General features: G+C 43.7%; 4 protein-coding genes and 1 long non-coding RNA gene across 17 annotated transcripts; 2 read left to right on the top strand and 3 right to left on the bottom strand.

Moving 5' to 3' along the window:
• Nucleotides 1–43,680: 43,680 nt before the first annotated feature.
• LOC123482890 lies at nt 43,681–44,119 on the bottom strand. The gene is made up of 3 exons (XR_006658006.1): nt 44,100–44,119; nt 43,863–43,966; nt 43,681–43,720 (listed from the first exon to the last, which is right to left on the bottom strand). It is a non-coding gene; the product is annotated as an uncharacterized LOC123482890 (long non-coding RNA).
• Nucleotides 44,120–76,536: 32,417 nt separating this feature from the next.
• On the top strand, nt 76,537–98,054 carry LOC121571586. Of its 4 annotated transcripts, none has more exons than XM_041883121.2 (17): nt 85,748–86,078; nt 87,794–87,898; nt 88,094–88,227; nt 88,392–88,426; nt 93,381–93,457; nt 93,731–93,801; nt 93,921–93,970; nt 94,112–94,200; nt 94,319–94,341; nt 94,567–94,628; nt 94,754–94,832; nt 95,101–95,135; nt 95,239–95,297; nt 96,455–96,554; nt 96,684–97,121; nt 97,251–97,332; nt 97,551–97,642. In XM_041883121.2, coding segments are annotated over exons 1-17 (1,560 nt in total). In that variant the 5' UTR covers nt 85,748–85,958; the 3' UTR covers nt 97,552–97,642. The 4 variants fall into 4 exon arrangements, with proteins under 4 accessions (XP_045068065.1, XP_041739055.1, XP_041739054.1 ...); XM_041883120.2 differs by having other exon boundaries at nt 97,251–97,380; nt 97,551–97,641; XM_041883119.2 differs by having other exon boundaries at nt 85,749–86,078; nt 97,251–97,322; nt 97,551–98,054.
• A 1,296-nt stretch (nt 98,055–99,350) lies between these two features.
• On the bottom strand, nt 99,351–106,914 carry LOC121571588 (RCC1 and BTB domain-containing protein 1). 10 transcript variants are annotated; one of them, XM_041883126.2, is made up of 13 exons: nt 106,710–106,914; nt 106,577–106,608; nt 103,860–104,076; nt 103,549–103,699; nt 103,206–103,372; nt 102,497–102,655; nt 102,230–102,337; nt 102,012–102,154; nt 101,714–101,907; nt 101,485–101,611; nt 100,780–100,931; nt 100,393–100,523; nt 99,351–100,149 (listed from the first exon to the last, which is right to left on the bottom strand). In XM_041883126.2, exons 2-13 carry the CDS (start codon nt 106,591–106,593, stop codon nt 100,009–100,011), a joined length of 1,707 nt encoding a protein of 568 aa, XP_041739060.1. In that variant the 5' UTR covers nt 106,594–106,608; nt 106,710–106,914; the 3' UTR covers nt 99,351–100,008. The 10 variants fall into 10 exon arrangements, with proteins under 10 accessions (XP_041739060.1, XP_041739056.1, XP_041739057.1 ...); XM_041883122.2 differs by having other exon boundaries at nt 103,860–104,079; nt 106,577–106,914; XM_041883123.2 differs by having other exon boundaries at nt 101,714–101,904; nt 103,860–104,079; nt 106,577–106,914.
• A 2,764-nt stretch (nt 106,915–109,678) lies between these two features.
• Nucleotides 109,679–110,107, top strand: LOC121572502 (ADP-ribosylation factor-like protein 3). The gene has a single exon (XM_041884568.1). It carries the CDS (start codon nt 109,679–109,681, stop codon nt 110,105–110,107), a length of 429 nt encoding a protein of 142 aa, XP_041740502.1.
• A 916-nt stretch (nt 110,108–111,023) lies between these two features.
• Nucleotides 111,024–138,049, bottom strand: LOC121572503 (importin subunit alpha-4-like). Its single transcript, XM_041884569.2, has 17 exons — nt 137,841–138,049; nt 127,548–127,592; nt 119,958–120,047; nt 119,242–119,271; nt 119,005–119,057; nt 118,811–118,906; nt 118,098–118,183; nt 117,867–117,953; nt 117,559–117,728; nt 117,328–117,372; nt 115,914–116,045; nt 115,417–115,545; nt 115,141–115,245; nt 114,949–115,020; nt 114,505–114,667; nt 114,313–114,407; nt 111,024–114,189 (listed from the first exon to the last, which is right to left on the bottom strand). The coding sequence occupies exons 1-17, from the start codon at nt 137,907–137,909 to the stop codon at nt 114,091–114,093; spliced, it is 1,566 nt and encodes a 521-aa protein (XP_041740503.2). The 5' UTR covers nt 137,910–138,049; the 3' UTR covers nt 111,024–114,090.
• Between the last annotated feature and the right edge of the window lie 6,130 nt (nt 138,050–144,179).

The raw sequence follows: 144,179 nt of genomic DNA, 5'->3' as shown, positions 1-144,179 counted from the left end.
GCATTTCTCCTTTTCCAAGATAATCCATCCACCTGACAAATATGGCATATCAAGAAGCTGATTAAACAGCATGATAATTACACAGGTGCACCTTGTGCTGAGGACAATAAAATGCCACTCTAAAATGTGCAGTTTTGTCACACAACACAATGCACAGATGTTTCAAGTTTTGAGGCAGCGTGCAATTGGCTTACGGACTGCAGGAATGTCCACCAGAGCTGTTAACAGATACGTTTATGTTAATTTCTCAACCATAAGCCAAGGCGGCTTTAGAGAATTTGGCAGTACTTCTAACTGGCCTCACGACTTCAGACCACTTGTAAAGCAGCGTATGGGCGAGCTGTTGGCTGATGTCAACGTTGTGAATGCTCCATGGTGGCAGTGGGGTTATGGTATGGGCAGGCATAAGCTACGGACAATGAACACAATTGCATTTTATCGATGACAATTTGAATGCACAGAGATACCGTGGGATAGTGTACGTGCACAAAGTGAGTTTGTAACATGTATATCATTCTTACTTGTTGTTCTTTATATTTACTACCATTGCCTATTGTAAGTTGCCTCTCTGTGTTTTACTGTGTTGTGTAATACTCCGCAGGTAGCATTATGCCATTAATACAGCCCTTCCTTTGTTAATAGCGTTGTTGCTCTACTTGTGCTATCAGTTATTGTGCATATTCATTACCCCTGTTATCTGTCCATTACAGGACCACTATCATTCCACTACCTTTCCATGTCCATTTCATCCGTGTGTGTCAATAAAGTATCCTTGAATGTAACTCTGAGGTTGCCTTATTCCCCTCTTACCGGGGGAGGTGAAAGCGCAACCTGGTCTCAGAACATTTCGTATTATTCTGTATGTACAAAGCTGTGATCAAGGCAAAGGGTGGCTACTTTGAAGAATCTCAAATCTGAAATATATTTTGATATGTGTAACACGTTTTTGGTTACTACATGATGCCATATGTGTTATTTAATAGTTTTGATGTCTTCACTATTATTCTACAATGTAGAAAATACACAAGACACAGAGGAGGAGAAACTATCCAACACCCTGGGAGAGAGAACGAGTGACCTCAGTCGAACTCACAGCCAGAAAGATGGGTTAGATACAGGAGAGGAGGAGGTTACCCCGGATGCCATCACCCCTGCTCCTGTGAACAAGGAATGAGAGGGGAAGCCTTCTAATCAGGCCAACGGGCAGGCGGAGTGAGAGGTCATAGCAGGGACGGCCTGTTCAATAGGGCGATATGGGCGACGCACTGCCAAACGGGAAAAGGAAGGGATTTTTTTTCTAATCAATTATATCACGGCAACAGTAGTTATCAGTGTTGTAATCTATACGTCTGATCTGCCACAGTGCCACACTGCCACTAAATGTCGAATCAGGCTAAAGTCGTGCTTCAAATGGCTCCACCCCCTTTTGGGGCGATTTCAGTCAGATTGAAAATCGCCCAGAACTTCTGTCATAGACTCCCATGTAAAATCTATTTTTTTCAAATTTCAGAGCCTTCAATACAATCTCAATGGGTGTCTGTGGGCTTGCACTTACGCTTTCGTCATACGTTACGTAACCATGAACGTAACTGAGAAAAGAGTGGATTGTTTGAAAGAAGTTCCTTTTTGTCGGCGAACAAATGAAGATAAATTGGCAACGAAACAATTAGGACCTCCCAGACCAAATTTAATAATTCAACAGGTTTCTACTAAAGGCGGAAAGTCCTACACCCGAGGATTTTCCAAAAATTGGTACGAACGAAAAAAGACATTGCCACTCACTCAACTGGATGACGAGGGATACAGGCTAGCTGTCCGCCGCCACAACGATGAGGTTAGTGTTGATAATCACAAGTTTACTGGATGTGGATATGGTGTAATAAAGGCAGTTTATTCAGAGGTAAATATATCTGGAATCGCGTTCACGGACCCGTTCGTCAAACTCTTAGGGAGCTATAAATTAAGCCCCATTACTTACCATATCAGATAAGAGAAATTGCTGCAGCTACATATATTTTACATCCTGGCCCTACATAGTTCACTATTTGCATCACTTACCAAAATATTACATGTGGTCATATATGCTTGGAAAGTGGAGATGCCATAGAACGTCAAAAAAGTAAACATTGCTGGAGACACATTGCCGTTTTGGAGAAGACATCGCGTTTGCTAGCGAAGAGATTTGTTGTGGCAAATGAACTTGGGCTGGGAATTGCCAGGAACCTCACGATAAGATATATGCATCAGCATTGCGAGTCTCATGATTCTATACGATATTGCGATTCGATACTGTGATTTTATTGCGCACCATATGTCTGTTGCAGAGGGATCAGAAAGCCATGAGAACGAGTTTTGATCAGTCATGGAAATAAAAGTGCTGAAAACAAATTGGCTCCCAATGTGAAAAGATTGAGAACAAGCTATGAAGGAACAATAATGGTGTTTTGGTGCAGGTACAGCCAACTAGCGCTAAAATATTGCGATATTGTCAATACAGTATATCGTAAAGTATCACTATGTAACTCGATTTCTTTCACCCCAATCCCTCAAATTAACGGTAAATAACTGAATTGTTTGCCCCACATTTAGCTAAGATGATTAGCTAGCCAGCTAAAATGTTTTAGTTAGTTAGCAGTCGCATCTACAATAGTTTACTGTCAATAACATGTCTCCAAAAATGACGTGGTGTCTCCAATTGTGTTGACATTTTACAATTGCAATGCGCATCCATGAGTATCCACTTTCTGTAGCTCAGCTGGTAGAGCATGGTGCTTGTAACGCCAAGGTAGTGGGTTCGATCCCCGGGACCACCCATACACAAAAATGTATGCACGCATGACTGTAAGTCGCTTTGGATAAAAGCGTCTGCTAAATGGCATATTATTATTATTATTATTATTATTACTGAAGAGAGCCCCGAAACATTGTGTGCAGACATTTTATGCAATAAATGAAGTAGGTTGAATCTAGTAGTTCTGATCTTCTGATTGGTCCTGATGAGTTGGGCGAGGTCCCCTCCAGGCTACTGTCACTGTTGCATTGGCTCTGAGTCGGGTTCTCTGTCTTCAAATGTTCAGCCTAAGAGAGGGGATTTTTTTGTGTGTGTGTGTGTGTGTGTGTGTTTAACAGTGATGATGTGTGTGTGTGTGTGTGTTTAACAGTGATGATGTGTGTGTGTGTGTGTTTGTGTGTGTGTGTGTCCTCAGAGCAAGAACTCGTGAGTTGGAAGAACTGAGAGGCCTATGGCGTGGGTGTTGTCCTTGGCCACCTGCTGACAAAGCTGACAAGATAGGACCCTTTTGTCCATTGTTATTGGATAGGAACAGAACTTATAACCAGCTCCTGACCTAAATAGATCTTAGCACAACATTTTACTCAACATATCATATTCCATATTCACTATAACAAATATATTTACTACGACATTAGCAAGAACCGCCACATCCTCAGCCGGCTAATCCAGTGTGTGAAGTTTTGCGGAGTGTTTGAGTTAGCTTTGCGAGGCAAAGATGAAACTGAGGGCTCCACCAACCCTGGTAAGCCAACACTTTTGAGATCAGTCAATAAATGCTTCTGGTATTGACTTATATGCTGCCCCTGTCTTCATGTTGTTGCTGGACATATCTTTTTTTAAATGTGTGTAGGTCACCTAAATCATCAGAAAAATTGCCCCTCCTGAGAATTTTTTCAGGAGCCGCCACTGGGTCATAGTGATAGTGATTCACATCCAGAGAGAGACAGACAACCCATACAACCTCTTGGCTGAGATTAACCACACAGAGGTAGAGGCAGAGGGCCTTCAGGGCAAGCCAGTCAGCCTGCCTGCTCTGATCCTCAAGTCAATTGTTTATAAATTCATATTCATTAAAGATTTTTAGTCAAGACTTGAAAAGTGCCATTTATTTCAAATGATAATTATTCAGTGTCTGCAACCCTCAAGAACCAGGGTGAGTCTGGGTCCCCCTTTAACTGGGCAAACACAACTTGCATATCGTCATAGACTAGGCCGAAACGTTAATCTTTTAACCTTGTTTAAATAAAACAATGCATTTTTAATAGTGAGCAAGAGTTTTCTATGATGATTCAAGTTTTTTTGTCGCGCCCTCCACTTTTTTGTCAAATAATACATCTAAAAAAAATGTAATAAGTTAATTATTGAAAGCATTAAAATTGGGATTGGGATGTTTCCCACTTATTTATACAACCTATTCCACAAAGTTTAGAGAAATGTTCTGAAATTAATTAAGAATTAAACAGAAGAAAATCAGAATTGAAGGCAACTATAATGCAAAGAATTTAATGGTCTATGGTTCAATCCTGTTTCTGGTCTAATGAATAATTAATATTGTTCCTCCTCTTCCTTGTGGCAAGCGCAGCAGCACACTGCCCTCCAAAGCCTGCAAAAAAAACGCTGGACTGCCCCTTTCCTCGCCCCTGCATGGAACATCCAGGGTCACGTCCTTGGTGACGTGTGGGGTGACGTCCAGGGTGACCACAGCAACATCCTCTGGAAAGGGACAAAAGCGGGACAGAATGTAAATAAATGCAAACCGTAGGTTCTAAACACTGGCCAGTTGAATGGGATCTTTTATTTCAGCTCATGAAACATGGGACCAACACTTTACATGTTATCATGATGAACGGCACCTGTCAGAGTGCTTTCTATAAGTCTTACTCACCTGCTTGGATGGCAGATGGCAGAGTGGCGTAGACGGCCACCATGAGGGGCTTTTCTTCAGGTGTGACGTCCACAACCTCCAAGAGTGAAGAAGCAGGGTATGCATCTGTGTTAGGGGTGAGGTCCACAAGCTCCAGGTGGGAAGAAGCAGGATCTGCCTCTGTGTTTGGGGTGATGTCCACAACCTCTAGGTGGGTAGAAGCCGGGTCTGCATCTGTGTTAGGGGTGATGTCCACAAACTCCAGGTGGGAAGAAGCAGGATCTGCCTCTGTGTATGGGGTGATGTCCACAAGCTCCAGGTGGGAAGAAGCCGGGTCTGCCTCTGTGTTAGGGGTGATGTCCACAACCTCCAGGTGGGCAGATGCTGGGTCTGCCTCTGTGTTAGTGATGATGTCCACAACCTCCAGGTGGGAAGAAGCTGGCTCTGCCTCTGTGTTAGGGTTGATGTCCACAACCTTCAGGTGGGAAGAAGCCGGGTCTGCCTCTTTGTTAGGGCTGATGTTCACAACCTCCAGGTGGGAAGAAGCTAGGTGTGCCTCTTTGTTAGAATTGATGTCCGCAATCTCTAGGTGGGAAGAAGCCGGGTCTGCCTCTGTGTTTGGGGTGATGTCCACAAGCTCCAGGTGGGAAGAAGCCGGGTCTGTCTCTGTGTTAGGGGTGGTTTCCACAACCTCCTGATAGGAAGAAGCCGGGTCTAACTCTGTGTTAGGGGTGATGACCACAAACTTCAGGTGGGTAGAAGCCATCTCAGCCTCTGTGTTAGGGGTGATGTCCACAAGCTCCTTGTGGGAAGAAGCCAGGTGTGCCTCTTTGTTAGGGGTGATGTCCACAACCTCCAGGTGGGAAGAAGCAAGGTGTGCCTCTTTGTTAGGGGTGATGTCCACAACCTCCAGGTGAGAAGAAGCCGGGTCTGCCTCTGTGTTAGGGGTGATGTCCACAACCTCCAGGTGGGAAGATGCTGGGTCTGCCTCTGAGTTATGGGTGATGTCAACAACCATACGGTGGGAAGAAGCAGGGTCTGACTCTGTGTTAGCGGTGATGTCCACAAACTTCAGGTGGGTAGAAGCCGTCTCAGCCTCTGTGTTAGGGGTGACGTTCACAACCTCCAGGTGGGAAGAAGCCAGGTGTGCCTCTTTGCTAGGGTTGATGTTATTGTAGAAACATTTGACTAGATAATCAACTCAAAAATATATCTCAAGACATCGGAGCCTGTGAATTTAAGAATTTAGACTTTATTGAATAACAAAGCCTGAGCTTTGCTCCATGGAGCAACAACTGGCTCTCCTTGGCTCAAATATCTCCTTTTATACAAATACAAGCGCATAGTCACCCTTACATAGCATACACAGTTACTACCCCTAGGGTAATTGATTAACTTCTTTCATGGCCACACCACCCTTATCTTTCAACGTCTAGATGTCACATGTTGTTTTTCTCCAAAAAGGCTATGTGAACTTTTCCATATGACCTCTTCCTCTTATCTCATTATATTGGTGGCAGACCCTTTTTCAAAAATAATACACATACATACACTAAGGCATTTATCATTTACCATCCTCCCTGGCCCTTGAGATTATGTGCATGTGGCCATGTGTCAGGTCATAGGGTCATAAGCAAAACAAATGATAACACTAGGTCCATTGTTACTCCAATCTCCACACAGCCATCACGAGGAGTAGTATGTACATCACATGTCATAGACATACCCAGACCATCTGCCGAGAGTCCATGAAAAACACATAAATGTCTCTGCTCTGTATTAACCTTTCAACTGGTTCTCAATCCATAAACATTTTAAGGCATATAGGTTTTTAATTTTACAACATATCCATGCTTATTACTAATATTATTATTTTACCTTTGACCTCTCCCTACATTTGCCTTAATGATACATAAAATAATACCATATATCCCCCCTATGGGACATTCCCCCAATGTCCCATCAATACAAAGATTAATCACCCATATCACAAGTATTATAACAATCAAAATAATCAATATCTATATCTAATCAAGTAATTGCCATGTCAACATCACTAAGCCTTAATATTAATAAGTTATTCAGATCAGTCAGTCCACTTATAATTTATAATCATAATCAAATTAATTACCCAAAACAACTTTAGAATGACAATTCTTAATTAGTCACCTTTGTTCCATCATTCAAAGTTAAAACTCTCACCTTGGCACATATTGATACTGGCCGAATGTATATTTATATTATACTAATTCTAGCATTAACTTCCTCATAACAAGAATTACATCAGATCAGTACCCTAATGCATTGTCCAAATTACTATAAATTTAGTAGTGTATAATACCTCCTTAATCAACATACTACCTCAACTAACACTCCCTTCCTCTACCGGCACTCAATCTTCTGGCGTCTTCATTATGTTCTTCATTATGTTCTTCATAGTTCATCTTGGATTGCCCATAGCAATGTCCCAATTCCAATGTCACACCTGAACCACCACACCTCCACCATCATCCTGTTTTGTCCATGTGCAAACCAGTATACCCAAACTAGGAAGAACGTTGCCTTTGCATATACCTCTTTCCTCACATTCTTGAAAGAAAAAGCACAAAAGAGAAGGCATTTGATTGCTTTGATTTGATGCTGGATTCAGGGCAGAGGTGGGTCAGACAGGAACCTCTTCAACGCCTTTGTTGTTCCTCTTCAGCCGAGTAAAGGATTTTTGGTTTTTATTGAGGTTTACACCGTTCTGAGCCAATTGATCTCTGCAATGCATTACGACACCATCCGTTGTAACCTCAGGAAAGGACAGATCATAACAGTTCAGTTGAGTTAATTTCCAATCCAAAACATCCCTACTAACATTGTCTACATGACAAATCATTATGTTTCACATTCTCCCTTGAATTCTTCCAAATTATATAACCCAATTGTTTTATTGTAACATTCCTATATTTTTGCTCATACTCTATTTGACATTACTCTGGTGTTTCCCTTTCCTTGTTCCTATTCTAACAATTGCTTACACTTCTCTCTTCTAATAACACTTTCCCCTGGAAATCTAACACCAAATATTACATCAAATTGTTTATCTAAGTCTTGGACTGTTCTCCTTATGTCTATGATTCACCTGTCTCCTTCTTTCATTATCTTAAGGTCACACTACCCCATGTGACTTCCCCATACTCTTTGTGCTGGTTTCTCACACACCAATAATATTTTAACCCTTGTATTTTAATAGTGATCCCTTCCTGTATTTTTAGTTATGGTTCCTGCCTGTGCAAGACTATACATTCTAATCCTGTCTATATCCCTTCTATGTCTTGTTCTTCTGCTCTTTATTGTTATCAGTACTCCATTCCCCTTATTATCAGGTAACTAGTCAAGTGTAGAGAAATCAATGATACGGATATCTGGTGCATCTTGGAGGTCTGGAATCTCTCAGTGGTCTGGAATCTCTCAATCATCAGTTCCCTCACTCTGGTACAACGGTTAAGATGATACCCGATACTCCCCTCTATCCGTACCATCGTTGGTATAACCTGGACAACGATGTGTATGGTTACTTCAATTGATAACCTTCCCCCATCACTAGGGTCTCCGGATCAGCAAGAGTCCCTCTCAATCTATCGACATCGGTCTGTGAAAAGTGTCCTTCTATCAGCCTTCCCATAGGGAAGCTCAGAGTTACTGCTGCAAAGACACAAGCACAGACACACACAAAAGACAACAATGCTACCCAAAGGCTGAGGTTGGAACACTCCTATAGTGGGAAACATGAATCTTAGTATCTGTCTCCACCAGTTTTACCATCATTAAGGTAGCCAACAACACCTGGTACAGGCCCCTCCACATAGGGTCTTTCCAGCTCTTTCTTCTGTAGTCTTTTGCCATCACATAGTCTCCAGGGCACAGAAAATACTCAGATTATCCTACTCAGTTGGGCATAGTTATCTTCACCCATGAAAATAAAATCTTAAGAACATTGTTAGGTTAGGTGAGACACAGTATGCTACTCATGTCCTCTCATCCGTCAAAAGAAGCCTTGAGATTATGAAGCACACCTGCTTCCAGCTTGTTGTAGTCCACTTATTTCATAGACAGACCACCTCTACACCATGCCTCCTATCACAAAAACAAAAAATGATTTAACCTAACCCATAACACATTATTACTACTTTGATTTAACCTAACCCATAACACATTATTACTACTGCTCACATCCTTAATACACCTTGCATACTTCCCCACAAAACCATAATAAAACATTAAAACCTCTGTAATCCCAACTTCCCCCCTTGGACACATGCATCACATCGTGATTCATGTGTACAAAAAACAAAACAAAACAATATTGCCTATCAAACCTAAAATAATAACTAACCTTAAAATGACAACCCTTGAGCATATCTTTACTTAACTGTATTCCATAACACTATTCAAGGAATACTTCTCCTTCAGGACTAACTCTCTCACTTCATCCTTGTCCTGTTTAGACTAATTTATATATAGGATTTTTCCAAATTATAAACTTCTTCACAATTATCCTTATTTTATCTAACCCCCTAATTCAGCATGCCTCTAGAATTCATAGTGCGGGTGATCAGGTCACACTATAAAGCCAGGACAGATTTCAGAGGTCATTGAAATCATTCAATGAATTGTTTCATCCTATAGTATACTACTTCTAACAACCATCAAAACCTTTCATAAATGTTGTAATTCCTTAGTATAGCTCTTTTCAAAATAAATCATACCTATTTACTTATCCCTCAGTAAATAAAACCCAAATTACATGCGTATGCCCCTTTAAGATATTTCACTTCCATTCCATCAAAAAAATATATATATATAAATAAAAATCCTATACAACTAACATTTCATACTAAGTAGTTTGTTTGTGGTTATTTGAACACCATATAGTAAAACAATAAACAAACAAAAATGGCCAGGCCTTATTTATTTTTGTAGCTCCCTATGACAACTTAAAAATAAAACTACTTAATTTTACTAACTAGTTCCACCCTAGCCGACAGACTTTTTCAACCTCCCAATAAAGAAATCCCCATGTTCCTGGAAGAGAAAGTATACATGTCGTTAACATATAATCAACAATCCAAAGATAGTAATTACACACAAAACATCATACATATCTCCCCATTCCTATCTCACCCCTAACATAATATTATAGGAGACTCCCATCAATCCTTAAAATAAAGCTCCCACTTAGAAGACACTAGATAATAACACATTTTATTAAGTTAACTACACCTTCCACTATAAATCTATAACCCCATTTTAGTAATTTAAACGTCGCAAACTGTTGCATTGATGTTTTCTTTTTCTTTTTCTTAAATACAAACTTATTGTTTCATAATCCAAAACCCATAAAAAGATGTCTACTTAATCCATCAAGTCAACAGCAACAACTACCTCCCAAGGTTCAACGTACTATAAACAATTTATCGTTATCTGAAGTAATAAACCATCATCATAACTCACTGCTGTTTAAACAAACTATATAATGTCATAATAAAATGATCAATTATCAAATATCGTTCCTTATTCAACTATCGAGACATGTTCTTCATTAGTTAATCGTTTCCACAAAGCAATACTACCTAATAACATATTCTCATTCTCCTAAGTAAAAATAATTACTTCTATTAAACAATCCCATTCAACATCAAGTCAACCTGTCTCATCACCCAATTAACTTATTTTTAAACCCTCTACAATATCTATCATACTCTACCGCTAATTTCCCTCATAACGGTACCTCAACAGATGACAAATTATTTTATATTTATAGTAAAAACCAATAAAACATCCAATTCACCAATATGCAATTTCAATTACTATGTTATCCTATTCGATATGGATTGGTAGGACATCTTTCCTATAAAGTTATCAATGAAACCAGTAATTCACATCAATAACATCAATGTAAAATATTTGCTTTCTGTCCCCTACTGGATTCGAACCAGGGACCCTCTGCACACATTGACAACATTCACCATCGAAGCACTGTTACCCGTCGCTCCACCAGTGCCACACAAAGCATCTACTTCCAGTTCATAGAGCAAGTGACATCACCCAACGAAAACCACACTAGCTCTCACCGCTAACTAGCTAGCAATCTCCTGCCGATAACATTCAACCTTCCACGACCTCCCAAAAAACACGCGATCCCCGTACACCTAACGTTAACGTAACCCATAATGTCCCTTATAGCGCTCTCACGTTTCAGCAAGCCCCAATGTCCAACATCCACAGACAAAAATTGAAATTATTCAATTTTTCCTAGCAGACCTAATAAACCACTTTCAAACAGCGTTCTGCATTTACCTCTATCATAGGGTTTAAAAACGAACGTAACAACATTAACCATCCTAAATTGCCGTAGTAACGTCATGTTTGATTCAATTGATCTATTACCATATAAGACATTCACTTCTCCATGCGTCGTAAACTATATCCTATTTCTCTAGTAATCAACTAAAATCATAGCCACGCAATTATACCATCACTCCGCCTTTATCAGAATGAATGAATCTATTATATATCCTTTCTAAGTAAGCTACAAGTAACACCAAACACTTGCTATAGTTCACCATCATATATTGAAATCATCCATTTATCACAATCCAATTTATCTATAGACATATTTCACCATTGTCACTCGTTTAATCTAGCAAAACCTCATTCAATGACTAAAAATTACTACCACGTAGTCTCCTCTCCGCTAACATTTTAGTCATTTAGCAGATGCTCTTATTCCAAGCGACTCACAATTAGTGGGCTCATACATTATTATACTTATACTAGCCCCCCTTGGGAATCGAACACCCAACCCTGGCGTTACAAGCACCGTGCTCTACCAACTGAGCTACAGAGGACCACAGATGAACGTATAGTGCCTTTTTCTGATAATGTTATAATTGTAGCCTATTGCATTACTTTAGCTTAAAATATGAGTTTGTTTATTCAACAAATCTAGAACCCACTATAGCATAATAGCCAAAGCTTCTTGCATCCACTAATTCACGTAACGAGAATACATTATCATTCTAGAATTCAACAATTCGCATACATTACTGATGTCACGCAAACCATAGAATAAAGTAATAACAATTAGAATTTTGTCAAATAAATGTTTTCCATCCAACTATTCAAACTTTCTTTAAATAACTATTTCAGCTCGATACAGTCAAACAAGTATGACTCTCTTTTTACCGGAAACTAATTCATGGCATTAGTAAAATCTATTCACATCCCAACAATAACTAATAATATATGTATATTCATAATATTAAAATACCTTACTTTCATTCCAGTCTACCTAAACAATTAAAATTATGGCCATAACTCTATCGCAATTGCCAGTACGCTATTCAGACTATAGTCACTCCTCACTCCTTCCCGTTGAATAAGTGAGTCCTTCAGTCTGAAAAGACGCAGGCTACTAGATCTTCCAATCTTATCCTGACTGTTCCTTCAATCTAAACAACCCACAACTATAGCTAAACTATACTTAGAAAACCTAGACTCTGTTCAGCGATGCAGAATCTATGCTTTATTGAAATGACAAGTTAATCCTCCTTTATTCCAATGATAATGGTCAGTAGTTTTAGTATCTGGCTCATACCACACTTTATCAGAAAATAGCTTTGAAGGACACAGATCTCATACGCTCAACGTAATCAACTTAGCAGTCAACAAGTCAAACCCCACATTCATTGATTTGGAAACAGATCTAACGACCTAACCAAATGAATTATATATCTGCTTCTGAAATAATAGATAGTTTATTATAATGCTTAATTCCACCACCTGTCCTATGTACTCTCTCCCATTTCCACATCTGTCTACGTGTTTGAGCAAGTCAACACCTATAATTTTATCCAATCCCTCGTATTTACCACACTCACATAAAATTCATTATATTCCAATTTATTCATATCTACCAAACAATTCATGTTTCTAATTATTCTTTATTGCCACAAATCAGTTAATCCCCATCTAGTCTCAGCGGAACAAACAACAAATTACCCAAATCCTTTCCCTCAGTCATAAAATCCTCCTAGAATCATATATGCTGGTCACTATTCCCTAATCTTACAAAATTATATGACAGGCATTGTTGTACGAAACTCCAAGATATAATTTACAAAAAAAGCTTATTATTTCAATGTATATATAATTATCAAACACACCTCTATATCTCATCATTCAAACTTCAGAGTGCGACTAATTTACATCATTATACCACTCTTATTCCATATTTATGTTGTTCTTAAACGCCCTTAATTACTTTGTATAACCTACAGGAATGTTTTATTCTATCAAAAGGCCCAAATTTGGAATGTTAACCCTATCCTAGTTATTATTTTACTGTAGTCAATTTATCATAATACTGCATCTCCTCTAAAGTTTCTAAATATAATGTCAGAAACATACCCTAACAGATTTATCAAAATACAATGCATAGACGTCATATGACCACACCAATACACGTGACCTGTTCCTCCAACAGGATTTATTCTACCCCTCCTGGTAACGTGAATTTTCTACACTCAGTTGGTCAATGAATATCCACGCTCCATTCACTCTTCCTCTCTTGGTGTGAGACCGGGTGCGTCCTTCCTACCAGGTTATACTCAAACAGTGGTCCAGGACAGGTGCGCCAACCTTTCTCCACCAAACACCGACACTTCAAACGACCTCAAACACAGCTTCTCTCCTCAACACAGAAAATAAGCTGTTATCTGCAGGATTTCTTATTATTCTCATTCATATAGATGAGCAGCCACTTGTGCCCAAATGAATCAGACAGTTGAATGACTCACAGCCGCCCAAGCAACCCATTCCCCATATGAGATGAGCAGACCTACTCTATATATAACACTTTATAAAAATTTTGAAGCCCTTGTAGCTATTTAACCCGTTCACCTACTCAGGATGACCGGTGTTACTCCAATTTACGGTGTCACCTACGCCGGATGACCTAACTTTTTTACCTGATAGACCCTACCTAATTTTGGCATCATCACAACCCAGGATGATTCCCTACCTACCTGTGCAGACCTCCAACAAAGAATTCCTCATCAGAGCGGTATCCGTAAGTAGCCACCTGCCTGTTCAGTCCCCTGGAATGCTAATTTTAGCTCTCCAAAGCGGTATCCACAGGATTTCTATTTATTTAGCCCCCTAGGTATTACACTTCCTCAACACACCTGGACTTCTACTACGCTTTCCTAAGCGACCTGTAAATTCTGCCCTATTTTTTCTGTTACACTTCCTCAACACAGAAAAAGAAGCGGTATTACACAGGATTTCTGCCTACCTAAGCAGTCCTCAAGACGATTCACTCCCCCAACACGTCTAAAAGCGGTATCTGCAGGACTTAACATGTTATTGTCTGATCGCTCAACCAGCGGGACAACCACCCGTGTCGAAATGACCCAGACAGAGCGATCAGCAAGATGAATCAAATGAATCAAATGAATCAAAAGAATCAAATCAATTGAACAGACGGTTCAGACAAACAACAGCGACATGTATTCTTAAATTCAAAAGCTCCTAGTGTCTAACTTTCTGGTTCTTAAATTTGGAGAGACCTACTTGGTATTTCTTTAGATGTTGCCGAGCCCGGATCGGACCACACAAACGTTATACTATTTAAGTAAGAACTTGGCTTACCTTTTTAAAAGCGTCCGCTTTTGTTTGTATGGTCCGTCCAAGCCGTTTCACAACTGCAAATGTATACCGTCACTGATCCCTATCAAGTCCCGTCTGGGGTGCCAAATATGTTGTAGAAACATTTGACTAGATAATCAACTCAAAAATATATCTCAAGACATCGGAGCCTGTGAATTTAAGAATTTAGACTTTATTGAATAACAAAGCCTGAGCTTTGCTCCATGGAGCAACAACTGGCTCTCCTTGGCTCAAATATCTCCTTTTATACAAATACAAGCGCATAGTCACCCTTACATAGCATACACAGTTACTACCCCTAGGGTAATTGATTAACTTCTTTCATGGCCACGCCACCCTTATCTTTCAACGTCTAGATGTCACATGTTGTTTTTCTCCAAAAAGGCTATGTGAACTTTTCCATATGACCTCTTCCTCTTATCTCATTATATTGGTGGCAGACCCTTTCTCAAAAATAATACACATACATACACTAAGGCATTTATCATTTACCATCCTCCCTGGCCCTTGAGATTATGTGCATGTGGCCATGTGTCAGGTCATAGGGTCATAAGCAAAACAAATGATAACACTAGGTCCATTGTTACTCCAATCTCCACACAGCCATCACGAGGAGTAGTATGTACATCACATGTCATAGACATACCCAGACCATCTGCCGAGAGTCCATGAAAAACACATAAATGTCTCTGCTCTGTATTAACCTTTCAACTGGTTCTCAATCCATAAACATTTTAAGGCATATAGGTTTTTAATTTTACAACATATCCATGCTTATTACTAATATTATTATTTTACCTTTGACCTCTCCCTACATTTGCCTTAATGATACATAAAATAATACCATAATGTCCGCAATCTCTAGGTGGGAAGAAGCCGGGTCTGCCTCTGTGTTTGGGGTGATGTCCACAAGCTCCTGATGGGAAGAAGCCAGGTGTGCCTCTGTGTTAGGGGTGATGTCCTCAACTTCCAGGTGGGAAGATACCGGGTCTGCCTCTGTGCTACAGGTTTTGTCAGCAACCTCCAGGTGGGAAGAAGCCAGGTGTGCCTCTGTGTTAGGGGTGATGTCCAAAACCACTATGTGGGAAGAAGCCGGGTCTTCCTCTCTGCTACGGGTGATGTCAACAACATCTAGGTGGGGAGAAGCTGGGTCAAACTCTGTGTTAGGGGTGAATCCCTCAACCTCCAGGTGGGCAGAAGCCGGGTCTTTCTCTGTGTTAGGGCTGATGTCCACAACCTCCGGGTGGGAAGAAGCTGGGTCTGCCTCTGTGTTATGGGGGATTTCCACAACCTCCAGGTGGGAAGAAGCCTGGTCTGCATCTGTGTTAGGGGTGACAATTAAAATCCTGATTGGCTCTACTACTACAAGGCACCAGGATGTCATGACAAAAGGCATCTGTCAGAGTGCTTTCTATGAGTGCTACTCACCTGCTTGGATATCAGCTGGTAGTGTGGCGGAGAAGGCCACCACTAGGACAGGGGGAACTCGCAGGGTGTCTGCAGTAGGCTGGAAGTAGCTTTTCACCTCGTCCGCCACAAAGGCACAGACAGAGCTCATAAAAAAAGGGGCCTTGAGGTCATCCAGGGAGAAGGACTGGCTGATTCTCCCGAGGATCGACCTCACAGAGTCAAAAGCAGCAGCCCGGGAGAAAGGTGTGTGAGGAGAAGAGGCCTTCAACGTGTTGGAGAGCTTCTCCCCTACGGCCACCACCATACTCACAGCCATCCCGCTTAGGAGGATGGGGTGATCTGAATGGCCTTCCTCTGGCTGAAGCCACAGGGCCAGGAGGATCCTGGGCACCAGCTCCACCACCACCTGGGATGGGCTGAGCAGGTTGCTACAGGGCTTATTGGACAGCTTGTCCAGAATGCTCCTCACAGCTCTCTCCACGATGATGTGGACCTTGGGGTCGCTGAAATCAACAAAAAGCAGCAGAGAAAGCTAAACGATGTGCAATGTTCACACAGAGAACACTGCCCTAGTTATTTTCTGCATAGCTCCAGATGTGTAGATGAATGGAGCAAGCTGTATGCAGGGCAGTACATGGAACTCACATGTCAGCGCCAGCTGGAGAGGTGGTGTGCATAGAGCGGCGGAGCTTGCAGACAGCCTTGTGCTCCATGTCAATCATTTTTAGGCAGGTGTTTACTTCCCAGGTCTGCCGTAGGAAACAGGAAGTCCCATTAGTGTAATTTCACAACAGATATATTCTGCTGTACTGACTAGTTGCTGAAAGGCTAGAAAGGAGCTCACTGACTGATAGTCTAAGTCTCTAACTCTCATTCTCTTACCAGCCGAGCGAGTTCGTTCCCCTCCTCCAGGGTTTCCTTCCACACCCTTCAAATAAAACACAAAGCATTTCAACTTTCCTGGCTTCCTATTTACCTGTTGTTTATTTTACCCACACCTCCTGGAGTGCTGCTGGTGACAGAGAATGGCAGTGAAGGTGAGAGCTGACGTGGTACTCACCTCTCCCTAAGGGATTTTTTGCCCTGAGACACCAACCAGTCGCTCATGTGCTCCATGGTGACATGGGGCGAGACCTGGCCTCGACTCTGGAGCAGCAGATAGTGGACCATGAGCTTCTTCTGCAAGATGAGGTAAGGTGTGAGACCGTGCCACTAAAGACCATATAATGTGCTTTCAGAAGGGCCTCTCGCAACATTTCACAACTGCTCATGTCTCACAATTTGCAAGTGATATTAAAAACTCTTATGACCATCTTCTCATAACTGTCTTGAAATAAAACTCTTGTTTTGGGATTAAATCTATCTCTTTTATTCTGTGGTTACTGTTTTTGTGGGATGAATCTTACCTGTTTATTGTAATATGCTTCCTCCCAGCAGGCCTGCAGAGTCTGAAAATAAAGGCTGCTTCTACAGAATTCCTTTGAAGATAATTAAAATAATTATGCTTTATTAGGTACATTATGCACAGGCATTTACAGTATGCCAAAAGGAATATCTCCTAAGATTACCTTAGTGGGACCATAAGTGAACTCAGGAATGCTCCCAACCCTATCCATGGTCAGAGGGGGACGAAATGCAGCGCTATAAATATACGGGATGCTCTAGAGATAACAGGAATGACTTAAAGTCGCGAATGATCAATGCCTGTGGAGTCGTCCAATATGCTGCGCTGAGAATTGAGTTGTAGGCGATATTTGGATATGTTTGGCGCAATTTACATGTTTACATTCTATTGCCATGGAGAAATTGAGTTTCTAGAACCTGTTTTCTTCTATGTCTTTATTTCGTGAAATATTAATATCTTTATTTTGTCATAATGTGTATATGAGGACGTTGGAGCCCGTTCCGATTCATGACGCGGTTATCCAGGTGCATGTTGCATAGACCTACTAATCCAACCTTGGCTTACAAGTTAAATTAAATTAGTATATATGCCTATACAAATCTATTGACCACATCCATTTAAATCAATGATTGTCAATTGAAAATGTGGTAGTTGTGTTATGCTGTTGTGCGTGTCAGGGCTCCTCTTAAGCCCGTTATTCCAATATTTCCTAGAATTGACGCAGGTTACACTTTTGCAAAACTACTAGGTTAAAAATAAGAGCATGAATGACAATAAAGGTATTACTTGAATTATATGTGTAGTAGTTGTTCCCCTAGATTATGCACCAAATTGCACACAAGGACAGTTCAAGTAGGCCAGGTCAAGAGGGGATGTTAATAAGTTAATAATAATAATAATTCAATGTGGTTTCTTTCTTTAATTACAGCTGCATAGCTAATGTTATTTTTTGGTGTACAAACATTTTTATGTATCTATATTGCAAATACACCTAATTGTAAAAGTTGTGTATATTTTGGTTTGGTCCATCGCGGGTTATCTGTATTTATGTACCCTCTTATTGTTCTCTTTTTCCTGACCTTCAACTAGCAAGGTATGTTGTCCTTGGCACCGTAATTTGTCAATATAAAACTGTGGTAAAGTTACACAAAGTGCTGTTACGCAACTACAGGTTTTGTTACAATGTGGACAATATAAAGATGTATGTTAACAACTTTCACCGAGCTCGCTAATTAGGGTACCTATTGTAACTCGGGAGTATTTGGGGCAGTGTTTGAGTGAGTTTCTATGTGCTCACGCAGGTGCCCTAGAGCTGTGGCTGCACCAAGGGCTAACCTATTGTGTGTTGTCTCGTGGTGTGCAGGTATGTCATTTATTTTGTCAGAATTATGTTGTATATCATTTTACTTGTATTGTATAGTGTGTTGTTAGGCACTGAATGTGTGCATGCAGCACCTGTTCTCTTTTGCCTGACCTTCAACTAGCAAGGTGCCCGAGAGCTGTGGCTGCACCAAGAGCTAACATATTGTGTGTTGTCTCTTCGTGTGCAGGTCGAATAAAAATTATCCAACCATCAGAATTCCAGTTGTGGCAGTGTCCTAATTACGTGACCTGCCGACTGGTCAGCTCAAGCCGACCGCCGGAGCTGTGCATGTGGATGAGGTGCACGACCTGCGCATGTGAATTTGTTGATGGTTTACTGTAAGTGAATATATACTGTAAACAGTGAAAGTGAATGTAGCATATTCATTAGATACAGGTATTCGTGCTTATTTGTATGTTTTGGATGAATTTGTTTATTGCATTTTTTGGGGGGGTATTTGAATGCACTAAATTACATTGTATTTTAGTGCTCTGTTGAGCCATGGAAGATTCTCAAATCCATAAGACGTGTTATGCTGGGGGATTTAGTGTGGGTAGAGGGAGGGGTGTCCTTCCATTTACACCAATTGTACAGTCAGCTCCTGGGAGTAGAGCGTTTGCTAGTCCTGAGTTTGCAAGCACTGGGAGGGGTAGGCTGTTTGTTCCACCTGACCAGGGTATCCCACCTCTGTCTTTTGATGTACCATCATCCACAGTACTCGGTGATAATGGGACGCCTCCGAGTCAGCTTAGTGACCTTATTAAGCAGATTGGTTCAGAGATAGGAGAATCTATCAGAGCGAGTTTACTGCAGCCTGGGGTTTCAAGTCTTTCTCCTGCCCGTCCCCCTCACCAACCCCAGCAGTTTCCCCTGCCTGAGCAGTGTGGGTCAACCTTTATTGATGCGTCCAAGCTGAATCTGGTTGTGAAGTCAGATGTTAGTGCTCCACCTCTTTTTAGGGGTGATGGCTCAGATAAGTACTCTGTCCTGGAGTGGGAGGAGTTAATGGAAGTCTACCTAGAGAAGAGGGGTTACACTGGGTCTGGGAATGTTGGGGAGGTGATGTCTAGGCTCATGGGGAGGGCACGGGATGTGACCAAAGTCTGGAAGCGTAACAACCTTGTTGTCACAGATGTTAAGGCGGTGTTCAGTGTTTTCAAGCAACACTTTGGGGATACTGTCTGCTCAGGTATGCCATTAGCTGATTTCTATTCAATCAAACCATATGCTAATGAGGGTCCAATAGATTTCTGGATTAGCCTTAACAAAGCTGCAGAGGCAGCCAAACAGTACCTTGTGAGTGAGGGCAGGACCTTACCCAATCAGTGCTCAGAGTTGGCAGTCATGTTTGTACGCAACTGTCCTTATAAAGAGTTGGCCCAAGTGTTCAAGAGCAAACCCATTCGTGACTGGACAGCCAGTGAGGTACAGGATCGGTTGGATGAACTGTTAAGGGAACGTAAAGCATGTAGAACACAACTTTCACAGCAGGTTGCTTCTGTTTTTGACTGCCCTCAGGAGGGAGTGGGTCCTGTGAAAAGACCTAATGTGTCATCTTTTTCTCAATGTGGCCGTGAACCAGACCAGGCACCATCTGTATCTGAGGGTGGGACATTAAAGAAAGTTTTGACTTTGTTAGAGAAGGCTCTGGTCAGCAATACTCAGCAATACTCAGTCTGTGAGTGGCGCAGTGGTCTAAGGCACTGCATCGCAGTGCTAGCTGTGCCACTAGAGATCCTGGTTCGAATCCAGGCTCTGTCGTAGCCGACCGGGAGACCCATGGGGCGGCGCACAATTGGACCAGCGTCGCCTAGGGTAGTGGAGGGAATGGCCGGCTCAGTTCGTAGAGCATGGTGTTTGCAACGCCAGGGTTGTGGGTTCGATTCCCACGGGGGGTATGAAAAAATTAAATAACGTATGCACTAACTGTAAGTCGCTCTGGATAAGAGCGTCTGCTAAATGACTTAAACATGTTAAATGTAGAGGGCCCCGTAAACAGTTCCACAAACGTCAGCATGAGTGTGCTGTCTGTGGAAGCACTAATCACTGGACCAAAGCTCACTGTCAGATGCACCAGCTGTGCGTCAAGTGCTTTTCTCCGGGCCACATGAGCTTTGACTGTAGTGAGGCTGGGCAGCGACAGAACCCTGGATGTGGACAGACTGGCAGGTCTCAGGAAAACTAGAAAGCCTCCGTTCTGAGGAGGGCAATGTGGGGCATTCTTATTTTTCCTCCACTGATGATGATATCCAATCTGTTTATTCTTACTTTTGTGAGTCAGTACCCAAGAACAACACAGTCATTTTTCAGAACACAATGAGAATTACTCAGAATGACAGTTTGTTTTACACCACTGTGCTAGTACAGGATAAAGTTGAGCTGAAGGGGATGTTAGATAGTGGGTCCATGGCTACTACTCTGCGCGCAGATATTGTACCTCGGTTGAGGGAGGCAGGAGTGGTAGAGGGGAACTTTCTAGCTCCTTCAGACATCATCCTGGTGGGTTGTGGTGGGAACAAACTAGCCCAGTGGGCATGTGTGACTTAAAAATTCAACTTTATGGCTTCTGTTATGTAGTCCCAGTGCTTATTGTTGATGGGCAGGTTGATGAACTCATTGTGGGCACTAATGTGTTGAAGTCTCTGATTAGACAGTTCAAATCAAATGACAGCTACTGGCGGGTGGCGGGTACACCAGGTTCCTCTAGCCAGTGTGATGTCAAATCTGGAGAGATGGAGAGGAGACTCCATCCCAGATAAAGTGGGCACCATTAAGTTGAAGAGAGCAGTAACGCTCCAACCCATGAGTGAGCATCTGGTGTGGGGCCGCCTACCCCCAAAGACAAAACTCTCTGTGGGCAGTACTGTTGTTGTCGAGCCCAGCACGTCTCGTTGTGTGAATCGACACATACTAGTGGGGAGAGTAGTTACGCCTCTGTGGTGGGATGGATGGCTCCCTGTGAAGATTGTGAATCCAACAACATCGCCAGTTACCCTGAGACGAAATGCTAAAGTGGCGGATGTGTACCCTTGCATTGCATTGGAGTATTTTAATGATGTCAAGCAGCAAGCAGCTCATCAGAATGTGGCAAAGGCTCAATGTGACAGATCACATGGCAGTCTGACAGCTAAGAGTTCAGTTGGTGGCAGTGTAGATAATGGCAACAGTACACTGAGGAATCTGTTGAGGAGTGTCCAGTTTCACAGTTCTGGAAAGATAAACTTGTCAACTTAATTGGGAAGTATGACACAGTGTTCTCTAGACATAGCCTAGATTGTGGCGAGGCAAAGGAGTTCTGCCTTCGCATACGGCTGACTGATGACCGCCCATTTCGATGACCTTATCGTAGGCTGTCTCCAACTCATTACCAAAAACTCAGGGAAACACTGGATGATATGGAGGAAAAGGAAATCGTCAGAAAATCCAGCAGCGAGTATGCCTCACCATTGGTGCTGGTATGGAAAAAGAATGGGGACTTGCGCCTATGTACTGACTTCAGGTGGTTAAATGCCCGCACAGTAAAGGATGCTCATCCCCTGCCTCATCAGGCTGATGTACTGGCCGCGCTGGGAGGTAATGCCTTCTTCAGCACAATGGATTTGACGTCAGGGTATTACAACGTGCCACTGCATGAAGAGGACAAGAAATACACTGCCTTTTCCTCCCCTTTAGGTCTGCACGAGTACAATCGGTTACCTCAGGGCCTCTGCAACAGCCCGGCTACTTTTATGAGAATGATGCTGACCATCTTTGGTGACCAAAACATTCTAAGTCTCCTTTGTTACTTGGATGATCTGATGGTTTTTGCTAAGACGGAGGAAGAGAGTCTGCAGAGACTTGAGATGGTTTTTCAGCGGTTGCAGGAGCACAACCTTAAACTGTCTCCGTCTTAAGTGCAAGTTTCTGAGGAGGTCTGTAAAGTTTTTGGGCCACATCATTTCTCAGGAGGGTGTAGCCACTGACCCCGCTAAAGTTCAAACCATTTTGAATGTGACTAAGAGTGAGATAATGGAAGCTGATGGTGTCACACCGTCTCCTATCAAAATAGGTTCTTTCCTTGGTATGGTAGTATACTATCAGCACTACATTGAGAATTGTTCCATGGTTGCTAGGCCATTGTTTCAGCTAACTACAGGTCAGAAGAAGCCTAGGAGAGGCAAGGGTAGGAAGAGGCCTGGTCCCCCTCGCAGGCTCACTGCTGCAGACTGGACTGCCAAATGTCGACTCGCTTTTGAAGCTTTGAAATCAGCACTAGTTGACCAGGCACTGCTGGTTCATCCAGATTTTTCTCAGCCATTTCTACTTTCTGTGGATGCATCTACTAGTGGTTTGGGAGCTGTACTATCACAAGTGCAAGATGGGAAGGACATAGCCAGGCCGATAGCTTTTGCTAGTAAATCTCTTAATCATGCACAATCCAAGTATCCTGCTCACCGGCTGGAATTTCTAGCCATGAAATGGGCCATTCATGATAAATTCAGCCATTGGCTGCGAGGGCATAAGTTTACTGTGTGGACCGACAACAATCCACTCAAATATATTCTTACAAAGCCGAGACGATGCATGCGAGCAGAGATGGGTTGCAAAGCTGGCACCCTTTGAGTGGCGCAGTGGTCTAAGGCACTGCATCGCAGTGCTAGCTGTGCCACTAGAGATTCTGGTTCGAATCCAGGCTCTGTCGTAGCCGGCCGCGACCGGGAGACCCATGGGGCGCCGCACAATTGGCCCAGCGTTGTCCAGGGTAGGGGAGGGAATGGCCGGCAGGGATGTTGCTCAGTTGGTAGAGCATGGCGTTTGCAATGCCAGGGTTGTGGGTTCGATTCCCACGGGGGGCCAGTATGAAAAATAAAAATTATGTATGCACTCACTAACTGTAAGTCGCTCTGGATAAGAGCGTCTGCTAAATGACTAAAAATGTAAAATAAAAATGATATCCAGTACATACAGTGGGGAGAACAAGTATTTGATACACTGCCGATTTTGCAGGTTTTCCTACTTACAAAGCATGTAGAGGTCTGTAATTTTTATCATACGTACACTTCAACTGCGAGAGACGGAATGTAAAACAAAAATCCAGAAAATCACATTGTATGATTTTTAAGTAATTAATTTGCATTTTATTGCATGACATGAGTATTTGATACATCAGAAAAGCAGAACTTATTATTTGGTACAGAAACCTTTGTTTGCAATTACAGAGATCATACGTTTCCTGTAGGTCTTGACCAGGTTTGCACACACTGCAGCAGGGATTTTGGCCCGCTCCTCCATACAGACCTTCTCCAGATCCTTCAGGTTTCGGGGCTGAGATCCCCAAAGCCTACAAGAATTCTGATAGTGAAACTCCACTCAGCTGGGATGGTGCTGTGCCTGATGTTGTTAACTTGGTTGAAGATGCTTTGTCAGTCTGGTCTGTGACAATCTACCAGGATTCTGATCAGTCGTCTGACACTACTAGTGTTGAGTCGGAAATTGAAAGTGTGCTGGCTCCGGATATGCCGATCTGTAGTACTCCCCAACCTGAGGTTAGACCTTTGAGCACGGTTGGTGCTGTCCGTGACATTCCTGCTAGGTTTTTGGGTGAGGGTGTTCGGACTAGACTAGGTAGATTTATTAAGCCAGTGAATAGGCTAATCCAAACTATGTCTACACAGGAAATGAAACAATTCTTGGTTTCTCAGTGACGGTAGGATATTGCCTACCTTTTCTTTGTTGTGTGTATGTGGTAATCTAAGTGGGTCTTAGAGTGATTTGTGGGTTTGTCTAATCTTTTTGACAATTCATGTAACTTTGTGTGTAGTTCATCAGCATAAAATGTATTTGGCATTTTTTGTATAGGGTTGAATAAGGGATTAGCTACCTCTTATTTTTTCTAATCCTTCACGGAATAGCTTACCAGCTGATCGACCATTTGTGGGTCTAGAATTAAGGGACTACACTGGGTTACTCTGTCGCCCTGCGGGTGTGAAATGTTTTTTTTCTTTCTTTGCTTTGTTACCTTCGAGGTAATGTGTTTTGTTTTGTGTTTATAATCTAGTGTAAAACAGTAGGGGTGAATGTAGTAGTGTGATGTTGTTCCCCTAGATTATGCACCAAGTTGCACACAAGGACAATTCAAGTAGGCCAGGTCAAGAGGGGATGTTAATAAGTTAATAATAATAATAATAATAATAATTCAATGTGGTTTTTATTTAATTACAGCTGCATAGCTAATGTAATTTTTTGGTGTACAAACATTTTTATATATCTATATTGTAAATACACCTAATTGTAAAAGTTTTGTATATTTTGGTTTGGTCCATCGCGGGTTATCTGTATTTATGTACCCTCTTATTGTTCTCTTTTGCCTGACCTTCAACTAGCAAGGTATGTTGTCCTTGGCGCCGTAATTTGTCAATATAAAACTGTGGTAAAGTTACACAAAGTGCTGTTACGCAACTATAGGTTTTGTTACAATGTGGACAATGTAAAGATTTATGTTAACAACTTTCACCAAGCTCGCTAATTTGGGTACCTATTGTAACTCGGGAGTATTTGGGTCAGTGTTTGAGTGAGTTTCTATGTGCTCACGCAGGTGCCCGAGAGCTGTGGCTGCACCAAGGGCTAACCTATTGTGTGTTGTCTCTTCGTGTACAGGTATGTCTTTTATTTTGTCAGAATTATGTTGTATATCATTTTACTTGTATTGTATAGTGTGTTGTTAGGCACTGAATGTGTGCATGCAGCACCTGTTCTCTTTGCCTGACCTTCAACTAGCAAGGTGCCCGAGAGCTGTGGCTGCACCAAGGGCTAACATCTTTTTTTGTTTCTTTGTGTTTAGGTCGAATAAAAATTATCCAACCATCAGAATTCCAGTTGTGGCAGTGTCCTAATTAAAAGTACACAACGCAGAACGAACCACGCTACATATGCATAATGATGTAGTAAACAACATCGCTCTGCGTGGGAACTTTTGGTGGGGGGAAGTAGCCTTTATAAGTCTCCATGGTGGGTAAAGACCATCACTTCGTTGTCTTGTTGGGAATAGTAATAATTTGTGACAGTACGCATTGTATTAGTCTAACGGTTGTTTTTAATTTAGTTTCTCACATTAAACAGACATTTGAGAAGGATTTGAGAAGCGAATTGCTTGCAGTTGTACCTATGACACACAGACACACTAAAGCTGTACAGTGTAGTTAGAAAAGTCAGTTTACATTATTTGCAGATGTGTTCCCTTTTATTTACAAATCGAAAAATGTAACATTTGAAATGAATGTGGCAGAACAGTTAAGCATAGAGTTCCTGTGGGAGTCTTCTCCTTCAGTCTTTTTGCCTCCTATGCCTCGTTTCCTATTAGATGGGATTTTCCCAATGCCAAGTTCACCTGAGACAGCCGCTATCCAGTGTCATGTGTTGCTGAATTACAGATCTCGCTATCCCAATGTCGCTGCTGTCCATGGTGCTGAAATATCCAATCTCGGCTATTTGCATACATAGGACCATCCACACTTGACACCACACACACAAGTTAATGCTAATATCACACACACTTTTGAACATTGCACAACCTGCAACAAGACACTGAAACAGCACTTAATTTCAAGTTTGTTTGTTTCTGAATAAAGATGCGAAGAATGAAATCAATGTGTGGAAGGAGATTGGACAATGAATAGGCATTCCCTATAGCTGTATTTGACTGGAGCATGATCAGATTGCTTTGTTTCAGCCAGAATGGAAATTTGGTCTGAGAAACTATGCCCATTATAGCATGACTATTTCAGACAGAATTCACTTAATATTGTCTGTAAAAATATAAATAAGGCAATGTTTATATGACCCCCTTTCAAATATTCACATATTTATCATTTTCTTGCAGATATACAGTGCATTCAGAAAGTATTCATACCCCTTAACTTATTCCACATGTTGTTTTCTTACAGCCTGAATTCAAAATGGATTCAATTATAATATTTACTCTCACGCAGCTACACACAATACCCCATAATGACAAAGTGAAAACATGCTTTTGGAATTTTTGCAAATGTATTGGAAATGAAATACAGAAATATCTCATTTACATAAGTATTCACACCCCTGAGTCGATTAAAGCTGTGTCTTTCTGGGTAAGTCTCCAAGAGCTTTGCACAACTGGAATGTAAAATATATGCAATATACATTATATAGACAGCCATTTTTTTTTTTGGCCATAAGTTTTCAAGCCGAATTAAGTCAAAACTGTAACTAAGCCACTCAGGAACATTCAATGTCATCTTGGTAAGCAACTCCAGTGAATATTTGGCCTTGTGTTTTAGGTTATTGTCCTGCTGAAGAGGGAATTTGTCTCCCAGTGTCTGTTGGAAAGCAGACTGAACCAGGTTTTCCACTAGGATTCTGACTGTACTTAGCTCTATTCCGTTTCTTTTTATCCTAAAAAAGTCTCTAGTCCTTGCCAATGACATGCATACCCATAACATGATGCAGCCACCACCATGCTTGGAAATATGAAGAGTGGTACTCAGTGATGTGTTGTGTTGGATTTGCCCCAAACATTACACTTTGTATTCAGGACATAAAGTTAATTTCTTTGCCACATTATTTGCAGTTTTACTTTAGTGCCTTATTGCAAACACAATGCATGTACAGGTTTCCTTCTTTTACATTTACATTTTAGTCATTTAGCAGACGCTCTTATCCAGAGCGACTTACAGTTAGTGAGTGCATACTCTGTCAATTAGGTTAGTATTGTGGAGTAACTACAATGTTGATGATTCATCCTCAGTTTTCTCCTATCAAAGCCATTAAACTTTCTAACTGTTTTAAAGCCACCATTGGCCTCATGGTGAAATCCCTGATAGTTTTCCTTCCTCTCCGGCAGCTGAGTTAGGAAGGATGCCTGTATTTTTGTAGTGACTAGGTGTATTAATACACCATCGAAAGCGTAATTAATACCTTCACCATGCTCAAAGGAATATTCAATGTCTGCTTTAATTGTACCCATCTACCAAAAGGTGCCCTACTTTGCGAGGCATTGGAAAACCTCCCTGGTCTTTGTGGTTGAATCTATGTTTCAAATTCACTGCTGGACTGAGGGACCTTATAGATAATTGTATGTGTGGGGTACAGAGATTATGTAGTCGTTTGAAAATCACTATTATTGCACACATAGTGAGTCCATCTAACTGATTATGTGACTTGTTAAGCACATTTTTACTCCTGAGATTATTTAGGCTTGCCATAACAAAGGGGTTGAAAACTAATTGATTAGATTACTAGATACTAGACTCTGTCAATATGTTTTTGGAAGTGGCTCTGCATTTCTTGCATACACATCATATTTATGTAAGGATTATGACGACCTTCTAAAAGGACAAAGCTGTTTATGTGTGTTCCCTTGTCTCCACTGTCACCACATCCCTCGATGTGTGCAAACAGAGCATCTATATCAGGGATGGGCAACTCCAGTCCTCGGGACCTGATTGGTGTTACACTTGTTCCTCAGCCCCAGCTAACACATTTGACTCTAATAATCAAGTACTCATGGGCTTCAGTTTAGAATGCAATAAGTTTAATCAGCTGTGTTTGCTAGGGATGGGGAAAAAGTGTGACACCACTCCGACCCCCAAGGACTGGAATTGTCCATCCCTGATCTATATGGTAGGACCAGTACCAGATTAATATGGAGGCGAAAGAAACGCACACCTATTTAGGCGAGGTGCTGGCTATCGGAGTAGAACACTTGAAAAAGAAAAGGAGAGCCGCACACTCTAGGAGCTCAGATGCAATAATTTAATAACTTAATAACCAACGTCAGGATACCCTGATGAAGACAGCTTGTCTGTCGAAACTTTGGTTATTAGGTTATTAAATTATTGCATCTGAGCTCCTAGAGTGTGGAAAAAAGTGTGACACCACTCCGGCCCCCCAAGGACAGGAATTGTCCATCCCTGATCTATATGGTAGGAACAGTACCAGACCTGAATGAATGTGTCTGTTTTGAATATTCACGGAGACAGAATGATGTGGTTGATAGCAGAGACGTCATGCCCAAAGGGGGCACAGGGTCACCTGCCCCCTCAGATTTGTGATGTTTAAATTTGTCTTGTTATTTTTTCTCTGTCATACTACTAACCATGAAGTTGGCTTTAGCTAGCCCAGATAGGATCCCATTCTCCCAACCTAATAACTACACTGAACAAAAATATTAACGCAATATGTAAAGTGTTGGTCCCATGTTTCATGAGCTGAAATAAAGCGTGAAATATTTCGTTCGCACAAAAATCTTATTTCTCTCAAATTGTGTGCACAAATTTGTTTACATCCCTGTAAGCGAGCATTTCTCCTTTGCCAAGATAATCCATCCACCTGACAAATGTGGCATATCAAGAAACTGATTAAACAGCATGATAATTAGACAGGTGCACCTTGTGCTGAGGACAATAAAAGGCCACTCTAAAATGTGCAGTTTTGTCACACAACACAATGCCACAGATGTTTCAAGTTATGAGGCAGCGTGCAATTGGCTTACTGACTGCCGGAATGTCCACCAGAGCTGTTGCCAGATAAGTTTAAGTTAATTTCTCAACCATAATCCAAGGCGGCTTTAGAGAATTTGGCAGTACTTCTAACTGGCCTCACGACTTCAGACCACTTGTAAAGCAGTGTATGGGTAAGCTGTTTGCTGACGTCAATGTTGTGAATGCCCCATGGTGGCAGTGGGGTTATGGTATGGGCAGGCATAAGCTACGGACAATGAACCCAATTGCATTTTATCGATGACAATTTGAATGCACAGAGATACCGTGGGATAGTGTACGTGCACAAAGTGAGTTTGTAACATGTATATCATTCTTGCTTGTTGTTCTTTATATTTACTACCATTGCCTATTGTAAGTTGCCTCTCTGTGTTTACTGTGTTGTGTAATACTCTGCAGGTAGCATTATGCCATTAATAGAGCCCTTCCTTTGTTAATAGTGTTGTTGCTCTACTTGTGCTATCAGTTATTGTGCATATTCATTAGCCCTGTTATCTGGCTATTACAGGACCACTATCATTCCACTACCTTTCCATGTCCATTTCATCCGTGTGTGTCAATAAAGTATCCTTGAATGTAACTCTGAGGTTGCCTTATTCCCCTCTTACCGAGGGAGGTGAAAGCGCAACCTGGTCTCAGAACATTTCGTATTATTCTGTATTTACAAAGCTGTGATCAAGGCAAAGGGTGGCTACTTTGAAGAATCTCACATCTCAAACATATTTTGATATGTGTAACACGTTTTTGGTTACTACATGATGCCATATGTGTTATTTAATAGTTTTGATGTCTTCACTATTATTCTACAATTTAGAAAATACACAAGACACAGAGGAGGAGAAACTATCCAACACCCTGGGAGAGAGAACGAGTGACCTCAGTCGAACTCACAGCCAGAAAGATGCGTTAGATACAGGAGAGGAAGAGGTTACCCTGGATGCCATCACCCCTGCTCCTGTGATCAGGCCAACGGGCAGGCGGAGCGAGAGGTCATAGTGATAGTGATTCACACCCAGTGAGAGACAGACAACCCATACAACCTCTTGGCTGAGATGAACCACACAGAGGTAGAGGCAGAGGGCCTTCAGGGCTAGCCAGTCAGCCTTCCTGCTCTGATCCTCAAGTCAATTGTAGTTGACCTCATTCCGTCAGTAGAGGATGCCTGGTTGTTCTTTAAAAGTGCTTTCCTCTCCATCTTAAATAAGCATGCCCCATTCAAACAATTCTGAACTAAGAACAGATATAGCCCCTGGTTCATCCCAGACTTGACTGCCCTTGACAGGCACAAAAACATCCTGTGGCGTACTGCATTTGCATCGAACAGCACCCGCGATATGCAACTTTTCAGGGAAGTCAGGAACAAATATACACAATCAGTTAGGAAAGCAAAGGCTAGCTTTTTCAAACAGAAATGTGCATCCTGTAGCACTAACTCCAAAAAAATGTGGGACATTGTAAAGTCCATGGAGAATAAGAGCACCTCCTCCCAGCTACCCACTGCACTGAGGCTAGGAAACACTGTCACCACCGATAAATCTACGATAATCGAGAAATTCAATAAGAATTTTGCTACGGCTGGCCATGCTGTCCACCTGGCTATCCCTACCCCGGCCACCAGCTCTGCAACTTGCTCATGAACCCCCCCCAAAATATGGACCCCTACTAATCAGCTGGGCTAGACAATTTGGACCCTTTCTTTCTAAAATTAGCCGCCGAAATTGTAGCAACCCCTGTTACTAGCCTGTTCAACCTCTCTTTCGTATCATCTGAGATCCCCAGAGATTGGAAAGCTGCCGCAGTCATCCCCCCTCTTCAAAGGGGGTGACACTCCTAGATCCAAACTGTTACAGACCTATATCCATCCTGCCCTGTCTTTCGAAAGTATTTGAAAGCCAAGTTAACAAACAGATCACCGACCATTTCGAATCGCACCGTACCTTCTCCGCTATGCAATCTGGTTTCCGAGCTGGTCATGGGTGCACCTCAGCCACGCTCAATGTCCTAGACGATATTATAACCGCGATCGATAAAAGACAGTACTGTCTTTTATCGACCTGGCCAAGGCTTTCGACTCTGTCAATCACCGCATTCTTATTGGCAGACTAAATAGCCTTGGTTTCTCAAACAACTACTTCTTAGATAGAGTTCAATGAGTCAAATCGGAGGGCCTGTTGTCTGGACCTCTGGCAGTCTCTATGGGGGTGCCACAGGGTTCAATTCTCGGCCGACTCTGTCCTCTGTGTTTATCAATGATGTCGCACTTGCTGCTGGTGACTCTCAGATCCACCTCTACGCAGACGACACCATTTTGTATACATCTGGCCCTTCATTGGACACTGTGTTAACAAACCTCCAAACAAGCTTCAATGCCATACAACACTCCTTCCGTAGCCTCCAACTGCTCTTAAACGCTATTAAAACTAAATGCATGCTCTTCAATCGAACGCTGCATGCACCAGCCCGCCCAACTAGAATCACTACTCTCGGCGGGTCTGACTTAGAATATGTGGACAACTACAAGTACCTAGGTGTCTGGTTCAATTCACCTTCCAGACTCACATTAAGCATCTCCAATCCAATGTTAAATCTAGAATCGACTTCTTATTTCACAACAAAGCCTCCTTCACTCATGCTGCCAAACATGTCCTCGTAAAACTGACTATCCTACCGATCCTTGACTTCGGCGATGTAATTTACAAAATAGCCTCCAACACTCTACTCAGCAAATTGGATGTAGTCTATCACAGTGCCATCCGTTTTGTCACCAAAGCCCCATATACTACCCACCATTGTGACCTGTACGCTTTCGTTGGTTGGCCCTCACTACATATTCGTCGCCAATCCCACTGGCTCCAGGTCATCAATCCCAGCCTTATCTGAAGTCATTGGTCACCATAGCAACACCCACCCGTGGTATGCGCTCCAGCAGGTATATCACCCCTCCTTTGGCCACCATTCCTTCCAGTTCTCTGCTGCTAATGACTGGAAAGAACTGCAAAAAATTCTGAAGCTGGAGACTCTTATCTCCCTCACTAACTTTAAGCATCAGTTGTCAGAGCAGCTTACCGATCACTGCACCTGTACACAGCCCATCTGTAATTAGCCCACCCAACTACCTCATCCCCATATTGTTATTTATTTTGCTCATTTGCACCGCAGTATCTCTATTTGTACATCATCTTCTGCACATCTATCACTCCAGTGTTAATACTAAATTGTAATTATTTTGCACTATGGCCTATTTATTGCCTTACCTCCATAACTTATTACATTTGCAAACACTGTATATAGATTTTCTATTGTGTTATTGACTGTATGTTTTGTTTATCTTATGTGTAACTCTGTGTTGTTGTTGTTTTTATCGCACTACTTTGCTTTATCTTGGCCAGGTCGCAGTTGTAAATGAGAACTTGTTCTAAACTGGCCTACCTGGTTAAATAAAGGTTAAATAAAAAAATGAAATAAAATGTTTCATATATGCATTAAAGATATTTAGTCAAGACTTGAAAAGTGCCATTTATTTCAAATGATAATTATTCAGTGTCTGCAACCCTCAAGAACCAGGGTGAGTCTGGGTCCCCCTTTAACTGGGCAAACACAACTTGCATATCGTCATAGACTAGGCCTAAACGTTAATCTTTTAACCTTGCTTGAATAAAACAATGCATTTTTAATAGTGAGAAAGAGTTGCGCTTTTCCTTTTAGATTATGATTAAGGTTTTTGGTTGCACCTCGACTCAACGTTGGTTGAGCGCCCTCCACTTTTTCGTCAAATAATACATCTAAAAAAAATGTCATAGGTAAATTATTAAAAGAATTAAAATTGGGATTGGGATGTTTCCCACTTATTTATACAACCTACTCCACAAAGTTTAGAAAAATGTTCTGAAATTAATTAAGAATTAAACAGAAGAAAATCAGAATTGAAGGCAACTATAATGCAAAGAATTTAATGGTCTATGGTTCAATCCTGTTTCTGGTCTAATGAATAGTTAATATTGTTCCTCCTCTTCCTTGTGGCAAGTGTAACAGGTCAAAGAATTACAGATTTTTGCAACCGTTCATTTTCTATTTTTTATTTTATTTTGTGAGTTGATTTCACCAAAATATTGTATTGTTCAGCATTTCGTGTAGTCTACAGATATTGGGAGAGTTAGTTGTGTAAGTGCGCCCTCTAGAGTTGGTTATATGCGGAGGGATGTTGTGCTTTTCTCAGTCTGCATTGTATTCGGCTGGGAGAGGTACGTGTTCACTTCGGCGTGACATAAACTTGATATACCTGTTAAAACTAAAACGTTTCAGTGCACATAGTAACTTGTATGTATATTATATGATGAGTGTACGTACATTTAATCAAGCTGTGTCGTGAATATAGCCATTTTTGAGAGTTGAGAAATTGCTAACTTAGCTAACCTCGTGTTCTGTTTAGCTGTAAGTTAGCAATCATCATTCTATCCTCTTGTGACGAAGCTCACGTTGTTCTTTTATGTTAGGCGGATTCTGGTCGAGGGTAGAGTGTTGAACATTTTCTCTCTTTGATGTTGAACAGGTATGTATTCCCTATATCAGGTTAAAAATGTGTTCATTTAAAATGTTTTCATGTATTGATTAGTGTTTAATGGCACTGAAAAGCTCAAATGTGAAGGATTACATGTTGCTTCGTGCATATTACTGTATGTATTACCTGTTTGAAAGATGGTTTATGTCATGTTGCACAGTATTAATATAAAGGCTAAAAGCTCAGAGTTTTTGGCAGAGATAACATGAATATGACACATACATAAGATATACACCAGATGCAATGTTTATTTTCCAATGATGTTGTATTTTATTCCTTGTATTTTTGAATGTGATTATACTGAGTCTGCATTGTATTCGGCTGGGAGAGGCGGATTCTGGTCGAGGGTAGAGTGTTGAACATTTTCTCTCTTTGATGTTGAACAGATTGAGAGAGTTGTACACAATAAAGTGCCTTCAAGTACGCCAGTGTGTTGTCTTCAGTGCACCGGAACACAACGCAGTAGTCGGCAACGAGCAGACCGCGCCGGCTACATTGGTGCCGTGACCCGGATATCTTCGCTTCAGATCATCGCCAGGGTGATCGCCGGTGGTTGCTGTGACAAGTAGGAACCTCTTCGGAACGTTGACAAGTAGAAGGGCAAACATTAATGTGTAAATTGTAGCTCTTAATTGCTTACCTCAGCTACTTCTATCATTGTACAATTTTTTTTTCATATTCACATGTTTTGGTGATTCACATATCATTACCATAGTCTATTACAACTTTCTATTTAAAAAAAAATAAAAAAATGGCTGATGGCAAGGATGCGCAGACACCATTTAGTGTTGGAGATGCTGCAGGGGTAAGCCTGGGGAGGGGCAGGTTTATGAGTATGGTGGAGAGCACGCCGGTTAGGGGTGCTGGTATACTAGGCAGACCTGTACTCTCGTCCACACGCTTACGCACTGATGAATATTCCCCCGCACCACACATGCGTAGCTTAGGAGATGCTCCAGACATTGCAAGCAGCGTTAGTTCAGTGGGCTGTCCTGCATTTTCATACACTCACACCCAAACAGATGAACACTCTCCACGTCAGCCAGTGTCTAGTTCACATGTGAGTTCTGCAGACCTAGGGAGTCTCATCACACAGTTAGCTCATGAAATAGGAGAGAACATTGCTAGCCAATTACAGAGATCTGTTGGTAGTGCAGATAACCAAACCACTCCTACGCCTAGCCTGAACTTAGGATATGGACAGTCTGATTTGAACATGACAGGAGTAAAGTTAGTCATGAAGACAGATGTCAAAGAGCCGCCGTACTTCAGGGGTGATGGAACAGACAAACACACAGTGCATGAGTGGGAAGAGATTATGAGCGTTTACCTGAATAAGAGGGGTGTACACCCGCAAGAGCACTCCCAGGAGATAATGTCAAGACTAATGGGAAAGGCTAGAGACATTGTTAAAGTTACCCTGCGCAGTATGCCATCGCTGCAGCCAGCTGAGAACTCCAAGCTCGTCTTTGATATTCTGAAACAACATTTCAGTGAGTTAACCTACTCCTCTATGCCTTTAGCAGATTTCTATAACACACTTCCTCTGGCTGGAGAAAGTCCCATGGACTATTGGATACGCTTGAACAAGGCTGTGGATGTCGCAGATGAGTGTCTGAGAAGGCAGGGGCGAAACATTGAGGACCCCTCTCACGAAGTCACAATGATGCTGGTGAAACACTGTCCCGACCCCGCTCTTACAAGTGTCCTAAAGTGCAAAACAGCTGAAAAGTGGACAGCAAATGAGATTCATGAACACCTCGTTGAACATCAGAGAGAGGCTAGAACAATGTGTCAAGCCAAATCTTATCGGCCAAAGAACATTGGTGCACATGCTCAGGCATTAACCACAGAGACAGTCGCTGCTGAAAACCCAACAGACCTTACTGGTTACCCAAAGGCAATGGGGCTTCCATCCTCTCCTCAGACAGAGAGCATCTGCATGCAGTCTCTCATTGGCTTGCTGGACCGTGTGCTAGAGCAGACGGCACACACAACAGCAGTCGTGCCACCAAGCAGGGGGCCAGCAGCCATTGTTCAGAGTAGATGTAAAGTCTGTCAGTCTGCCGAACATTCAACTACTGCACACTGTAGACAGGCGAACCTCTGTATGGGCTGTTACAAGCCCGGCCACTGGAAGAGAGAATGCCAACAGCGCCGGCCAAGAATTAACGCTCAGCCACAGTTAGCGCACACACCACCTAACTCTGAGCAAGTTGGAGCCAGTTTAAACTAGATAGCTCACATACGGAAAGGGGATGTGTGAGCGTTGAAGATTCAACCCTTGAAAAAAGTGAAGAATTGAAGGAAATGTATGTCAATGTCTGTAAAGCAATGTCTGATAATTGCACGGTAATTGTTCAGAATATTCACAGAGTTGAGACGTTCAGTGAGTTATTTCACGCACCGGTGACAGTTAATGGCTGTGCTCAGTTGCAAGGGCTCCTCGATACAGGCTCAATGGCCTGCACGATAAGTGAAGAGGCAGAGCAGAGACTACTATCGGATAGCGTCTTGACCCCACATCAAGAACTCTCACAGCATATCATCCTTGTTGGCTGTGGAGGAGTACAAGTGCGCCCCAAGTGCATGTATGACATGGAACTAAGTCTGTATGGGGTAAAGTGCATGGTCCCAGTTCTGGTGATCACTGGTCAGAAAGACGACATAATAGTAGGCACCAACATGTTGAAACATGTACTGCATCAGCTGAAAAACGAGAACAGTTATTGGACACTTATCTCGAGCAACACAAAAGGGTCTCCAGATGGCGAACAGTTTCTAGAAATGATGACCAGTCTCACAAGATGGAGGGGTGAAGATGTCCCAGGAAAAGTAGGGACAGTGAAGCTAACTCAGGCGGTGACTCTCCTTCCCAAACAAGAGTACCTGCTGTGGGGAAGACTGCCAAGTAATATACCCAAGTCACCTGGGAGTACAGTTATGGTGGAGCCTACAACCTCCAGGTGTGTGCCTCGGGGCATTATGGTGGGGAGAGTGGTAACACCGCTATGGGGAGATGGCTGGACTCCCATGAAAGTCACTAATATCTCAGACAAACCACTCACACTGAAAAGGAACAGCAAGCTTGCGGACGTCTCTACTTGTGTTGCAGCTGAAGATCTCACACTGTTCCAGGGTTCCTGTCAGAGTGATGCTGGCTCTGTTGGAGTGACTCATGTGAAACAGGACAACAACGGTGACCTGAAAGACAGACTGCAGAAGTCTGGTCTAGGAAATGTCGACATTGATCATTGTGAAGCGAGCCCCTCCACCAAGCTCCAACTTGTGACATTGCTGGAGAAATATCAGGATATATTTTCAAAGCATAATCTTGACTGTGGAGAAGCCAAGGGCTTTGCCCATAGGATCCGCCTCACTGACGACCGTCCCTTCCGTCTTCCATATCGCAGAGTGCCGCCAGCCCACTATCAAAAGCTGCGCCAAGTTCTCACCGAGATGGAGGAACAGGAAATCATACGGAAATCAATGAGTGAATATGCTTCTCCACTCGTGATGGTTTGGAAGAAAAATGGCGACCTCCGGATATGCACAGACTTTCGATGGCTGAATGCAAGAACTATCAAGGATGCTCATCCTTTGCCCCATCAATCGGACTGCTTGGCTGCCCTTGGCGGTAATGCTGTCTTCAGCACCATGGACCTCACGTCTGGATTTTATAACTTGCCCATGCATGAGGAGGACAAAAGTATACCGCCTTCACAACACCATTAGGCCTGCACGAGTATAACAGAATGCCACAGGGGCTTTGCAACAGTCCAGCGTCCTTCATGAGGATGATGATGAGTATCTTTGGCGATCTTAACTTCAGCAGTCTCTTGTGCTACCTAGATGATCTCTTGATATTTGCCCCCAACGAACAGCAGGCCCTCAGCAGATTAGAGGTTGTTTTCCAGAGGCTACGGGAGCACAATCTAAAGTTGAGTCCAAAAAAATGCCATCTGTTGCGGAGATCTGTGAAGTTTCTCGGACACATCGTTGACAGTGACGGTGTTGCTGTTGACCCAGAGAAGGTCGAGGTCATCACCAAAATGTCAAAGAGGGACTTGATGGAAGATGATGGCTGCACTCCTTCAGTTCGCAGAGTGAAGTCGTTCCTGGGGATGGTATTTTATTACCAACACTACATACCAAATTGCTCCTCCATCGCAAAACCCCTGTTTGCTCTCACAGCTGGCCAGAAACGGAGAGGAAAGGCCGGGAAGTACAGTCAGAATGCGGGAGTCTACAGAAAGCTCAAACCTGCGGATTGGACCCTTGACTGCGATTCCGCTTTCGCCGGCCTTAAGGAGAAGCTCCTGAATTGTGTGGTCCTTAGCCATCCAGACTTTTCTAAGCCCTTGGTTTTGTCCATTGATGCGTCTCTTGATGGCCTTGGGGCAGTTCTGTCCCAGATACCAGAAGGAGAAACGAAGGCACGCCCGATCGCCTTTGCCAGCAAGACCCTCACTGGCTCACAAAAGAGGTATCCTGCTCACCGACTGGAGTTCTTGGCGCTCAAATGGAGTGTTTGTGAAAAAATTCAGCCACTGGTTGAAAGGCCACACTTTTACAGTGTGGACCGACAATAATCCTTTGACCTATATAATGACCAAACCAAAACTTGACGCTTGCGAACAGAGGTGGGTGGCAAAGCTTTCCCCCTACACCTTCAGTATCAAACACATTCCTGGGGTAAAGAACATTGTGGCAGATGCCCTGAGTAGAGATCCGTTTGCTAAATCAGTGAGCCAAAGGTTGATCAGTGAGCCCTATGGAAGTCTTTTGGCCGAGGCGGAGGGAACCAAAGAGGAGAAAGTCCAAGATCTCTTCCGGAGTAAGACCCAGTGTCTCCAGGCACTTGATGCAGGGTGCTGTGTAACTATGGACCCCACTCAAGACAGGCTGGCTGGCAGTCAAGAACCCTCTCATGTGAAATCTGCTTGTGAAGCTCATGTAGAGTGGGAAAGGGGAGCAGAGATAAGAGCAACACAGTTTCTCAATGTTCTTCCCCAGGCGGTGCCCTCAGAACAAGACACACTTCCAGCCCTCTCCATCGGCGAGCTGAGGCACAGCCAGGAAATAGATCCAGTTATCAGGGAAGTCCTGCCACTCATTCAGAGGGGTGAGCCACCACCTAGGCGAGGGAGGAGGAGGTTAGCTCTTACGACCCAGACACTGTGCAAGCAGTGGCATCATCTAAAAGTCCAGGACGGAGTCCTATATAGGGTAACCAAAGACCCATTAAGCAGAGAGAAGAGGTATCAGTTTGTGCTGCCTGCTAGCTTGAAGGCCAAAGCTCTCGCATGTGTGCATGATTTCGCTGGGCATCAAGGGCAGGCTAGAACAGCACACCTCGCCCGACAGCGTTTCTTCTGGCCGCAAATGGGAAGAGACATCAAGGAATATGTGAAATGCTGCCAACGCTGTATCCTTGCAAAGACCCCTGAACCAGCTGCCCGAGCTCCCTTGGAGAGCATTCGCACTTCGGCACCCATGGAGCTGGTGTGCATTGATTTTTGGAGTGCTGAGGACTGTAAGCAAAGATCTGTCGATGTGTTAGTCATAACAGACCACTTTACAAAATTGGCTCATGCCTTTCCCTGCGTAAACCAAACTGCAAAGCAAATAGCAAAGAAGTTATGGGATAACGTATTCTGCATCTACGGTTTCCCAGAGCGAATACATTCTGATCAAGGGGCCAATTTTGAAAGCAAACTCATAGCTGAACTCCTCAGCCTCACAGGGATTAAGAAAACACACACAACAGCATATCATCCCATGGGAAATGGGCAAACCGAAAGGTTCAATAGGACACTTGGCAGTATGTTGCGTGCCCTACCCCTGACAGCTAAGCAACACTGGGCCCAACAGATACAGACTTTGACTTTTGCGTATAATGCCACCACTCATGAAACAACTGGATATCCTCCATTCTATTTGATGTATGGTCGAGTCCCCAGACTCCCAGTAGACATGGTCTTCAAACAAGTCTTGAGGGATCCAGTCGTGGTGAATTATAAGACCTATGCAGAGAAACTGATGGCGAACCTCCATGTGGCTGCCGACATAGCTCAGCAGCATGCGAGGAAAGGACAGCAACATCAAGCTGATGGCTACAACAAGAGAGTTCGTGGAACCCACTTGAACGTTGGCGACCGAGTTTTGTTAGCTAATAAAGCAGAGAGAGGGAAGAGGAAGTTAGCGGATAAGTGGGAAGCCACTATGTATACCATCATAGACCGGAACCCTCAGACTCACGTTTACAAAGTCAGAGACGAAAGTGGGAAAACAAAAGTTGTTCATCGGAATTTGATGTTGGACGTGAGCTTCTTGCCCATGCCAGAACTAAGCGATGAAGAGACGAATGGAGCTGCCTCGGATGTGGCCAGTGAGTTTCAGCCTCCTTCTGTTGATGCTTTGAGTGGCCTAGCAGTAGATGCTTCTGAGGACCGTACATGTTCGTGGTTAAACGCATCCTCTGACTCTGAGTCTATTGGAGAAGCTGATGAGTCTGAGATGGAGAATGAGATGCCCCACTCTCTGTCCAGGAAGTCTGTTCAACTGACACCCACGAGAGCCCAGTCTAAAGAGGTCAGAGGCCAAGGGGAAAATGAATACTCACCTGTGAGAGACTTGTCGGATTCCAGTGACCCCCTGATTTGCACATGACTGACACTGACTCTGTTGCCCCAATTGATGTTCCTGACTTAGATGAGACAGGGTCTTCGGACGTCAATTCACCTGTTACACTGATTGATAGTCAGATACCCTCCCAAGTACAAGGGTTTGAAAGTCAGGTTGTCAGAACACGTACTGGCAGGGTTGTTAAGGCAGTCGATCGCTTGATAGAGAACATGGTGCAAAAACCACTCACCAAGGGTTTTGTTACAGGAGTCAGAAGGTCACTGTCTTTCCGTTCTTTATTTTAGATACATTTTTGAGATTAAGATATTTTTCTTTATTACCAGTAGTATGACCTGAGTCATGAGATGTTCATAATGGAGGGAAAGTGTTCCAAGATTTCATATGATGTATAAGGCATCATATTCACTAGAAGGGGCAGTAGCCTGATCAACTGCTGTTTTCTTTTAACTTACTTTGTAAGTAGCTTTATACGCTGTATATGGGAAATGGAGTCCCAGGGCTATCTTGGACCAAGTGGACAAGAGTTTTATTCTATATGTTTTTGGTTATTTTCCACCCTCGAAGTGTGAAGGATTTTGGTGAAATTAAAGAGGGGTGAATGTAACAGGTCAAAGAATTACAGATTTTTGCAACCGTTCATTTTCTATTTTTATTTTATTTTGTGAGTTGATTTCACCAAAATATTGTATTGTTCAGCATTTCGTGTAGTCTACAGATATTGGGAGAGTTAGTTGTGTAAGTGCGCCCTCTAGAGTTGGTTATATGCGGAGGGATGTTGTGCTTTTCTCAGTCTGCATTGTATTCGGCTGGGAGAGGTACGTGTTCACTTCGGCGTGACATAAACTTGATATACCTGTTAAAACTAAAACGTTTCAGTGCACATAGTAACTTGTATGTATATTATATGATGAGTGTACGTACATTTAATCAAGCTGTGTCGTGAATATAGCCATTTTTGAGAGTTGAGAAATTGCTAACTTAGCTAACCTCGTGTTCTGTTTAGCTGTAAGTTAGCAATCATCATTCTATCCTCTTGTGACGAAGCTCACGTTGTTCTTTTTATGTTAGGCGGATTCTGGTCGAGGGTAGAGTGTTGAACATTTTCTCTCTTTGATGTTGAACAGGTATGTATTCCCTATATCAGGTTAAAAATGTGTTCATTTAAAATGTTTTCATGTATTGATTAGTGTTTAATGGCACTGAAAAGCTCAAATGTGAAGGATTACATGTTGCTTCGTGCATATTACTGTATGTATTACCTGTTTGAAAGATGGTTTATGTCATGTTGCACAGTATTAATATAAAGGCTAAAAGCTCAGAGTTTTTGGCAGAGATAACATGAATATGACACATACATAAGATATACACCAGATGCAATGTTTATTTTCCAATGATGTTGTATTTTATTCCTTGTATTTTTGAATGTGATTATACTGAGTCTGCATTGTATTCGGCTGGGAGAGGCGGATTCTGGTCGAGGGTAGAGTGTTGAACATTTTCTCTCTTTGATGTTGAACAGATTGAGAGAGTTGTACACAATAAAGTGCCTTCAAGTACGCCAGTGTGTTGTCTTCAGTGCACCGGAACACAACGCAGTAGTCGGCAACGAGCAGACCGCGCCGGCTACACAAGCGCAGCAGCACACTGCCCTCCAAAGCCTGCAAAAAAAACGCCGGACTGCCCCTTTCCTCGCCCTGCATGGAACATCCAGGGTCACATCCTTGGTGACGTGTGGGGTGACGTCCGGGGTGACCACAGCAACATCCTCTGGAAAAGGACAAAAGCGGGACAGAACGTAAATAAATGCAAACCGTAGGTTCTAAACACTGGCCAGTTGAATGGGATCTTTTATTTCAGCTCATGAAACATGGGACCAACACTTTACATGTTATCATGACAAATGGCACCTGTCAGAGTGCTTTCTATAAGTCTTACTCACCTGCTTGGATGGCAGATGGCAGAGTGGCGGAGACGGCCACCATGAGAGGCTTTTCTTCAAGTGTGACGTCCACAAACTCCAAGAGTGAAGAAGCCGGGTATGCATTTGTGTTAGGGGTGATGTCCACAACCTTCAGGTGGGTAGAAGCCGGGTCTGCCTCTGTGTAAGGTGTGATGTCCACAACTTCCAAGTGGGAAGAGACAGGTTCTACCTCTATATTAGGGGTGACTTCCACAACATCCAGCTGGGAATAAGCCGGGTCTGCCTCTGTGTCAAAAGTGATGTCCACAACAACTAGGTGGAAAGAAGCCAGGTCTGCCTCTGTGTTAGGAGTGATGTCCTCAACCTCCAGGTGGTAAGATACCGGGTCTGACTCTGTGCTACGGGTTTTGTAAACAACCTCCAGGTGGGAAGAAGCCAGGTCTGCCTCTGTGTTAGGGGTGATATCCGCAACCTCCAGGTGGAAAGAAGCCAGGTCTGCCTCTGTGTTAGGAGTGATGTCCTCAACCTCCAGGTGGTAAGATACCGGGTCTGCCTCTGTGCTACTGGTTTTGTAAACAACCTCCAGGTGGGAAGAAGCCAGGTCTGCCTCTGTGTAAAGGGTGATGTCCACAACCTCCAGGTGAGAAGAAGCCCGGTCTGCCTCTGTGTTAGGGGGGATGTCCATAAGCTCCAGGTGGGAAGAAGCCGGGTCTGCCTCTGTGTTAGGGGGGATGTCCACAACCTCCAGGTGGGAAGAAGCCCGGTCTGCCTCTGTGTTAGGGGTGGTTTCCACAACCTTCTGATAGGAAGAAGCCGGGTCTAACTCTGTGTTAGGGGTGATGTCCACAAGCTCCAGGTGGGAAGAAGCCAGGTGAACCTCTTTGTTAGGGGTGATGTCCACAACCTCCAGGTGCGAAGAAGCCAGGTCTGCATCTGTGTTTGGGGTGACAATTAAAATCCTGATTGGCTTTACTACTACAAGGCACCAGGATGTCATGACAAAAGGCATCTGTCAGAGTGCTCTCTATGAGTGCTACTCACCTGCTTGGATGTCAGCTGGTAGTGTGGCGGAGACGGCCACCACTAGGACAGGGGGGACTGGCAGGGTGTCTGCAGTAGGCTGGAAGTAGCTCTTCACCTCGTCCGCCACAAAGGCACAGACAGAGCTCATAAAAAAAGGGGTTGTGAGGTCATCCAGGGAGAAGGACTGGCTGATTCTCCCGAGGATCGACCTCACAGAGTCAAAAGCAGCAGCACGGGAGAAAGGGGTGTGAGGAGAAGAGGCCTTCAACATGCTGGAGAGCTTCTCCTCTACGGCCACCACCATACTCACAGCCATCCCGCTTAGGAGGATGGGGTGATCTGAATGGCCTTCCTCTGGCTGAAGCCACAGGGCCAGGAGGATCCTGGGCACCAGCTCCACCACCACCTGGGATGGGCTGAGCAGGTTGCTACAGGGCTTATTGGACAGCTTGTCCAGAATGCTCCTCACAGCTCTCTCCACGATGCTGTGGACCGTAGGGTCGCTGAAATCAACAAAAAGCAGCAGAGAAAGCTAAACGATGTGCAATGTTCACACAGAGAACACTGCCCTAGTTTCTTTCTGCATAGCTCCAGATGTGTAGATGAATGGAGCAAGCTGTATGCAGGGCAGTACATGGAACTCACATGTCAGCGCCAGCTGGAGAGTTGGGGTGCATAGAGCGGTGGAGCTTGCAGACAGCCTCGTGCTCCATGTCAATCATTTTTAGGCAGGTGTTTACTTCCCAGGTCTGCCGTAGGAAACAGGAAGTCCCATTAGTGTAATTTCACAACAGATATATTCTGCTGTACTAACTAGTTGTTGAAAGGCTAGAAAAGAGCTCACTGACTGATAGTCTAAGTCTCTAACTCTCATTCTCTTACCAGCCGAGCGAGTTCGTTCCCCTCCTCCAGGGTTTCCTTCCACACCCTTCAAATAAAACACAAAGCATTTCAACTTTCCTGGCTTCCTATTTTTTGTTGTTTATTTTACCCACACCTCCTGGAGTGCTGCTGGTGACAGAGAATGGCAGTGAAGGTGAGAGCTGACGTGGTACTCACCTCTCCCTAAGGGATTTTTTGCCCTGAGACACCAGCCAGTCGCTCATGTGCTCCATGGTGACATGGGGCGAGACCTGGCCTCGACTCTGGAGCAGCAGATAGTGGACCATGAGCTTCTTCTGCAAGATGAGGTAAGGTGTGAGACCGTGCAACTAAAGACCATATAATGTGCTTTCAGAAGGGCTTCTCGCAATTTGCAAGTGATCTTATGACCATCTTCTCTAAATTATCTTGAAATAAAACTCTTGTTTTGGGATTAAATCTCTCTCTTTTTTTCTGTGGTTACTGTTTTTGTGGGATGAATCTTACCTGTTTATTGTAATATACTTCCTCCCAGCAGGCCTGCAGAGTCTGAAAATAAAGGCTGCTTCTACAGAATTCCTTTGAAGATAATTAAAATAATTATGCTTTATTAGGTACATTATGCACAGGCATTTACAGTATGCCAAAAGGAATATCTCCTAAGATTACCTTAGTGGGACCATAAGTGAACTCAGGAATGCTCCCAACCCTATCCATGGTCAGAGGGGGACGAAATGCAGCGCTATAAATATGCTCTAGAGATAACAGGAATTACTTAAAGTCGCGAATGATCAATGCCTGTGGAGTCGTCCAATATGCTGCACTGAGAATTGAGTTGTAGGCGATATTTGGTTATGTTTGGCGCAACATACATGTTTACATTCTATTGCCATGGAGAAATTGAGTTTCTAGAACCTGTTTTCTTCTATGTCTTTATTTCGTGAAAGATTAAGCTCTTTATTTTGTCATAATGTGTATATGAGGACGTTGGAGCCCGTTCCGATTCATGACGCGGTTATCCAGGTGCATGTTACATAGACCTACTAATCCAACCTTGGCTTACAAGTTAATTTAAATGAGTATATATGCCTATACAAATCTATTGACCACATCCATTTAAATCAATGATTGTCAATTGAAAATGTGGTTGTTGTGTTATCTTGTTGTGCGTGTCAGGGGTCCTCTTCAGACCCGTCGCCAGACCTCAGTCTTAAGGGGGGCATATGAAATGCATGGGAGGGCAGGGCACAATTATTATTAGCCTACAGTACGTATATTTATAATAATCGTATACTCTATTTGCGCAACACCTAATCATCACATTAAACATAACCAAAAGCAATTTGACCAGGTAGCCTATAGCCTACACCACATTACATAGAAGCAATGTTATGAATATCCATAAAACACTTGACTATACAACATATTAGATGTAACACCAGAAGCATCTCTCAAACATTGCATTTTAAAGCAGTCAACAGAGGGATATGCATTGCCATGAGACACACACACACACACATATACACACACACACACAGAGAGACTTTGAACCTACCGGTACTTTGAGTGGAGGCAGCGCTGTCCTCTCTCCAGTCCCTCCTGTCAGTACAGCGGGAGGCGGCGTTTCTCCGAGCAGAACCTCCTCATCAAAGTATCCTTCCACTCGGACTTAAACTTGTGAGTGAGGTCCTTTTCAAAAGCAAGCTGAATCAGCTGGGCCTTGCGTCTGTGCAGCATACTGCGCCGATGCGCTGAGAAGACGCTTTTGAGCGTGGAAAATGAGTTTTCACACATTGCTGTGGAAGCTCCTAAGGTTAGGGCAAGTGTGTAGGCTGTGAAAACAGTCGACATAGCCTGGAGTCAACAGTTGAATGTGCTGAGGATGTTGGCTATTGTCCATTTTCCATCTTCGGGGGGAACCGGGGTGTCAGTTATTTTCTTCACCAGGCACTAATGAGCCACAGTATATTCAGATTCAACCACATCAGTTCCAGCTAATACCAGGAGAGGGGTTACCTTTGATGGGTCCAGGAAATTATCATCGGCCTCTGGGTTCAAAGCAGCCAATGCGCCAATGAGCTCGCTACTGCGCTCTCCAAAACGCGCATTCATCTCTCCTTGCACAGCATCGACAACACTGTAAAACAATCTCCTGAACTCAGTCTTTTCATCTATGTCACTTTGTGGCTGACAAACTGTTTCTTAAACTGCAAATCCGCGGAGGTTCTTATTAATTGTGCGTCTTCTCTTGCTTGGACCAGGGTCGGTCAACGACACAGCCTCGGTGGCCGATGCTGGAGGAGCGCAGAGATCACACAGTGCAGAAAACTCGTTTTCTGCGCGCATTGTCTTCACGCAGTCAGAAGCGCTGTTCACAAGTGTCACCGCAGTGAACAAGTCCATATCTTCGGCCTGTAGTAGTCTGTTAGGCGGCTCGAAAAGTGACAACAGTTTCATAACAAGGTGCGCAATGAAAAGAAAACTGCGCTGCGTAATGGCACGAAGCAGCCCCGTAGCCTCGACGCGCACCTCCGCTCCAAGGCCTCGTGTGTTTTCCACCTCGGTCAGTAATGTGGATATGTCGTGAAAACTCTTCCCCACAACTTTGACCGTTGCCAAGTGGCCAGTCCATCTCTGGTTCAAGAGACGTTTCAGGGTATCGCCTTTGTACAGAATAGCCACGGTTGGCTTCCTGATGAAGTTGTACAGCATGTTGCATACTCCAAAATAATCATCGACAGCTGCTTCACTGGACATGGCATGAATCACAACCAGATGAAGTTGGTGATTAAAGCAGTGAATATATGGTATGTTACGATCCAGCTTGTTTTGGAGCAATTTCTGCACACCACCATGCCTGCCAGACATGAGTGATGCGCCATCATAAACTTGACTCAGGATTTTGTCCGTGCTGAGTCCGGCGCTGGTGAGCTCATCAATGATGACACCTGTCAGAGCCTCTGCATCACTTTTCTCAGATGTGGTATTACCAAGAGGCGCTCACACAGACCATAGTTTTTGTCAACAAAACGCACAACTACAGATATGTTTTCTTGGCTTAAAGGATCCCGTGTGCCATCCACTTTAATTAAATACCAGCTATCGCCGACATGTCTCACTATCTCCTCTGTCACGAGTTTGCTCATCATTTCGAGAATCTCGTTTTGTATCTGTGGGCTGGTATAGCGTGCATTCTGTGGGATTGTTTTTGTAATCCGTGTCAGTTCAGGATCTTTGCGCATGGTGTACTCAAAGAGAGACAAAAACAGCCCCATTGAGCTATTATCATCTAGCACACTGGCAAAACCAGCATTATCTCCACGTAACGGCAATTGATTCACCACTAAAAACTCCAGCATATAAATTACAGCTGACATGTAGTATCTGTTGCGAGCCAGTTGCTCTAAATTTAAGAGTGGAAATCTCTTTTCCTGTCTCTCTACGTCAGGGGTGTCAAACTCATTTTAGCTCAGGGGCCACATGGAGGAAAATCTATTCCCAAGTGGGCCGGACCGGTAAAATCATGGTATATATAACTTAAAAACAACAACTTCAGATTGTTTTCTTTGTTTTAATACTATCAACATAAAACATAAAGCTGGAGCCTGAGGACAGTGTGTCCAAAATAGTACAAGCACAACATCACTATTAATCATAAAACACCTGAAGTTTATTTGAAGATTCTAAAGAAAAAGAACACACAAACACACAATGCCTCAGTGATTCACATAACTGTTTCACAGATCACAGAACTGTATGAGGGTGTCATTTCTCAGGCAGAAATGTAGATACAAATAATGAAATCCTGTTCCCCAAACAAGTGCAAGAACCACAGAGTCAAGAATAGGTTAAATATACAAATAAAATAAAATCAATTAAAAACAATAGCACATCAACATAAAAACATATAAACATAAAGCTGGAGCCTGAGGACAGTGTGTCCAAAAGCACAACATCACTATTAATCATAAAACACCTCAAGTTATTTGAAATTCTGAGGACAAACAACACACAAACACACAATGCCTCAGTGATTCACAGAAGTATATCACAGATCACAGAACTATATCAGGGTGTCTCATGCAGCACTTTAAGTGGGGTTGCATAGTTTATTTGACTCCTGATACCTGGCATCTTTAGCTTTCACCAGCGCATCAATATCAGGCGTCACATCCTGAGTGGCAGCCAACTTCAGGATGTGATTCAAGTGCTTGTGCGTGAGCCTTGAGCGCAGCTTTGTTTTATTTATGCTCATTACAGAGAACTTGCTCACAAAGATATGTGGTTCCAAACATGCACAACAGTTTTGCAGCGAGGGCTGTCAAGTTGGGGTAACCTGGCAAGAGATTCTGATAAAATGTGTCCAAGCCAGCTGCGGCAAATTTGCCCTTCAAATCCGAGTCACACTGCAAGTCTATTATTTCAAGTTGGATGCTGACGGGCAGATCAGAGGGATTCACGGTGAATGGCGAACAAAAAACGTTGAAGTCTTTCTCCAGTTCACCAAAAATCTGAAAGCGTTGCTCAAACTCCCTTAACAGTCCCGTTATTTTATCTTTGAACCGCTTCATGTCTGCCACATGTTGGGTCGCGCACACATTTTTCAGACAGGGGAAGTGAGCTGCATCACCACCGGCGAGTTGCGTCTCCCACAATGACAGCTTCAACTTGAAAGAACGTATGCTGTCATAATACTGCGTGGCAACTTTGTTGCGCCATTGCAGCTGTTTTTTCAAGTTATTCAGGTGCTCTGTAACATCCACCATAAATGCAAGGTCCTGCATCCATTCTGCGGAATTAAATTCTAACACTGGTTTGCCCTTTTCTTCCATGAACTGTTCAATTTCTTCTCGTAAATCAAAGAAACGCCTCAGCACAGCACCTCGGCTTGACCATCTTACCTCAGTGTGGTATGGCAGGCCATAGATGTGGTCTTTCTCTCTGAGAAGGCTGTCAAACTGACGGTGATTCAGGCTTCTGGATCGGATGAAATTAACAGTTTGGATGACCACCTTCATGACGTTATCCATCTTTAATGACTTGCAACACAAAGCCTCCTGGTGCAAAATACAGTGAAAAGTCCAAAAATCACGTCCTCCATTTGCAGATTGCACTTTCTCTCTGAAAACGCCTGCTTTTTTCCCGATAATTGAGGGCGCACCATCTGTAGCCAGGCTGACAGCGCGGGACCAGTCCACTCCGACCCTGTCCAGCGCGCCGACGAGTGCAGTGAAAATATCAGCTGCTGTCGTTGTATCTGTCATCGGCACCAACTCAACGAACTCCTCTGTGACGGTCAATGTGTCATCAACTCCGCGGATGAAAATGGCCAGTTGTGCAACATCTGTAATGTCCGTGCTTTCATCAATTGCAACCGAAAACGCAATAAATGACTTTACTTTTTGCTTCAACTGGCTGTCCAAATCCACTGAAAGATCGGAAATCCTGTCTGCAACTGTGTTTCTTGTCAGGCTGATATTTGCAAAAGCCTGGTGCTTTTCAGGGCACACAATCTCTGCTGCCTTCATCATGCATGTTTTTACAAATTCACCCTCACTAAATGGTTTTGAAGCCACTGCGATTTCATTAGCAATGAGGTAGCTAGCTTTCACTGCAGCGTCACTGATGTCTCGGCTGTGAGTAAACACAGACTGCTGTTTCTTCAGACCCACCAACAGTTCATTCACCTTCTCTCTTCTCCGCTGTCCTTGAAAGTTGTCATATTTGTCGGCATGAAGACTCACATAGTGGCGACGAAGGTTATATTCTTTCAGCACTGCAACATGCTGTGAACACACCAAACATACAGCTTTCCCATTCAATTCCGTGAATAAATAGAAGGATGACAATTTTTCTTGGAACACTCTGCACTCTGCATCCACTTTTCTCTTTTTTGACAGAGACATATTGGGGCAATGAGGGTGCCAAAGCACATAATGTTAAAAGTAGAAGCCGTAATAAATATCGCGGGCAAAACAAAGTAGCTCATCCGGACTGGCTGCACTTGCTTGACCTATTTGCTCTGCCCCGGTATAAACAGTTTGCTTGCTTAACACAATTGCTATTGCGCCATCCAGTGGACACAATTGGAACAGCAGTTTATTTTATTGAAAAATTGCAGCTCATTTTTATACTTTACAAAATCATCTCGCGGGCCGGATTAAACCCGTTTGCGGGCCTGATCCGGCCCGCGGGCCTGATGTTTGACACCCCTGCTCTACGTTTTTCTGAAACTCTCCACATTGCTTCACAGGCTAAATGTTATTTTGAAGCTGCATGCTTATTTAAGCCCTTGCCTGAAATCTCTTTTCCTGTCTCTCTACGTTTTTCTGAATCTCTCCACATTGCTTCACAGGCTAAATGTTCTTTTGAAGCTGCATGCTTATTTAAGCCCTTGCCTGTTCCAATTGCATGCTTCCAATCATTAAATCCCTTAATGGAGAAGTTCGCGTCCGATGATACAGATTTGAATTTCCTGCACGCATAACAAAATGCGGAGTCCTTTTCCACCAAGTACTCAAGCCAGTCAAATACCAGCTAGAGGAAAATGATCGTTTTTTTTAACCAAACATTTTGACTGAATATTTCCTCAACACAACCTGTTTGGGTTTGTCCATGCCGAGGTCACTCATACCCACTGATTCAACAGGCAGTTGTGGCCCAAATGCTGCCCCGGACTCCACGGAGCTACTAGCATCAGGCTCAGACTGTCGTCCAGGGTCTCCTTCTCCAACTACAACATCAGGAGGCGTCGGTGTCGTATCCAATTTGGCAGAGGAGACTGTTGGTGGGCTTTTCAACCACTTACGGATATATATGACGAACTGAAGCGAGTAAGCCGGCGAAAACTCATCCAGCTTTCAAAAATGCGCGGTAACTGTTGAGCGGCTACACTGACGTAGGATACGTCACGTACGTAGCCTAACTTTCTTTTTATTAAGGCCGTGATAGGCTGTTGCAGTGTAGATTCCCATCAATCAAACAAAATCACACCATTGTTTCTTTATATTTTTAATGTTTTAATGATAAAGAATGCAACATTAATGCAACACAAAATTAGCAACTATTATAATATATATATATATATTTTTTGACATTTACATTTACATTTACGTCATTTAGCAGACGCTCTTATCCAGAGCGACTTACACAATTGGTGCATTCACCTTACAGCCAGTGGGATAACCACTTTACAACACATTTTTTATTTTTTTATTTTTTTGTGGGGTGAGGTAAGGGGGGGTAGAAGGATTACTTTATCCTATCCCAGGTATTCCTTAAAGAGGTGGGGTTTCAAGTGTCTCCGGAAGGTGGTGAGTGACTCCGCCGTCCTGGCGCCGTGAGGGAGCTTGTTCCACCATTGGGGTGCCAGAGCAGCGGACAGTTTTGACTGGGCTGAGCGGGAACTATGCTTCCGCAGAGGTAGGGGAGCCAGCAGGCCAGAGGTGGATGAACGCAATGCCCTCGTTTGGGTGTAGGGACTGATCAGAGCCTGAAGGTACAGAGTTGCCGTTCCCCTCACAGCTCCGTAGGCAAGCACCATGGTCTTGTAGCAGATGCGAGCTTCAACTGGAAGCCAGTGGAGTGTGCGGAGGAGCGGGGTGACGTGAGAGAACTTGGGAAGGTTGAACACCAGATGGGCTGCGGCATTCTGGATGAGTTGTAGGGGTTTAATGGCACAGGCAGGGAGCCCAGCCAACAGCAAGTTGCAGTAATCCAGATGAGAGATGACAAGTGCCTGGATTAGGACCTGTGCCGCTTCCTGTGTAAGGCAGGGTCGTACTCTCCGAATGTAGTAGAGCATGAACCTACAGGATCTGGTCACCGCCTTGATGTTAGCGGAGAACGACAGGGTGTTGTCCAGGGTCACGCCAAGGCTTTTTGCACTCTGGGAGGAGGACACAACGGAGTTGTCAACCGTGATGGCGAGATCATGGAACAGGCAGTCCTTCCCCGGGAGGTTCAGCTTGAGGTGGTGATCCGTCATCCACACTGATATGTCTGCCAGACATGCAGAAATGCGATTCGCAACCTGGTTATCAGAAGGGGGAAAGGAGAAGATTAGTTTTGTGTCGTCTGCGTAGCAATGATGTGAGGATATGACAGAGCCAAGTGACTTGGTGTATAGCGAGAATAGAAGAGGGCCTAGAACTGAGCCCTGGTGGACACCAGTGGTGAGAGCATGTGGTGCGGAGACAGATTCTCGCCACGCCACTTGGTAGGAGCGACCTGTCAGATAGGACTTAATCCAAGAGTGTGCCGCGCCGGAGATTTCCAACTCGGAGAGGGTGGAGAGGAGGATCTGATGGTTCACAGTATCAAAGGCAGCAGACAGGTCTAGAAGGACAAGAGCAGAGGAGAGAGAGTTAGCTTTGGCAGTGCGGAGAGCCTCCATGACACAGAGAAGAGCAGTCTCAGTTGAATGACCAGTCTTAAAACCTGACTGGTTTGGATCAAGAAGGTCATTCTGAGAGAGATAGCAAGAGAGTTGGCTAAAGACGGCACGCTCAAGAGTTTTGGAGAGAAAAGAAAGAAGGGATACTGGTCTGTAGTTGTTGACATCGGAGGGATCGAGTGTTGGTTTTTTGAGAAGGGGTGCAACTCTCGCTCTCTTGAAGACGGAAGGGACATAGCCAGCGGTCAAGGATGAGTTGATGAGCGAGGTGAGGTAAGGGAGAAGGTCTCCGGAAATGGTCTGGAGAAGAGAGGAGGGGATAGGGTCAAGCGGGCAGGTTGTTGGGCGGCCGGACGTCACAAGTCGCAAGATTTCATCTGGAGAGAGAGGGGAGAAAGAAGTCAAAGCATAGGGTAGGGCAGTGTGAGCAGGACCAGCAGTGTCATTTGACTTAACAAACGAGGATCAGATGTCGTCAACCTTCTTTTCAAAATGGTTGACGAAGTCATCCACAGAGAGGGAGGAGGGGGGGGATTCAGCAGGGAGGAGAATGTGGCAAATAGCTTCCTAGGGTTAGAGGCAGATGCTTGGAATTTAGAGTGGTAGAAAGTGGCCTTAGCAGCAGAAACAGATGAAGAAAATGTAGAGAGGAGGGAGTGAAAAGATGCCAGGTCCGCAGGGAGTCTAGTTTTCCTCCATTTCCGCTCAGCTGCCCGGAGCTCTGTTCTGTGAGCTCGCAATGAGTCATCAAGCCACGGAGCTGGAGGGGAGGACCGAGCCGGCCGGGAGGATAGGGGACATAGAGAGTCAAAGGATGCAGAAAGGGAGGAGAGGAGGGTTGAGGAGGCAGAATCAGGAGATTGGAGGGAGAAGGATTGAGCAGAGGGAATAGATGATAGGATGGAGGAGGAGAGAGTAGCGGAAGAGAGAGAGCGAAGGTTGCGACGGCGCATTACCATCTGAGTAGGGGCAGAGTGAGTAGTGTTGGAGGAGAGCGAGAGAGAAAAGGATACAAAGTAGTGGTCTGAGACATGGAGGGGAGTTGCAGTGAGATTAGTAGAAGAACAGCATCTAGTAAAGATGAGGTCAAGCGTATTGCCTGCCTTGTGAGTAGGGGGGGACGGTGAGAGGGTGAGGTCAAAAGAGGAGAGGAGTGGAAAGAAGGAGGCAGAGAGAAATGCGTCAAAGGTTGACGTAGGGAGGTTAAAGTCACCCAGAACTGTGAGGGGTGAGCCATCCTCAGGAAAGGAACTTATCAAGGCGTCAAGCTCATTGATGAACTCTCCAAGGGAACCTGGAAGGCGATAAATGATAAGGATGTTAAGCTTGAATGGGCTAGTGACTGTGACAGCATGGAATTCAAATGAGGAGATAGACAGATGGGTCAGGGGAAAAGAGAGAATGTCCACTTGGCAGAGATGAGGATTCCTGTGCCACCACCCCGCTGACCAGATGCTCTCGGGGTATGCAAGAACACATGGTCAGACGAGGAGAGAGCAGTAGGAGTAGCAGTGTTTTCAGTGGTAATCCATGTTTCCGTCAGCGCCAAGAAGTCGAGGGACTGGAGGGTAGCATAGGCTGAGATGAACTCTGCCTTGTTGGCCGCAGAACGGCAGTTCCAGATTCTGCCGGAGACCTGGAACTCCACGTGGGTCGTGCGCGCAGGGACCACCAGGTTAGAGTGGCAGCAGCCACGCGGTGTGAGGCGTTTGTATAGCCTGTAGAGGAGAGAACAGGGATAGACAGACGCATAGTTGACAGGCTACAGAAAATGGCTACAATAATGCAAAGGAGATCGGAATGAAATGAACTAAACATCTGGGAAAGCGAGAGAGCGGGGCCTCCTTCACTTACGTTTCACTGAAATATAACTCTCCCAACTTCCACCTCAGAAAGTTCCACCTCACTTTTTAAGAGATCTGTGCCTCAAGTGGGGGGTGCCAAGCATTTTTGGGGGCGGGCCCGGCCCCCTATGGCCCGCCCATAGCAACGGGTGTGGTCCTCTTAAGCACGTTATTTCAATATTTCCTAGCTCTGAATTGACGCAGGTTACACTTTTGCAAAGCTACTCGGTTAAAAATAAGAGCATGAATGACAATAAAGGTATGACTTGAATTATATGCATAATGATGTAGAAACAATATCGCTCAGCGTGGGAACTTTTGGTGGGGGGGAAGTAGCCTTTATAAGTCTCCATGGCGGGTAAAGGACCATCACTTCGTTGTCTTGTTGGGAATAGTAATAATTCATGACAGTACGCATTGTAATAGTCTAACAGTTGTTTTTCATTTTATTTCTCACATTAAACAGACATTTGAGAAGGATTTGAGAAGCGAATTGCTTGCAGTTGTACCTATGACGCACAGACACACTAAAGCTGTACAGTGTAGTTAGAAAAGTCAGTTTACATTATTTGCATATGTGTTCCCTTTTATTTACAAATCGAAAAATGTAACATTTGAAATGAATGTGGCAGAACAGTTAAGCCAAGAGTTCCTGTGGGAGTCTTCTCCTTCAGTCTTTTTGCCTCCTATGCCTCGTTTCCCATTAGATGGGATTTTCCCAATGCCAACTTCACCTGAGACAGCCACTATCCAGTGTCATGTGTTGCTGAATTACAGATCTCGCTATCCCAATGTCGCTGCTGTCCATGGTGTTGAAATATCCAATCTCGGCTATTTGCATACATAGGACCATCCACACTTGACACCACACACGCAAGTTAATGCTTTTTCTCTCACACACTTTTGAACATTGCACAACCTGCAACAAGACACTGAAACAACACTTAATTTCAAGTTTGTTTCTTTCTGAATAAAGATGAAATCAATGTGTGGAAGGAGATTGGACAATGTATAGGCATTCCCTATAGCTGTTTTTGACTGGAGCATGATCAGATTGCTTTGTTTGAGCCAGAATGGAAATTTGGTCTGAGAAACGACGCCCATTATAGCATGACTATTTCAGACAGAATTAACTTTATGTTATATGTAAAAATATAAATAAGGCAATGTTTATATGACCCCCTTTCAAACAGTCACTTATTTATCACTTTCTTGCAGATATACAGTGCATTCAGAAAGTATTCATACCCCTTAACTTATTCCACATGTTGTTTTCTTACAGCCTGAACTCAAAATGGATTCAATTATAATATTTTCTCTCACGCAGCTACACACAATACCCCATAATGACAAAGTGAAAACACGCTTTTGAAATTTTTGCAAATGTATTGGAAATTACATACAGAAATATCTCATTTACATAAGTATTCCCACCCCTGAGTCGATTAAAGCTGTGTCTTTCTGGGTAAATCTCCAAGAGCTTTGCACAACTGGATTGTAAAATATATGCAATATACATTATATAGACAGCCATTTTTTTTTGCCATAGGTTTTCAAGCCGAATTAAGTCAAAACTGTAACTAAGCCACTCAGAAACATTCAATGTCGTCTTGGTAAGCAACTCCAGTGAATATTTGGCCTTGTGTTTTAGGTTATTGTCCTGCTGAAGAGGGAATTTGTCTCCCAGTGTCTGTTGGAAAGCAGACTGAACCAGGTTTTCCTCTAGGAATCTGCCTGTACTTAGCTCTATGCCGTTTATTTTTATCCTAAAAAAGTATCTAGTCCTTGCCAATGACATGCATACCCATAACATGATGCAGCCACCACCATGCTTGGAAATATGAAGAGTGGTACTCAGTGATGTGTTGTGTTGGATTTGCCCAAAACATTACGCTTTGTATTCAGGGCATAAAGTTCATTTCTTTGCCACATTATTTGCAGTTTTACTTTAGTGCCTGATTGCAAACACAATGCATGTACAGGTTTCCTTCTTTTACATTTACATTTTAGTCATTTAGCAGACGCTCTTATCCAGAGCGACTTACAGTTAGTGAGTGCATACTCTGTCAATTAGGTTAGTATTGTGGAGTAACTACAATGTTGATGATTCATCCTCAGTTTTCTCCTATCAAAGCAGCTGTTTTAAAGTCACCATTGGCCTCATGGTGAAATCCCTGAGCGTTTTCCTTCCTCTCTGGCAGCTGAGTTAGGATGGACACCTGTATTTTTGTGGTGACTGGGTGTATTGATACACCATCCTAAGCGTAATTAATACCTTCACCATGCTCAAAGGAATATTCAATGTCTGCTTTTTTTGTACCCATCTACCAAAAGGTGCCCTTCTTTGCGAGGCATTGGAAAACCTCCCTGGTCTTCATGGTTGAATCTATGTTTGAAATTCACTGCTCGACTGAGGGACCTGATAGATAATTGCATGTATGGGGTACAGAGATTATGTAGTCGTTCAAAAATCACTATTATTGCACACATAGTGAGTCCATCTAACTGATTATGTGACTTGTTAAGCACATTTTTACTCCTGAGCTTATTTAGGCTTGCCATAACAAAGGGGTTGAAAACTAATTGATTAGATTACTAGATACTTGTCACGCCCTGGCTCTGGGGACACTGTTATGTTGAGCCAGGGTGTGTATTCTATGTTTGTATTTCTATGTTGGCCTGAGTGACTCCCAATCAGAGGCAACGAGTGTCAGCTGGTTGTCTCTGATTGGGAGCCATATTTAACTGTCTGTCTTTCACTTTGTGTTTGTGGTTTCTTGTTCGTGTTGGTTTGTGTTTAAACCGTAGACGTCACGTTTTCGTTTGTTGTTTTGATCGTGTGATCATTAAATAAATATAAATATGTTCACCTTCAACGCTGCGCATTGGTCTCTCCCTGACGATCGTGACAGAAGAAACCACCAAAACCGGACCAAGCAGCGTGTCCAGGAGCCATCGCTAGCAGATCTCCGTGGCAACCTCGACTGGGTCAAGCCTAGTGAGGAGCAGAGAGGGTGGACTTGGGAACAGTTGAGGAAGAGCTTCGACTGGGTCAAGCCCATTGAGGAGCTGAATAGCGGGAGTTGGAGACAGAGGAGCGAGAGTTGGGCGAAAACGATAGAGGCCTGGCCCACGGGGAGGAGAGACCCCCAGAAAATTTTTAGGGGGGGGCTCACGACGTCGGGGCAGCAGGAGGCCGCGATAGAGCGTTCCAGCGGGTTGGCAGAGGAGGCCGCCAGGTTACGGGGGCCACTGGTCGAAGAGGGGATGGAAGGTGGAGAGGCACGGCGAGAGGTACTGGGGTGTGTTACCAGTCCGGTCCGGCCCGTTCCAGATCCCGGTGTAGGGCCAGTGGTGTGTGTCCCCAGTACGGTCCGGTCTGTTCCTGCTCCCCGCACCAAGTCTGTGGTGCGTTTGCGTCAGCCCTGTCCGGCCCGTTCCTGCTCTCCGCACCAAGTCTGTGGTGCGCGTCGCCAGCCCAGTCCGGCCCATTCCTGCTCCCCGCACCAAGTCTGTGGTGCGTCTCGTCAGCCCGGCTCGGCCCGTTCCTGCTCCCCACACCAAGTCAGTGGTGCGCCCGTCAGCCCGGCTCGGCCCATTCCTGCTCCCCGCACCAAGTCTGTGGTGCGTTTCGTCAGCCCGGCTCGGCCCATTCCTGCTCCCCGCACCAAGTCTGTGGTGCGTTTCGTCAGCCCTGTCCGGCCCGTTCCTGCTCTCCGCACCAAGTCTGTGGTGCGCGTCGCCAGCCCAGTCCGGCCCATTCCTGCTCCCCGCACCAAGTCTGTGGTGCGTTTCGTCAGCCCTGTCCGGCCCGCTCCTGCTCCCCACACCAAGCCAGTGGTGTGCGTCGTCAGTCCAGCACGGCCCGTGCCTGTTCCCCACACCAAGTCAGTGGTGTGCGTCGTCGGTCCGGCACGGCCCGTGCCTGTTCCACTGTTGCCTGGTCCGGCACCGGTCAGATGCGTTACGCCGGAGCTAGAGCAATCCACTCCATCAGTGTGCAGTCCAGCTCCGGCCAGCGGGGCCAGACCGGACCAGGGGTACTTTGGGGGGTTGGAGAGGGAGTGGGGATCAGGCCCGGAGCCGGATCCGCCGCCAAGGCGGAGTGCCCACCCGGTCCCTCCCCTGTGGTATTTAGTTGGCGCGGTCGGAGTCCGCGCCTTTAGGGGGGGGTACTGTCACGCCCTGGCTCTGGGGACACTGTTATGTTGAGCCAGGGTGTGTATTCTATGTTTGTATTTCTATGTTGGCCTGAGTGACTCCCAATCAGAGGCAACGAGTGTCAGCTGGTTGTCTCTGATTGGGAGCCATATTTAACTGTCTGTCTTTCACTTTGTGTTTGTGGTTTCTTGTTCGTGTTGGTTTGTGTTTAAACCGTAGATGTCACGTTTTCGTTTGTTGTTTTGATCGTGTGATCATTAAATAAATATAAATATGTTCACCTTCAACGCTGTGCATTGGTCTCTCCCTGACGATCGTGACAATACTAGACTCTGTCAATATGTTTTTGGAAGTGGCTCTGCATTTCTTGCATACATATCATATTTATTTAAGGATTATGACGACTTTCTAAAAGGACAAAGCTGTTTCTGTGTGCTCCCTTGTCTCCACTGTCACTCACCACATCCCTCGATGCGTGCAATCAGAGCATCTATATTAGGGATGGGCAACTCCAGTCCTCGGGACCTGATTGGTGTTACACTTTTTCCCCAGCCCCAGCTAACACGTTTGACTCTAATAATCAAGTACTCATGGGTTTCAGTTTAGAATGCAATACGTTTAATAATCTGTGTTTGCTAGGGATGGGGAAAAAGTGTGACACCCCTCCGACCCCCAAGGACTGGAATTGTCCATCCCTGATCTATATGGTAGGACCAGTACCAGACCTGAATGAATGTGTCTGTTTTGAATATTCACGGAGACAGAATGATGTGGTTGATAGCAGAGACGTCATGCCCAAAGGGGGCACAGGGTCACTTGCCTCCTCAGATTTGTGATGTTTAAATTTGTCTTGTTATATTTTCTCTGTCATACTACTAACCATGAAGATGGCTTTAGCTAGCCCAGATAGGATCCCAATCTCCCAACTTAATAACTACACTGAACAAAAATATAAACGCAACATGTAAAGTGTTGGTCCCATGTTTCATGAGCTGAAATAAAAATCCCAGAAATGTTCCATTCGCACAAAAAGCTTATTTCTCTCAAATTGTGTACACAAATTTGTTTACATCCCTGTAAGCGAGCATTTCTCCTTTGCCAAGATAATCCACTAACCTGACAAATATGGCATATCAAGAAGCTGATTAAACAGCATGATAATTACACAGGTGCACCTTGTGCTGAGGACAATAAAATGCCACTCTAAAATGTGCAGTTTTGTCACACAACACAATGCACAGATGTTTCAAGTTTTGAGGCAGCGTGCAATTGGCTTACGGACTGCAGGAATGTCCACCAGAGCTGTTAACAGATACGTTTATGTTAATGTCGTATATGAAGATTATGACGTTGTTAATGTTTTTAAGTGGAATCGGAGAGAATGTTTATTTTAGTTCAAAAGTAGCCATTTGTGGGGTGACGCCCCAGGGGAGACAGGTGATTGGACAGCAGAGGGAGCAACCCATATTTTTGCATTGTTTATAAGTATGGGCTAGACGAAGAAGAGGTTAGAGCGACCATTGCAATCTGGGACGTCGCTCTCCGGGTGTCATGACAGCCGTCACTTATGCTGAAACCTTGTGATATGAATAAACCTTATGATCCAAGTTCAGTATGAGCAGACTCCTTTGTTTGACAGCAATGAGCACCAGCAGCGACAAGATACGATACAATGGGGGCTCGTCCGGGATCTGACTGCATCGTTCTTTGTCCCGTTCCTGAGTCGCGAGGTGACTACCGCTCAAGCCGGCTAAGGTGAGAGTTCTCACAAAATTTGAGCATTAGTTGTTCCGCTGGCTTATGAGAGGGCATTGAAGGATGTACCGTGTAAATTACTTGGGTTTGTGCTGGTGTGGTGTTATTGCTGTCGACTAGGGGTCTGTAATAATTATTCTAAAATTTGGTTGCATTGGTAAACGGCGCAAATAATAGGAAGTTTAGAGCAATCGATGGTAGTGAATAAAGGCAGATATACGTATACACAATTAGGGCATTGTGAATCTGATAAGACCTCGAAACGAGGCCATCATAGGATGGGCCATAAATCCTCATAACGCATTAGGTGTTTTTAGGTCAGTCTAAAGACTGGGGTTCTGGAATTTATTTGATTGTGGTTACGGCTCATCTTTCATCCGACGGGATGTCTGCTTGGGGTAATCTCTCTGTAGATGTCCATTGAACTCACGGCAGCATAAAGTTAGTGGAAAAGGGAAAATAATATAGGCACAATGCAGGTTATATTGCGTCATGCCACATTGTACATAAAGGCTAAGGCTAAATGCTAATGCTAATGCTGAATGCTAATTGTGTTACATGCTACATGTTAACGTATGACCTTAGGGGGCCATTGCGATGGAATAAAGCCTCTTAAATTATGTTTGTTTGTGTAGAATTTCGGTTCTAGGTTTTGTGAGCGCTGTTAAATGTTGTTTGACTATGAGGGGAAAACGGAGGTACAGCAGGACTGATAACTGTCTATTTGGGTTGGGGAGAGAGCTAAGAATCTCCCTTCCACGGTGAAAAAGTATTTTTGAATGTATCGCGCATGCGTGGGATTTTACTAAACTACAACACGTTTGATTTTACGACACTACACTACAAAATGGGGGAGTTTACGGCACGAGATTATGAGACGTTTGTTTTACGGCACTAGACTACAACACGTTGTTTACTAAAACTACAACACGGGGGATTGTGGGTAAATTGGTCATATTTCTGTTAGACTGGGCTGCAGGGGGAGACAGAGAAACAGACACAGAAAAAGGGGAGATTTGGACACGAATCTTCTAGTTGTTAAAGCGGCTGTTATTTGAAAATGAAACTATTTGTTGAGATGTAGTGAAGTTATAAATTAGATATATGTTGACGGATTATAATAAATTAAATAAAAATGTTATTGAGCTATTTAGTCCTGAGTTAAGTCTTAGAGCGAATATGAGTGGGGGAATATTGAATGTAGATAACTCGGTGATTGCATGACTGCTAAATTCTTTTTCTGTTTCTATGCTCTTTTGTCATATGAGAGGAACGAGAGGAGAGAGAGGGAGAAAGAAAGAGAGGTGCTGACGTGACATCACGTGACAAGGGGAGGATCGAGTCAAAAGGTTTTGAGGCTGGTTCTGTTTGCAAAATCTTCCCCTACAGGATATTTGATGTTATGACAATTTCACAGAGGCTTGGCAACAGACTGATCATTTGAATAAAATTTGCATTTTGGAGTCTCTGTGCATCACTTGGGTTTAATTGCAGTTGTGTTGGAAATCGAGTACTGACATTATTCTGTAAAATTAAGATAATTAGGTGCTTATAGAGCAAGGGGGTTTATGGGAATTGTAGTGATTGTAGGGGTAGAGGGCTTTGTTTTTAGGATTGGTAAGATAGCCACTAATTGATAAATTGGTAAGATAGGATATATAAATAAAAAATTGGTTTTAATTATTCATAAATTTTAATTGATTTTTTAATTGAATTTTATTTTATTTTATTTTTTATTAAAAATATTTTTTGAATAAAAATTTTAATTGAATTTTTTAATATTCATATTTTGGTTGATTGATTTTAAAGAAGAAAAAAAATCTTTTTTTGGGGGGGTTGTTTGGTTTATATTAATAATTAAAGGGGGGAAGCCATAGGCTATATAGTCTAAAATAAAATAATTCACAATAAAGGAATATAAAAGAGTAGTTACAATGGGGAGGAAGGACAGCAAGGCTATGAAAGTCATTACACCGGTTGATATAGTTGAAAATAGTAATCCTTTAACTAAAGTATTGCTAGGTTGTCCGGCAAATGAAACAAAAGTTGCCCTTCATTCTCAAACAAAAACTGATAAAAGATTCCAGCGATAAGATAAACAAAGGTATAGAGAAAAGGCTAAAGGAAGAGAAGGCGACAGAAAAACTAATGGCAGAAGTTAGTACACCTTTCTCACACACGGATTCAGCAAAAAGACACCCACCTTATGAGAAGGAAGTAGAGCTTAGGGATGTTTATCCTCAGCTTCCGGTGATCATCCAGCAGGGTGATTATTGCATCAGAGATGAAGATGAACAAATAATAGATAGAGGACAAGCAGAAACAACAATAAAAATGAATCCAAAACTCCAGAAGTAAAAAAAAACCGAGATGTCTGGAAACTAAGAGAAGAATGAGGTTCGGAAAGATGAGGATGAAGATACAGAAGAGAAGAAAAACTGCTGAGAAAAGAATCCCAAAAATTGGAGGAGAAGAATACATTGAGGTCAAAGGAAAGGCCAATAGTAAGAAGATGATGGAAGATGATATTTCGAGGACAAAACTTAGAATATAAGCTTTTGAAGAATACTGATAGGTCAACAACAAGAAGGAACAGGACCAAGAAACTCTCAGAAAACTCAATCATACAACTGGTGGAGAAGAGAAGCTTTGGTTATGAAGAATCAGAGTGAACCAAATCAACAATCACTGCTACAGCTTCAACAGGACCAGTTCCAACCGCAATTGTACCAGCCACCAAGGGGGGTACCAGTTATCCATATCCACAGCCAGTTTCTGGACAGACACAGAATTGGAGAGGAAGAGGACGAGAAGGCTTAGAAGAGGAGGAAGATTTCAGCCACACTTCCAGCAACTTTCAGAAGAGTGTTATAATTATGGACAGGTTGGTCACTTTACCTGTTAATGCAATGCGCCAGGAGGAAACAACAGAGGACATTTCTGAGGAAGATAAAGGAGCAAGTGAAGATCACCTGTTCTCTAGGTGAACCCTTCAAGGATTCTAGAGGTGCCTTGAAGATACGAAGGGGGGTGTCAGCTGGTAGCACCAATTAGGAAGGAAAATATCTAACAATTGAAGTAAAAACAAAGGACTAGGAGAGGTGAATAGTGGAAAAGCTTTTATCTGTGTTCAGCCTAAAGAGGTTAAACATCTCACGTAAAATTAACTAATTAGGATAGGGATTTGAGGTAGTAAAACAGCTAATTACTCTTAAGGAACCAATTGAGCTCTGCTATAAAAATCAATGAGAAATTAAAATAGACATACTAATATTAGAACATATACCTATTGCATTGTTGGGAAGAGATGCAGGGTGTAAATTGAACTGTACAATAAGATGTACACTAGACGGCTGTCTGGTAGAATATTTTAAAAAGTAGGGTTTTTGGGAATCATATTTGCTTAAAAAGATAATATCATAGGAAGGATGATAATCTATTAGACTGCCTATTAGACAATCTGTCTGAAAATAAAGTTAAAAGGGGTGACTGTTATTCTGGGTTACATTCCTACACCAAGAGATTTCAGGCTAACTAAGGGATGTTTAGTCGTTTGCCAAGTCTGTGTGTAAAGGAGTCAGAAGCAGGTGGGGACTTCCCAATCACATATTCAAAAAAATTGGTGGTAAAGGGATTTTGTGAATAAATCAGTGGAAAAGGTTTTTAAAGGTTAGGAGAAAAGATTAGATTAAAAAAAGTTAGGAGAACTAGGGTTGAAGGAACTCTAGGACAGTAAGCTAAGTTTCAATGTTAGTTAGTAGTAAGAGAGAGAGAACAGTGGTGAAGGACATTTTAGAGTTTAGTGGGAAGATAGATATGGTAGGAATTTAGATCTGTTAGGAGCAAATGCATTGAGAAAGTATGCGTTGCTGAATGATAAGAGAAGATTGAGGGTGATTGAGTATCTATATTTACAATTCCCAGCAGGAAGATCAAGGTAATTGTAGGTGTATTTTTTATAATCAAAAGTTTGTAAGTGAGGGTTTAGAGTAGGAAGAGAGAGTGAATGTAAGTTACATTTACGTCATTTGACACTAGTGGTGATAGATGGAAGTACAAGCAAAGAGTTCAAAGCTTTGGGGAAACTAGATGAAGTAACAATAAGGACATTAACACGTCAGTCTATTAAAACAACAGTGAGAAGCAATTTAACTCTTTCAACATTGATAGTTATTAAAGCCATAAATATATCGCATTTGATTATAAGGGAACCAATAGCTCCAGCACCAATTTTAGAGGAAAAGACTGTTATTAGGGTTAGGAGGAGTGATCCAGCTCATCTTCATTGTAGATGTGAGAGATGGAGTGGAGAGGGGACGTTCCTCCCACATGGAGAGATAATTATGGAGAAGAAGTATTGTTATCAGGACCAGAAGTAGAAGCTGTTGCACCTAGTCAAAGGAGGTATAGTTTGTACAACGATATGAAGTGGAAGAGGGTTATGAGTGATTGTTCATTTATTTTGCGTAATGTTACAGAGAAAGATCAGGGAGAATATATGTGTACTTATCTAGTGCAAGCATTAAAATTTGTTCCGGTTAAGAATGATTGGTTAAAAGGCTATGTAATTCGTAAAGTGACGCTTATATTGGAAGATTTGAAATCTGTTGAAGCTTCCACAGTCACCGAAGGAGTTCAGGAGAAGTAGATTACAGTAGTCACTCCAACAGTAAATAATACACAGATGATATCGGTAGCTTTCCCACTAGAAGTAGTTAAGGGTGTTAATACATCAACTAAATCAACTACTTTAATGGTAACTTTGGAAGGGATTAATGATGCGACGGCAATAACAAATGTAGGAAGTATGACACCGACACCGACAACAACTTTTCTGAAATTAAAGGGGGTAGCAAGAAGGACTCAGGGGTTTATGGTACGGATAGAGAGTGCTGTCAATGATAGTAAGGATAGGGTTAAAATAGGAGAGCAGATAGTGGTAGAGAACAATATAGATTCATCTGAAATAGTGAAGGATACTATCATGGAGGTACAGGATGAGGTCTTTGATTTTAATGACAGACAAGGAGAGGTATCTGATCAGTACCGCTCGTTAGGGAAGAGAGAAACTAAATGGAAGGCATGTGGTTTGATTCTTCTGTTGTGAAAATTAAAGATGGATGGGCAGGTAGGAATCTTTGGTTCCAGCAGCTAGCTCATTCTGTAAGATCAGTGAGGAATCTTGAGGGTCCATGTCTGTAGAGAATTCCAGCACCAAACATTTTAGATGGTCGCTCGACCTCTATCAAGTATGTGTCAATCTTATGCTTTGTCATGGCTGTTGTATCAGCAACAACAATCAGTAACAGATAAAATAATGTCGTTTTCAAAACATTTGTTTAAGCCTAGGTTTAAGTGTTCTTGGTTAAATGAATTACCCTATGGAAATTTGTTAGATGGGAAGGAAAATCAGGTAACAGCGAACCCTGAAGCATTGGAGGTGAAACCAGTGAGGGCTAAAAGTTGTTTTTGTTCTAATAAAACATATGATGTAAGGGGTATGTTTATGGGAATATCAGATTGTGATGAATATATATCATATATGATAACTTTGGGTATGCATGACCTTAAGGGTAGTAATGAGAAATATAATGTTACTTTTTATGTTCCAGGTAGTAAGAACAGCAAGACTTTGATGGTGAAAGATTAGCTTTTGCCTGACAATGTGACTATTGGGAATTTTAGAGATATTTGGAGGGTTTGTGGTGATGAAGCATATATATTCTTACCCTATGGATGGACAGGATGTTGTTACATGTCAACGTTGAAGCTTCCATATGAGGTTTCTACCATTAAAAGAGGGGTAGCACCGGACACAGATAAATCTGAATCTAGGTTTGGAAATAGGGTGAAAAGGGACATGGCGACATTTCATAGTCTTGAAGCCTATCATTGGAAGTCTAAGAGAGAAGGGGGGACTTTTTCCATGGTATGGTGTAACATTTTTGGCAGATCATATTGATAATATTAGCTATACTTTGATTCCAGATAGTTCAGATAGTATCACTATGCGTTGAAGAATATAAGGGATGCGTTTGGTAAATCTGAAGGAGCTGGATGGTCAGCAAAGACTTGGTTGCAAGATCAGTTAGGCCCAGTAGGAGCAGTAATGGTTCAGATTTTAATAGCAGTTTTGATAGCGCTGTGTGTGATGTTTGTAATTTGTTACTGACCTTTGAGAAAGCTATGATATTGAGATAGGTTGGAGTAGTGATGCCTGGAGACAACACTCAGATGCCGTTGTTGACTGTTCCTGATCTGGATGAAGAGGGACAAGTGGGACTGGATGGAGTATTGATGATAAATATCCTTTTTGAATATTTGATCATTTTTCAAAAAAAAATCAATATTAGTGTGATTTTAGTATGATGTTATGAATCAAAGGGGGGAAATGGGATAATGTGATTCATACATCATTTATATATAATTTTTATATTCTTAGTTGATATTGATGTTTAATTTGAAAATGTTGTTTTGCAAAAGATACTGTTTGGTCTTTTCTTTTCTTCCAGAAGCATTTGGGGGAATATGTAGAGATTGAAATACTCAAACAAGGACAATATGAAGGGACAATATGAAAGGAGAATGACTGGAGGAGATGGAACAAGGAAGGTGTGGAAAGGTTCTCATTCCATCATCAACAATGCATTGGAAGAGGAGACTACGGAGGAGATGAAGTGTAGTGGACTACATTCCAGTGTCTGCAATGAAATATAGACATATTTGCATGTGTAATACATAATTTGTGTCATATTCTTAGGTATTAATTTTTGTAGAATGATATTTGATGTTATTGGATACATGTGGGGATCTTAGATGTTTTTGTTTATTTCGTGAATGCTTAGGGACAGGGAGTCTAGGCAGGGATAGAGGTCCACTATAGGGTCCGATGGGTTGACCAGCCTTGGTGTGGACATTTTGGATAGTATTTTGTTTGCAGGGACTTACATGTGTATTTAATTGCATCATAGTTTCAAATGCATTGATAAGGATTTATGAATTCATCGGGAGTACCTAGGTGGTTACCTGGGGCAGAGGGACCGTGAGAGAATTTTACTGTCTTGATTGATGGATGGATTTGGAACGAAGGTTGCCAGACAGTTTTTCGCTCTCACACTCCATAAAGATTTGTTCATATTTCATAGTAATGTATTCACACTTCATAAACATTTATTCATATTTCATAGAAAGGTATTTACACTCTAGAGGGAAATGTTTTTGGTTTAATGTTAAAGATACTCAATAAGATAAATTGTTACTTGTCATAATCCTATTCTGTTTGTTTTCGAGACTGTATAGTCTCGAAGGGGGGAATGTCGTATATGAAGATTATGACGTTGTTAATGTTTTTAAGTGGAATCGGAGAGAATGTTTATTTTAGTTCAAAAGTAGCCATTTGTGGGGTGACACCCCAGGGGAGACAGGTGATTGGACAGCAGAGGGAGCAACCCATATTTTTGCATTGTTTATAAGTATGGGCTAGACGAAGAAGAGGTTAGAGCGACCATTGCAATCTGGGACGTCGCTCTCCGGGTGTCATGACAGCCGTCACTTATGCTGAAACCTTGTGATATGAATAAACCTTATGATCCAAGTTCAGTATGAGCAGACTCCTTTGTTTGACAGCAATGAGCACCAGCAGCGACAAGATACGATATTAATTTCTCAACCATAAGCCAAGGCGGCTTTAGAGAATTTGACAGTACTTCTAACTGGCCTCACGACTTCAGACCACTTGTAAAGCAGCGTATGGGCGAGCTGTTGGCTGATGTCAACGTTGTGAATGCTCCATGGTGGCAGTGGGGTTATGGTATGGGCAGGCATTAGCTACGGACAATGAACACAATTGCATTTTATCGATGACAATTTGAATGCACAGAGATACCGTGGGATAGTGTACGTGCACAAAGTGAGTTTGTAACATGTATATCATTCTTACTTGTTGTTCTTTATATTTACTACCATTGCCTATTGTAAGTTGCCTCTCTGTGTTTTACTGTGTTGTGTAATACTCCGCAGGTAGCATTATGCCATTAATACAGCCCTTCCTTTGTTAATAGCGTTGTTGCTCTACTTGTGCTATCAGTTATTGTGCATATTCATTACCCCTGTTATCTGTCCATTACAGGACCACTATCATTCCACTACCTTTCCATGTCCATTTCATCCGTGTGTGTCAATAAAGTATCCTTGAATGTAACTCTGAGGTTGCCTTATTCCCCTCTTACCGGGGGAGGTGAAAGCGCAACCTGGTCTCAGAACATTTCGTATTATTCTGTATGTACAAAACTGTGATCAAGGCAAAGGGTGGCTACTTTGAAGAATCTCAAATCTGAAATATATTTTGATATGTGTAACACGTTTTTGGTTACTACATGATGCCATATGTGTTATTTAATAGTTTTGATGTCTTCACTATTATTCTACAATGTAGAAAATACACAAGACACAGAGGAGGAGAAACTATCCAACACCCTGGGAGAGAGAACGAGTGACCTCAGTCGAACTCACAGCCAGAAAGATGGGTTAGATACAGGAGAGGAGGAGGTTACCCCGGATGCCATCACCCCTGCTCCTGTGAACAAGGAATGAGAGGGGAAGCCTTCTAATCAGGCCAACGGGCAGGCGGAGCGAGAGGTCATAGTGATAGTGATTCACACCCAGAGAGAGACAGACAACCCATACAACCTCTTGGCTGAGATTAACCACACAGAGGTAGAGGCAGAGGGCCTTCAGGGCAAGCCAGTCAGCCTGCCTGCTCTGATCCTCAAGTCAATTGTATTTAAATTCATATTCATTAAAGATTTTTAGTCAAGACTTGAAAAGTGCCATTTATTTCAAATGATAATTATTCAGTGTCTGCAACCCTCAAGAACCAGGGTGAGTCTGGGTCCCCCTTTAACTGGGCAAACACAACTTGCATATCGTCATAGACTAGGCCGAAACGTTAATCTTTTAACCTTGCTTAAATAAAACAATGCATTTTTAATAGTGAGCAAGAGTTTTCTATGATGATTAAAGTTTTTTTGTCGCGCCCTCCACTTTTTGTCAAATAATACATCTAAAAAAATGTAATAAGTTAATTATTAAAAGCATTAAAATTGGGATTGGGATGTTTCCCACTTATTTATACAACCTACTCCACAACGTTTAGAGAAATGTTCTGAAATTAATTAAGAATTAAACAGAAGAAAATCAGAATTGAAGGCAACTATAATGCAAATAATTTAATGGTCTATGGTTCAATCCTGTTTCTGGTCTAATGAATAATTAATATTGTTCCTCCTCTTCCTTGTGGCAAGCGCAGCAGCACACTGCCCTCCAAAGCCTGCAAAAAAAACGCTGGACTGCCCCTTTCCTCGCCCTGCATGGAACATCCAGGGTCACGTCCTGGTGACGTGTGGGGGTGACGTCCAGGGTGACCACAGCAACATCCTCTGGAAAGGGACAAAAGCGGGACAGAATGTAAATAAATGCAAACCGTAGGTTCTAAACACTGGCCAGTTGAATGGGATCTTTTATTTCAGCTCATGAAACATGGGACCAACACTTTACATGTTATCATGATGAACGGCACCTGTCAGAGTGCTTTCTATAAGTCTTACTCACCTGCTTGAATGTCAGATGGCAGAGTGGCGTAGACGGCCACCATGAGAGGCTTTTCTTCAGGTGTGACGTCCACAACCTCCAAGAGTGAAGAAGCAGGGTATGCATCTGTGTTAGGGGTGAGGTCCACAAGCTCCAGGTGGGAAGAAGCAGGATCTGCCTCTGTGTTTGGGGTGATGTCCACAACCTCTAGGTGGGAAGAAGCCGGGTCTGCATCTGTGTTAGGGGTGATGTCCACAAACTCCAGGTGGGAAGAAGCAGGATCTGCCTCTGTGTTTGGGGTGATGTCCACAAGCTCCAGGTGGGAAGAAGCCGGGTCTGCCTCTGTGTTAGGGGTGATGTCCACAACCTCCAGGTGGGCAGATGCTGGGTCTGCCTCTGTGTTAGTGATGATGTCCACAACCTCCAGGTGGGAAGAAGCTGGCTCTGCCTCTGTGTTAGGGTTGATGTCCACAACCTTCAGGTGGGAAGAAGCCGGGTCTGCCTCTTTGTTAGGGGTGATGTTCACAACCTCCAGGTGGGAAGAAGCCAGGTGTGCCTCTTTGTTAGAATTGATGTCCGCAATCTCTAGGTGGGAAGAAGCCGGGTCTGCCTCTGTGTTTGGGGTGATGTCCACAAGCTCCAGGTGGGAAGAAGCCGGGTCTGTCTCTGTGTTAGGGGTGGTTTCCACAACCTCCTGATAGGAAGAAGCCGGGTCTAACTCTTTGTTAGGGGTGATGTCCACAAACTTCAGGTGGGTAGAAGCCGTCTCAGCCTCTGTGTTAGGGGTGATGTCCACAAGCTCCTTGTGGGAAGAAGCCAGGTGTGCCTCTTTGTTAGGGGTGATGTCCACAACCTCCAGGTGGGAAGAAGCAAGGTGTGCCTCTTTGTTAGGGGTGATGTCCACAACCTCCAGGTGAGAAGAAGCCGGGTCTGCCTCTGTGTTAGGGGTGATGTCCACAACCTCCAGGTGGGAAGATGCTGGGTCTGCCTCTGAGTTATGGGTGATGTCAACAACCATACGGTGGGAAGAAGCAGGGTCTGACTCTGTGTTAGGGGTGATGTCCACAAACTTCAGGTGGGTAGAAGCCGTCTCAGCCTCTGTGTTAGGGGTGACGTTCACAACCTCCAGGTGGGAAGAAGCCAGGTGTGCCTCTTTGTTAGGGTTGATGTCCGCAATCTCTAGGTGGGAAGAAGCCGGGTCTGCCTCTGTGTTTGGGGTGATGTCCACAAGCTCCTGATGGGAAGAAGCCAGGTGTGCCTCTGTGTTAGGGGTGATGTCCTCAACTTCCAGGTGGGAAGATACCGGGTCTGCCTCTGTGCTACGGGTTTTGTCAGCAACCTCCAGGTGGGAAGAAGCCAGGTGTGCCTCTGTGTTAGGGGTGATGTCCAAAACCACTATGTGGGAAGAAGCCGGGTCTTCCTCTCTGCTACGGGTGATGTCAACAACATCTAGGTGGGGAGAAGCTGGGTCAAACTCTGTGTTAGGGGTGAATCCCTCAACCTCCAGGTGGGCAGAAGCCGGGTCTTTCTCTGTGTTAGGGGTGATGTTCACAACCTCCGGGTGGGAAGAAGCTGGGTCTGCCTCTGTGTTATGGGGGATTTCCACAACCTCCAGGTGGGAAGAAGCCTGGTCTGCATCTGTGTTAGGGGTGACAATTAAAATCCTGATTGGCTCTACTACTACAAGGCACCAGGATGTCATGACAAAAGGCATCTGTCAGAGTGCTTTCTATGAGTGCTACTCACCTGCTTGGATATCAGCTGGTAGTGTGGCGGAGAAGGCCACCACTAGGACAGGGGGAACTCGCAGGGGTGTCTGCAGTAGGCTGGAAGTAGCTTTTCACCTCGTCCGCCACAAAGGCACAGACAGAGCTCATAAAAAAAGGGGTCTTGAGGTCATCCAGGGAGAAGGACTGGCTGATTCTCCCGAGGATCAACCTCACAGAGTCAAAAGCAGCAGCCCGGGAGAAAGGGGTGTGAGGAGAAGAGGCCTTCAACGTGTTGGAGAGCTTCTCCCCTACGGCCACCACCATACTCACAGCCATCCCGCTTAGGAGGATGGGGTGATCTGAATGGCCTTCCTCTGGCTGAAGCCACAGGGCCAGGAGGATCCTGAGCACCAGCTCCACCACCACCTGGGATGGGCTGAGCAGGTTGCTACAGGGCTTATTGGACAGCTTGTCCAGAATGCTCCTCACAGCTCTCTCCACGATGATGTGGACCTTGGGGTCGCTGAAATCAACAAAAAGCAGCAGAGAAAGCTAAACGATGTGCAATGTTCACACAGAGAACACTGCCCTAGTTATTTTCTGCATAGCTCCAGATGTGTAGATGAATGGAGCAAGCTGTATGCAGGGCAGTACATGGAACTCACATGTCAGCGCCAGCTGGAGAGGTGGTGTGCATAGAGCGGCGGAGCTTGCAGACAGCCTTGTGCTCCATGTCAATCATTTTTAGGCAGGTGTTTACTTCCCAGGTCTGCCGTAGGAAACAGGAAGTCCCATTAGTGTAATTTCACAACAGATATATTCTGCTGTACTGACTAGTTGTTGAAAGGCTAGAAAGGAGCTCACTGACTGATAGTCTAAGTCTCTAACTCTCATTCTCTTACCAGCCGAGCGAGTTCGTTCCCCTCCTCCAGGGTTTCCTTCCACACCCTTCAAATAAAACACAAAGCATTTCAACTTTCCTGGCTTCCTATTTATCTGTTGTTTATTTTACCCACACCTCTTGGAGTGCTGCTGGTGACAGAGAATGGCAGTGAAGGTGAGAGCTGACGTGGTACTCACCTCTCCCTAAGGGATTTTTTGCCCTGAGACACCAGCCAGTCGCTCATGTGCTCCATGGTGACATGGGGCGAGACCTGGCCTCGACTCTGGAGCAGCAGATAGTGGACCATGAGCTTCTTCTGCAAGATGAGGTAAGGTGTGAGACCGTGCCACTAAAGACCATATAATGTGCTTTCAGAAGGGCCTCTCGCAACATTTCACAACTGCTCATGTCTCACAATTTGCAAGTGATCTTATGACCATCTTCTCTAAACTGTCTTGAAATAAAACTCTTGTTTTGGGATTAAATCTATCTCTTTTTTTCTGTGGTTACTGTTTTTGTGGGATGAATCTTACCTGTTTATTGTAATATGCTTCCTCCCAGCAGGCCTGCAGAGTCTGAAAATAAAGGCTGCTTCTACAGAATTCCTTTGAAGATAATTAAAATAATTATGCTTTATTAGGTACATTATGCACAGGCATTTACAGTATGCCAAAAGGAATATCTCCTAAGATTACCTTAGTGGGACCATAAGTGAACTCAGGAATGCTCCCAACCCTATCCATGGTCAGAGGGGGAGGAAATGCAGCGATATAAATATAAAGATGTATGTTAACAACTTTCACCGAGCTCGCTAATTAGGGTACCTATTGTAACTCGGGAGTATTTGGGGCAGTGTTTGAGTGAGTTTCTATGTGCTCACGCAGGTGCCGGAGAGCTGTGGCTGCACCAAGGGCTAAGCTATTGTGTGTTGTCTCTTCGTGTACAGGTATGTCATTTATTTTGTCAGAATTATGTTGTATATCATTTTACTTGTATTGTATAGTGTGTTGTTAGGCACTGAATGTGTGCATGCAGCACCTGTTCTCTTTGCCTGACCTTCAACTAGCAAGGTGCCCGAGAGCTGTGGCTGCACCAAGAGCTAACATATTGTGTGTTGTCTCTTCGTGTGCAGGTCGAATAAAAATTATCCAACCATCAGAATTCCAGTTGTGGCAGTGTCCTAATTACGTGACCTGCCGACTGGTCAGCTCAAGCCGACCGCCGGAGCTGTGCATGTGGATGAGGTGCACGACCTGCGCATGTGAATTTGTTGATGGTTTACTGTAAGTGAATATATACTGTAAACAGTGAAAGTGAATGTAGCATATTCATTAGATACAGGTATTCGTGCTTATTTGTATGTTTTGGATGAATTTGTTTATTGCATTTATTTTTTTGGGTATTTGAATGCACTAAATTACATTGTATTTTAGACAGACAACCCATACAACCTCTTAGCCTTCAGGGCAAGCCAGTCAGCCTGCCTGCTCTGATCCTCAAGTCAATTGTATTTAAATTCATATTCATTAAAGATTTTTAGTCAAGACTTGAAAAATGCCATTTATTTCAAATGATAATTATTCAGTGTCTGCAACCCTCAAGATGCAGGGTGAGTCTGGGTCCCCCTTTAACTGGGCAAACACAACTTGCATATCGTCATAGACTAGGCCGAAACGTTAATCTTTTAACCTTGCTTAAATAAAACAATGCATTTTTAATAGTGAGCAAGAGTTTTCTATGATGCTTAAAGTTTTTTTGTCGCGCCCTCCACTTTTTTGTCAAATAATACATCTTAAAAAAATGTAATAAGTTAATTATTGAAAGCATTAAAATTGGGATTGGGATGTTTCCCACTTATTTATACAACCTACTCCACAAAGTTTAGAGAAATGTTCTGAAATTAATTAAGAATTAAACAGAAGAAAATCAGAATTGAAGGCAACTATAATGCAAAGAATTTAATGGTCTATGGTTCAATCCTGTTTCTGGTCTAATTAATAATTAATATTGTTCCTCCTCTTCCTTGTGGCAAGCGCAGCAGCACACTGCCCTCCAAAGCCTGCAAAAAAAAACGCTGGACTGCCCCTTTCCTCGCCCTGCATGGAACATCCAGGGTCACGTCCTTGGTGACGTGTGGGGTGACGTCCAGGGTGACCACAGCAACATCCTCTGGAAAGGGACAAAAGCGGGACAGAATGTAAATAAATGCAAACCGTAGGTTCTAAACACTGGCCAGTTGAATGGGATCTTTTATTTCAGCTCATGAAACATGGGACCAACACTTTACATGTTATCATGATGAACGGCACCTGTCAGAGTGCTTTCTATAAGTCTTACTCACCTGCTTGAATGTCAGATGGCAGAGTGGCGTAGACGGCCACCATGAGAGGCTTTTCTTCAGGTGTGACGTCCACAACCTCCAAGAGTGAAGAAGCAGGGTATGCATCTGTGTTAGGGGTGAGGTCCACAAGCTCCAGGTGGGAAGAAGCAGGATCTGCCTCTGTGTTTGGGGTGATGTCCACAACCTCTAGGTGGGAAGAAGCCGGGTGATGACTTCATTACGTAATAATGTAAAACTGCGTAAATACACAATAACGGTACTCAAATTGACTGGCCATCTCGGCGTCAAATATGATTTGACATTTGTTAGTTTAGATTTGTTTGTTTATTATCCCATATTTTTATTTGTAAAAGTAATATAAACACAACACATTTTATATGATCAGATGTTTTTTTTTTAACACAACACATTTAATTATTGAACAATTACACATTATTGAACAATTACATTTTATTTATTTTCTTATTAACTAGTAAACCTACATATTCTGAACAATTATAGTTTTAAGCAGTTTATTAGTAGTTAGTTAACATGCTACCTAACTGATCAACAATTATAGGTACAAGCTAATAACAAGGTATATATGCTATCTTATTGAACAAGCAACTTAACTCAAATAATAATGTGTGCGCTAGGCATCTCTCTCCAGGTTGTTGTGCTGCTTGGCTGGCCTGCGGCTGCCTGTGCACAATGCACTTTTGCAGCCAGACTGAGTGTGTGACAGAGACAATTGTTTTTGTGTCATTTAGAGGGAAAATGTGTGCATTTTAGCGTTTGAGTCACTTTTCAAAAGTTGCTAAAAGCTCCAAATACATTTTTTAAATTAGCTAAATTTGTTGCTAGGTGCTGTTTGAAAAAAAAGTTGCCAGGGTAGTCTGAAAAGTTGCTAAATCTAGCAACAAAATTGCTAAGTTGGCATCACTGCTGGTAGGCTAGCCATGATAATTTTTTGGAAGGAACTAAAACGAGTCAATGAAGTTAGCAGATTAGTAGACAACAACATGTGGTAAACAGCTGTCAATTGACACAGTTGACAGTGGGGCTCTGCCCATACCTAGTGTAATGATTTGTCTATTGCAGCCAGGGGTTCTCAAAGTGGGGTTCTTGGACCCGAGGTACTGCAACATTTTCTCTACGATGCCAAGAGATGGGCCTTTAAAATGTTCCTTCCCGAGACTTGGTTCGTCCGGCCATGCACTGCCAAAGTCATAGTCTAACTTCTTGTATGCTATTTATATCTCACTCGAGTTGTGTTCTGATTATGAGTGGGTCCCTGAAGAATTTGATATCACAAAAGGGGTCCCTGGACACAAAAAGTTTGAGAACCCCTGGTCTCTTGACTCAAAGCGAGTGAACACTACAGAAGGACACCTTACCATATAAGATAGGCTGCATGGCTTTGTCATTTCCTTTCCCATTTAAATCCTGAATGCAGTCCGACCTAGGCAGGACCAGTTCGTTTGGGGACACTGATTTTCCCTTTATGAGAATTTAATTGACATGCCTTATGAGCTTAGTACAACTATCTTACCCCATCAGAACCCCAAAATAACATAGTATTCCATTGTTTATAAACAATGTAATTGTAAAGAAACACTGTATAGCTTTAAAACATGGTTAAAACTATAATTTGGATCCCATGAATGGCCAGTCCATGCATCCATAGCTCCATCTATGAATTTGATTGGTTACATAATATTTATCAAAAAAACTGTTGGGGCTGCCATTTGGTGTTTGAATCCCAGATTGCCACTTTAACTCTTCCATGTGTTGTTTGAATTGCAGCTTTATTCATCTGGGATTATTTGCCAGAACTCGCCAGAGTTTGATGACTTGTTTGGTTTCTCTGTAAAAGATGTCCAGAAGGAGATGAGGAGGGGAAACAGACTGGTGAGGTTATTTTAATGTTTCTCTTGGTTTAAATGTTGTTTGAACAAATTATGTCAAACACAATCATGGTTTGAACATTGTTTGAAATAATTAAGTCAAATATGTTTTAGTAATGTTTTATGTTTCATTAATGTCTGATGGTTTAGTTGGCGTAATGTCACTGTACAAGCAAACTGTATGATTTCTCCACCCCAGAGTTGCTACAGGTGTAAGAGGAAGGGTGCCACGGTGGGGTGTGAGGTGGAAAGCTGTCAGAAGTCCTACCATTACCCCTGTGCTGTGCAAGACGGGGCCCACAACGTTGAAGACAATATTGAAGAGAAGTATACATGAGTGCAAGGCATAAAACCTTTTCTTTCTAAACAACTGTGAAATATATTTTTGAACTTCATTGTGAAGGACAATTAGGTTTCAACTGACCAATTTAATAGATAAAGGTCATGACCATGTTATTGAATGGGTGTCTATGACCGTGTCTCTGTGTTTGTTACAGGGTGTACTGTCAGAAGCATAATCCAGAGTTAACAGGTGAGGTGGCTGCTGGTTAGTTTTATGTGTCCATCTGATTCATGTCTGTAGCCTAGGGTTGAGTGGTATCCAGGTTTCCATACCTTCAAACCGTTCCTGTACCATACTGGGGTATATGGTATTTCCAGCAGTGCCCACAAGGGGCACTATAAAAAAAAATTAAAACTTGAGATATATATATATAAATATAGTATCAAGTATCAGTCAAAAGTTTGGACACACCTACTCATTCAAGGGTTTTTCTTTATTTTTACTATTTTCTAAATTGTAGAATAATAGTGAAGACATCAAAACAATGAAATAACACACATGGAATCATATATATATTTAAACTCAGTTTTTCACAATTCCTGACATTTAATCCTAGTACACATTCCCTGTCTTTGGTCAGTTAGGATCACCACTTTATTTTAAGAATGTGAAATGTCAGAATAATAGTAGAGGGAATGATTTTTTCAGCTTTTATTTCTTTCATCACATTCCCAGTGGGTCAGAAGTTTACATACACTCAATTAGTATTTGGTAGCATTGCCTTTAAATTGTTTAACTTGGGTCAAACGTTTTGGGTAGCCTTCCACAAGCTTCCCACAATAAGTTGGGTGAATTTTGGCCCATTCCTCCTGACAGAGCTGGTGTAACTGAGTCAGGTTTGTAGGCTTTGTGATGGCCACTCCAATACCTTGACTTTGTTGTCCTTAAGCCATTTTGCCACAATTTTGGAAGTATGCTTAGGGTCATTGTCCATTTGGAAGACCCATTTGCGACCAAGCTTTAACTTCCTGACTGATGTCTTGAGATGTTGCTTCAATATATCCACATAATTTTCCTTCCTCGTGATGCCATCTATTTTGTGAAGTGCAACAGTCCCTCCTGCAGCAAAGCACCCCCACAGCATGATGCTGCCAACCCCTGTGCTTCACGCTTGGGATGGTGTTCTTCGGCTTGCAATGTACTCCCTTTTTCCTCCAAACATAACAATGGTCATTATGGCCAAACAGTTCTATTTTTGTTTCATCAGACCAGAGGACATTTCTCCAAAAAGTATGATCTTTGTCCCAATGTGCAGTTGCAAACCGTAGTCTGGCTTTTTTACATCAACGTCATTTAGCAGACGCTCTTATCCAGAGCGACTTACAAATTGGTGCATTCACCTTATAGCCAGTGGGATAACCACTTTACAATGTTTTTTTTCTTTTTCTTTGGGGTGGGGTAAGGGTGGGTAGAAGGATTACTTTATCCTATCCCAGGTATTCCTTAAAGAGGTGGGGTTTCAAGTGTCTCCGGAAGGTGGTGAGTGACTCCGCTGTCCTGGCGTCGTGAGGGAGCTTGTTCCACCATTGGGGTGCCAGAGCAGCGAACAGTTTTGACTGGGCTGAGCGGGAACTGTGCTTCCGCAGAGGTAGGGGGGCCAGCAGGCCAGAGGTGGATGAACACAATGCCCTCGTTTGGGTGTAGGGACTGATCAGAGCCTGAAGGTACGGAGGTGCCATTCCCCTCACAGCTCCGTAGGCAAGCACCATGGTCTTGTAGCAGATGCGAGCTTCAACTGGAAGCCAGTGGAGTGTGCGGAGGAGCGTGGTGACGTGAGAGAACTTGGGAAGGTTGAACAACAGACGGGCTGCGGCATTCTGGATGAGTTGTAGGGGTTTAATGGCACAGGCAGGGAGCCCAGCCAACAGCAAGTTGCGGTAATCCAGATGGGAGATGACAAGTGCCTGGATTAGGACCTGTGCCGCTTCCTGTGTAAGGCAGGGTCGTACTCTCCGAATGTTGTAGAGCATGAACCTACAGGATCGGGTCACCACCTTGATGTTAGCGGAGAACGACAGGGTTTTGTCCAGGGTCACGCCAAGGCTCTTCGCACTCTGGGAGGAGGACACAATGGAGTTGTCAACCGTGATGGCAAGATCATGGAACGGGCAGTCCTTCCCCGGGAGGAAGAGCAGCTCCGTCTTGCCGAGGTTCAGCTTGAGGTGGTGATCCGTCATCCACACTGATATGTCTGCCAGACATGCAGAGATGCGATTCGCCACCTGGTTATCAGAAGGGGGAAAGGAGAAGATTAGTTGTGTGTCGTCTGCGTAGCAATGATAGGAGAAGCCATGTGAGGATATGACAGAGCCAAGTGACTTGGTGTATAGCGAGAATAGGAGAGGGCCTAGAACTGAGCCCTGGGGGACACCAGTGGTGAGAGCACGTGGTGCGGAGACAGATTCTCACCACGCCACTTGGTAGGAGCGACCGGTCAGATAGGACGCAATCCAAGAGTGAGCCGCGCCGGAGATGCCCAACTCGGAGAGGGTGGAGAGGAGGATCTGATGGTTCACAGTATCAAAGGCAGCAGACAGGTCTAGAAGGACAAGAGCAGAGGAGAGAGAGTTAGCTTTAGCAGTGTGGAGAGCCTCCGTGACACAGAGAAGAGCAGTCTCAGTTGAATGACCAGTCTTGAAACCTGACTGGTTTGGATCAAGAAGGTCATTCTGAGAGAGATAGCAAGAGAGTTGGCTAAAGACGGCACGCTCAAGAGTTTGAGAGAAAAGAAAGAAAGGATACTGGTCTGTAGTTGTTGACATCAGAGGGATCGAGTGTTGGTTTTTTGAGAAGGGGTGCAACTCTCGCTCTCTTGAAGACGCAAGGGACATAGCCAGCGGTCAAGGATGAGTTGATGAGCGAGGTGAGGTAAGGGAGAAGGTCACCGGAGATGGTCTGGAGAAGAGAGGAGGGGATAGGGTCAAGCGGGCAGGTTGTTGGGCGGCCGGCCGTCACAAGTCGCAAGATTTCATTCATTTTACATTTTACATTTTAGTCATTTAGCAGACGCTCTTATCCAGAGCGACTTACAGGAGCAATTAGGGTTAAGTGCCTTGCTTAAGGGCACATCGACAGATTTTTCACCTAGTCGGCTCGGGGATTAGAACCAGCGACCTTTCGGTTACTGGCACAACGCTCTTACCCACTAAGCTACCTGCCGCCCTTCATCTGGAGAGAGAGGGGAGAAAGAAGTCAAAGCATAGGGTAGGGCAGTGTGAGCAGGACCAGCAGTGTCATTTGACTTAACAAACGAGGATCGGATGTCGTCAACCTTCTTTTTAAAATGGTTGACGAAGTCATCCACAGAGAGGGGGGGGGGATTCAGCAGGGAGGAGAAGGTGGCAAAGAGCTTCCTAGGGTTAGAGGCAGATGCTTGGAATTTCGAGTGATATAAAGTGGCTTTAGCAGCAGAAACCGATGAAGAAAATGTAGAGAGGAGGGAGTGAAAAGATGCCAGGTCCGCAGGGAGTCTAGTTTTCCTCCATTTCCGCTCGGCTGCCCGGAGCCCTGTTCTGTGAGCTTGCAATGAGTCATCAAGCCACGGAGCAGGAGGGGAGGACCGAGCCGGCCGGGAGGATAGGGGACATAGAGAGTCAAAGGATGCAGAAAGGGAGGAGAGGAGGGTTGAGGAGGAAGAATCAGGAGATTGGAGGGAGAAGGATTGAGCAGAGGGAAGAGATGATAGGATGGAAGAGGAGAGAGTAGCGGGAGAGAGAGAGAGCGAAGGTTGCGACGGCGCAGTAGGGGCAGAGTGAGTAGTGTTGGAGGAGAGCGAGAGAGAAAAGGATACAAAGTAGTGGTCGGAGACTTGGAGGGGAGTTGCAGTGAGATTAGTAGAAGAACAGCATCTAGTAAAGATGAGGTCAAGCGTATTGCCTGCCTTGTGAGTAGGGGGGGACGGTGAGAGGGTGAGGTCAAAAGAGGAGAGGAGTGGAAAGAAGGAGGCAGAGAGAAATGAGTCAAAGGTAGACGTAGGGAGGTTGAAGTACCCAGAACTGTGAGGGGTGAGCCATCCTCAGGAAAGGAACTTATCAAGGCGCCAAGCTCATTGATGAACTCTCCAAGGGAACCTGGAGGGCGATAAATGACAAGGATGTTAAGCTTGAATGGGCTAGTGACTGTGACAGCATGGAATTCAAATGAGGAGATAGACAGATGGGTCAGGGGAAAAAGAGAGAATGTCCACTTGGGAGAGATGAGGATTCCTGTGCCACCACCCCGCTGACCTCTCGGGGTATGCGAGAACACATGGTCAGACGAGGAGAGAGCAGTAGGAGTAGCAGTGTTTTCAGTGGTAATCCATGTTTCCGTCAGTGCCAAGAAGTCGAGGGACTGGAGGGTAGCATAGGCTGAGATGAATTCTGCCTTGTTGGCCACAGAATGGCAGTTCCAGAGGCTGCCGGAGACCTGGAACTCCACGTGGGTCGTGCGTGCAGGGACCACCAGGTTATAGAGGCAGCAGCCACGCGGTTTGAGGCGTTTGTATAGCCTGTGCGGAGAGGAGAGAACAGGGATAGACAGAGGCATAGTTGACAGGCTACAGAAAATTGCTACATTAATGCAAAGGAGATCGGAATGAAATGAACTAAACATCTGGGAAAGCGAGAGAGCGTTTCACTCTAACACCCAAATATAACTCTCCCAACTTCCACCTCAGAAACTATAATTGTTGTAAACTACAGTGGTTCAATGTTTTCTAAGAATAGACTAACTTAGTTTATTCAGCTAGCTAACTCGGTACAGTATTCTTCCGTGAAAACTGTCCAGGGCACCTAGTCATATGACGCCACAGCCAGCTAGCATGCCGGCCTCCAACAACAAGGTTTAGCACCAATACTCGGCCACAACAAACCACCAGTGTGTCAACACGCCAAGCAGATCATTCGTGTCCGTGTCTAACGTTGTGGGTTAGTCCCGACAGCTTGAGCGAGTCCGTCGTCAACTTATTCAGCCAGCCTGCCAACGAAGAAACCTGTCCTCCCACGGCACGAACACACAGAGAGAGCCAAGCTAACGTTAACTAATCACCCATGTCCCAAATTCCCTTGAACGACTCTGGCTACCAGTATGTAAAAACAAAACACAAATGTAGGTTAGAACTTACCCCTAGCAGCTACTGTTAGCTAGCCAAGTGCAAAGCTAGCCACTGAATCGATTCGGCCAGTTCGCGTCTGTTAGCTAGGTCGTTCCAGCTATTGTTTAGTAGCTATCCAGGTAGTAACAAGCTAGCTACATTTCGAGCACAGTAGCTACTTACTACCTAACGTTAATGCTTCAGACAATGAGGTTAGAAAAACAGCTGAATGGTAGGCATTATTGTATGTAATTATTGTAGGCAGCTAGCTGGCGTAATTACAGGTACTCTCAGGCGTGAAACAACTATCCACAGTTGCTAATAGTTACCAGTAGCTACCCGCTAGCTAGTCCAGGTAGTGGGTTAGCTAGCTTCGTGCTTCACCGGGCTCAGCCAAATACAACACTTACCCACAATAATTACATACAACAACCCACGATAACTACCTACAATACCTAACTACAATCTAAATACATAGTTTAAGCTTTACTCGACAAAGCTTAAACTATGTATATAAGCCATATAAGCCAAGCTTACCTCCCGCCAGAGAGAGACACAACCTCACCCGACGACGACGACAATGGCGGTTTTGGAGCAGTGGCTTCTTCCTTGCTGAGCGGCCTTTCAGGTTACGTCGATATAGGACTCGTTTTACTGTGGATATAGATACTTTTCTACATGTTTCCTCCAGCATCTTCACAAGGTCCTTTGCTGTTGTTCTGGGATTTATTTGCACTTTTCGCACCAAAGTACGTTCTTCTCTAGGAGACAGAACGTGTCTCCTTCCTGAGCGGTGTGATGGCTGCGTGGTCCCATGGTGTTTATACTTGCGTACTATTGTTTGTACAGATGAACATGGTACCTTCAGGAGTTTGGAAATTGCTCCCAAGGATGAACCAGACTTGTGGAGGTCTACAATTTTTTTTCTGAGGTCTTGGCTGATTTCTTTTGATTTTCCCATGATGTCAAGCAAAGAGGCACTGAGTTTGAAGGTAGGCCTTGAAATATATCCACAGGTACACCTCCAATTGACTCAAATGATGTCAATTAGCCTATCAGAAGCTTCTAAAGCCATGACATTATTTTCTGAAATTTCCCAAGCTGTTTAAAGGCACAGTCAACTTAGTGTATGTAAACTTCTGACCCACTGGAATTGTGATACAGTGAATTATAAGTGAAATAATCTGTCTGTAAACAATTGTTGGAAAAATTACTTGTGTCATGCACAAAGTAGATGTCCTAACTGACTTGCCAAAACTATAGTTTGTTAACAAAAAAATGTGTGGAGTGGTTGAAAAACAAGTTTTAATGACTCCAACCTAAGTGTATGTAAACTTCTGACTACAACTGTACCTTTGACGAAGGGAAAGGACGTCAGAAGATCTTCTTCGAGTTTCAGTCACAGCACAATAAAAATTGCCATTACTGCCACCAACTTATACGGGGTGTAATAACAGCCGTGGTTGAGCCAATAGCTTTAACATCACATGTATGTAACATTATGGAAAGTATGATTACGGAGAGGCTAACTTACTTCCTGGAGAGCAGAGGGCTAGTATTGTCTTTATCAGGCAGCTACCTGGTGGATAACAATGATAATATAATATAATATGCCATTTAGCAGACGATTTTATCCAAAGCGACTTACAGTCATGTGCGCATACATTTTTACGTATGGGTGTTCCCGGGGATCGAACCCACTACCCTGGCGTTACAAGCGCCATGCTCTACCAATTGAGCTACAGAGGACCACTCCAATTGAGCTAATTAGTCCTCTGTTGTTCTCAATCATGATCAATGATGTTTACTCTCAGGTACAGCCGGATATAGGGAGGTCGTTATTTGCAGATGATGGGGCCTTATGGAAGAGGGTAAGAAATGTACCATACATAGTCAGGAAGGTACAGGAAGCAATTGTTGAGGTAGAGTGGTGGGCATTAATGTGGGGATTCAGGTTCTCTGTAGAGAAAACCCAAACAGTGTTCTTTACCAGGAGGAAGGTGGGAGATGAGGTATGCTTGAGGTTATATGGGATAATCTTGGAGAGGGTGGGGGCCTTCAGGTTCCTTGGGGTATACTTTGACACTAGACTGACCTGGGCAGAATACATTGAGAGAGTGGTGGGAGAGTGTAAGAAGGTACTGAATGTGATGCGCTGTCTGACGGGGAAGGAGAGGGGGCTGGGCGTTCCTCATCGAAGACCATGTTGCATTGATCCGATCTGTAATAGACTATGGCAGTATAGCATATGGTTCGGCAGCCCCGACCTCACTGGATAGGCTAGATGTCATACAGGGGCAAGGACTCAGAATGTGAGGTGGGGCGTCCCCAGTGGCTGCATTACAGGTGGAGATGGGGGATATGCCATTGCAGATTAGGAGACAGCAGCTGGCAATGGATTATTGGGTCAACCTACAAGGACATGGGGTGTCTCATCCTGCGAAAGGGATTTTACAGGCATGCTGGGAACATGAGCGAAGACAGAACACGAGCTTTGGGTGGGTGGGTAATACCCAGGCGAAGGAGATGGGACTGTATGGAAGGGAGTTTAGTCCAACGGTAGTTATTCCTGTAAATCTACCATGGCTACTCCCGCCTCCAGTAGTTGATCTAGAAGTGTTGGAGAGACTACAGAAAGATAGGGAGGGTGTTGATCCATCTGATTTGTTTCAGAGACGTCTGGATACTGTGTATCAGGATTTTGTGTCCATTTACACAGATGGTTCAAAAGATCCAAGGACAGGACGTACTGGGTCAGCATTTGTAGTGCAGGAATGTGAGGTGGAAATCTGGAAACGTATTACAGATCATCTGGCTGTATATACGGTGGAGCTGATGCCCATACTGTTGGCCTTGCAGTGGGTGAAGGAAGTCAAACAAGACAGAGTAGTTATTTGCTCTGATTCATGTGCAGTGTTAATGAGTTTACAGTCCTTTAGCTCACGTAGCAGACAAGACCTGCTTTATGAGGTGCTACAAACCCATGGCAGGATTAAACAGATGGGTATACAGATAAGATTTACATGGGTCCCAGCCCATGTGGGGGTGGAGGGGAACGAGGCAGTAGATCAACTGGCTAAACAAGCACTTAGTAGTGGGGATGTTGATGTTGAAGTCTCAATGAGCAAGGCAGAGGCAAAAACACTGATATATACAGTGATGGTGCAGAGACTGCAGGAGCAGCGGAATAGAGATAATAAGGGAAGGCATTTATTTCAAGTACAGAGGAAAGTCGAGGAGGGGAGGACGGCAGGAAGGGATAGAAGAGAGGAGGCTATTTTTACAAGATTAAGGGTGGGACACAGCCAGTTGAATAAGACATTAAATGTGATAGGAAAGCATCCAAAAGGAAAGTGTGATTATTGTCAGGAAACAGAGACCGTGGAGCATGTATTGCTACAGTGTGGGCAGTATCAGAGGGAAAGAGAGAGGATGAGATCTAGTATGAGGGAGAAGGGGATACAGGAAATTAGTTTAAAGAGCATATTGAGAAGAACGTCATTAGATATAGTCTCAAATATTTTGTTATATTTTTTAAGAGCAACGGGGCTAGCAGGTAGGATTTAGTTTCTCCCTGTCTCTGGCCCACACTCCAGTAGGTGGCGGTAATGCACCATAACGTTGGATGCCAACCGCAGATAAACCCCACTGAAGAAGAAGATGAAGCAGTGGTTGATGCTTTTTGCCTACTCGGAAATGACTGTCTGATTCATATCGCGTGATTTCTGATTGCATCTGTATGAGTGTAGAAGAAGCGAACCGGATGTCCAGCAGCACAACATTTCGAAGGGGCGAACATACGGAGGTTAGCGCGAGCCGCGTGCACTTACATTGCTAGCATGCTGTGGTTTTCTGTAACATTCTGTCAAGTTGTTGCTGAAGATAACATAACGCATTGAGAATGGGTCCCGAGCGACATTGTAGGAAAGTACGATGCGTACTTTGTAAAGGGTCCGAGGAAAATCTGACAACTGGACGGCTATCGATGAAAGGTTCCGTCACCGCTCATCAGAACTGCTTGGTAAGATTCGAAAAACTCTGTTGCCGTTACGTGTCATTTTACTTTGGGCGAAGAATTTGGTACTGGTAGCAGTGTTGGCAACACATTTTCAGGGGAAGTTGCTAGAGGCAGGTCGATTTGTTGCTAAAAGTTGCTAAATGACTTCATTACGTAATAATGTAAAACTGCGTAAATACACAATAACGGTACTCAAATTGACTGGCCATCTCGGCGTCAAATATGATTTGACATTTGTTAGTTTAGATTTGTTTGTTTATTATCCCATATTTTTATTTGTAAAAGTAATATAAACACAACACATTTTATATGATCAGATGTTTTTTTTTTAACACAACACATTTAATTATTGAACAATTACACATTATTGAACAATTACATTTTATTTATTTTCTTATTAACTAGTAAACCTACATATTCTGAACAATTATAGTTTTAAGCAGTTTATTAGTAGTTAGTTAACATGCTACCTAACTGATCAACAATTATAGGTACAAGCTAATAACAAGGTATATATGCTATCTTATTGAACAAGCAACTTAACTCAAATAATAATGTGTGCGCTAGGCATCTCTCTCCAGGTTGTTGTGCTGCTTGGCTGGCCTGCGGCTGCCTGTGCACAATGCACTTTTGCAGCCAGACTGAGTGTGTGACAGAGACAATTGTTTTTGTGTCATTTAGAGGGAAAATGCGTGCATTTTAGCGTTTGAGTCACTTTTCAAAAGTTGCTAAAAGCTCCAAATACATTTTTTAAATTAGCTAAATTTGTTGCTAGGTGCTGTTTGAAAAAAAAGTTGCCAGGGTAGTCTGAAAAGTTGCTAAATCTAGCAACAAAATTGCTAAGTTGGCATCACTGCTGGTAGGCTAGCCATGATATTTTTTTGGAAGGAACTAAAACGAGTCAATGAAGTTAGCAGATTAGTAGACAACAACATGTGGTAAACAGCTGTCAATTGACACAGTTGACAGTGGGGCTCTGCCCATACCTAGTGTAATGATTTGTCTATTGCAGCCAGGGGTTCTCAAAGTGGGGTTCTTGGACCCGAGGTACTGCAACATTATCTCTACGATGGCAAGAGATGGGCCTTTAAAATGTTCCTTCCCGAGACTTGGTTCGTCCGGCCATGCACTGCCAAAGTCATAGTCGAACTTCTTGTATGCTATTTATATCTCACTCGAGTTGTGTTCTGATTATGAGTGGGTCCCTGAAGAATTTGATATCACAAAAGGGGTCCCTGGACACAAAAAGTTTGAGAACCCCTGGTCTCTTGACTCAAAGCGAGTGAACACTACAGAAGGACACCTTACCATATAAGATAGGCTGCATGGCTTTGTCATTTCCTTTCCCATTTAAATCCTGAATGCAGTCCGACCTAGGCAGGACCAGTTCGTTTGGGGACACTGATTTTCCCTTTATGAGAATTTAATTGACATGCCTTATGAGCTTAGTACAACTATCTTACCCCATCAGAACCCCCAAAATAACATAGTATTCCATTGTTTATAAACAATGTAATTGTAAAGAAACACTGTATAGCTTTAAAACATGGTTAAAACTATAATTTGGATCCCATGAATGGCCAGTCCATGCATCCATAGCTCCATCTATGAATTTGATTGGTTACATAATATTTATCAAAAAAACTGTTGGGGCTGCCATTTGGTGTTTGAATCCCAGATTGCCACTTTAACTCTTCCATGTGTTGTTTGAATTGCAGCTTTATTCATCTGGGATTATTTGCCAGAACTCGCCAGAGTTTGATGACTTGTTTGGTTTCTCTGTACAAGATGTCCAGAAGGAGATGAGGAGGGGAAACAGACTGGTGAGGTTATTTTAATGTTTCTCTTGGTTTAAATGTTGTTTGAACAAATTATGTCAAACACAATCATGGTTTGAACATTGTTTGAAATAATTAAGTCAAATATGTTTTAGTAATGTTTTATGTTTCATTAATGTCTGATGGTTTAGTTGGCGTAATGTCACTGTACAAGCAAACAGTATGATTTCTCCACCCCAGAGTTGCTACAGGTGTAAGAGGAAGGGTGCCACGGTGGGGTGTGAGGTGGAAAGCTGTCAGAAGTCCTACCATTACCCCTGTGCTGTGCAAGACGGGGCCCACAACGTTGAAGACAATATTGAAGAGAAGTATACGTGAGTGCAAGGCATAAAACCTTTTCTTTCTAAACAACTGTGAAATATATTTTTGAACTTCATTGTGAAGGACAATTAGGTTTCAACTGACCAATTTAATAGATAAAGGTCATGACCATGTTATTGAATGGGTGTCTATGACCGTGTCTCTGTGTTTGTTACAGGGTGTACTGTCAGAAGCATAATCCAGAGTTAACAGGTGAGGTGGCTGCTGGTTAGTTTTATGTGTCCATCTGATTCATGTCTGTAGCCTAGGGTTGAGTTGTATCCAGATTTCCATACCTTCATACCGTTCCTGTACCATACTGGGGTATATGGTATTTCCAGCAGTGCCCACAAGGGGCACTATAAAAAAGAAAAGAAACTTGAGATATATATATATACAGTGGGGGAAAAAAGTATTTAGTCAGCCACCAATTGTGCAAGTTCTCCCACTTAAAAATATGAGAGAGGCCTGTAATTTTCATCATAGGTACACGTCAACTATGACAGACAAAATGAGAAAAAAAATCCAGAAAATCACATTGTAGGATTTTTTATGAATTTATTTGCAAATTATGGTGGAAAATAAGTGTTTGGTCAATAACAAAAGTTTCTCAATACTTTGTTATATACCCTTTGTTGGCAATGACACAGGTCAAACGTTTTCTGTAAGTCTTCACAAGGTTTTCACACACTGTTGCTGGTATTTTGGCCCATTCCTCCATGCAGATCTCCTCTAGAGCAGTGATGTTTTGGGGCTGTTGCTGGGCAACACAGACTTTCAACTCCCTCCAAAGATTTTCTATGGGGTTGAGATCTGGAGACTGGCTAGGCCACTCCAGGACCTTGAAATGCTTCTTACGAAGCCACTCCTTCGTTGCCCGGGCGGTGTGTTTGGGATCATTGTCATGCTGAAAGACCCAGCCACGTTTCATCTTCAATGCCCTTGCTGATGGAAGGAGGTTTTCACTCAAAATCTCACGATACATGGCCCCATTCATTCTTTCCTTTACACGGATCAGTCGTCCTGGTCCCTTTGCAGAAAAACAGCCCCAAAGCATGATGTTTCCACCCCCATGCTTCACAGTAGGTATGGTGTTATTTGGATGCAACTCAGCATTCTTTGTCCTCCAAACACGACGAGTTGAGTTTTTACCAAAAAGTTATATTTTGGTTTTTATCTGACCATATGACATTCTCCCAATCCTCTTCTGGATCATCCAAATGCACTCTAGCAAACTTCAGACAGGCCTAGACATGTACTGGCTTAAGCAGGGGGACACTTCTCGCACTGCAGGATTTGAGTCCCTGGCGGCGTAGTGTGTTACTGATGGTAGGCTTTGTTACTTTGGTCCCAGCTCTCTGCAGGTCATTCACTAGGTCCCCCCGTGTGGTTCTGGGATTTTTGCTCACCATTCTTGTGATCATTTTGACCCCACGGGGTGAGATCTTGCGTGGAGCCCCAGATCGAGGGAGATTATCAGTGGTCTTGTATGTCTTCCATTTCCTAATAATTGCTCCCACAGTTGATTTCTTCAAACCAAGCTGCTTACCTATTGCAGATTCAGTCTTCCCAGCCTGGTGCAGGTCTACAATTGTGTTTCTGGTGTCCTTTGACAGCTCTTTGGTCTTGGCCATAGTGGAGTTTGGAGTGTGACTGTTTGAGGTTGTGGACAGGTGTCTTTTATACTGATAACAAGTTCAAACAGGTGCCATTAATACAGGTAACGAGTGGAGGACAGAGGAGCCTCTTAAAGAAGAAGTTACAGGTCTGTGAGAGCCAGAAATCTTGCTTGTTTGTAGGTGACCAAATACTTATTTTCCACCATCATTTGCAAATAAATTCATAAAAAATCCTACAATGTGATTTTCTGGATATTTTTTTCTCAATTTGTCTGTCATAGTTGACGTGTACCTATGATGAAAATTACAGGCCTCATCTTTTTAAGTGGGAGAACTTGCACAATTGGTGGCTGACTAAATACTTTTTTTCCCCCACTGTATATATATATATATAGTATCAAGTATCAGTTAAAAGTGTGGACACACCTACTCATTCAAGGGTTTTTCTTTATTTTTACTATTTTCTAAATTGTAGAATAATAGTGAAGACATCAAAACTATTAAATAACACACATGGAATCATATATATATATATATATATATTTAAACTCAGTTTTTCACAATTCCTGACATTTAATCCTAGTACATATTCCCTGTCTTAGGTCAGTTAGGATCACCACTTTATTTTAAGAATGTGAAATGTTAGAATAATAGTAGAGAGAATGATTTATTTTAGCTTTTGTTTCTTTCATCACATTCCCAGTGGGTCAGAAGTTTACATACACTCAATTAGTATTTGGTAGCATTGCCTTTAAATTGTTTAACTTGGGTCAAACGTTTCGGGTAGCCTTCCACAAGCTTCCCACAATAAGTTGGGTGAATTTTGGCCCATTCCTCCTGACAGAGCTGGTGTAACTGAGTCAGGTTTGCAGGCCTCCTTGCTCGCACACGCTTTTTCAGTTCTGCCCACACATTTTCTATAGGATTGAGGTCAGGGCTTTGTGATGGCCACTCCAATACCTTGACTTTGTTGTCCTTAAGCCATTTTGCCACAACTTTGGAAGTCCATTTGGAAGACCCATTTGCGACCAAGCTTTAACTTCCTGACTGATGTCTTGAGATGTTGCTTCAATATATCCACATAATTTTCCTTCCTCGGGATGCCATCTATTTTGTGAAGTGTACCAGTCCCTCCTGCAGCAAAGCACCCCCACAGCATGATGCTGCAACCCCTGTGCTTCACGGTTGGAATGGTGTTCTTCGGCTTGCTAGCCAACCCCTTTTTCCTCCAAACATAACGATGGTCATTATGGCCAAACAGTTCTATTTTTGTTTCATCAGACCAGAGGACATTTCTCCAAAAAGTACGATCTTTGTCCCCATGTGCAGTTGCATACTGTAGTCTGGCTTTTATATGGTGGTTTTGGAGCAGTGGCTTCTTCCTTGCTGAGCGGCCTTTCAGGTTATGTCGATATAGGACTCGTTTTACTGTGGATATAGATTGGGATTGATTTGCACTTTTCGCACTTTAAGTATGTTCATCTCTAGGAGACAGAACGCGTCTCCTTCCTGAGCGGTATGACGGCTGCGTGGTCCCATGGTGTTTATACTTGCGTACTATTGTTTGTACAGATGAACGTGGTACCTTCAGGCATTTGGAAATTGCTCCCAAGGATGAACCAGACTTGTGGAGGTCTACAATATTTTTTCTGAGGTCTTGGCTGATTTCTTTTGATTTTCCCATGATGTCAAGCAAAGAGGCACTGTGTTTGAAGGTAGGCCTTGAAATGCATCCACAGGTACACTTCCAATTGACTCAAATGATGTCAATTAGCCTATCAGAAGCTTCTAAAGCCATGACATAATTTTCTGGAATTTTCCAAGCTGTTTAAAGGCACAGTCAACTTAGTGTTTGTAAACTTCTGACCCACTGGAATTGTGATACAGTGAATTATAAGTGAAATAATCTATCTGTAAACAATTGTTGGAAAAATTACTTGTGTCATGCACAAAGTAGATGTCCTAACTGACTTGCCAAAACTATAGTTTGTTAACAAGAAATGTGTGGAGTGGTTGAAAAACAAGTTTTAATGACTCCAACCTAAGTGTATGTAAACTTCCGATTTCAACTGTAGTAACCAAAAAAGTGTTAAACAAATCAAAATATATGTCATATTTGAGATTCTTCAAAGTAGCCACCCTTTGCCTTGATGACAGCTTTGCACACTCTTGGCATTCTCTCAACCAGCTTCATCTGGAATGCTTTTCCAACAGTCTTGAAGGAGTTCCCACATATGCTGAGCACTTGTTGGCTGCTTTTCCTTCACTCTGCGGTCCAACTCATCCCAAACCATCTCAATTGGTTTGAGGTCGGGTCATTGTGGAGGCCAGGTCATCTGATGCAGCACTCCATCACTCTCCTTCTTAGTCAAATAGCCCTTACACAGCCTGTTGAAAATTGTCCTGTTGAAAAACAAATGATAGTCCCACTAAGCGCAAACCAGATTGGAGGGTGTATCGCTGCAGAATGCTGTGGTAGCCATGCTGGTTAAGTGTGTCTGTCATTTATTTAGAATTCAAGGCAGTGTCACCAGCAAAGCACCCCCACACCATCACACCTCCTCCTCCATGCTTCACGGTGGGAACCACACATGCGTAGATCATCCGTTTACTTACTCTGCGTCTCACAAAGATACAGCGGTTGGAACCACAAATCTGAAATTTGGACTCATCAGACCAAAGGACAGATTTCTACCGGTCTAATGTCCATTGTTCCTGTTTCTTGGCCCAAGCAAGTCTTTCACACAGAGGGAGTCCATATAACTTATGTGATTTGTTAAGCCAAATTCTACTTCTTAACTAATTTAAGCTTCTGAACTGGTCCTCTGTAGCTCAATTGGTAGAGCATGGCGCTTGTAACGCCAGGGTAGTGGGTTCGATCACCGGGACCACCCATACGTAAAAATGTATGCACACATGACTGTAAGTCGCTTTGGATAAAAGCGTCTGCTAAATGGCATATTATTATTATTCTGCAATAACTATATTTTAGTTCTTTATTTTTTATGAATTTGTAAAATCTATATAATTTTCTTTTCACTTTGACATTATGAAGTATTTTGTGTAGATCAATGACAAAAATACAATTAAATCTATTTCGATTCCACTTTGTAACGCAACAAAATGTGAAAAAAGTTCAAGGGGGTGTAAACTTTCTATAGGCACTGTATTTGGCACATCTTAGGTTTGCTCCATGTGGTCTTTGTAAACAAACATACCATGTGACTGGCTCAATATAATTGTTGTGGGTTGAAAAACATGACAGAAAAACACATTGGGAAGGTATTGAAAATCATACCGTCCGTATTTCAAAATACCCCAGTATACCGCCCAAGCCTGTAGAAGGAATCAATTAATTGACCATCCAAATACCCATCTGGATGTGTTTAGTTTATTAAATACCTATTAGTCCATCAGGGCAAATTTTCCTGGCTTTGTACACAAACACGCAGCCTCTGCCAGTCCAGCTGGCACTTTCAACAAAAAGCTATAAGTTAATGAGGTGTTACTTTGACTTGTTCTTGAGGGTTGTTTCTGTCTCAACACAGCAACCAATGGCACAGCTTTGTCCTGCAACGGTGATTCAGACACAGAGAAGAACAACAATGGAGAAACGTTATCCAAGGTCTGTATGCCACTGACTACTGTGTAATGTAAGAATTTAATAACACACACACAGGTCATTTATGGAATGGATAGTTAATAGCTAGGCCTATATATGATTGATTAGCTGGTCACTATTCCAGTCTTCTGGTCATCATTGAACAACATCATCTAGCTGAAGGCTCAGAAATGAATACAAATAACGGTTCTCCCTCCAAATAATGGTCCTGTAGTGTAATACTATAACCAAAAATAATATAACCTAAAGTTAATCAATATTCATTCCGAATTCCAGCTGTTTTGTCTCATCTGTGAAAAGAAAGAGGAGCACGTCAGTCTGGAACACATCGACAGTGGCATTGTCAAGTGAGTATGAGGAGGAGTCTTACATTCCAAAACAAAATGCTCATTCATTACTATCATTGATGTCAGTAAGGGGGATTTATTATGTTGTTGTAAGAGCCTGGAATGTCTCTGTCACTTAGGTTGTATTGTGAAAAGCATAAACCACAGTTTTTGCAGAAAGAGCTGAATAGTAAGTAATTTTGCTCCAATGACTCACACCAACATAGACTTGACTCTTCCTTTGGTTGTGTGTTACACTAAGGTATTCTCTGTAGTTTAAATATCAGATACATCATTTAGAAATGTATGTTTCATATATGTTTGAATTTAGAAGGACATTCAGGTGCAGTGTCAGGACCCTTATCTTGCAAGAGTGACTCCAACACATCTGGAAACCGACGGCAGAAACAAACACCCAAGGTGTGTATTTAGCTTTTTAAAATGAATGTTCTGTAGTAAAGAACTTCACTTAATATGTTATTGTAATCATATGAAAAAATAGTGAATCATAATCTCTTTGCTTTTGCTGTTGAAACAGAGATGTTTGAGCTTCTCTAGCAAGTAAGTATGGAATTCAGGTATGCATGTCGTAGGGTGGTCTGTCGCTTTGATTCTGTCCAGCTGACCTGCTCTGTTCTGTTTCACGTTTGGAGTGCATGCAACTTTATTTACATTCTTTGCTGTCAAACAGTTCAGTAAATGTGTCTCTCACATTCATAAAATATGGACTGGATTCTTTGGGTACTATTTTCTGAACACTGCGCCCATTCTCACTTTTTCTGTCAGACAGGAAGTGACATCATCAAAGTCCAAACACAGGAGGATACTGGATTACTCCTCAGACTCAGGTTGCTTTATTGTTCCAGTAGCCTCCCTTTTCATTACCTTGATTGTTGTCATTGAAAACATTTTTTTTTACAAAGACATGAGCGATACATTGCATTGATTAGTATGTTGGTATGTTCTGCAACAGATGGAGATGTGAATAGCATTGATATGGAGTTTTCCCCTCTGGAGTCCAATCTAGAAGACAGTGTCAACTCTGAACAAAGGTAATGGTGATAGTGCTCTCGTCTAGTCTCAATTCAACTACTTTCAATGGAGGCAATGCATGTTTTATTCTGACAAGCATGAAAAAGGACACATTTCTTTACCTACCAAGGCTCTCTATTGTCAAGGTTGTTCAAATAGCATGTTATCATTTCAGTGTTGAGGCGTTTCCTGTGTAGGCCAAATGTTATAAAAAGGGAGGGAGATAGTTGCCTGCCTCTGTAGCGTACAGTGACACAAGATAAATAATATTGCTCTCTTACTTCACAGAAATCATGCTGAAGCCCCCATAGCTTCCACCACAGGTAAAACATGTCAGGACGCACATTAACAAACACACACACACCACATTACCAGGAGGTTTAATATCAAACCTAATAATATCAAACCAACTGTCATTTTCCTTAGGAAATCAGCCAGCACCTGAAAACGGAGATGGAGATGGGGACGATACATTCATCGACTTAGTGAGTTACATGGTTATATTTATGTCCAATACTTCTCGTGTGGCATTACTGTATCTCTATCTTGGTCCTAAACCATTGGTTCAACCATAAGGTGCTACAGAGGTTGGTGAGTACGGCCCAGTACATCAGCAACGGTACCAGTGCACCAAGTCTGGAACCAACAGGACCCTGAACACGTTTTACCCCAAAGCCATAAGGCTACTAAACAAGACTGCTAAATAGCTAATCAGATGGCTACCTGGACTACCTTCATTGACCCTTTTTTGCACTAACTCTCTTGCACTGACTCTACTCACACACACTCTACATACGCCCACACACACATAACATATGCATACTGACGCCACACACACACTTTCACACTCACCACATACGCTGCTGCCACTGTTAATCTATCCTGTTGCCTAGTCACTTTACCCCTACCTATATGTACATATCTACCTCAATTACCTTGTACTCCTACACAGTGACTCGGTACTGGTACTCCCTGTACATAGCCATGTTATTCCTTGTGTCACTGTTTCAAATATTATAATTCTATAAATTTTTTTGGTACTTTGTACCCCTTTTTCTCCCCAATTTCGTGATATCCAATTGGTAGTTACAGTCTTGTCCCATCGCTGCAACTCCCGTACGGACTCGGAGAGGCGAAGGTCGAGAGCCATGCGTCCTCCGAAACACGACCCTGCCAAGCCGCACTGCTTCTTGACACACTGCTTGCTTAACCCAGAAGCTAGCCGCACCAATGTGTCGGAGGAAACACCGTACAGCTGGTGACCGAAGTCAGCATGCATGCGCCTGGCTGCCACAAGGAGTTGCTAGAGCGCGATGGGACAAGGATATCCCAGCCGGCCAAACCCTCCCCTAACCCGGACGACGCTGGGCCAATTGTGCGCCGCCTCATGGGTCTCCCGGTTGTGGCCGGCTGCGACACAGCCCGGGATCGAACTCGGATCTGTAGTGACGCCTCTAGTACTGCGATGCAGTGCCTTAGACCGCTGCGGCACTCTGGAGGCACTGTTTCTATATTTTTAAAAATCTTTATATTTAACTCTGCATTGTTGGAAAATGACCCGTAAGTAAGCATTTCACTGTTAGTCAACACCTGTTGTTTACGAAGCATGTGACAAATATAATTTGATTTGATCTCCCTCCAGGATGCTAAGTCCCAGAGTCTTTTGCTGCCAGTGATGCTGTGTGTGGCATCTGAAGAACCCTCTCAGGGCACAGGGAGCTACAGCTCCTCACCTCTCACCTGTACGCTCACTTTTCATTTTACTCAATTCTTACATACAATCCTTCCCTACTAGCCAGGAAGGAAAAACTAAACCAAATAGTTGAGTTCTCTATTGTCTCGCTCCCTCTGTGTTCTCTCTATCCTCTCAGTGTGCAGTTCTGAGCTGTGTTCTGCGTCTTGTCAAGGTTCTGTTCCACACTCACCTGGTTCACCTGTCATCTCTGGTGGACACAGCAGCTCTCACATACCTGGACCTGCTCATGATCCCATCTCGCCTGTCCACTCACCTGATCGCTCATCCGTCCACTCTGGTCCACTCAATTTCACCAGCACAGCTACTGTGTGTTATGGCCCAGTGTCCTCTCCTCCCTCTCCCTCTCACCACTCTGTCTCCCAGTGTCCCCTGGTAGGGCCTGGAGGCCCGGGTTCACCTGGTGGTTCTGGTTCTGACTCTGGCTCTGCAGCCAGCAGGGTGTTCTGGAGGAGGTGTAACGAAGCAGGCTGTACAGAGTCCATCTTCAACACCTTCATCTCTGACATGGTCGGCATCTCCAAGAGAATCCTGTCAGATCAGGCCAGACAGGAGGGTGAGTGGAACGGCTGGGGGGGTGGGCTGGTATATTAAATTTGAACACTGTTGGGAGCATATATTCAGAATTGCAGGCTTCATTTATTTTCTTTCATATGTTTTTGCTTTCTCTGTCTTTCCTTCACAGATTATGATCTCTCTCTGAGAGTGATGGAGGCCTCTGGAAAATTATCACAGATGCTCTCACAGCAGGAGAGCGGTGAGAATTAGTGGGTTAATAACTGGTGTATTGGAGTTTTTATATCATTGTGCAAATGGTAAGGCTTCTTATTTTTAAAGCTTGTGAAGCCTGTATTCATGTATTTGTCTAGGCCAGACCCATTGTTTGTTGTATGCTCTGTAAGTTGCTGTACATGCTCTTCATGTGCCTTTAAACAACTAAAATTATGTAAATATAAACCAGATGTATTCTCCCTCCTTTGTTCAGAGTTTAAGAAGAAGCAACGGGAGCTACAGAGATCTACAACAGCCATAAGGGAAGCCAGGTCAGCCCTAAAAAGATAAGCAGCACTGCCAGATAAATTACAGCCCTCAAAGTTAAATTCACCTTTCCACATTCAGTTCATTGGCAAGGATTTTAAAGGTGTACTATGAAGCCATATATTGATCATTTGATTTCTCAATGGTTTTTGGAGAAAATGTGTTCCACTTTCTTACCTTATCATAATACCAAAAACATAACCTAATCTTATATTACCACCGTGTTCATATTTATATATAGTAGAATCAATTGTGAAGCTGGCTTTTTCACTTGCCAGAAAATGAACTTTATAGCTTCAGCAATGTAAAGCTATATATATTTCTATATAGGTAATGAAAGTATTGATCATGTATTAAGTGTATTTGCAAGTAAAATTGTTGCATTGAGTACCTTGTTTTACATACTGGCCCATCTCGTTGTAGTCTTTTTAAAGAACATTTTCTTACCCGAGTTGTGATGTTTCATCACTGACTGATTACTTTTTTCAAATCCAATGTATTTTCTACGTAGATTCCACGTCACAATACGCTGAAACAATGTTGATTCAACCAGATTGTACAATGTTGATTCAACCAGATTGTGCCCAGGGGGTTAGATTGATTTAGTACATCGGAGAAGGAAAACCTTTCACCTTTTCAACCTAAAAATGACAATAAATCAGTTTTTGACAATTACAATGTCTGCTTTAGGTATAATGACAGGAGCCGCTTGTGGATTTGACAGCTCTAACGCAGTTACACCTCCGAAACAACGCTTTGCAGATGTCAGCTAAAGCGGATCTGATTGAATAGAGCTCTTAAATACAATGTTTCCGCAGACTGCATTCACGTTAAACGCTGCATATGTCTGCTCAATCTAAAATTGCAGCTACGGATTTAATCTTACGCCCTCCACCCAACCATCCTTTTCTTTATTTGACTCTCACTTATACCCCACCCACTAACCTGTTACTGTAAGCTCTGCCCACAGAGCTTTTATCCAACAGATCAACTGTGTTCTGACCTCAGAACAGGATCCAATAAGGAAAACTCCATTGAGCTGGTCAGTGTATTTTTATTGTTTCAGCAGTAGTTATATTGAGATAAGTCATAGTCAAATGAATTACTGATAGTTGGAATCATATACAAAGTCAACTGGAATCTCAGCAGCTCCACAAAGCGGCCTTGACCCAGCCATCTCACACTCGGTGTGTAACTAAATATATACACGTTGTCTTTAATAAACATCAAAAATAGGCAATTTATAATTTCTGTATAATATTTCTGTACAGCTGAGATATAGTGCAAAAATTACTGAAAGTAACAATACCTTAAATGTCTGAAATCATCTGTAACATCTTTCAACATAGGCTGAAAATATTGCATTCAAAAACCCAGCCAACCCAATGTGCTCCAAAGACAATGTTCTCCAAGAACTCTGTCATGGAGTTTACATTGATCCCCTGCACAGGTCTTTTTTGTTGCACTTTTTAGGAATGATGTGATTTCACAAGTGTAACATTTGTATTGCTCTAACAGATTAAGGCCTAGATTCAATCAGATCAAGCGTTAACAGGCAATAGCAGATGTTTTGGCAGTGGAACTGTGTTGGAGCCATTATATCAGTGAGCAGCTACTCTTGATCATTGTCACGAAGCCACACCCGTCCCAATAATGGAGGCGTAGATTACATCTCACATTCCAGTGTTTGAACTTGTAAACAAGGCTGCATGGGATTTCTGTTAATGCGACTCCGTGCAGCCAATAGCAATGTCCGCTTTAGGTATAAGGCCAGGAACCACTTGTGGATTTGACAGCTCTAACGCAGTTCCACCTCCGACACCCCCAAAACAACTGCTATGCTGATGTTGGCTAAAGCGGATCTGATTGAATCGAGCCCTAAGACTGGATCTCATAACCTGAGACCCTCTGTTCAATTGGAACACTTAAGACTGCTATCTGTCAGTAGTGATACATTATATAATCAATCTCACACAGGCTTTCCCAGAACCCACTGCACCATATCAGAAAGTGCAAACGTGCTCCTCACTCGTCAAGAAGAACTCAATCCACACGTATGATTGGAAGGAAAAAAGGGAAACAAAATACTGGTAAAAAACTCTGGCTTCCAAAGCTGCAGGATGAAACTACCAAACCACAGCGGGAGATGGAAGATGATCTCAATATCTAATACCTCCTCTGAACAGTTCTGTAACACCCCTTATACAGGGGTTAGGGTAGCTTCTTAACATCCTTTGCCACCCATCTCATGTGCAGTAGACAGACAACCACAGGCAGGCACTCTGGCTAACGCTACAGCTAACGGGACAGCCTGGTGGCTCGGTATCAGACTGCAGGCCAGGGCGTGGTTGGCCTTGCGTAGCTCCGTGATGGAGACTGTGAGAGATGAAGAGCAGGTTCAGCGGTCAGTTCTTGAAGGCTCCACAGCGGCTGGCTCGGCAGATGAACTCTTTGAGCAGGTTTCCTTCGACCTGCCAGAAGGCTGCAGTCTGAGTCACCTCCGTCAGGTGGTTCACACAGAACTTAAAGCAGAACTCCTCCAGGTCCTAGATACGCCACGTGGTTAAGCAGGAAATAGGAAGTTAGCACTTGTTTGAACTTGTCCAATAACAAACGCTCGTTTTAATTTTCCTTTGCTATGGTGTGCCCCAATGAACACAACCCTGGTAGAGTAGGCTTGGTAAAAGTTGCTCTTAGCCACTGGTACAAGGTCAGATATGTGTTAATCTGCCTAAAGGTTAAGATTGGGTGAAGGGTTACCTGTTGCTAGGTATGGAAGCAGGACTGACCTCTGCGTCGTAGCGCACGGCAGCAGCGAGCAGAGAGAAGGCGTTCTCGATGGTGATGCCTCTCTTGATGATGTGCTGACATAGACGCTTCAGGCGGTCCTCACAGTAGGACGTGGCCAGGTCCAGCAGACCTGACAACGATACAGGATAGACTGTCTGGATCACTGTTGGCTTGGGATGTTTGCATACATTGTTTGCTTAGTTATGTGTATATTGTATCTGCATCTGTGTTTCTGGACTTTTATAAATCAATGATCCTTGGTCTACAGACAAGTTTTACCCCAATATATATGAGCTTGACTGGTAGCACTGTCACTGTCACAGCCTTTAACCCTCCCTATTGATTAATTCCCTTGTCAGTAAGGCATGGCTGGGTGTGGGACTGACCAATAGCGTCCTCTGGGGGCAGGTCTATGTTGTCTGTGTAGAGAAACTCTAGGAAGGAGCGGTAGACTGGGTAGGTGAACTGGTCGATCTCTATCACCTCCTTCATGTCCTCATTCCAATGGGACTGGAACATGGACCTGAAGTGCTCACACCTAGCAGTGTAGAGAGGACAGCTGTTAGTATCACTAAATATCCTAAATTTAAAGGGATAGTTCAGGATTTTGGCAATGAGGCCCATTATCTACTTCCCGAGAGTCACATGAACTTGTAGATACCATTTTTAAGCATGCTAGCTGTACCAAAATACTTTCAGTCTTTGTGCTAAGCTATTTAGCATTGGCTCGTGGAACTACCTCTCTTCCTTCATACTGGACACAGATACATATAAATATTATCCACGAGTTCATTATTGACTCTGGGGAAATAGATAAGGGCCTTCATGTCAAATCCTGTACTATCCCTTTAAGTGTATTTGGGTCCTTTGAATAGCCTTAATGTAAAACCTGTGTTCTATTATATTGTGGGAAAAAATCCACATTTCCTCATTCACTACGAAAGAAACTTGCAATGGGTCTGGTAAAACAACTTGACTCTCAATAATAGCCCATTCAACTTCAAACTTTCACAATAATCCAAAAAAGTATTTGATGTTGGCTGGGTAATTTGATCTTGCTGTGTTAGAGCCCAGTGAACAACCTGCCTGACCTGATCTTGAGCACAGCCTTGTGCACATGGATGTATTTGCCGTCTACGCTGAACTTGAGGTCGGCCGTCTCTGGGCTGTCAAACTCCTTCTTTAAAGACTGGGACACCGTCAGGAAGTCATCATGCTCTGGAGAGAACACACAAACACAATGAAAGTCATCATGATCTGCCAAAAGGAGAGGACGCACTCAGTCAGGAACCTCCAGCGCAGTCCCACACACACCCTTACCCATGGAGAGCAGCCTCCACATGACTGAGGGCGTGGCGAAGCAGGCAAAAACGTCATCAGTGCAGGAGAAGTGTGTGAGGAAGGGCAAGACGATGGACTGACCCCTACACTGGCCCCACATGTACACCTGGCCACTCTGAGTCTTAGCTGATGAGGTGTGTGTGGAGTGGCATGCTGCAATCTCTACAATCCTGCTGGAGAGGAGGGAGGAGATCAGTGTGTATTCATAGACCGCCTCATCTCTCTCTCAGCCATGATGTGTACTGTGTGTCTGCCTGTGTATATACACATTTCTCACCTCTCCTTCTCAGCCATGATCTGGACTGGGCTGAGTTGGTTGCTCTTGTTGCCTGTGCCCAGCTGGCCGTAGGTGTTGGCCCCCCAGGCATACAGCAGCCCCTCGTCTGTTAGGGCCAAGGAGTGGGCATAGCCAGACACTATCTGGACGGGAAGAGAGGGGTTAACGTTAGTGGAAGTAGTGTGTGTGTGTGTGTGTGTTTGTGTGTGCGTGCTCACCTGTAGCACACAGAGACCCTGCAGGCCCACCAGGCGACAAGGTGTCAGCTGATTCCCATTGTTGCCCAGCCCCAGTTGGCCGTTGCCGTTATAGCCCCAGCCGTACACCTGACAGAAACAAACGCACACACACACTCTCTTAGGTGTCCTGCAAGGTTGCTGCATACTTGTGAACCTACTAAGTTAAAGTACACTGGCTGATTGAATACAAATAGTTAACATATTTAATATCAACCTCACATCCAAACTGTGGTCACTCTCACCCACCTCTCCATTCTCGACCACAGCCAGAGAGGAGGTTTGACCGCAGGTGATGCTGACGACCACCTTGTTCTGCAGACAGTTGGACACCCTCCTGGGGGTGGGCTGGTTGGCCGTGGACCCTGACCCCACCTGGCCACAGTTATTGTAGCCCCACGCATACACCTAGACAGGGAGGTCAGAGAATCACATTTAACTGAATAACTTCTTTTTCTTCAGGTTTAATAATATAATGCAAAACACTATAGAACATCACATCTAACAGCAATACAAGTCCAACCCACTACCCTGATAATACAAGAGGCTAATTCTAGAATGGTGTCAGTCACTGGACCAGTGACATAAAGCTGACTCAGTGAATAAACAGAGGGTAACAATAGGGCCTTTTATATCAGAGCTTAGGTTTACCGGGTCACAGTAAGTGGGTTTAGACTAGGGTAAGGGGGTTTAGAGCAGTGTTTCTCAATCCATGGAATGTTGTTGGCCAGTCCCTCAGATGTTTCTTACAGACACAAGTGTTATTTTCAATATAAGCAGAACCCCATGGACTGCCCCCACTCTCTCTCTCTCCTCTTTCTCTCTCCATCCTTCTCTCTATACTTTCATCTTTTAACCTCTCCAGCATTAATAAGGATCATGGGGTGAGGAGTCAAAAGCCACCTATCTCCCACTCTCTCTCTCCCTCACTTTGCCTCTCCATCCTTCCTTCGCTCACCTCTCCAGTGTTGGTCAGAGCCAGGGAGTGATGTGAACCACAGGCCACCTCCATCACCCTCTTGTTGAGCAGGCTGGCAGACACCAGCACAGGAGCCACCCCCTGGTTGGTGGTCCCGTTCCCCAGTTGGCTGTAGCCATTGTGGCCCCAGGCAAACAGCTCGCCCTCTGACACACAATGGAGGAAACGGTGTGTTAGAAACCCCAAATAGTGGTAGAAATACTTAGAACAGACATCTGGAATAGGGATTAGGGAATCATGTCAACTCTATTAAAGAAATTTCTATGTCCAACGTTCTGTGCCGTCCTCTTGAACGTTGTGGCCGTGTTATGTGATGTAGTACCCTCTGTGGCCAGGAGGATGTGGGGTCCGCTGCCATAGCTGAGGCTGACCACTTTCCTCCCACTCAAAAAGTCCAGCTTCTTAGGTAGGATGGTGCTCTGGCTGTCCCCTGTTCCCAGGCAGTTACTGCAGTTCAGCCCAAACACATACACCTAAGAAAGGGAAAGGGAGATGGGTCACTGATGTTTGAAACAAGCACAGACACCAGTCAGCATGTGCAGTGTGTGTGTATTCCAGAAGAGAGACCTAGGGGTCACTCCAGATAACACACATGCGCGCACATTGACTACTCCAATCATCTGGCCACTTAACGTCGTCGTTGTGGGTGATGTAGATGACCTCGTTGGCGGAGGTTCCGAACACACAGGCCTGTCGTATGGACGAGAGCTCCTGGCCTTCCATCAGGCTAAACAGCGGCCATTTTGTCACATCCACCATAGTGCGCTTTGGTCTCTGTTGCGACGGTGGAGGGGTGTGTCCCCGGCTACAGGGAGGAGCAGGTGCGTGGTCTTGGTGGGTGATGCTACCCCTGCTTTTCACACAGAATATTACAGACAAGAGACATTGAGAGAACACAGACAGACAGAGTTTACACAACCACCACAGCACACACAACTCGAAGTCAGAGATCAAACACACGCTTTCACAATCATCAGAGCACACATGGGCACAAACACAGTCACACACACATCTGAGAACACACACATACTGTATAGCTCAGATAGTCCTCAGGCCACCTTTAATTCTCATTGGTGTGTTTTGAGTTGGTGATATTGAGCAGACGGAACAAAGAGCAGACCATTGTCCTGGCCTATAATCTCTAAACATTTCCGGATTATAATTTAATCTGTTCCCCACGGACCGCAGGGTTTCACATTTGTATTCTATCCCAGCACAAACCTGAGTAATCGCCAAGCCCTATATGAATCAGGTGGGTTAGTGTTGAGCTGGAACAAATATGTGCAACCAGAGGAACAGATTGTGAAACACTGACCTTAACTGTGGTCAGTTCTATATCCAGTGAGCTGAGACATACAGTTGAAGTCGGAAGTTTACATACCCCTTAGCCAAATACATTTTAACTGTCTTAGGTCAGTTAGGATCACCACTTTATTTTAAGAATGTGAAATGTCAGAATAATAGTAGAGAGAACGATTTATTTCAGCTTTTATTTATTTCATCACATTCCCAGTGGGAAGTATTTGGTAGCATTGCCTTTAAATTGTTTAACTTGGGTCAAACGTTTCGGGTAGCCTTCCACAAGCTTCCCACAATAAGTTGGGTGAATTTTGGCCCGTTCCTCCTGACAGAGCTGGTGTAACTGAGTCAGGTTTATAGGCCTCCTTGCTCGCACACGCTTTTTCAGTTCTGCCCACAAATGTTCTATAGGATTGAGGTCAGGGCTTTGTGATGGCCACTCCAATACCTTGACTTTGTTGTCCTTAAGCCATTTTGCCACAACTTTGGAAGTATGCTTGGGTCATTGTCCATTTGGAAGACCCATTTGCGACCAAGCTTTAACTTCCTGACTGATGTCTTGAGATGTTGCTTCAATATATCCACATAATTTTCCTTCCTCATGATGTCATCTATTTTGTGAAGTGCACCAGTCCCTCCTGCAGCAAAGCACCCCCACAGCATGATGCTGCCACCCCCGTGCTTCACGGTTGGGATGGTGTTCTTCGGCTTGCAACAACCCCCTTTTTCATCCAAACATAACAATGGTCATTATGGCCAAACAGTTCTATTTTTGTTTCATCAGACCAGAGGACATTTCTCCAAAAAGTACGATCTTTGTCCCCATGTGCAGTTGCAAACCGTAGTCTGGCTTTTTTATGGCGGTTTTGGAGCAGTGGCTTCTTCCTTGCTGAGCTGCCTTTCAGGTTATGTCGATATACGACTCATTTTACTGTGGATATAGATACTTTTGTATCTGTTTCCTCCAGCATCTTCACAATGTCCTTTGCTATTGTTCTGGGATTGATTTGCACTTTTCACACCAAAATACGTTCATCTCTAGGAGACAGAATGTGTCTCCTTCCTGAGCGGTATGACGGCTGCGTGGTCCCATGGTGTTTATACTTGCGTACTATTGTTTGTACAGATTAACGTGGTACCTTCAGGCGTTTGGAAATTGCTCACAAGGATGAACCAGACTTGTGGAGATCTGCCATTTTTTCTCTGCGGTCTTGGCTGATTTCTTTTGATTTTCTCATGATGTCAAGCATTCTAAAGCCATGACATCATTTTCTGGAATTTTCCAAGCTGTTTAAAGGCACAGTCAAACTTAGTGTATGTCAACTTCTGACCCACTGGAATTGTGATACAGTGAATTATAAGTGAAATAATCTGTCTGTAAACAATTGTTGGAAAAATTACTTGTCATGCACAATTTAGATGTCCTAACCGACTTGCCAAAACTATAGTTTGTTAACAAGACATTTGTGGAGTGGTTGAAAAACGAGTTTTAATGACTCCAACGTAAGTGTATGTAAACTTCCGACTTCAACTGTATGTAAAAAAAGAAAAGAAAACGAGATACTGTTTTAAAGCAGGCAGCTAGGCTAGGAATAATTTCTCAGTGGGCGCTTTGCTATAGGATCGATTGCAGACCCTTGATCTCAACCCTAGGCATTACCACACAAACATGTCAATCGAAAAAGATCAAGACAAGAGTCAATTTTCTGACACTACACAAGCAAAACTCAACTAGCCAGTTTAGTATATCAGAAAAGAAAGTAAATAACGTTAACGCTACAACCGAAAATGCATTCACATTTTCTTGAGTCTTGATGAAATGAGTAGCTAGTGGAACTAGTTGGCTAAACAACTTTAGCTGATTAGCTAGCCATCTAACGTTACCTATACAGTGATCAGATATTTCACACAGTGCCACACTCGCCTTAAATTAATCCGTGGACCTGGCTAGATAACGTTAGCTAGAAAGCAAGCCAACAAAATATTCTAGTTGTAGCTAGCTACTGTTAGTAAACGAGTGTGCCAGCTGACAACAAAGTGCATTCACTGACCTACAAGAGCGCTCCATGGTCAATAATGACAACTTTTCCGGGGAGGAAAACAAAATAGATCAAAATAAAACTATGTTTAAAAGCGTAACACCACCAAGCCTACCTATGAGATGCGATAGTTTGGTGCTATTACCGGTGGACAGGTAGCTAGTCTCCCGGTCACTGAAACTCTTTCTACTGCCACCACCACCTCTCCGATAATGTTAGCAGCTCCCTTCGTTGTTGATGTTAGTGTGTCCGGAAGTGAGAGACAATAAATGTTACGCGATCAACATTCAACCAAGAGCAATCGAATTCAGAGCTGCAGAGATGGTCACATAGAGTAAGAGAGGCCCAAATCCAAGGAAAATCTGTCCTACTCTGTCTCCCTCCAGCAGGTGGCGTTGTTTCGCCCGCCAAGGAAGCAGTTTTTGTATGGTGTTCAATGAGTGTCGAATTTGGTCAACAAAAAAAATGAATGGCTTATTTGCTACGTGAGGTGTATTTGATCGAATATAATTGTCGTAATGCTTAAGTTGTTACGAGTGTACTGACAGAAGTAGGACACGTGACATCACTGCAACTTTGAGAAAAAACGTTATATCAGAGTTGTCACGAGATGGCATGAGTGAATGAATGAATTGAATGAGGCTAGTAGCATAGCATCTCTCCATTGAATACAGGCGGTTGACGCCAACAACACTCATCGAATATTCAAAAAAAGATTACAATAATGAGATGTATCCACCAATCTAAAGAAAGTATAGGAGGGAGCTAGATCACCAATGCCGCTTTGTGGACAACGACTCCCATTGTTTGGGCTGAGAGATGTATATTGTCAGTATATCCTAAATGAATAGGGCAAAGGTCACTAGATGGCCGTCTGACCATAGAATAAACACCCCCAAAACATAAATATGATAAATATTTGCATTTCTCAACATAATCCTCTTATTTCAGGTTTTGCAAGAAGCCTGATCGCGCTCCTGATCCAGTTTTGCTCTCAGTTAATCATGGGGGTTATCAGGTGATTCAGTTGGTGATTCCTTTGTTTTGTTCCCCTGTAGCTCAGTTGGTAGAGCATGGCACTTGCAACGCCAGGGTTGTGGGTTCGTTTCCCACGGGGGGCCAGTATGAAAATGTATGCACTCACTAACTGTAAGTCGCTCTGGATAAGAGCGTCTCCTAAATGACGTAAATGTAAATGTTTGCTCTAATCTAGGACAGAGCAGAGGTGAATTTAATCCATATCCTTGGTGGTCAATTTGACTGTGCCCTTCTGTCTGTCTATTTGTTTGATTAACAAGCACGTGTTGCTCCTCATGTTGTCCCACCTCATGTTGTTGTTCCTTGTGTTATCCCTCATGTCAGTCAATGGCACATCCATCTTCCATTTCTTTAGTAGCTCTGAAATAAATGAACCAAACAAACAATTTATCAACTCAGCTGGTGCCACAGGTATAACCAGGTGAAGCCACTGCCATGGTTACCATTCCCAGTGATTGAAATCCCAGTCAGCTAGGTGGATCAGTCCAAGGGAGATAGAGCTGGCTTAGAAAGCTGCATGCAAACACATGAAAATAAGTAGAGATCTCCTCATTTGGTTATGACTGTTCAGTGGCATTCAGCTATACTGTAGGAGCATTCTTATCAGCACAGAGGTGTGTTTTTTTTTTTTTTTTACCTTTATTTAACCAGGTAAGCCAGTTGAGAACAAGTTCTCATTTACAACTGCGACCTGGCCAAGATAAAGCAAAGCAGTGCGATAAAAACAACAACACAGAGTTACATATGGGGTAAAAAAACAAAGTCAAAAAATACAACGGAAAATATATATACAGTGTGTGCAAATGTAGCAAGTTATGGAGGTAAGGCAATAAATAGGCTATAGTGCAAAAACACTGGAATGCTAGATGTGCAAGAGATTATGTGCAAATAGAGATACTGGGGTGCAAAAGAGCAAAATAAATAACAATATAGGGATGAGGTAGTTGGGTGGGCTAATTTCAGATGGGCTGTGTACAGGTGCAGTGATCGGTAAGGTGCTCTGACAACTGATGCTTAAAGTTAGTGAGGGAGATAAGAGTCTCCAGCTTCAGAGATTTTTGCAATTCGTTCCAGTCATTGGCAGCAGAGAACTGGAAGAAATGGCGGCCAAAGGAGGTGTTGGCTTTGGGGATGACCAGTGAGATATACCTGCTGGAGCGCAGAATACGGGTGGGTGCTGCTATGGTGACCAATGAGCTAAGATAAGGCAGGGATTTGCCTAGCAGTGATTTATAGATGGCCTGGAGCCAGTGGGTTTGACGACGAACATGTAGTGAGGACCAGCCAACAAGAGCGTACAGGTCACAGTGGTGGGTAGTGTATGGGGCTTTGGAGACAAAACAGATGGCACTGTGATAGACTACATCCAATTTGCTGAGTAGAGTGTTGGAGGCTATTTTGTAAATGACATCGCCGAAGTCAAGGATCGGTAGGATAGTCAGTTTTACGAGGGCATGTTTGGCAGCATGAGTGAAGGAGGCTTTGTTGTGAAATAGGAAGCCGATTCTAGATTTAACTTTGGATTGGAGATTCTTAATGTGAGTCTGGAAGGAGAGTTTACAGTCTAACCAGACACCTAGGTATTTGTAGTTGTCCATATACTCTAGGTCAGACCCGTCGAGAGTAGTGATTCTAGTCGGGTGGGCGGGTGCCAGCAGCGTTCGATTGAAGAGCATGCATTTAGTTTTACTAGTGTTTAAGAGCAGTTGGAGGCTACTGAAGGAGTGTTGTATGGCATTGAAGCTCGTTTGGAGGTTTGTTAACACAGTGTCCAATGAAGGGCCAGATGTATACAAAATGGTGTCGTCTGCGTAGAGGTGGATCTGAGAGTCACCAGCAGCAAGAGCGACATCATTGATATACAGCTGGATTGCATCCTCACCAACCAACACTATGAAGAGGCATCACGACTTCGCTGATAATAACTGAAGCGGTTATAATACAATTCAAGGCCTTGGATGCTTAACTGATCTGCTCCACTCATTGGGCTTTTAAGGGAAAAGCTTGGATGGACTCCAACCATCAGAGATCTGCAGAAACCTCCATCCTTCATAAAAACCTAATGTCCTGTCTGTCATGGGCCTGGCCCTGTGCAGACAGTCTCACATGCATATGTCCAAAGTCGTTCTAGTGGACCTGGACAGGGCAGTGAAGTCCACCCTTCTCCACTGTCTTGAGAAGGGTGAGCTGGCCCATGCCACCCCCACCGTGGGCTTCAATGTTGGCTCGTTGGAGCCAGACTCTGGCCCGGGCCAGGGGGGTATGCAAGCCCTGAGGAAAGACCACATGGAGGGCTGCGATGCCCTGGTGTTCATGGTTGACGGAGTAGACCGGGGGAGGCGTTGGGGACGAGAGGGTGCGGGGGAGTCCCCCTTAATGGTGCTAGTTAATAAGACAGACCTTGCAGAGGCCATGGGGCTCCAGGAGGTGACGGATGGGCTGTGGCTGGAGCAGTCCTGGGACATAGACTGGGAGGTGCAGCGGCCCTGGGCTCTCTGGCCATAATCATCAGAGACCGCTGAGGGGTAACGCAGACACTCACACATGGATATGAAAAACATTCACAAATACACAATACAAACTGGTCAATGGACAAGGCATGGGCACTCAAACGGTTTGGGTTAAATGCAGAAGACACATTTAGGTTGAATGCATTCAGTTGTGCAACTGACTAGGTATCCTCTTTCCCTTTCATACATACACTCACACAATACGAGCACAAAGGGGAACATGCAAAGCTTTTCATAAGCTAACTGTGCTCCTATCACTATAACTAGCTCCATGCCTCAGAATGTATCAGGCCAGTAGGTTATTTGAATATAGAATCAGTTGTGACATTCACTATTAAGGAAACTATTCAAATGGGACTCGAGAATTGTTTGCAGAGAAGATTGGAATGAAATAGCTACTTTTATCAAAATGACAAAATCCTATGGGATCATCCACCCTTTCCTACGCTCATTGCAACCATTATACGTTAAACTAATCTCCTCACAGCAATGTCACTTGAGTGCCACTCATTTTTAGTTTACAGAATATGCAGTACCCTTCTACACCACAAGGTGGTCTCCTTACATCATCCACAATTCAATCCTGCTGGTTTGTTTCTCCCTGGAAGTTGGATCATTGGTTACTACTGATTTAAGTATTGACACTGCCAGTCTGAAGGGATTGGTGACATACAATGACATTAAAATTAAACCTTTAGTCGTACTTTCAGTAAAGCTTATGATTATTGATTGGTATTTTACAGTCAGGTATATTTCTCTAGGTACCATGGACAGCAACTCAATCACGTAAATGCGAGCATACAGTCACTTTGTCCCTTATTACGGACTAGGATTCTCTCTCCCCTTTTTTCCAGACACACAAAGACACAGACGCCTTGATGTTAGTGTACAAATCAGAACGCTTGCAGCAGTGAGGATCCAACGGCTAACAGGAAGTTTATTTTGGTTAGGATCAGTAATACAGAGACCATGTCCTGAGGGCGAGATGGGAGGAAGTGATATCATCATAATCCCCCGATTGGTTAGCAGAATGTGACATTGATGGGTTTGTTTGTGGTGAGGTGAATGTAGATATGGCTGGACATGTCAAAATGGGTTACACTGCTCAGCCCATAGAATTAGGAATTATAATATTATTAATAGGATCTCTATGGCTTAGCCAATAAAATAGGAGTAGAACAATCACTACAGCAGAGCAGCATTGACTAATCCCATGGCAGACTCCAGTAATAAGGGAGACACCACACACACACACCAATTTCAGATGCTCCAACAGCTTCTAGCATTTGTTTTTTTCATTAGTACGTTCGAGGAAAAACTTTAGTTTCGTAGAAATGAAAAACAAAAAGGCACAATGTCAATGAATTTCAACTCATTCTCGCCTTTAATATGCACAAGAGTTGAAAGCATCAGTGAGCCACCTTAAAGAGAAGAATTCAATCTAACATTTATTTTAAAAAATATATAAACATTGAGGCCAAAACGCAGTCTGTTGCTATTTCTCTCTATTCTCTTATTTAAAACAACTTTTCTCCGGCAAGTAAAAATCTTGCAACAAACATAAGCTTGTATCGTTTTCCGATACAAGACAAAGAAATTGTAATTCTTTAAAGTGGCTCGGTCCGTCTAGGCGGATAGTTCATGACTGTACACCCCCTCTAAGGTTTTGTTCATCAGCAATAAACAACTACTCCCTTTCCCACCCCTAATCCAAACCCACTACTGCCTGCGCCTCCACCCACCCACCGTCTATCAGTAGTTAGCAGCCTAATGGCCTGTTCAAACATACAGCTGCAAAATAGTATTATGCCTTGTGGTGGCAGAGTAGCAACTTATTTGACCTCTACAGTAGTGACCGGATGACTGGACCAACCTTTCGTGGGCGAGACCTCACCTAGAAACGCCCCATTGCTACTGCTGCCAAGCTTCCATTGAAAACAACAACTTCCCTGCTTTTGCTGTGCACTGTTTGAACAGGCCATAACCGAGGAAAACAAGTCCAGACCAGAGACCTAGGTCCTGGAGACCAACTGGGACCAGCTCTGGGACGGTAAAATGACACAGGTGTCAGGTTCATCAGCATGTCATCACAATACATATGAATGTTACAAAAATAAAGATAAAACAAAAATCAAAAAACAACAACTGAACAAACCCCCCAGTCCGTCTTTGATAGTACGTAGGTTATCGTTCTGCAGGGTGAGTCCAGTTCCAACAATGACTTGTCATCTGCAGCAGCTTTGTACAGGCATTATGGAAATATATATTTATATATTCTCAAGAGACGAGTTTAAGAGATACACATTGCATTTTGTACAATTATTCAGGTTGGTGATGACGTGACAAAAAAAACACGAAAACCCCCCAGATGAGTGTAAAGTTTTGTATAGGTCAGAGGTCGTGTTCTATCCTCCGTTAGTCCCGTCTTCAGTATCTGTCTCTTTCCGCAGGAAGAGAGAAAAACTATACCTCTCAGACATGTGCATAAGATGAAATAATACAAGTAAAAACGGCAAATCTGGAAGCTCCACAGCCTGGACCAGAACAAGCCAAGTAGATTTTTTTCAATTTCAACATAAAATATACATATCTTTAAAAGAATGGGAGAATTTAAAAAAGAGAAACCCCAAAAAATCCCAGATTTGCCAAATGGTCCGTGCTAGCTGGAATCCTTGGGACGTCAATACCCCCATTGAAGTAGACATTTAAAAATGGATAAGGGTTACGTAAGGGTTATGGTTAAGATTAGGGTTAAGGGTAGGGACGTCCCAAGTTTCCCGGATAGCACTGAGCATTGCCAAATATAGGTTTGTTTGAGTTTGACTGTTCTGGTATTGAAGAATTCAGGTGAGATTCACCTGTCAACTACTCTGTTGGATATCCCAATAGTGACATCACTACCTGCCCCTCCACATGACGTGACATCACTTGTGCAGCAGGATTTAATGTCCTCTGGGGAACAGGGCTACAGTAGAGATATTCCGTCACAATATCCAGAGGTATTTTCCTCCAACTTGGGTAGCCAGATCTGTAAAAAGCTTTTTATTTTGCTCTCCCCTGAATTAGAGCAAAATTGCAAAACAATTGTATACTTCTTTATGTACGAGTTTTGCAGTATGATATATTTTTTACAAATTTCCTTTTTTTAGATACATAAAAATCAATAACTCCACTTTATGATTCAAGAGAAGTCAAAAGGAAAAAGTAATACAATATATTTCAGTCAGTCACAGAATCCTCTTTCGCCTAAAGCCCACCCTTTCCTGTCCTAGGACTTTGGGAAGTGGGATGGGGTCCATGGCTATTCATGGGTTAGCTCTAGGGTTAACGTCTTCAATTGGGGGGCACTGGGGTGCTCGGCCATCACTACAGAGAGACTATGTGAGTGAGTGAGTGTGTGTGTGTCTGTGTGCGCGTCTGTGTGAGTGTCCACGACAGAGGGAGAATGACAATCCAGGAGTGAAGCACAAAACTAAACCGCAAACAAACGGCAGTATCCTTTCCCCATCTGTGATATATTAGCTTCTAAAACAAGTATGCACACAAATTCTTTCCAAGTGTCTTCAACTGTGTTTTTGTGCATGTGTGTGTAGATAGTGACATTTGGCAATTCAAAAATATTGCCCCAAAAGGCTTTTTCTTCCTTCCTTGTGATTTTCACGTGACATTTCAAAGCATTTGCTAGGACTGCCTGAGATCAGATTGTACTGGTGCTGGACGAATGACCTGGACCCGTATGGGTTGCCAGGTTGTGGTGGAGGGTGGTAGTTTTCAGGGACCCTTCAGTACAGAGGTGAATTATTGTGGCGGTGGTGGTGGGCGAATCCTTCAATTGCAAGATGGGTGGCCATGTTGAAGTAATAGTAATGGTAGATGGGTACAATCCTTCTGTAGCAGGTTGCCAGGTTGGTGGAGAGATAGATGGATGAATGTCTGAGGTGGGTTTGACAGTACCCGTGCAGCTCGATGGACCGGCTCCTAGAACTTGAACTCCTTCGTCTGCAGGTTGGAGGCGGGGTCAAAGTTGAATGTCCCTCCTTGGGTGGCTTCAGGAATTAAACTGGGATCCTCATCAATCTGAGAGAGAAAGAAGAAGGGTAAGAGGTGTGGGTGTGTGTATGTGTGTGTGTGTGGGGGTGTGTATATATATGTGTGTGTGTGTGGGGGTGTGTGTGTGTGCACGTGTGTTTTATATCTCACATCGTCGCCTGAGAAGTACTGGTCGATGATCTCGAAGGCTAGTTTGTAGATGTCCTCATTCTCATGTTGCTGCAGATTCTCAACCTTCTCAAGACCTAAGATCAGAGAGCAGAGCAGTGGGAGGCGCAGTCAGACAACAGCAACATTCACCTCAGACACACCTTCAGCTATGATGACAATATGCACACACACCTCCACACTCCTCTATGATCTCAGCGATGGTGCTGGCCTCATCTCCGGCCATGATGAGGACGTTCTTGAGGCCGTCTAGGACCACCTGGACCACCTGGGAGTCCTTCACTGACAGCAGGCTGCAGAACGGAGGGATCACATTCTGCTGCACCAGGTACTCCACCTACACACACACACACACACACACACACACATCAACATATCATATACATAACTGTAGACAGCAGTAAGCATTTCTGACAAATAACTCCTGACACGTGTGAATGTGTAAGCAGGTTCAGTCACTGGCATTAAACTACTTCATGAACTCACGGTTATGAATGCTCCAGCTACAGAGGCCCTGGCATGACAGTGCTAGCCCCGTACCTGTCTCTTGTACCTCTGTCCATGTCAATAGTCTGGCTGATATTGAGGTTGCAGTGTGTGTGTGTGTGTGTTACTTTCCTGGTCTTTCCTGCCGCTGATGGTGAGGTTGCTGATGGCCCATGCTGCCTCCTTCTGAGTCCCAAAGTCCCCCTGCAGACACACAGGCTGTCAGCACTACAGAACAACTCAGTACACAGCAATGACAGGAATATAATCTCTACCACAGTCAAACGTACACACCAACCACACACCACAGCATGTCTCTCTCACCTTGGCCAGTTGGTGGATGATCAAGGGGACGAGTCCTGCGTCGATCACTGCCTGAACCTGCTGCTGGTTCCCAGCCGTGATATTGGACAGGAACCACACTGCTTCCTGTAAACGAACCAATCACTTACGGTTATGCCAGAACACTTTCTAATAACAGTCTAATCACACACAGTCAAACCAAACAACTTCTTATTAGCAAGACAATCATAGAAAAGCCTTGACATAAGCTTCTTCCCTCTTCCCCGTTCCCTCTCCGGGAGAGTGTGTGTGTGCTACCTTGTTGATCTTCTCTTTGGGGTGTGTGAGCAGGTTGGGAAAGTGGGAGAGGACGTCACAGTTGAGCACCACCTGTGTCTGCTCGTCTGTCCCCGTCACAATGTTCCCCACCGCCCTCAGAGCAGCAGTCTGTAGGAAGTGACATCACAGCAAGTCAACACCCACAAATGCATAGAACACCCTGAATTTATTACTTATAAAATGCATCATTTCCTCCCTTCCTTGAAATAAATCACTGAGCATGTTGTAAGTAGAGCCATGAGTTTTTCCTGAACATATGGCAGCAATGTTTCTGCAAAAACTCCTACCCCTAGTGATAGGTAGAGTCAAGATTTCTATAATGTTGCTTTTACCAATCAGTGTTTTTTTTTGTTTTTTTTCCCAGATAGGAAGGAGGTAGTAAATTATAGATTTTATAAGTACACCATACCAAAGTTTGTTTAGGTCTTCTAAATCAGAATGTTATCAGTTGCCATGGTCCCCTGTTGACCCCTTACCTGAACTTTGACCTCCTGGTGGCTGAGCAGGGGGACAAGGAAGGGGACCACCCCAGAGTCTATCACCATCTGAATCTGCTCATTCCCACCGTCTGTCAGGTAGGACAGAGCCCACACCGTATCCACAAGGATCTACAAACACACAATGTTAACGAAGGAGTCCAATAAGTGTTGAGTTTCACTAAAAGCTGCTGAGTATGGTAGGGCTTAACATGCTGAAGTCAAACTTGTGACAAACCGTTCAATTTAGTTGAACGTACAGTGCCTTCAGAAAGTATTCACACCCCTTGACTTTTTCAAAAAATTGTTGGGTTACAGCCTGAATTTAAAATGGATTAAATTGACATTATTTGACACTGGCCTACACACAATAATACCCCATAATGTCCAAACGGAATTACGTTTTTCAAAATGTTTACAAATTAATTACAAATTAAAAGCTGAAATGTTTTCAGTCAATAAGTATTCAACCCCTTTGTTATGGAAATCCTAAATAAGTTCAGTAGTAAACATTTGCTTAACAAGTCACATAATAAGTTGCATGAACTCACTCCGTGTGCAAGAATAGTGTTTAACATGATTTTTGAATTACTACCTCATCTCTGTACCCAACACATACAATTATCTTTAAGGTTCCTCAGTAGAGCAGTGAATTTCAAACACAGATTCAACCACAAAGACCAGAGAGGTTTTCCAATGCCTCGCAAAGAAGTACACTTATTGGTAGATGGGTAAAATAAAAAGCAGACATTGAATATCCCTTTGAGCATGGTGAAGTTATTAATTACACTTTGGATGGTGTATCACTACAAAGATACAGGCGTCCTTCTAACTCAGTTGTCGGAGAGGAAGGAACCGCTCAGGGATTTCACCATGAGGTCTATGGTGACTTTTTTACAGTTAAAATAGTTTAATGGCTGTGATAGGAGAAAACGGAGGATGGAAAACTGATGATGGATCAACAACATTGTAGTGAATGGCCGAGTTACAGTTTTGACCTAAATCTAGTTGAAAATCTATGTCAAGACCTGAAAATGGTTGTATAGCAATGATCAACAGCCAATTTGACAGAGCTTGAAGAACTTTGAAAATAATGATGGGCAAATGTCCACAATCCAGGTGTGGAAAGCTCTTAGAGATTTACCCAGAAAGAAACACACCTGAAATCGCTGCCAAAGGTGCTTCTACAAAGTATTGACTCAGGGGTGTGAATACTTATGTCAATGAGAAATTTCTGCATTTCATTTTCAATACATTTGCAAAGATGTCTAAAAACATTATGGGGTAGTGTGTGTAGATGGGTGAGATTTTAAAACTATTTAATCCATTTTGAATTCAGGCTGTAACAACAAAATGTGGAATAAATCAAAGGGCATGAATACTTTCTGAAAGCACTGTATGCTCTCATACTTACATTTATATCTGTGTGGTATATAAGAACACACAGCGCTGGGAGAAGCTGGGAAAGAGAAAAAAACAAAAAAGAGGTAGAGAGAGGAGTGTCAAAAGCAGACTGGAAATGTGGCCATGTAAAGTTATGTAGCTAAACATTCCCCCTAGTGATAAGAAAGTGATTTGGCTGACTGGCTGGAGAGAGCACCACTATAACGCTACTCATACATTGGAACAAAACACACACACGTACCTCCTGTACTGTTTCCATGGGGGGCGGTGGGTCCTTGTTGCGGCAGAGGTTGACGATGACCCAGGTGACGTTACGGAGGAAGGTGATGGGGATGGAGGGGTTAATAAACGAGAGCAGGGGCTTGACCACGCCCAGGGAGATGACGTAATCCCTGCACTGTGGCCCGTCGCCTGGAGGAGGAGCATTACAGGTCAAAGGTCATCATTGGGGCACAGAGTTTTTCCTGGTCCGGTCACATGGTTAGTTATTACAAAAAAAATACACAAACATAACTTTAATGATGTGTTAACTGTATCAGCCATACTCACCTATGATGTTGCCTAGCGCCCACACGGCCTGTTCACACACATTGTGATGGGGAGAGTGGAGCAGCCGCAGGAACAGGGGAACAGCATCTGTACATGCGCACACACACACACAGAATTAGGAATTTACATATCACAATTTAACACACACACAAAGATAACAAACATTAGCGAAGCCCAGACAGTCAGAATAACAGCAGAGCAGAATGACGCAGGGTAAACTGGTGAACTTACTGGATTTGACCACAGCCTGGGTCTGTTGTGACGTGCCAGACGCTATGTTGGTCAGGGCCCAGGCTGCCTCGAACTGGAGAGACGGACTGGAGGAGAGAAAGGAGCGGGGGAGAGTGAGAACGAAAGAGAGAGATCATTCTAGGCCTTCCATTAATATGAACACGTCTTTCTCCTAACCCTGCCCCCACTTCGTCCTCCTCTTCTCGGTCCACACACAATGTGTGTGTAAACTATTGGTTTGTTGGGTTGCAGTGCCCGCTGTGCTCCAGGAATTTCAGTGTCTGACAGCCTGCAGCAGTGGTCGCCATTACAGCTGTGCATCCGCAACTCATCGTTATGGTGACCCTCCAACCCCTGCCCCATCCTGTACTGACTCCAGGGTGTGTGCGTCTGTCCCCTTCCTGACCACAAGGTCCTGTGTGTGTGTGTGTGTGTGTGTGTGTATATGTGTGGCCCTGAACACAACAAGGTCCTGGGAATGGGGGAAATCCAGAGGACAGGAATGCTCTTTTATTTGGGTTGGCACCGGACGGCAGGGCCAACGGACCACCCTGTGCATCACACACACAAAGAAGCATGCACACACACACACTAGCAGCCCCTCTACATCCTGTATCCTAGCCAGTCTTCAGTAATCCCAGTAAATGTCCCAACAGTGCATTAGTAGAGGCGGTCCAGGGGAGGACATTGGGTTAATGCATCAGCAGACTCACTTGTCGTCTCTCTCCAGACATTTGACTAAGATGGGCAGGATGCCAGACTTTATCAAGTCATCAATGGGAGGGTTTCTGTCACTGGAGAGGAGTTTTCTGACAGACACAAAAACAGGAAGAGTTATGTTTCAATCATGGAATACAAATGTGAGAGGTTCAAAGCAGAGAGGAGATCACACACACCAAACACTTACCTGGCAGCCTGTACGGCACTAAGCTGGACCACCGCATTATCACTGGTGGCGTTCTTCAGCGAGAGAGAGAGAGAGAGAGAGATAACAAGTTACAGCACCACACTCTCACAGAGGGAGGGAGGGAGGGAGGGAGGGAAGGAGACAGGGAGAGAAGGGGAGAGGGAGAGCAAAAGAGAGAATGAAGGGGATAAGAGTTTTAGTCACTATTCTCTGTGTGTACACAAAGTTGAGCCTTACCTGTAAGATGGCCTCTAGTGTGACGTTTTGCTGCAGAGTGGGAAGGGGAGGGACAAAATCAATACCAGGTTACAGATAAACAACATCAACAACATGGGGGAAGGGGATACAATTCACATAAACATCTGGCTACTTCACACTGATCGGTCAACATGTCATTGACATAACACACACACAGTCTGACCCTCTCTGTCGGTCGTCTCTGTCTCTCTCCACACGCAAGTGTTTTCAGAGTGCTGTGTTTCCTCTGCTGCTGAGTTGGTGTGTTGGCTGGCTGGTTGAGGCTGTGTGAGCTCACAGGCTGAGAATGCCATGCTACTCCATCATCACCATACATCACCTGGTAGCAGCTAGGTCAGGTCAGACCAGGGCCTATTCCTCATCTCATTAGCTCAATGACAGGCCTCCAGTCAGCAGTGTGAAAAGGCTTTGAGCACGATACATTATACAAACCCTAGAGAGGCCATGGGGGGGGCTTAAGGACGCATGTCTAGATTACAACATCATACATAGAAATGTATTGTATAGAGCTGACACAATGTCCAATGTCAGTAGCTCTTCAGAAGTAGGAATGGCCACACCTGCCCCGTCCAAACAGACAGAGAATCTAGGCAGTCCATTTCTATCTGGAACAAGTCTCTCGTCTCATAGAGATCGCCATTCCACTGCAATGGCAAATGGGTCGCTAAAGTGGAACACACAGACATCCCACATACCCCTTTGAAGTCGGAGTCGAAGTCGGAGTCCTCCAGACTCTCCTCCTGTGGGACATTCCTCTTCTTCAGTAGATGCTCGTCTCGTTTGTTCTGACGGAAGACAGGGGAGAGCGAGGAGAGATTAAAGAATAAAACACCACATTGATGAATACTCAAATATGTAACTGTGAGAGTAGCAGCATAAACTCCTACAGCAAACTTTTTGTAACTGCAAGCCAGATATTGGTCGAAAAACAGCTGACCCTCGCATCCCTAGAATATGTGTGTCAGTGTGTGTGTTGGGGTCATCTCTGGGTCTCTCCGTACAGGGGACAAAGTACAAACCCTGTGTTGTTATGAGGATGTTCCCTATATTTACTCAACTTTACATAGAGACACCCTAATTAAAACACCCCCATTAAAAACACACAAAAAACGAAGGCATACACTCCCAGAAAGTTGAGGAGCAGGCACACCCATACTGGTGTTGAATAGAGCGTGAAAAAGACAGACATGTGAGTCAGTGGTAGGAGGGAGGGAGGAGAATCCCTTGGCCTACATTCCAGTGTGTGTTGCAGTGCTGGGCCGTGCGTCACTGCTGGTGACTAACCATCCCTGTGCTGCTCTGGCACAATGAAATGTGCAGCCAGACTACAGCAGCACACTAACTCAGCTCTTTCTTTTTTTTCTCTCTCTCGCTCACTGAATTAGGCTCTAAACTAGTTTCTAGCCATGTCTCACTCTCTTCCTTAATGCTAACTTAGCAACGACTACAGGGGATTGTTTTAACCTCAGATAAATAAAAAAACCTGTGAAGAGGAAGGAGAGTGAGGAATGTGTCAAAGCCCTGAGGGGGGTTTAACGGAGGAAGAGAGAGTTGAGAGAGGGGAAAGTAAGATTGAAAGCCATGACCAGGGGACTCATGTCAGAGAGATCACCAAGTCAACATGAGAGCAGCAGACTGTTGGATGTATGAGTGACAGGGATACCTGCCAATCACAGGAGAGGAGAAGAGAAACCCTCCAGTCTCTGGCTCTTTACAATGTAGTACTGCACGATATGGGCAAATCATCTAACTCAAATTATTCAGATTCTATGGTTGGTGTTGTTTGGCATGACAACTAATGACAAAGACAGGTACAGTAGAAGTTGTTGTGACAGGGTAGGAGCCAAAGTGTTGGTCAGAGTTTCCCAGGGGACCCTTATTAGGTTTGAATGCTACTACATTCATGGCATGTAAAAAAATTTGCAGCCTCTTACAATATGGATATTGCACATGTCAATATTTCAATTCAAATTTGATTAATTGTGCAGCCCTATTACAAAGGCGTAAGTAAATGCATGACTACCATACTAATTGGGTGTATTGTAGCCATTACAGTGTTCTGATTTAGGCATCCACATCAAACAGGCAAGCACAGCAAGCACCTCAGGATAGATTACATTTGGATATTCTTTTAAATCTTTGCTAATCCCCATGGACTGGCATCTAATCTAGGTTTCAGCATCCTGATGATGTAGTCTGTTAATGATCATCACCAAGTCTGGATAGTACAGTTAGTATACAGGGACAGCACATAAGTATGCAGATCAAGGCGAAGGGTAGTGAGCATGTGGAGGGAGTTAGGCTTGGGCGGTATACCGTATATTTGGAAATAGCCACGGGATGTTTTTTCAATACCATTGAAACTATTTCTTTGAAGTTTTTTTTTATACATTTGAATAATTGTAGCTACTTTTTAAGTGAATATCTGCAATCAACTTGTGCAATATGTTAGGAGATAAAGAAGATTGCGTTCTTTCATTTCAGGGGGGGTCAAGTGCAAGTGCTGGTTAAGTGTTGGGGGGGGGGGGATTATTTAAGATACTGTTTGAAGAGGTCGGGTTTCAGATGTTTTCAGAAGATGGGCAGGGACTCTGCTGTCCTAGCTTCAGGGGGAAGCTGGTTCCACCATTGGGGTGCCAGGACAGAGAGGAGCTTGGACTGGGCTGAGAGGGCCAAGAGACCTGAGGTGATAGAACGCTTGGGTTGATGTGTAGGGTTTGAGCATAGCCTGAAGGTAGGGAGGTGCAGTTCCTCTTGCTGTTCCGTAGGTAAGCACCATGGTCTTGTAGTGGATGCGAGCTTCAACTGGAAGCCAATGGAGTGTGCGGAGGAGCGGAGTGACATGAGAGAACTTGGGAAGGTTGAAAACCAGGCGGGCTGCTGCATTCTGGATAAGTTACAGGGGTTTGATGGCACAAGCGGGGAGCCCAGCCAACAGCGAGTTGCAGTAATCCAGACGGGAGAGGACAAGTGCCTGGATTAGGACCCGCGCTGCTTCCTGTGTGAGGTAGAGTCGTACTCTATGGATGTTGTAGAGCATGAACCTGCAGGAACGAGTCACTGCTTTGATGTTTGCAGAGAACGATAGGGTGATGTCCAGGGTCACGCCAAGGTTCTTTGCACTCTGGGAGGGTGACACTGTGGAGTTGTTGACCGTGATGGAGAGGTCTTTGAGCAGGCAGACCTTCTCCAGGAGGACAGTTCCGTCTTGTCGAGGTTGAGCTTGAGGTGGTGGGCCAACATCCAAGTTGAGATATCTGCCAGGCACGCAGAGATGCGTGTCACCACCTGGGTGTCAGAAGGGGGGGGAGAAAAGTAGTTGAGTGTCATCCGCATAGCAATGATAGGAGAGACCATGTGAGGATATGACAGAGCCGAGTGACTTGGTGTATAGAGTGAAGAGGAGAGGGCCTAGAACCGAGCCCTGTGGGACACCAGTAGTGAGAGTACATGGTGCAGACACAGATCCTCTCCACATCACCTGGTAGGAGCGGCCTGCCAGGTAGAATGCAATCCAAGAGTGTGCATAGCCTGAGACACCCAGCCCTGAGAGGAGGATCTGATGGTTAAGGAATACCTGGAATAGTATAACAGTAATCCTTCTAACCCCCCCCCCGTCAGATGAGTCGAGTGTTGGTTTCTTGAGGAAGGGAGCAACTTGGGCCATTTTGAAGTCAGAGCGGATGCAGCCAGTGGTCAGGGATTAGTTGATGAGGGAAGTGAGGAAAGGGAGGTCTCCAGAGATGCTCTGGAGAAGGGAGGAGGGGATGGGGTCGAGCAGGCAGGTTGTCGGGTGGCCAGACCTCACTAGTCGCAGGATGTCATCTGGAGAGAGAGGGGAGAAAGAGGTCAAGGCGTAGGGTAGTTCTGTGTGAGTGAGAGCAGTGGACTCAATAGGCTGAGTGAATGAGTAGAGGATGTCATCAACCTTTTTTTCAAAGTGGTTGACAAAGTCGTCCGCAGAGAGGGAGGAGGGAGGGGGTGGAGGATTAAGGCGGGAGGAGAAGGTGGAAAAGAGTTTCCTATGGTTAGAGGCAGAAGCTTGACATTTAGATTGGTTGAAAGTGGCTTTTGCAGCGGATACAGAGAAAGAGAAGGTAGAGAGGAGGGAGTGAAAGGATGATAGATCCTCCAGAAGTTGAGTTTTCCTCAATTTTCAGCTGCCCGCAGCCCTGTTCTGTACACTCGCAATGAGTCACTCAGCCACGGAGCAGGAGGGGAGAGCCGAGCCGGCCGGGAGGAAAGGGGACAGTACGAGTCATTGGAAGTGGAAAGGAAGGAGAGTAGGGTCAAAGAGGCAGAATCAGGAGACAGAAGGGAGAAGGATTTAGCAGAATGGGGAGATGATAGGATAGAAGAGGAAGAGAGTAGTGGGAGAGAGAGAGAGCGAAGTTTGCGACAGCACATTACCATCTGGGTAGGGGCTGAGTGGTTAGGGTTGGAGGAAAGGGAGACAGAAAAGGACACAAAGTAGTGATCAGAGACCTGGAGGGGGGTTGCAGTGAGATTAGCAGGCGAGCAGCCTCTAGTAAAGATTAGGTCAAGAGTATTGTCTGCCTTGTGAAAGGGTGAGGTCAAAAGAGGCAAGGAGGGGAAAGAGAGAGTTGGAAAGAAATGAATCGATGGCAGACGTTGGGAGGTTGAAGTCGCCAAGCTGGTAGAGCACGGCGCTTGTAACGCCAAGGTAGTGGGTTCGATCCCCGGGACCACCCATACACAAAAAAAAAAAAATGTATGCACGCATGACTGTAAGTCGCTTTGGATAAAAGCATCTGCTAAATGGCATATTATTATTATTATTATTATTATTATTAAGTACGAAGAGCGGTGAGCCATCGTCAGGAAATGAGTTTATCAAGGTGTCAAGCTCATTGACGAACTCTCCAAGGGCACCTGGTGGGCGATAGATGACAACAATGTTAAGCTTGAGTGGACAAGTGACAGTGACAGCATGGAATTCAAATGAGGAGATGGACAGGTGAGAGAGGGAGAAAAGAGAAAATCTCCACTTAGGAGAAATGAGTAGACCTGTGCCACCACTGCGACGACCAGATGCTCTCGAACTATGAGAGAAAATATAGTCAGACGAAGAAAGAGCAGCTGGAGTAGCAGTGTTCTCTGTGGTGATCCATGTCTCTGTCAGGGACAAAAAGTCAAGGGACTGAAGGGCAGCATGGGCTGAGATGAACTCAGCGTTCTTGACCGCAGATCGGCAGTTCCATACGCTGCCAGAGACCCGGAATCCCACATGGATTGTGCGCACAGGGTACACTAAATTAGAAGGGTTGCAGCCAAGGGGTGGGGAGCATCTGTAATGCCTACAGGGAGAGGTGTGAACAGGTATAGAAAACACACACAAAATATCAAAATGAGATAATCTGTAAATAACTAGGTGAAGCCCTCCTCTCTTTACTTCCTCGAATAACTCTGCACAACAACTCAGCAGAACCGTCTTTGTTTCGGCGACGGTCTTAGTTTTGCGACAAAACCGCCACTGACACGACCACCACTTACAGCTGCCACTGACAAAAAAGCGGCTGCCGCTGAGAAAAGTACTCGTTAAATTTTGAAAGATTAGCAATACAGGAAAAGTATCTAATTTACGCACTTATCAAGAGAACATCCCTGGTCATCCCTACTGCCTCTGATCTGGCAGACTCACTAAACACAAACGCTTAATTTGTAAATGATGTCTGGGTGTTGAAGTGTGCCCCTGGCTAGCCGTAAATTTAAAAACAAGAAAATCATGCTGTCTGGTTTGCTTAATATAAGGAATTTGAAATGATTTATACTTTTACTTTTGATACGTAAGTATATTTTAGCAATTACATTTTTTCTTTTTACACTTAAGTATATTTAAAACCAAATACATTTAGACTTTTCTCAAGTAGTATTGTACTGGGTGACTTTCACTTTTACATTTTAGTCATTTAGCAGACGCTCTTATCCAGAGCGACTTACAATTAGTGAGTGCATACATTTTCATACTGGTCCCCCGTGGGAATCGAACCCACAACCCTGGCATTGCAAGCGCCATGCTCTACCAACTGAGCTACACGGGACTTGAGTCATTTTTGTTTACGGTATCTTTACTTTTACTCAAGTAGGACAATTGGGTACTTTTTCCACCACTGCTTATAACTATTAAGTTAACTGTCTAAAAGGTGCTAAATGCTCTACAGTTGTGCATTTGCCCTGCCTAAATGACTACCGACCCGTAGCACTCACGTCTGTAGCTATGAAGTGCTTTGAAAGGCTGGTCATGGCTCACATCAACACCTTTATCCCAGAAACCCTAGACCCACTCCAATTTGCATATCGCCCCAACAGATCCACAGATGATGCAATCCCTATTGTACTCCACACTGCCCTTTCCCACCTGGACAAAAGGAACTCCTATGTGAGAATGCTATTCAAGGACTACAGCTCAGCGTTCAACACCATAGTGCCCTCAACGCTCATCACTAAGCTAAGGACCCTGGGACTAAACACCTCCCTCTGCAACTGGATCCTGGACTTCCTGACGGGGCGCACCCAGGTGGTAAGGGTAGGTAACAACACATCCGCCACACTGATCCTCAACACGGGGGCCCCTCAGGGGTGCGTGCTCAGTCCCATCCTGTACTCCCTGTTCACTCATGACTGCATGGCCAGGCATGACTCCAACAACATCATTAAGTTTTCCGATGACAACAGTGGTAGGCCTGATCACCGACAACGACGAGACAGCCTATAGGGAGGAGGTCAGAGACCTGTCCGTGTGGTGCCAGGACAACAACCTCTCCCTCAACGTGATCAAGACAAAGGAGATGATTGTGGACTACAGGAAAAAGAAGAGGACCGAGCACGCCCCCATTCTCATCGACAGGGCTGTAGTGGAGCAGGTTGAGAGCTTCAAGTTCCTTGGTGTCCACATCACCAACAAACTAACATGGTCCAAGCACACCAAGACAGTCGTGAAGAGGCCACAACAAAAACCTATTCCCCCTAAGGAGACTGAAAAGATTTGGCATGGGTCCTCAGATCCTCAAAAGGTTCTACAGCTGCACCATCGAGAGCATCCTGACTGGTTGCATCACTGCCTGGTATGCCAACTGCTCGGCCTCCGACCGCAAGGCACTACAGAGGGTAGCACGTACGGCCCAGTACATCACTGGGGCCAAGCTTCCTGCCATCCAGGACCTCTATACCAGGCGGTGTCAGAGGAAGGCCCTAACAATTGTCAAAGACTCCAGCCACCCTAGTCATAGACTGTTCTCTCTTCTACCGCATGGCAAGCGGTACCGGAGCGCCAAGTCTAGGTCCAAGAGGCTTCTAAACAGCTTCTACCCCCAAGCCATAAGACTCCTGAACATCTAATCAAACGGCTACCCAGACTATTTGCATTGGTTTGCTAATTTAGTAGCTAGTTAGCTATCTAGCTAAGTGGTTAGCTTCTTCCAAAACCAAGCTTCGCTTCGGGTAACAGCAGAGAATCCCGTCCTGGATGAAAAATGTATGCACTCACTAACTGTAAGTCGCTCTGGATAAGAGCGTCTGCTAAATGAATCAAATGTAAAAAAAATGGATCAAGAGCCTTGCTGTCTAATATTTGTTTTGTGTGTGCAGCAAACTGTGAGTAGCATTTTTTTGTTACTTGTATAACTTTATGAGCTGGGATGTCTGTCCTGAAAATAGTTTAGGTCAGAGACTGTATAAAATGTTTGCAAAGCGCTCGTTAGCATTTAGTTAGCATTCTCTATAGGATTGTCCATGTACTTGTTAGCATTGCTAACATTCAAATTTAAAAGGCTCAGTGGGTTTTGAAAATAGCGCCCTTTGTGTTCAGTTATTACCGGTATGGCACAAGGTCGGTATGACAATCTGGATACCGCCCAAGCCTAGAGGGAGTAGCTGAATGACAAAGGCAATTTCTACCTGCAGCACATCACCGCAGTGGGCCAAACAAAGACACACCTATGGAGTTTGAGAAGGCAGTTTACAAGGATCAGAGGCCAATCCAGAGAGGTGAAATATCATGTTTGGGTCATGGTCAGGGTTGGAAACAGAGGGGGTCAAATTGGGGTTAGTGGCCCCATAGAGAGAATAATCATTCTGGATGGATTGAGACGAATACCAAGTCTGTGTCTGGGGCAAGACACAGGGTGAGAAAGGAACAGCCTGTCTACAGATCTGTGTGTGTGGTAAGCAGGGAGGTGAATATTAATATATTAATACAGGGAGCTGTGGAAGTACGCCTACAAAGTTGTGCATCACCAAAATGTAAATTAGGCTTCTTCTCTCACCTTCCTCAGCTCGACTGTCACGTCATTTCGATGTCTTCTCATAGTCTGGAACACAAACACACAGGGAGCAATATGAAACAGAGACAATAATTCATTGATAACACATTTTAACAACATAACATCTCCCTCTCTGGACTACTTAATGGCACAAATTGCTTTTGGAAGCAACATGAAAATATACTAGAAAGTAATATAGGCCCAGGTCAGAACATAGGAATTGAGGGATCTAATATGTAAGCTATAGGCTAAAAGCATAAGTTACACACACCACTCGATATCGTAATGGTTCAGGTTAATCAATGTGTGTTTGTGTAATGGTAATGTGTTCTTAGTCCACTCATGACTGTGAGCTGGTCTCAGATCTTGTGACTGTGCGCTGCGGTTCATATTGCCATACTAAATAGCCCCTTACGTCACGTGGGCCAGTCACATCATCCCAGCCTTGGTCTGATCTTGCCCCTGTCTGGGGAGGCTGAAGAGCTGAGAACCAGAGGGAGACCCCTCTCCTCTCTCTAACAACCAAACAGTGACCCAGCCAGAGCACCTGTCTCTCTCAGAGCTGCACCAGTCACTCCTCAGACCCCTACGCCTAGATCAGCATAGGGCAGGTGTGGGTCAGTCTTTTCTTCTAGCCTAGCACTAACACACCTGATTTATCGAACTGATTCAGATTGAAGACCATGATTAGCAGATACAGACCTTCAGAAAGTTCACACCCCTTGACTTTTTCACACCCCTTGACTTTACAGCCTGAACGTAGATTTAAAAAAAACAAATTATCTTAAAATGAAAAGCTGAAATGTCTTGAATAAGTATTCAACCCCTTGGTTATGGCAAGCCTAAATAAGTTCAGTAGTAAAAATTTGCTAAACAAATGACATAATAAGTTGCATGGACTCACTGTGTACAATAATAGTGTTCAACATTATTATTTTCTTTTTTATGACTACCTCATCTCTGTACCCCACACATACAATTATCTGTAAGGTCCCTCAGCCGAGCAGTGCATTTCAACACAGATTCAACCACAATGACCAGGGAGGTTTTCCAATGCCTCGCAAAGGTCACCTATCGGTAGATGGGAAAAATAATTAAGCAGACATTAAATATCAATTTCAGCATGGTGAAGTTATGAATTACACTTTGGATGGTCTATCAATACACCCAGTCACTACAAAGATACAGGTGTCCTTATAACTCAGTTACCGGAGAGGAAGGAAACCGCTCAGAGATTTCACCATGAGGCCAATGGTGACTTTAAAACAGTTAGAGTTTAATGGCTGTGATAGGAGAAAACTGAGGATGGATCAACAACATTGTACAGTGCATTCGGAAAGTATTCAGACCCCTTGACTTTTTCCACATTTTGTTACTTTACAGACTTACTGTGGAATGCAGTGTTTGGTTTTCGCCAGGCATAATGGGCCCCATCTCGTCCAATAAGTTGACTCAAGTTTGCCAAAAAGCACCTGAATGATCATCAAGACTCTTGGAAGAACGTTCTATGGACAGATGATTCAAAAATATAACTTTTTGGACGACATGGTTCCAGTAATGCCTGGCGAAAACCAAACTCTGCATTCCACAGTAAGAACATCATACCAAAGGTCAAGCATGGTGGTGGTGGTGTGATGGTTTTGGGATGCTTTGCTGCCTCAGGACCTGGACGACTTGCCTTAATAGAAGGAACGATGAATTCTGCTCTGTATCAGAGAATTCTACAGGAGAATGTCAGACCATCTGTCTGTGAGCTGAAGCTGAAGCGCAGCTGGGTCATGCAGCAAGACAATGATCCAACACACACAATCAAGTCTACATGAAAATTGCTAAAAAGCAACAAATTGGAAGTTTTGGAATGGCCTAGTCAAAGTCCAGACCTAATCCTAATTGAGATGTTGTGGCAGGACTTGAAACGAGCAGTTCATGCTTGAAAACCCACATCACTGAGTTAAAGCAGTTCTGCATGGAAGAGTGGGCCAAAATTCCTCCACAGCGACGTGAGAGACTGATCAACAACTACAGGAAGCATTTGGTTGGAGTCATTGCAGCTAAAGGTGGCACAACCAGTTATTGAGTGTAAGGGGGCAATTACTTTTTCACACAGGGGAATTGGGTGTTGCATAACTTTTTTTATGAAATAAATATGTAATTGTTGTGTTATTTGTTCACTTATGTTCCCTTTATCTAATATTAGGTTTTGGTTGAAGATCTGATAACATTCAGTATCACAAATATGCAAAAGTAGAGAATATTAGAAAGGGGGCAAATACTTTTTCATAGCACTGTAAGTATTCAGACCCTTTGCTATGAATCAAATCAAATCAAATTTTATTGGTCACATGCGCCGAATACAACAGGTGCAGACATTACAGTGAAATGCTTACTTACAGCCCTTAACCAACAGTGCATTTATTTTAAACAAAAAAGTAAGAATAAAACAACAACAAAAATGTGTTGAGGAAAAAAGAGCAGAATTAAAAATAAAGTGACAGTAGGGAGGCTATATATACAATAGAATAAAGTGACAGTAGGGAGGCTATATATACAGGGGGGTACCGTTGCATAGTCAATGTGCGGGGGCACCGGCTAGTTGAGGTAGTTGAGGTAATATGTACATGTGGGTAGAGTTAAAGTAACTATGCATAAATACTTAACAGAGTAGCAGCAGCGTAAAAAGGATGGGGTGGGGGGGCAGTGCAAATAGTCCGGGTAGCCATGATTAGCTGTTCAGGAGTCTTATGGCTTGGGGGTAGAAGCTGTTGAGAAGTCTTTTGGACCTAGACTTGGCACTCCGGTACCGCTTGCCGTGCGGTAGCAGAGAGAACAGTCTATGACTAGGGTGACTGGAGTCTTTGACAATTTTGAGGGCCTTCCTCTGACACCGCCTGGTATAGAGGTCCTGGATGGAAGGGAGCTTTGCCCCAGTGATGTACTGGGCCGTACGCACTACCCTCTGTAGTGCCTTGCGGTCAGAGGCCAAGCAGTTGCCATACCAGGCGGTGATGCAACCAGTCAGGATGCTCTCGATGGTGCAGCTGTAGAATTTTTTTGAGGATCTGAGGACCCATGCCAAATCTTTTTAGTCTCCTGAGGGGGAATAGGCTTTGTCGTGCCCTCTTCACGACTGTCTTGGTGTGTTTGGACCATGATAGTTCGTTGGTGATGTGGACACCAAGGAACTTGAAGCTCTCAACCTGTTCCACTACAGCCCCGTCGATGAGAATGGGGGCGTGCTCAGTCCTCTTTTTTTTCCTGTAGTCCACAATCATCTCCTTTGTCTTGGTCACGTTGAGGGAGAGGTTGTTGTCCTGGCACCACACGGCCAGATCTCTGACCTCCTCCCTATAGGCTGTCTCATCGTTGTCGGTGATCAGGCCTACCACTGTTGTGTCGTCGGCAAACTTAATGATGGTGTTGGAGTCGTGCCTGGCCATGCAGTCATGGGTGAACAGAGAGTACAGGAGGGGACTGAGCACGCACCCCTGAGGGGCCCCCGTGTTGAGGATCAGTGTGGCAGATGTGTTGTTACCTACCCTTACCACCTGGGGGCGGCCCGTCAGGAAGTCCAGGATCCAGTTGCAGAGGGAGGTGTTTAGTCCCAGGATCCTTAGCTTAGTGATGAGCTTTGAGGGCACTATGGTGTTGAATGCTGAGCTGTAGTCAATGAATAGCATTCTCACGTAGGTGTTCCTCTTGTCCAGGTGGGAAAGGGCAGTGTGGAGTGCGATAGAGATTGCATCATCTGTGGATCTGTTGGGGCGGTATGCAAATTGGAGTGGGTCTAGGGTTTCTGGGATTATGCTGTTGATGTGAGCCATGACCAGTCTTTCAAAGCACTTCATGGCTACAGACGTCAGTGCTACGGGTCGGTAGTCATTTAGGCAGGTTATCTTAGAGTTCTTGGGCACGGGGACTATGGTGGTCTGCTTGAAACATGTTGGTATTACAGACTCAGTCAGGGACATGTTGAAAATGTCAGTGAAGACACTTGCCAGTTGGTCAGCACATGCTCGGAGTACACGTCCTGGTAATCCGTCTGGCCCTGCGGCCTTGTGAATGTTGACCTGCTTAAAAGTCTTACTCACATCGGCTACGGAGAGCGTGATCACATAGTCGTCCGGAACAGCTGGTGCTCTCATGCATGCTTCAGTGTTGCTTGCCTCGGGCGAGCATAGAAGTGGTTTAGCTCGTCTGGTAGGCTTGTGTCACTGGGCAGCTCGCGGCTGTGCTTCCCTTTGTAGTCTGTAATAGTTTTCAAGCCCTGCCACATCCGACGAGCGTCAGAGCCAGTGTAGTATGATTCAATCTTAGACCTGTATTGACTCTTTGCCTGTTTGATGGTTCGTCGGAGGTCATAGCGGGATTTCTTATAAGCGTCCGGGTTAGAGTCCCGTTCCTTGAAAGCGGCAGCTCTACCCTTTAGCTCAGTGCGGATGTTTCCTGTAATCCATGGCTTCTGGTTGGGGTATGTACGTACGGTCACTGTGGGGACGACATCATCGATGCACTTATTGATGAAGCCAGTGACTGATGTGGTGTACTCCTCAATGCTGTCTGAAGAATCCCGGAACATGTTCCAGTCTGTGCTAGCAAAACAGTCCTGTAGCTTAGCATCTGCGTCATCTGACCACTTTTTTATTAGCCGAATCACTGGTGCTTCCTGCTTCAGTTTTTGCTTATAAGCAGGAATCAGGAGGATAGAGTTATGGTCAGATTTGCCAAATGGAGGGCGAGGGAGAGCTTTGTATGCGTCTCTGTGTGTGGAGTAAAGGTGGTCTAGAGTTTTTTCCCCTCTGGTTGCACATTTAACATGCTGGTAGAAATGAGGTAGAACGGATTTAAGTTTCCCTGCATTAAAGTCCCCTGCTACTAGGAGCGCTGCATCTGGATGAGCGTTTTCCTGTTGATTAATGGCCTTGTACAACTCATTCAGTGCAATCTTAATGCCAGCATTGGTTTGTGGTGGTAAATAGACAGCTATGAAAAATATAGATGAAAACTCTCTTGGTAAATAGTGTGGTCTACAGCTTATCATAAGATACTCTACCTCAGGCGAGCAAAACCTTGAGACTTCCTTAGTATTTGATTTTGTGCACCAGCTGTTGTTTACAAATATACAGAGACCGCCACCCCTCGTCTTACCCGAGTCTGCCGTTCTGTCCTGCCAATGTAGCGTATAGCCTTGCTAGCTGAATGTTGTCATTGTTGTCGTTCAGCCACGACTCCGTGAAACATAAGATATTACAGTTTTTAATGTCCCGTTGGTAGGATAACCGTAATCTTAAATCGTCCATTTTATTCTCCAAAGCTTGAACGTTGGCTAATAGGATTGATGGGAGAGGCAGTTTACTCGTTCGCCGTCGGATCCTTACAAGGCACCCGGATCTGCGTCCACGATATCTCTGTCTCTTCCTCACGCGAATGACGGGGATCTGGGCCTTGTCGGGAGTCTGTAGAATATCCTTCGCGAACGCCTCGTTGAAGAAAAAGTGTTCGTCCAACGCGAGGTGAGTAATCGCTGTCCTGATATCCAGAAGCTCTCTTTGGTTATAAGAGACGATGGCAGAAACATTATGTACAAAATAAATTACAAATAACGCGGAAAAACACACATAATAGTACAATTGGTTAGAGGGCTGTAAAACGGCAGCCATCTTCTTCCGGCGCTGTTTCAACTCAAACTATGAGACTCGAAATCGAACTCAGGTGCATCCTGTTTCCATTGATCATCATTGAGATGTTTCTACAACTTGGAATCCACCTGTGGTAAATTAAAAACATTGGACATGATTTGGAAAGGCACACACCTGTCTATATAAGGTCCCACAGTTGACAGTGCACGTCAGAGCAAAAACCAAGCCATGAGGTCGAAGGAATTGATCGTAGAGCTCCGAGACAGGATCGGGTCGAGGCACAGATCTGGGGAAGGGTACCAAGAAATGTCTGCAGCATTGAAGGTCCCCAAGAACACAGCCTCCATCACTCTTCAATGGAAGAAGTTTGGAACCACCAATACTTTTCCTTGAGCTGGCCGCCCAGCCAAACTGTGCAATCGGGGGAGAAGGGCCTTGGTCAGGGAGGTGACCAAGAACCCAATGATCACTGACAGAGCTCCAGAGTTCCTCTGTGGAGATGGGAGAACCTTCCAGAAGGACAACCATCTCTGCAGCACTCCGCCAATCAGGCCTTTACGGTAGAGTGACCAGACAGACGCCACTCCTCAGTAAAAGGCACATGACAGCCTGCTTGGAGTTTGCCAAAAGGCACCTAAAGGACTCTCAAACCATGAGAAGTACAGAGAGATCCTTGATGAAAACCTGCTCCAGAGCGCTCAGGACCTCAAACTGCGGCGAAGGTTCACCTTCCAACAAGACAACGACCCTAAGCACACACCAAAGACAACGCAGGAGTGGCTCCGGGACAAGTCTCTGAATGCCCTTGAGTGGCCCAGCCAGAGCCCGGACTTGAGCCCGTTCTAACAACTCTGGAGAGACCTGAAAATAACTGTGCAGCAACACTCCCATCCAACCCGACAAAGCTTGTGAGGATCTGCAGAGAAGAATGGGAGGAACTCCCCAAATACAGGTGTGCCAAGCTTGTAACATTTCTAAAAACCTGTTTTTGCTTGGGGTATTGTGTGTAGATTGATGAGGGGGAAAAAATATTTAATCCATTTTAGAATTAGTCCGGACTCTGGCTGGCTGTAACCTAAAAAAATGTGGAAAAAGTCAAGGGGTCTGAATACTTTCACAATACTAACCTAAATGGCAGTGAAAAAGAAGCCTGTACAGAATCAAAATATTCCAAAACATGCATCCTGTTTACAACAAGGCACTAAAGTAAAACTGCAGAAAATGTGGCAAAGATATTCACTTTATGTCCTGAATACAAAGCGTTATGTTTGGGGCAAATCCAACACAACAAGTAACTGAATACCACGCTTCATATTTTCAAGCATGGTGGTGGCTGCATCATGTTATGAGTAGGCTTGTCGTCGGCAAGGACTAGGGAGTTTAGAATGAAAAGAAACGGAATAGAGCTAAGCACAGGCAAAATCCTAGAGGAAAACCTGGTTCAGTCTGCTTTCCAACAGACACTGGGAGACAAATTCACCTTTCAGCAAGTCAATAACCTAAAACACAAAGCCAAATATACACTGGAGTTGCTTACCAGGACGACATTGAATGTTCCTGAGTGGCCTAGTTACAGTTTTGACTTAAAAACCGGCTTGAAAATCTATGGCAAGACTTGAAAATAGCTGTCGAACAATGATCAACTTGACAAAGCTTGAACAATTTTAAAAGAATAATGTGCAAATATTGTACAATCCAGGTGTGCAAAGCTCTTAGAGACTTGCCTAGAAAGACACACAGCTGTAAACGCTGCCAAAAGTGATTCTAACACGTACTGAATCAGGGGTGTGAATACTTATGTAAATGAGATATTTTGGTATTTCATTTTCAATAAATGTGCAAAAATGTATACAAAAATGTTTTCACTTTGTCGTTATGGGGTATTGTGTGTAGATGGGTGAGAAAATATATTTATTCCCTTTTGAATTCAGGCTGTAACAACAAAATGTGGAATAAATCAATGGGTATGAATACTTTCTGAAGGCACTGTACATATATTAGGCTGTAGCCTAAATATAGCTTAACCAGTGAGCAGTGTCCTGAGCCAAGAGTGAGTGTTACTCCTGGATACAGTGTTCTGGGGTAAACATTAAGGCCCAGAACACTGACTGAGCAAGTTAAAACCGTTAGAAAGTAATGCTCATGGCACAAACATAAGCTGGGCTGCATCTCACATGATGTCCCATCAGGCTGTTTAACGAGAGACCGTTGAACTATGAGGAATTGTTCAAAGTTGTCCCTTCCACTGGTGCAGGTTCAGATCATCCTAGTTCAGGATTAGGTAACCTCATCCCAGATCTGTGGTTATAAGCAACTTCAACCTAGAGCGAACCCCAATGATTGATTTGCCCAGTGATCACCATACCGACCTACTATAGAGTGGGTGCCAGACTGTTTCTGTATTCAACAAAGCTACATTGTTGCCTTGCCAAGACAACGGCACTTTATGTGTTATTGACTGTACGTTTTGTTTATTCCATATGTAACTCTGTGTTGTTGTTTTTATCGCACTGCTTTGCTTTATCTTGGCCAGGTCGCAGTTGTAAATGGGAACTTGTTCTCAACTGGCTTAACTGGTTAAATAAAGGTGAAATAAAATAAATAAAAATAAAAACTTTGGCCAGAGCAGAAACAGCACCCAGACTACCATTCATATAGTGATAGCTACAGTATTCATACTTAGTAGCTTATTTGTAAAACCTAGCACAAACACTCAAGTAAATTCTGAAGGGGGAAGGATGATGCATTTCTAAAAACCATTGCAGGAACACATAACTTCCTGGTCCCAGATCAGTGCTGCTTAGGGGCTTCTTCTACCTCCTGGCCCCTCCATTGGGCCACAGATCGGGTTGTACCTCCAGGGAGAACCCAAGCCAGACCTCCAGGATGCCCGAAATAGCCCTAGTGGCGCACGTGGCCATGTCCGACATAGTAGCCATGTGTTTGTCACGTTGTCTCTCAGTTTCAAAACAACAACCTATGAGACTGGTCCACTTCCCATGGTTTTAGATGGCTCCCAAAGACAATAATCTCTAATTCAACTATTACTCCGAAAACCCATTCCTTCATACAGTGGGGGTATCCCAAAGATGACTAGTTGTACAACTCTGTAAAGACAAATGTGTGTGTGGGTTATTGTCAAAGATGGCACAGCTAACCACTATGAATACATGTGAGGTCAGCATGCCATAGTTTTTAATAATACCACCAGCACCCGCTGAAAACATTGACAGCTGTCATGACGATGACTACTCAGCCACAAGATACTGAGCGATGCAGATAGCAAGCTATTGATGGTGGAAGCAGCAAGTAAACGGATTCAGGCAATTAACAACATCTTCACCTAGCTAGCCAGCTACATAAGAATATTTTCTGCACAGGCCGTTGTTCAAATGCCTATTTTAGCTGGCTAGCTTGCTAGTTCACAGTTAGCTAGCTCATTATGGCCAGATGATTCCGACCTTGCCTGACAATACCGCAGTCAGATGAATGCCATACATTTGTTTGGAAAATTTCATCTCACAAGCTTTAGAAGCCAGAATGTTGAATTAAATTATATTTTAAAGTACTGTACCAGTTGACTGTGCTGTTGGTCCTTTTGTTTACACTGAGCTGCACTGTGGTCGGAATGTTCATCAAGGTTATATTAAGACACCGCGGAGCAGGCGCGAGATATAAAATGTACTTCAATGCAGGGATGGGATATACCAGAATACATTTTACCTTTACCCAAACTGATTTATCGAGAAGATTGAAATACTGCTTGTTTTTCCGAAAAACTGCAATTTTCATCCTCATGCTAGCTAGCAGTAGCCACAGCAGTCATTATGGAATGGCACATGGCATTGAACAACAAAGGAGCTGATTGGCTGAATATGCCATTCCAAAATGGCTGCTGTGGCTACAATTAGGACGAAAACGTGCAGTATTTCAATCTTCTCCATGTATCATTTTGGATAAAGGTAAAATGTGGAGTACAGTGGTATATCGCATCCCTGCATTGAGGTACGTTTTCCGACCCATATCTGGCACCTGCTAGGCAGTGTGTCCATGATGACGTTCAGACCCCAGTGTAGGTCAATGTAAACAAGCTAACTGTAGGGTCGGAATCATGTTTAATTATGGTTGGATATGAGTGTTAGCTAAAACGACAAGTTATCAAGAGGGTTCAATTAGCTAATAGATAGCTAGTAATAGCATGCATTAGCCAAACCAGCTAAATTCGCTAGTTACCGACATATACTCTACCTACTCCGGATTCTGCTAGTTGGGCTGTCAATTCTAACCTTAGTCTGCTTTCAAAACCGGTGGTAGCTGCTAACAATATCTTAGTTAAGTAATCAGCTAACCTTAGTTACCTAGGCTAGAGCTTTTCGTTGTAGGCGAAACCGATTGACATTTCAAACTATTTGATGGGGAATAGGCCAAGGGCCGTAAACCACGCCCGTTCGTTATGATGATGGCGAAGATGTGGTGGAGGATATTCCGAATAAGCTCAGACAGCACACAGCAGGCTGGCGGCTAATAGCTAGCTAACTTAGTTGACTAGCCAGGCTTCATCAAAATATTGTCAGACAAGGCGGGGGAAGAGAGCCGGTGTCTTAAAATAAAATCCTACACGGATCATTGTCTAAACCACCCTATCCAAATGCACTCCTACCTCGACATCGCGTCCCTTGTTTTTGAAGCTCTTGATACGGTGGTTATCCAAGCCGGCGTTTTCTGCCATGGCTGTTTGCTGGGTTGAGAGTACTCCGGCGTTCGTGATCTCCAGCGAAAGAAGAGAGCGCCTATGCTGCGGAGTACAGAGAGGGGGCGGCTACGGTAACAGAACGCAGAGAGTTAGGAGGGAGGAGCTCCGAGACGGGTTGTCCTATTTTTGATGGGATCCCTGACCTCGCACAGAGACAGATGCTACGTTCTCGTTCTAGTCGGAAGTAGGAAACTCGGAAATGTCCGACATGCTAACTGATTGTATATTATACACGTGCCGCGTTCAGCGAAATAGCAAGTCGGAAATGTTCGAGTTTCCTAGTTCCGACTAGTATTTGAACGCGGCAAGAGCATCATCAACCTCGTCGCCATACTTCTTCTTCTTCCGTGCAGTACTGTGTGGTAAATCACGTTACATTTTGTGATACCAAAAAAAATGTAAAGGGGGAAAATTTCAACAAACGCACCATCAACTAACCCTACACTTACAGTGCATTCGGAAAGTATTCAGACCCCTTTACTTCTTCCACATTTTGTTAGGTTACAGCCTAATTCTTATTCTAAAATTAATTAAATCGGTTTTTCCCCTCATCAATCTACACACAATACCACATAATGACAAAGCAAAAACGGGTTTTTAGAATTTTTTGCAAATGTATTGCAAATAAAAAACGTAAATATCACATTTACATAAGTATTCAGACCCTTTACTCCGTACTTTGTTGAAGCACCTTTGGCAGCGATTACAGCCTCGAGTCTTGGATGACACTACAAGCTTGGCACACCTGTATTTGGGGAGTTTCTCCCATTCTTCTCTGCAGATCCTCTCAAGCTCTGTCAGGTTGGATGGGGAGCTCCGCTGCACAGCTATTTTGAGGTCTCTCCAGAGATGTTCGATCGGGTTCAAGTCAGGGCTCCGGCTGGGCCACTCAAGGACATTCAGAGACTTGTCCCAAAGCCACTCCTGCGTTGTCTTGGCTATGTGCTTAGGGTTCTTCTCCTGTTGGAAGGTGAACCTTTGCCCCAGTCTAAGGTCCTGAGCGCTCTGGAGCAGGTTTTCATCAAGGATCTCTCCGTTCATCTTTCCCCCGATCCTGACTTGTCTCCCAGTCCCTGCAGCTGAAAAACATCTCCACAGCATGATACTGCCACCACCATGCTTCACTGTAGGGATGGTGCCAGGTTTCCTGCAGACGTGACGCTTGGCATTCAGGCCAAAGAGTTAAATATTGGTTTCATCAGATCCGAGAATCTTGTTTCTCATGGTCTGAGAGTCTTTATGTGCTTTTTGGCAAACTTCAAGCGGGCTGTCATGTGCCTTTTACTGAGGAGTGGCTTCCGTCTGGCCACTACCATAAAGGCCTGATTGTAGGAGTGCTGCAGAGATGGTTGTCCTTCTGGAAGGTTCTCCCATCTCCACAGAGGAACCCTGGAGCTCTGTCAGAGTGACAATCGGCTTCTTGGTCACCTCCCTAACCAAGGCCCTTCTCCCCCGATTGCTCAGTTTGGCCGGGCGGCCAGCTCTAGGAAGAGTCTTGGTAGTTCCAAACTTCTTCTATTTAAGAATGATGGAGGCCTCTGTGTTCTTTGGGACCTTCAATGCTGCATAATGTTTTTGGTACCCTTCCCCAGATCTGTGCCTCGACACAATCCTGTCTTGGATTCCTTCGATTCCATGGCTTGGTTTTTGCTCTGACAAGCACTGTCAACTGTGGGACCTTATATAGAAAGGTGTGTGCCTTTCCAAATCATGTCCAATCAATTTAATTTACCACAGGTTGTAGAAACATCTCAAGGATGATCAATGGAAACAGGATGCACCTGAGCTCAATTTAGAGTCTCATAGCAATGGGTCTGAATACTTATGTAAATAAGGTATTTCTAGTTTTATATTTTTATACATTAGAAACATTTTCTAAAAACCTGTTTTTCGCTTTGTCATTATGGGGTATTGTGTGTAGATTGATGAGGATATTTTTTTATTTAATCCATTTTAGAATAAGGCTGTATCGTAACAAAATGTGGAAAAAGTCAAGGGGACTGAATACTTTCCGAATGCACTGTATATACCACTATTTCATAAACATTTAAATCACCACCCCATTCCATTACTTTGACCCTATACAGGCCGATGGCCTGGGAGGATGGGACTCTTTCGTTCAACACACCTTGTAACTCTTCTGCAGTAAAACCGTGTACACCCAAGTACTTCTCTGCAGCTGCCACCACAACATCTATTTTCTGTGATTTATGTTCCACTTATGTGGTACAGTTGACAACCATGGCAATTAATGCTAAGAAGCCAACCTTACTGAAGCACAAATTCTTATCACTCTGTATTGGCCTAGGCCTTCTACTCAACCTTGAACCATCATCCTCTACTCTCTTCACTGCCTCAGCATATGACACCTGTTCTATTCTGACCCTGGCAACCTCAACCTGTCTCTCTCGCACCAGGCACTTCTGATCCCCAGCAACATGGGCACCCCCACAATTGACACACACAGTTTTTCTACCAATACGACACATTCCTTTGTCCCATGCCCTCGTGCATACTTCTCACATCTCGGAATCTCCCTCCAACACACTGCTGCAACATGGCCATAAGCTTGGGGCATCTGAAACACCTTAGTGGGTTCGGCACAAAAGCTCTCACTGGATGTCGTCACCATGCACCATATCAGTCACATCTTAACATAATTAAAACAGTTAGCTTGCTACTAGTAGATGTCATGTCACTTCAAGTTTATGTCAATTCAAATTCCTTTAAATAATAATAACGTTATTCATTTAACCGTTTAGAACCCATAGCAGCCGTCGACGGCCTTTCTTTAAATTACTATAGCGGCCACGAATGGCCTTGTTTTTCTAACAATAACATCTCGCAAAATTAACTTGCTAACAACCTGTTGTCGTATTCGTGTGGCTGTTGTCATCAACCAGAAACCGGAAACAGGGTATGCTTTCATTTGACTTTTCAATGTTTTTTTAACTTCATTACTCAAAATGACGGCTCCGAAGCAGACACGACATTTCACTGTGATAGAGGCTGTATCTATGTTGGTTGGTGATACGGATTCGGATACGTCCTTGCACTTTGAAAAGCGATGATGTCGAGGTAAGTGAAATAAGTAAACAGCAGATATTTGTTTGGTGTTGTCGATGTTTGATGCTGTGAAACTTGGATAATAGCGCTCAGATTAGCAAATCATGTCATGATAACTTGGTTGGTACAGGCGAACACATCAATGATGGATCTCGAAATATTGCTCTCTGTCTCATGGAAAGAGTTGCAGTGTTTAGCTGTATATAGTCAGCTAACTAGTTGGTTGTTTTGTCTTGTTTCTACCAATGTAATTCATATAGAAATGGCCCAAGCTGCTTGCTATAGCTAGCTAGCTAACTAGTTAGTCTGTCAGACAAGAAAAGTTGTGTGTAATGGTAAATTAGGGCTGCGCTCACGTAATGTCAACCTCAGCTGTCACTTTCACTAGCTAGCCATACAGACAACAAGCTAACTAGCCACCGAAATGAAGGCTAGAGTAATTCGTTTTTTAATCTGTTGGGTTTAGGAGGCGTGTAACTGTATCACACAATTTATTATGGAAACCCCTTACTAGGAAGAGAGTATGTGTATGGTTGAGGGAAAAAAAGAGGAAGGAAGAGAGAGAGTGTGCCTCTCTGTTACTCTGTTCCTCTAGGTCAGTGAAAGTGAGGGAAGTGATGTGGAGAGTCAGGGCTCAGCAGAAAAAGGCAGGGAGGAAGAGGAGTTAGAGATGATTGGAGGGATAGTGATGTGGAGGGAGGAGTGGAACGAGAGGAGAGTGGAGGGAGAGAGGAAGAGGAGGGAGAGGAGGAGGAAGAGGGAGAGTACGAAGCAGAGGGAGCTTACGTTTCCATGGAGTGTGTCTGCCCCAAGTCCCACCATTGTACCACACAGCCTGGGCCTAACTAAAGTGAAAGTGCAGGGGTTTTGGGGTTGTTTTTAAAAGTGCTATGAATTTATATCTGTTCCACAGCTTTTAATGGATTACAACAAGAAAATGGGCGGGGTTGACCATCTTGACCAACTGAGGAGCTATTACAATGTTGGACGCACAGGCAGAAAATGGTGGAAGTATGTGTTTTGGGGGATGCTCAACATTGCCATCATAAATGCGTACATTGTGTGGTGGACCCTACAAAGGCCCCTTCCCAGAAACCGCAGGCGCTGGTCCCTGAAGGCATTCAAAATGCAGCTTGTGCATTCACTTTGTGATATGGTTACAGTGGCAGGAAGAGGGGAGCCAAGACTGTGGCACCAGGGCATGTGGACCGATTTGCAACTCATTTGAAAGCAAGTGAAGTTTGAAGGGTGCAAGAGAGGGTGTGTGGTGTGCATCCGGAGTGGACGCAGGGCAAAGAGTGGGAGATGTGTAGAAACCTCCTTTGGGTGCTCTATGTGTTCTGTGCCACTTTGCAGGATGGGGCAGTGCTTCCAGAAGTTCCATTACATGTTGTAGGCTAAAGTGACAGTGTGAAATATGAATTTGTCCTACAAATCTTTTATTGTCTCTGAACAATTTTGAAAATCTGCATACACCTTACAGCCACTCATGTACCTTGGCCTAACCAATTAAGTTTTTCCCATCAGGATTTTGAACCATTCACTACATAGTGATGTTGTTTATGACAGAGCTAGTGCACTAAGAGAGAGGACTGTGAAGTGTTTGTGTGCTTACTATTCACATCAAATTGTCAAAAAGGGGAAATTATACAAAATATTTGTCTAGTCTACTATATGTAGCTGCAACCTGGACTCAGGGGTAGATGGGACATTCCAATTAGTATGATATGTTACGTTTCGTATGGTATGTGTTAATTTGTGGATGTCCATCATACATTTCGTATATGTTACGAATTACAATTCGTATGATACGAATTGCAATTCGTACAATAGTTACACATTTACTAAACATATATATTACGAATTCCAATTTGTGGCTAATGTTAGCTAAGCTAGGGGTTAGGGTTAAGGTTATGAGTTAGGTTAAAGGGTTTCGGTTAGGGGAAGGGTTAGCTAACATGCTAAGTAGTGATATAGTAGCTAGAAAGTAGTAAGTTGTTGCTAATTAGCTAAAGTTGTCCATGATGAGATTCGAACGCGCAACCTTTGGGTTGCTAGACATTTGCGGTATATTAAATAAAGTAGTTCCAAAAGATTAAATGCTTCCAGAGACAAGTTTCTTGATTGTATTCAACAATAAGTATTCAGATTTGGTTTATTATTTAACATACATCTCATTAGTGCAAACAAAAACAAGCGTTTAACATTTAAGACAGTTTTCACGCTTCAAAGGAGGATATGCATTCATCTGATCGTTAAAATACAGCAGGGTCGGAAAATGTCACATCCCCGAATACAGCCAATGAGCAGAGCTTCGCCAGTTTGCTGACATTTGGAATACCAATCAGAGCCGTGACAAATTACTTTTAAAGACAGATCATAATCAAAATAATAAATCAAAATACAAATAATTAAATCTAGAATTAGAAGTAAATTATCAGGGAAACAAAACATTGAACATTAGTGTCAGCTATAAACAAATAAATATCAATATGGCATTGAGAGTTCATAGAAAGATTGCCTTCCATAATCAAACCACACACACATACAGTGAGGGAAAAAAGTATTTGATCCCCTGCTGATTTTGTACGTTTGCCCACTGACAAAGACATGATCAGTCTATAATTTTAATGGTAGGTTTATTTGAACAGTGAGAGACAGAATAACAACAAAAAAATACAGAAAAACGCATATCAAAAATGTTATAAATTGATTTGCATTTTAATGAGGGAAATAAGTATTTGACCCCTCTGCAAAACATGACTTAGTACTTGGTGGCAAAACCCTTGTTGGCAATCACAGAGGTCAGACGTTTCTTGTAGTAACCAGGTTTGCACACATCTCAGGAAGGATTTTGTCCCACTCCTCTTTGCAGATCTTCTCCAAGTCATTAAGGTTTCGAGACTGACGTTTGGCAACTCGAACCTTCAGCTCTCTCCACAGATTTGTTATGGGATTAAGGTCTGGAGACTGGCTAGGCCACTCCAGGACCTTAATGTGCTTCTTCTTGAGCCACTCCTTTGTTGCCTTGGCTGTGTGTTTTGGGTCATTGTCATGCTGGAATACCCATCCAAGACCCATTTTCAATGCCCTGGCTGAGGGAAGGAGGTTCTCACCCAAGATTTGACGGTACATGGCCCCGTCCATCGTCCCTTTGATGCGGTGAAGTTGTCCTGTCCC

Source organism: Coregonus clupeaformis, chromosome 40 (assembly GCF_020615455.1).
Source record: "Coregonus clupeaformis isolate EN_2021a chromosome 40, ASM2061545v1, whole genome shotgun sequence".
NCBI classification, from domain to species: domain Eukaryota; kingdom Metazoa; phylum Chordata; class Actinopteri; order Salmoniformes; family Salmonidae; genus Coregonus; species Coregonus clupeaformis.
The sequence above is the reverse complement of the archived record's forward strand: the minus strand, read 5'-3'. Positions and strand labels throughout refer to the sequence as shown.

Bases quoted from the DNA above. Each gene is read 5' to 3' on its own strand.
- LOC121571586 (XM_041883119.2), top strand. From the start codon at position 85,959: ATGGGTCCCGAGCGACATTGTAGGAAAGTACGATGCGTACTTTGTAAA. The intron at 88,228-88,391 runs GTGAGTGCAAGG...TGTTTGTTACAG, and splicing joins AATATTGAAGAGAAGTATAC to GGTGTACTGTCAGAAGCATA. The intron at 88,427-93,380 runs GTGAGGTGGCTG...GTCTCAACACAG, and splicing joins GCATAATCCAGAGTTAACAG to CAACCAATGGCACAGCTTTG.
- LOC121571588 (XM_041883122.2), bottom strand. The intron at 102,656-103,205 runs GTGAGCGAAGGA...CTCCCTGTCTAG, and splicing joins CTCTGACCAACACTGGAGAG to GTGTATGCGTGGGGCTACAA. The intron at 101,612-101,713 runs GTAAGGGTGTGT...TGTTCTCTCCAG, and splicing joins GTGGAGGCTGCTCTCCATGG to AGCATGATGACTTCCTGACG.
- LOC121572502 (XM_041884568.1), top strand. From the start codon at position 109,679: ATGGGCCTGGCCCTGTGCAGACAGTCTCACATGCATATGTCCAAAGTC.
- LOC121572503 (XM_041884569.2), bottom strand. From the start codon at position 137,909: ATGGCAGAAAACGCCGGCTTGGATAACCACCGTATCAAGAGCTTCAAA. The intron at 127,593-137,840 runs GTAGGAGTGCAT...TTTGTGTTCCAG, and splicing joins ACAAGGGACGCGATGTCGAG to ACTATGAGAAGACATCGAAA. The intron at 117,729-117,866 runs GTGAGTATGGCT...CTCCTCCTCCAG, and splicing joins GGCGCTAGGCAACATCATAG to GCGACGGGCCACAGTGCAGG.